Below are 126,769 nucleotides of genomic sequence, written 5' to 3' on the forward strand. Positions count from 1 at the left end.
TAATCCATTGTGCTCTGCACGCGTGGGTTCGAGTCCCATCCTCGTCGTTATTTTGTTTAAGTTTTGTTTCTCTCATTCAGTCCACCCAGAAGATCTGGTCAAAGTCCCATCCTTCTCGAAACGGCAGACCGTGGGTTTTGCATTGTTTGCTGAAATCAGCAACAGTTCCTTCCAGGAAGATGTTGAGATTGTATGGTCGCGAAGTATCAGATTGTACATTGGTGTCATTGTAAAAAGAGTAAATCTTATGGTCAACGTAAGAGAAACTTATGAACCACAATGAAGATTTATGACCGGATCATTCCGTGTCTGTGTCCGTTAAAAAGGGACGTACTGTTAGTCCCGGATTATTCCATATCTGTGTCTGTTTAAAAGGGGTGTGCTGTAAGTCCCGGATCATTCTGTGTGCGTTTTACCCGATTTTCTTGAGACCTTTTTCCTTCTGAACTGAAATGACGATCCTCTCTCGACACGAAGGTTCACCGCCTGCTTCGGGCAACTGCTCGGAAAAATAACAAAAACTGATGAGACCAAGTTCATTCTGCTGGGCTTCCATTCCAATCTCCGCACTCTATCCCCCATTCAGTCCCACCCCCGCCTGGACATTATAATCTGCGATATTCATAAGGGAATGGAGAAGCCGAATATCATGGTTATAATTTTCTTGGTTCCTCAACAACGAATAGCATCAATTGCAATGATTCAGAAGGCTATCATAGAATCATAGAATCTTACAGCACAGAAGGAGCCCATCCGGCCGTCGTACCAGTTTCAGCTTTTTCGAAGATCTGACCAAATTAGACCCACACCCCAGATTTTTCCCCATAACACTGCAAATTAGTCCTCTTCAATTATGTCCAATTGCCTTTTAAATGATCGTATGGAATCTGCTTCCACCATCCTTTCAGGAAGTGCGTTCCTGATCTTAACAACCCTCTGTGTGAAAAAAAATCTCCTCAATTCCCCTCTTGTTCTTTTGCCAATTATTTTAAATCTGTGATCTCCGGTTACCGACCCACTTACCAGAGGAAACAGTTTCTCCCTACTTGCTCTTTCAAAACCCCTCATTATTTTGAATATCTCTATTAGGTCTCCCGTTAACCATCTCTGCTGTAAGGAGAACAATCCCAGCTTCTCCAATCTCTCCACAGAACTGAAGTCCCTCATCACTGGCGTCATCCAGGTCAACCTGCTCTGAATCCTCTTCAATGCCTTTTCATCCTAAAGTGTGGTGCCCAGATCTGTACAATATACTTCAGCTGAGGGCTAACCTATGATTTGTAAGGATTAGTATGATTTCCCTTTTTAATGTATTCAATGCCCCGATTTACAAAGCCAAGAATCCCATACGCTTTCTTAACCACCTTATCAACTTGCCCTGTTTACTGAATATGCTCCCCCAGGTCCCTCTGCTCTTAGAACTCCACATAATTTGTTCCATTTAGATTGTACTGCCTCTCCATGTTCTTCTTCCAAAAGTACATCACTTCACACTGATCGGCGTTAAATCTGTCACGTGACTGCCCATTTCACCAGTCTGTCTTTGTCCTCCTGAAGTCTGCTATTATCATGCTCACTATTTACGACGTTACCAAGTTGTGTATCATCCGCAGACTTCGAAATTGTACTCCCTATTGCCACATCCAAGTCATTTATATATAACAAGAAAAGCAATAATCCTAATACCGAACCCCGGGGGATCCCACTGCATATTTCTCTCCAGTCAGAAAGACATCCGTTCACCACTAATCTCTGCCTCCTATCCTTTAGCCAATTACTTGCCCACGTTACCACCGACCCTTTAATCCCACGTGCTTCTAGTTTTCGAATAAGTCTGTAATATGTTAATATGTTCATTTCTAAAATGTGTCCTCAAAATAAATATATCCCCATAATTTTATTGTTAAACAATGAGAATACAGATATTAAGACCGAGTGATAGATCGGGTTCATTCCCATTACCCGGAGGTGACGGGACCCGAGGAGGGGGAATCCCATCTGGGTTTATTTTTTCCGAAAACGGAGACGGAAAATAGCAAATCTCATCCCGTCGAAATCCAACAATTGGACGAAGAACCGACAGCCTTTTCCCATCCCGGGTTTGCAGACCTGGCTGTTGAAGGAAGCCTAATAAGTCCATTAGGGATCAACAGCGAAAGTGAAGAAACGCAGACAGAGATAGAGAGATACATGCAAAGAAAAATAGTATAAATCTCCAATTCTGTGATTGAGCAGAATTTAGGTGGCAGCTTAAAGGAAATTCGTCGCATGCCGTGAAATCTTAGACGTGTACACAGGGCTGGATTCTTACATTATTTCTGAAAAAAGTAAACGCTGCCTGGTAACTACAGCTCTTATTTATTTGACCATTTTACAGTTGCGGTGTGATGTGATTTCGAATCTCAGTGAATTTCAAGACCATGCTTGACCCACTCGTTTGGTCACCCACAGGTAGCACGCGGTTGGAGACTGCGCAGGCTCATCACAGGAACTCTGCCAGACTGCATGTTCCAGACTTGTATCCAACGCTACACGTGCAGCCTGCAGCCGTGTGTGGATTGGTGGTTCAGTGTAGAACCCTCGCCTGCCGACTGGAAACCAGGGGTTTGGTTCCAGGCCAATGCAGCTTCCTTTACCTTTTGTATCTGCACCCATGAGATCGCCTGAATTGGGATAAATTCATGTGCCGGCTTCAATCTGTACAACTTATTGAAAGATTATCTTCATTTCGTCTACGTGTCTTTCGTGGACATACCCTCTGCATTCTGCCCTCTGGTGTTCAAACATGCTCGGCTGGAGATAAGTCAAACTTGCCTTCTGCACTTGCTTCAAAGATGTGAGAAGCCAATTGGTGGTTTTTGACGAAAAATGGGGACGCAAGGGGGCTCATACCGGGATTTGAACCAGTGAAACTCCCTGAGCGAGAATCAGATCCAAAGTCCAACTGGTAACAGAGCCGTGCAACCACTGTAAAATTTCGCTGCCACGCAGCCGTTCCGCCATCCTTTCAGAACACCATGGCCATCCAAACTCGCTTTCTTGTACGATATACGATGTAGAGTAATATCAGGTTCTACACTAATTATTTCAGATCAACAATATTAGTCTCTCTTTATCAAATTAGTTTTGAATGTACGACTTGTATTATCAAGTAACACTTTACAGAATTAATTACTCTGAAACGACATTGTCGTCTGTCTCGGCATCGTCATAGTTTACACTCCACCATAAGTACACTTTACTCAAATTGCTGCTTTCATTCACCATGAGAACAAAGAGCCACGAATGTGGAAACATTAGCTCAGAATTTATCAGCTGGGTTGCACCCATCCTTTTCCTACTTCCTCAGTCTTTTTTTTCTTTACCCTTCTCTGCTATTTTTGCAGGTTAGATCAGCCATCGCCGTTCAAGGAAGCCTGAGAAGTCCATTGGGGACAATACAGAGAGACAAGAGATGGAGACATGGAGAGATGGAGAGATGCAGGCAAAGAAAATAAAGAGTATAAATGTCAGGTTTTGCAAACTAGCAGAATTTATGTTACAGATTGGGAGAGATTCCTTCTTGGGTCTTGAAATCTTGCAAGAGAAGATTGGACGCTAGTTAAAAGCACCGGCCTCGCTGGAGAATCTCTCATTCTGGGAGAGAGATAAATGCGGTCATTTAACTCCAATTAATCTATTTCAGCACTGAAGGGATCTTTAAACAGTAGCTCTGCGAGCAGAATTCAAACCTGGGCAGGAAAACCTCAATTGAATTTTGAGTCCAACGCTTTAAACACTCGGCCACCGCAGCTTTAAACGGCATGTTCATTCAGATCGGATTCCAAATGGACACATGCTGCTGTTACAAACGCGCGCATTGATGGTGCTTGGGGTCGAATTCTTACTTGTTACGCAGGAGACCTTGGTTCGATTCCCAATACAATGCAGGATCATTCTATAACAATGAGGAACAGAAGAGCAAAAGTATACTATTTCGCCCCTCGAGCCTTATGCGCAATTCAGTGAGATCCTGGTTGATATGTAACCTAACTGCATATTATCGCCTTAGCCCCATGTCCCTTAATGCCTTTGGTTAACAAAAATCTATCAATTTCAGTTTTAAAATTAACAATTGAGCTCGCATCAACTGCCGTTTGCGGAAAGAGTTCCAAACTTCTACCTCCCTTTGCTTGCAGAGGTGTTTCCCAACTTCACTCCTGAAAGTCCTGACCCTAATATTTAGGCTGCGTCCCCGAGTCCGAGACACGCTGACGGGCGGAAATCTTTTTTTTTCTATTTACCCCATCAGTTCCCCTTAATATTTTGAAATGTTCGATCAAATCAGCACTTAATCTACTGAATTCGAGGCAAACCCGAGTTTATGTAATCTCTCCGCGTAATTTAAACTGTGGAGTCCAGGAAACGTTCCAGTAAATCGACGCTGCACTCCCTTCATAGCCAATATATCCTTCCTGAGGTGCGTTGCCCAGAACTGAAGACAATACTCCAGGTGTGGTCCAACCAGAGCTTTGTATAACTGTATCATAATGCCTATCCCCTTGTATTCTCGTCCTCTGGATATAAAGACCAACATTCCATTAACCTTTTTGATTATTTTTTGTACCTGTCCATGACATTTTAATGATGTATGTTCATGGACCCCTCAGTCTTTTTGGACCTCCACTGATTCGAGCTTTTCACCATTTAGAAAGTACGCTGATTTATCCTTTTAGGTCCAAAGTGGATGACCTCACACTTGACGAAATTTTATCGATTTGCCACAATTTTGCCCATTCATTTATTATATTAATGCCTCTCTGTAATTTTATGCTTTCATCTGCACTGCTTACAATGCTGCCCATCTTGGTGACATCGGCAAACTTGGATATGTGGCTTTCGATCCCGTCATCTAATATCCACCTGAATTGGGAAAAATCCAAATTCAGTTTCAATCTCCTCATCATCTTGAGACATTTTATTTGCTTCATAAGAACATAAGAAATTGGAGCAGGTGTAGGCCAATCGGCCCCTCGAGCCTGCTCCGCCATTCAATAAGATCATGGCTGATCTGATCCCAACCACAAATCTAAAGAACACAAGAAGTCGGAGCAGGACCCTGCCACATAGCCCCTGGGCCCTCTCCGCCACCCACAGGGCATTGACCGATCCGAACTCAGCTTCATGTCCAATTTCCTGCCCGCTCCCCATAACCCCTAATTCCCTTTACTTCTAGGAAACTGTCTATTTCTGTTTTAAATTTATCTAATGATGTAGCTTCTACAGCTTCCTGGGGCAGCAAATTCCACAGACCTACCACCCTCTGAGTGAAGAAGTTTCTCCTCATCTCAGTTTTGAAAGAGCAGCCCCTTATTCTAAGATTATGCCCCCTAGTTCTAGTTTCACCCATCTTTGGGAACATCCTTACTGCATCCACCCGATCAAGACCCTTCACAATCTTATATGTTTCAATAAGATCGCCTCTCATTCTTCTGAACTCCAATGAGTAGAGTCCCAATCTACTCAACCTCTCCTCATATGTCCGCCCCCTCATCCCCGGGATTAACCGAGTGAACCTTCTTTGTACTGCCTCGAGAGCAAGTATGTCTTTTCTTAAGTATGGAGACCAAAACTGTATGCAGTATTCCAGGTGCGGTCTCACGAATACCTTATATAACTGCAGCAATACCTCCTTGTTTTTATATTCTATCCCCCTAGCAATAAAAGCCAACATTCCGTTGGCTTTCTTGATCACCTGCTGCACCTGCATACCAACTTTTTGATTTTCTTGCACTAGGACCCCCAGATCCCTTTGTACTGCAGTACTTTCCAGTCTCTCGCCATTAAGAAAATAACTTGCTCTCTGATTTTTCCTGCCAAAGTGCATAACCTCACATTTTCCAATATTATATTGCATCTGCCAAATCTCCGCCCACTCACCCAGCCTGTCTATATCCCCTTGCAGGTTTTTTATGTCCTCCTCACTCTCTACTTTCCCTCCCATCTTTGTATCATCTGCAAATTTTGATATGTTGCACTCGGTCCCCTCCTCCAAATCGTTAATATAGATTGTAAAGAGTTGGGGACCCAGCACCGACCCCTGTGGAACACCACTGGTTACTGGTTGCCAGTCCGAAAATGAACCATTTATCCCAACTCTCTGCTTCCTGTTTGATAACCAATCCTCCACCCATGCCAGAATATTACCCCCAATCCCGTGATTTTTTATCTTAAGTAATAATCTTTTATGTGGCACCTTGTCGAATGCCTTCTGGAAGTCTAAATACACTACGTCCACTGGGTCCCCTTTATCCACCCTATACGTTATATCCTCGAAGAACTCAAGCAAATTTGTCAGACATGACTTCCCCTTCATAAAGCCATGCTGACTTTGTCCTATTAAATTATGCTTATCTAAATGTTCCGTTACTGTCTCCTTAATAATAGACTCCAAAATTTTACCCACCACAGATGTTAAGCTTACTGGCCTATAATTTCCAGCCTTCTGCCTACTACCCTTTTTAAATAACGGTGTTACATTAGCAGTTTTCCAATCTGCCGGGACCTCTCCTGAGTCCAGGGAATTTTGGAAAACTATCACCAAAGCATCCACAATCCCTACTGCCACTTCCCTCAAGACCCTAGGATGGAAGCCATCAGGTCCAGGGGATTTATCCGCCTTGAGTCCCATTATTTTACTGAGTACCATCTCTTGAGTGATTTTAATCGTATTTAGCTCCTCCCCCCCGAGAGTCCCCTGTTTGTCCAGTGTTGGGATATTCTTAGTGTCCTCTACTGTAAAGACTGAAACAAAATATTTGTTCAGCATTTTTGCCATCTCCATGTTTCCCACCATTAATTTCCCGGTCTCATCCTCTAAGGGACCTATGTTTGCCTTAGCCACCCTTTTTCTTTTTATATAACTGTAGAAACTCTTGCTATCTGTTTTTATATTTTTTCTAATTTATTTTCATAATCTAACTTCCCTTTCTTAATCAATGCTTTAGTTACTTTTTGCTGTCTTTTGAAGAATTCCCAATCTTCTATCCTCCCACTAAGTTTGGCTACCTTATATGTCCTTGTTTTTAGTCGGATACTATCCTTGATTTCTTTACTTAGCCACGGGTGGCTGTCATTTCTTTTACACCCTTTTTTCCTCAGTGGAATATATTTATTTTGAAAGTTGTAAAATAACTCCCTAAATGAACACCACTGCTCATGTACCGTCTTACCCTTTAATCTATTTTCCCAGTCCACTTTAATCAATTCCGCTCTCATACCATCATAGTCTCCTTTATTCAATGCGTCGACGAAACTTCGGCATTCAGTCCACTGGAGCTCAAACATCCTCCGGATATAATTCAGTTCCACCAACAGCAAAACTGAAAAGATGTGAGAAGACAATTGGTGACTTTTCACAAAAAGGAAAAACACATGCGGGCTCGTCCGGGACTTGAACCCGGGACCTCTCGCATATCAGTCAATGCAACTCCCTAAGCGAGAATCATACCCCTGTGCAGCCAGTGTAAAAGTTGGTTGCGTCTCACAGCCGATCGACCATCCTTTCAGACCACTTCTGTCCATCCAATCTCGTTTTCTATTCGGGTGGACAGCAATATCAAGTTGTGCACCAACTATTTCCATTCACCAATATTAGTCTCCCTTTACCAAATTGCTTTCAAGTGCACGACTTGAGTTATCAAGTAAGACGTTTCAGAATTAGTTGCTCTTAAAATACATTGCTTGTGAGGAAACTCAGAGTCGTATCGATTTCTGGCACGCTCTGTTCCCTTTGCATTGCAACCGACACATAGAATTGAATCATAGAAAGCTTACAGCACGGAAAGAGGCCATTCGCGCCATCGAGTCCGTGCGAGATCTCTGCAAGAGCAATCCAGCTCGAACCACTCACCTGCCTTTCCCCGAAGCCCTGCATTTTGTTTCCTTTCAAGTACTTATCCAGCTCCCCTTTGAAGGCCATGATTGAATCTGCCTCCATCACACCCTCGGGCAGTGCATTCCAGATCCGAACCTCTCGCTGTGTAAAAAAGTTTTTCCTCATGTCACCTTTGGTTATTTTGCCAATCACTTTAAATCTATGTCCTCTGGTTCTTGACCCTTCCGCCAATGGGAACAGTTTCTCTCCATCTTCCATGCCGAGATCCTTCATGATTTTGAATACCTCTATCAAATCTCGACAAAACCGTCTCTGTTCCAAGGAGAACAACCTCAGATTCTCCGGTCTATCCACGGAAGTAAAGTCCCTTATCCCTGGAATTATGATAGTATTTTTTTTCTGCACCCCCTCGAAGGCCTTCACATCTTTCCTGAAGTGCGGTGTCCAGAACCCCACACAAAATTTCAGTTGTGTTCGAACCAGTGTGTTATAAAGTTTCATCCTGACTTCTATACTTTTATACTTTTGTACTCTATACATCTATTTCTAAAGCCCAAGATGCCGTATGCTCTTTAACCGCTTTCTCAACCTGTCCTGCCACATTCAACGATTTGTACACATAAACCCCTCTTTGTTCCTCTACCACTTTTACATTTGTGCCCTGGAGTTTATTTTGCCTCTCCTCGTTTTTCCGACCGAAATGTATCACTTCGCATTTTTTTTGCGTTAAATTTCATCTGCCCCGTCTCCGCCCATGCCACCAGCCTGTCTATATCCTTTGAAGTCTATCACTATCCTTATCACTGTTTACTACCCTTCCAAGTTTTGTTTCATCTGCAAATTTTGAAATTGTGCTCTGTGCACTCAAGTCCAAGTCATTAATATATATCAAGAAAAGCAGTGGTCCCAGCACTGATCCCTGGGGAACGCCACTGTACACCTCTCGCCAGTTCGAAAAACAACCGTTCACCAGTAATCTGTTTCCTTCTGTTCGTTAATTCTGCATTTATGTTGTTTCTGCCCCGTTTATTCCATGGGCCGCAATCTTGATGAGAAGCCCACCATGTGGCACTTTAGCAAACACCTTTTGAAAGTCCTTATACACCACATCAACTAAATTGCCCTCATCTATCCTCTCTGTTACCTCATCAAAAAGCTCTAACAGGTCAGTTAACCACGATTTGCCTTTAACAAATCCGTGCTGCCTTTCCTTAATCAATCCACCCTCGTCCAAGTGGCTGTTAATTCTGTCCCGGGTTATCGTTTCTAAACGTTTCCCCACCACTGAGGTTAAACTGACTGGCCGAAAATTGCTGGGTTTAGCCGTACACCCTTTTTTGGACAAGGGTGCAACCTTTGCAATTTTCCAGTCGTCTGGCACCACCCACATATCGAAGGATGTTGGTAGATTATGGCCAGTATCTCCGCAATTTCCACCCTTACTTCCCTCAGCAACTGAGCATGCATCCCATCCGGACCGGGTGGCTTATCTACTTTAAGTACAGCCAGCCGTTGAAGTGCCTCTTCCTTATCAATTTTTAGACCATCCAGTATCTCAACGATAACTTCCTTTGCTGAGACTCTGGCAGCAGCTTCTTGGTAAAGATAGATGCAAAGTACTCATTTGGTACCCAGGCCATCCCCTCTGCCTCCATGAGTAGACCTCCTTTTTCCTGCCGAATCGGCCTCACCCCTCCTCTTTCTACCCGTTTACTGTTTGCATGCCTGTCGAAGTCTTTTGGATTCCCTTTTATGTTGGCCGTCAGTCTATAGTCATATTTCTCTTTGCCTCTCATTTCCTTTTTCACTTCCCCTCTGAACTCCCTAAATTCGGCCTGGTGAATTAACGCATAAAAAAAGTCAGCATTTCTTTCAGCCGGAAACAGAAAGTTACTGGTTGATCAATGGCGATTTGAACAAGTATTCGTCTTTTTTACAGAGTTGAATGAGTTTTGCGAAATTAATACAGTGAACTAATACAGTAAAGTTGAATTCCTGATCGGGAACCGCCTCAGACGGCGCATTACTGCCCATCCCTGGGAAACAAGATACTATCGAAACTTTGACAACACATCTCAGGTCCCCCTACAAAGTCACAGCTTGCCAGCTGTTCCGAAATTTGGAGCCTGGACAGGGAGTTAAACGCTGGACCTTGAACTCTCTGCCCACTTTAAAAGTCTGATACTCTACCGACTGAGCTACCCAGGCTCGATACTACATAAGCTCCCATCGTACATATTCATGGGAGATCTCTGAATTATCCCTGCAGTCGTCGAACGAGGGTGAGGTCCGTTTGATAAAATTCTCAGCAACGTGTTGAGGAGAATCCTTGTTTCTGTTGAACAAGATGTAAGAAACATGGACAGTGAACTCGAGAGTTTACAATTCTTCTTGTTTGTGCCAAATGTCGTGTCATTCGTTAGCAGCAATTAAAATAGCACTTTACCCAGCGGCTCAAAAGCTGAACTTGTCCCACACGGGAGTTGGAAAAGGCCTCTCGACCTTTCAGCGTATTAACATTTGTAAGCTGAATAATTTCACCCGTGAAACAGTGAAACCAGGCAGCATATTTCTCTTCCAAATTTTCCCAACACGAAACTTCCAACCGATGAATATCGGTTTAAAGAAAAGAAGAATTGTGTGTTTGGTTCTTTAGATTTAAAGATCTTGTACCGGCCCCTTTGCCAGATGAGCTGCCGCTAAAAGCCCCCTCTCCCCCTGTGAACAAGTAAACTGGCACTTGCTATTGAAAGACGGTAGGCCAGAGGAACCCACATTCACACATGGGAAAACTAAGAAGTCGATTGTTCACCTCCATATGTTTGTCCCACAAGAGCGTATTGTAAAAACGACTGGTTGTTAACAAGTTGCGTTATGGAAGATACCATTTCTACCTTGAACTCCGATCAAAATATTCGGAGTAAAAGATTTGATTGTTTAAGAAGACGCTCGAACTCACAACCTGGTCATTTCTGGAGCCCAGACTGCTACAAATAAGTAACGCACGCTTAACAATTGTGCAACACGAGAGCAGCGAACAACCGACAGCATCAGCGCTCCTGCCAAACAGCTTTATTTTCGGACTCTCAATTATTATAATGTGGAGATGCCGGTGATGGACTGGGGTTGACAATTGTAAACAATTTTACAACACCAAGTTATAGTCCAACAAATTTATTTTAAATTCCAAATTTCAAATAAATTTGTTGGACTATAACTTGGTGTTGTAAAATTGTTCTCAATTATCACTTCGAGATCTTTCTCAAACACAAGCCTCCAATCAAGATGCGCTTCGTTAAATAACAATTCCTAAATCAAGAGAGTTTTGATCGATCATGACTAAAGTATGTACAATTTCCTCACCTGTTCCCTTTCATCCCCTGGGGTGGAAACCATCAGCTCCTGGAGATTTGTCTATCTTTCGCCTCCTCATTTTCTCCATTGCCATCATTTTACTTGTACTGAATCCCCTTGATTTATTAACAGTTTTCCTCGTGTCTCTGGTATGTTAGCGTCATCCATTTCTGTGACGACCGATGCAAAGTGAAAATTTAGCAACTCTGACATTTCCTGATTTTCAATTACAATATCACCTCCATCTGTCTTTAAGCAGCCCACATTACTCTCAGCCTCCCTTCTTTCTCTTAATATACTCGTAAAAACCTTGAGAGTTGTCCTCATTTTAAATCATCAATTTTTCTCCTTTTCCCTTTTTGCTCCTCTTACGATTTTTTTAGTTTCAGCACCACAATAAACAACACTCCGCTGTAAAGTTCGGCTCAATAGTTCTCCAATGTCAGAGCGAGAATTGTCTGAAGCCCTGATTTATTTAATGTCACAAATACAATCACACATAATCATCCATGTATCAACGCACTGAAGGATGCACAAAGATAAACTCAGCGAGAAATGCAGTCAGTGTCGGGATGCACAGGTGAACGGACAAGCGAAATGGACAGAGACAAAACGGCCTGAACCCCCAACATTGAAGTGTCGCTGATAGATATTAGTGAGGAGGTGGGGGCCCCATGTCATCAATTGGCGCTGTGGCTTAGTTGGTTAAAGCATCTGTCTAGTAAACAGGAGATCCTGGGTTCAACTCCCAGCAGTGCCTTGTGCAGCTCGTTATTTTACCTAATTTATGGAATGAAGCGACAAAATAACAATGTGGTGTTCGTATTTGTTCAGGTTTCAGGAGGAAACGGATAACAGAATGACTGTTCAAAAACGCCCTTTAATTCCACAGACAGACCTCTCAGAGAATGTGTCTGTAACACGTTAATTTAAGGACACGTTCTTGTTTCTGGGCTCATTGGGATCGGGGTATAATTCATGATTTGAGGTTCAAAGCCGGAAGACATCCTAATTTGGACCAAGACTTGTGATCTTGACCTGCGGGACAAACGTTTGCAAAGAGGAAAAAGAAGTCCTCAAATCGCTCGACCTGAATCTGCAGGCCCAGATGAAATATATCCCAGGATGTTAACAGAAGCAAGGAAGGAAATAGCGGAGGCTCTGACCATCATTTTCCAATCCACCCTGGCAAAAGGTGTCGTGCAGGAGGACTTGAGGATTGCTAACGTTGTACCATTGTTGAAAAAGGGAGACAGGGATAGATCGAGTAAATACAGGCCAGTCGGCCTGAACTCGAGCTGAAGTATGAATCGTCATTTAGAAAGGCACGGATTAATCAAGGACAGTCAGCGTGGATTTGTTAAGGGATGGTCGTTTGAATTGAATTACTTGAGGAGGTATCAAGGAGGATCGATGAGGGTATCGCGATTGATGAAATCAACATGGATTTTAACGAGGCTTTTGACAAAGTCCTACAGGGCAGATTTGTCAAAAATGTAAAAGCCCATTGGATGCAAAGGACATTGGCAAGTTGAATCCAAAATTGGCTGAGTAGCAGGAAGCAAGCGGTTGTGGTCGACGGGTGCTTTTGTGACTGGAAGGTTGTTTCGAGTGGGGTTCCATGCGGATTCGTACTAGGTCCCTGCTTTTCATGGTACAGATCATTGATTTAGATTTAAATGTAGGGGGCATGATGAAGAGATTTGCAGATGATACAAAAATTGTTCCTGTGGTTGATAGTGAGGAGGAAAGCTGTCGACTGCAGGAAAATATCCATAGAGCAGACAGGTGGAAAGAAAAGTGGCAAATGCAATTCAATCTGAAGAAGTGTGAGGTAATGCATTTAGTGGGGTGGGGGGGGGGCAAAAAGGCAAGGGAGTATATAATAAATATTGCAATTAATTTGCCATTTACACGCCCATTCTGCAAATTTACCAATGTCTTCCTTTATTATTCGCATTTTTCTTTGTATTAACTACAGCTCGCAATTAGGTGTCGTCCCTAAATTTTGAAATTGTACTTCCGATTCCCGTGTCCAAATCATGAATGTAAATTTTGAACAAAAGTGGTCCCAGCACCGATAAATTGTGAACAACAGTGGTCCCACCACTGATGAAGTGTTAACAACAGTGGTCCTATCACTGATATATTGTGAACAACAGTTGTGCCAGCATCGATAAATTGTGAACAACCGTGGCCCAGCACCGATAAATTGTGAACAGCAGTGGTCCCAGCACCGATAAATTGTGAACAACTGTCGTCCCAGGAATTTTGATCTTGAACTGCAGTTGAAACTTTTGCACAAAAGAAAATAACGTCCCCAAATCGTCCCACGTGAATCTCAAATGCTTTGGGAAGAAGTTCAATAGAAACAATCAGGACTTTAAAGGCACCTCAACGACCTGAACTTTCGTTGAATGAATTGTGTTAGCCATTGCATTCGAACGTGAAATCGCTCTTGACTTTCATCTCATTGAAGCAGAGTGTGGCCGCTTTGTATCTGTGAGCATGTCGGTCGCGTGTTTAGCTTTGATATTGATCGCTTCCAATTTGTAAAATTTCATCAATCGTCAGGAAAAAGAAACCGAGAATCGAATTGTCCCTCCAAGTGATGAACTGAAGGGATTGGTGATCCAAACAGATCTAGAAAATGCGTGGTGCAATCGGTCAGGAGTTCCAAATCCACCCTCCAGCCACTCGGCAATTATATTGAATGAACTTTACTCTGGCCCAGTGTCGCCTCACTGAAATCGAGTATTTCTCCGACATGTTTTTCTTCATAGTTGCTGGTTTAAGAGTGAAGACTGGCTGGTTGGATTTTCACTCCTACAAGCTTTAATCATTCATTTTTCACTGAATGCAGACAGTTGTTATATTGGTCGCTGCAATCTCAAAGTTTAGCCCAGTGAATTATTGGTTTAACAGGTGATCTCTTCACCTGTTCTCGGCGGTGTTATCCGTTAGTGTGAAAGTTTGATTGTTCGAGCCCTTATTTTATTTTTCCTCAGGATTCATCGCCTCAAAGTTCCAGGGTTTCAACGCATGTTTTGGAATCAAGAAAATGTACCGGAATCATTGCCAGCTGAGCAGGGCTGATATTCTACCATTTACCCTGTGGTCGGAAATCAGGCACATGAATCATATAAAGGAATGGAACATTGGCTTCACGGTAATTACAATTCTCCTTGACAGACAAACCCCGAAAGGCCCGAAGGGAGGCCGCATTCGCAGCAGGAGAGCTGGTTCGCTGTGACATGGAGATTTCTGTAGTGAGCGAGACCAGACTGTTCCTATGTTCAGAGAATAAATTTCACACCCTTCATTTTGGAAAAGCAAAACGGTGGGGATTTTTGTCATAGCCCGATGCCTTTCGTGTTGTATCAGATGTTCCTCGTTGCGTTACTTTCATCTTGATCGGAGAACCAGTTCGGGCGCTCCTGTGATAAACAGCGACAATTGCCAGTTAATGTTAAATTTAACAACGACTCCACTGCGTTTTTAATCCCACTCTTAAGATGCAGTCTATAAAATGAAAAAAAATCATCACATTCAAAGCATAAAAATCTTATTAAAGTTTTGACTGTCTCTCGGTCACCACGTCAACATCGCCTTCAGTCTGAAATAGAAAGTTATCGAATGATTCATGGTGATTAAGTCAGGGATTCAACTACGAACAGGATTTAATTAGCTTCATGTAATTAATTTAATAAGTTCATAACTCTTTTTAAAGTTAATTCCCTGACTGGGAATCGAACCTCGCGGCGGTGAGAGGACCGAATTCTCACCACCAGGCCATTGGGGAGCTCCCAAGATTGCGCACGAGACAAAGTGGAACTGATGACATTATTTTTTCTTTCGCTTTTTCATGATTCATTCAGCTCTGTGTTTATTCTCAGGCCTCTTATCTCTCCTTCTTTTCAGCTTCTGACCGCGGATATTCCTGTGGCTAAATATCAATAATATAGAACATCTCACAGCCCCGGTATATTTGCTGTTTCTCTGTGCAGTTCTGTGCAAAATCAAACTGCACGCAAATACCGACAGTGCCTCTCTCTCACTCCCCACAGAAGCAGCAGGAGATGCCACTTTAAACTGCCAGTTGCTTCAAACTATTCATGACGGACCTGCGTGGCCTTGCAGTTTTCCAAGGAACTGCATTCAGTGCGTGAATTTTGGAAATGGAAACATGTCCATCAGCAGCTTGTGGGAGTATTTTACATCACTTTCCATTTCACGTACATGCCTACTTGCACTTGGTGATGTCATTACCTGAAAATCACCTCTGTCGCGATATTATTTCGAACAGAACATGCCATTTTGTGCGAGCAGTTTGTCTGGCAGGAAAATGACCTGAATTACAAAGGGCCAAGTAGGAAAGGCTGCGTTGCTCTGCTTGTTCGCAGCAAAGAATTTCCAGCGTTTCCTTGGGGTTTAGTGTTTAGGATTCGGCGCTTTCATCACCACGGCAATGGTTCGATTGTCGGTCTCAACATCCGCATATTATACACTCTATCATAAGTGTACTGTACTCAAATTGCTGATTTTTTCATTGTGAGGGGAAGAAACATAAATGTGTGGATATTAATTACGAATTCATCGGCTGGGTTGCACCTTTTCTTTTCCTACCGTCTCAGTCTTTCCATCTTTACCCTTCTCGGCTGGTGTTGCAGGTTCCATCATTCTTCGCTGTTCACGATGCCTGAGAAGTCCATCAGGAGAAAACAGGCAAAGTCAAGAGACAGAGACAGGGAGAGATGAAAACATAGAATTAAATTGTATAAATGTCAAGTTCTGCGAACGAGCAGAACTTAGAATCGAGCTTGGGAGAGATTCCTTCACGTGTCTTGCAATTTTGCAAGAGATCATTGGGCTCTGAGTTCAAAGCGTCGTTGGCGATGGAGCACCTCTCTGAGGGAGCGAACAAGGTCCGTTCGTTCAAGTTCATATTAATTTGAACACTGAACAAACTTTAAAAAGTAGCGCTGCGAACAGGATTCGAACCTGTGCAGGGAAACCACATTGGATTTCAAGTCCAACGCCTTAACCACTCGGCCATCGCAGCGGCAAACATCGATCATGCACAGCTATAAATCAGAATGCGTAGGGTTATCACACGAGATCTGTGACACTTTGTTCTCTCAGACAGGTTTCCAACTGGAAACTTACAGCTTGTTAATGTGCTGACTTTGCTGTTTCGGTGATAGAATTCTCATTTATCACGTGAGAAACCGGGGTTCGATTTCCGGTTCGTTTCGGATTATTTTCATTCTCCATTCATAAGATCGCGTGAATTGTGCGACATTCGCCCTCAGCTTCAATCTGCGCACCATTTGAGACATTTTCCATTCTCCACGTGTGTTGCGTCGAAGCTGGTTTGGAAAATCACATTGCAAGTCTAACGCTTTAATCATTGGGTCATCGCAGCTGCAAGCGACAAATCCGACACGGCTGCAGAAGAGAATGCAGAAGGTTATGACAGGAGAACTCTGAGACTGTATGTTCTTTTAGACAGGTTTCGAACTGAGCGCATACCGCCGGCTGCTGTGCGGACTTTGTTATTTCAGGAATAAAATTCTTGCTTTCTGCGCGGGAGGCCCAGGTTCGATCACCGCCCAATGGAGGAGCATTTTTCATTCTCCATTCATGAGGTCACGTGAATTGGGATACGTTTACATTCAGCTTCAATTTGAACACCATCTTGTGACATTTTCCTTTCTCCATGTGTGTTGTCGTCGACAGAACCTCTGCATTCTGTCCTCCATGCACTGGAATTAAGACAATCCTGCCGACTACACCGCTGACAAGACGTGAGAAGCCAATTAGTGATTTTGAACGAAAAATGGTAACACCGCAGGGCTCATCCGGGATCTCTCACATAACAATCAGCAAGTCCCCAAAGCGAGTTATCATACCCGAAGACCAACGAGCCACTGATAACAGAGGGGTGCAAACAATGCAGAATTCTGTGCCACCCACAGCCGATCGGCCACCATTCTGTGCATCCCATCACTTTTTCTATTCCGATGTACGGCAATGTGAAGACGTACATTAACTATTTCATATCAACAATATTAGCCTCTCTTTACCACATTCGTTTCGAATGTGCGAGTTGTATTATCAAGTGAGACTTTGCAGAATGAATTGCTCTAAAGCTACATTGTTGTCTGTCTCGGCATCCGCAGATTATCCACTCTCCCACAAGTATAACAGTGACTGCACTTCAAAAATACTTCATTGGCTGTAAAGCGCTTTGGGAAGTCTTGAGGTCGTGAAAAGCGCTTTGTAAATACAAGACTTTGTTTTTATACTGGGCTAAAAGTACTGATGTTTTCACTATGAGGACGAAGAGACATCAATATGTGGACATTGGCTACGAATTCATCATCTGGGTTGGTCCTTTACTTTTCCGACCGTCTCAGTCTTTCGATCTTTACCGTTCTCTGCTGGTGTCGCAGGTTCGATGAGCTTTGGCCGTTCAACGAAGCCTGAGAAGTCCATCAGGGGAAAACAGAGAGGGACAGAGACAGGGAGAGATAGAGAGATCTAAGTATAGAAAAAAAGCTTGATTATCAAGTTAGCAGAATTTGAAACGAAGCTTGAGCGAGATGGAATCATACATTCATAGAATCGTTACTGCACAGAAGGAGGCCATTCGGCCCATTGAGCCTTCCCAGGCTCTCTTTAAGAGCAATCCAGTTCGTCCCATTCCCCCGTTCTTTCCCTGTAGACCCGCTAATATTTTTCCTTCAAATACTTATCCAATTCCTTTTAGAGAGTCACGATTAAATCTGTTTCCACCATCCTTTCAGGCGATGCATTCCAGATTATAACTACTCGCTGATTTAAAACGTTTTTCCTTATATCGCCTTTGGTTCTTTTGTCAACCACCGTAAATCTGTGCCCTCAAGTTCTCGACCATTCCGCCAACGGGAGCAGTTTCTCTTTATTTACTTTATCTGAACCCGTCATGACTTTGAACACTTCTATCAAATCTCCTCTGAACCTTCCCTGCTCCAAGGCGAAGAACCCGAGCACGAGGCAAATGCGGTCAATTAGCTTCAATTAATTTAATTTATTTCATCATTAAACGGACCTTTAAAGACAGGCCTTGTTTTGTGGAAGTGTGAGCTGGTGGTTTAAATCGCTGGTTTCAATGTTTGGGGCGTTTCTCGATTCGAATTTTCCACTGACAGAATTTCTGCAAATATCCATTTTGACTTGTTCAAAGAAAGCCCGATTGTCGTGCGATGGAGCAAAGGATGTGAAAGAAGCTGAAAGTGAAAGTGCAGATATTAGTTTCATCACGGGGACAGGACACGTTTCCACAGGTAAGGAAATCTCACCTTCAGATTCTTTCCAGCAGAGTGGGTCATGTGATCAGAGTGACCGGGCTCCAGCGGCGCAATCGGTCCTTATTTGAGTTACAGGCTCAGGAAATACCGGGGTTTTTAATTCGAATCTCAGCAAGATCAAACAATCCTTTTCCTTGTGAACATTTCGACCGGAGTTGAAGGTACAATTGATGTGTTCCAAAATTCATTTAATTATCTGAATTGCCATGTGGTTCCTCCGGACGACGCGGTTGTAAGCGCAGATGAGATGTTTCGTATTACTTGTTTACAGGAGGGAGGCTGCGGTTTTAGAGACACAAACTATGACTTTGACACATCAACAAATCGTGGGATTTAACTGGAGCTTTTAACCAGAGCCAGAGGCCGCTCAGCCAGGATACTTTCCATCCTACACTTCAGGAGCTCGTTTTACAGGAACAGAATTACTGCAAGCAAGAATTCTACCCCTGAAGCACCAATGCTGCCACGGCAGCAGGATGCATGTGTCCAGTTGGAAACCTGTCTGAAGGAACATGCAGTCTGAAGAGACGGAAGTCGAGCAGATTGACTTTCGGTCTGAGCAGATGTTGAGTCTCCTTCTTGAGAGAGTTTCGCCAATCCAGCTCAGAGTGGTTTAAGAATCATGAATTCGGCTGGGACTGGAGCCACTTGTGTAAGATCAAGTGTCGGGGACAGTTTCACATCCTTGACGGACATTAATGATCCTGTTGCGGTTTTGCTGTAAAATTTCACTTCCCAGCTCCCGAACTAAAATCCAACGCCGTTGCAACTCGAATCCACAACCTTTGAATGGCTTCTCAAACAAAACAAGTAGAAGTCCAACACACTCGCCATTGCGTCACAGGGTCAGTTGCCAAAAAATCCCGAATAAAAAGAAAGACGTGTTTCTCCGGTCCAGGGGCAAAGTGACAATGGATATTATTCAAAAAACTGTCCCCTCGAATCTGTCTTTATATATTTTTTTGTAAAGCTTCGATTTTAAAAGTTATAAAAAGCCGAAATAAATAAAGTAAATTATAAGAATCGAATCCGTGATTAAGGCGTTACAACATACTTTAAGCAACTGAGTTAACCGGCCGTACTGACGGTCCATTAGACATTTTAATTAATTTCTGTACCTGAACGCTAGTTGGTAGCTCTTTCTGTACTTGGACTCCTAAATCTCTCTGCTCCTCCACAGTTCCTAGTTTCTCACCATTTAGAAAACATTCTGATTTATCTTTCTTAGATTTAAATTGGATGACCTCGCTCTCCCCCACATTGAACTATATTTGCCGCAGTTTTGCCCACTCACTGAATCGATCAATTCCCACTTTTCAACTTCCTGCTTCAATCTTCATGACTTGTTGCGTCACCAGAAGGCTGCGTGTTCAAATCACGGGGTAACCGTTACTTTTCGAGCTGATCAGATTCTGGATCGTTCCGGGATGAATATTTTATCTGCTTTTTCTCAAGAAACAGAACCTTGCTCTAAAGTCTGCTTCCCTGGTTCTCAAATTTCAGGAAGGCGTCTCATTCCGCCCTCGACTTTTGATTTTGACCTGCGGTTGAAACTTTTGCAAAGATGGAAAATAAGTCCCCAAATCGCTCCACGTGAATCTTAAACGCTTTGGGAAGACGTTCAATGCAAACAATCAGGAATTTAAAGGCACCTCAATGACCTGCACTTTCTTGGAATGAGTTTTGTTCGCCATTGCATTCGACGGTGAATTCGCTCCCGGCTTTCATCTCACTGAAGTGAAGAGTGTGACCGCGTTCCATCTGTCAGAGTGCAAGTGACGAGTTTGGGGTTGGTATGGGTCGTTTACAACTTTTGAAATCTCACCAAGCAGCAGAGAAAAAGAATCTTGGAATCAAATTGTCCCTGTCAGTGATGAATTGAAGTGAATATCGCTCCAAGCAGATCTGGACAACTCGCAGTGCAGCCGCACAGGAGTTCCAAATCCACCTTCTCGCCACTCGGCAATCGCATGAACTGAACTTTACTCTGACCCAGTGTCACCGCGCTGCAATCGAGTATGTCTCGGCCACACTTTTTCTGAACATCATGGTTACTGGTTTAAGAGTGAAAACTGCCGTGCGCTTCACTGTAAGTGCAAGAGACATCTTTGTAAACAACGAGTCGTGTCACAGACCTGCTCGTCGGACCTGCTCATTTCATCTCATCTCATTTTCAGCAAACCTGAATATTACTGGAACAGAGAATGGAGAATCACAGCTCGAGACATCAATCCTCTCGACCACGAGGGGACTGAGTCTTCCAACACACAGGTGTTTAATGGCAAGGTGAGTTTAATGTTCATGAATAATAGAGCACAGATTTTCACTCGTGCAAACTTCACACACTTTATTTTGGAAAAGTAAACTGATAGTAGAGAGAATTTATTTTGATCGCTGCAACCTGAACTTTTAGTTAATTGAATCAGGAGTTCAACAGCAAACGTATGCTGTCTCTGTGGCGCAATCGGTTAGCGCGTTCGGCTGTTAACCGAAAGGTTGGTGGTTCGATCCCACCCAGTGACGGTAGGGAAACTTTTATCTTCATGGTCTCGCATTTCCTGGTTTCTGATATTTGTTTTGGCTGCAAACCAAATGCCCGCTTTCGATGGCCAGCTGAGCACGGCCGATCCTCCATCATTTCACCTGTGATTGGCTTCGCGGAAATCTGAATTCTTCTTCACAGACAAGGTCCGAAGGTTGCAGGAGAGCCGCTTCACTCTGACATGGATATTTCTGCAGTGAGCGACACCAGACTGTTTCCACAATAAATGTCACTCCCTTTTATTTTGGAAACGCAAAATTGTATTCACATTCCGATGGGTTTCAGTTGATTTGTGAGAGATCATGAAAGGATCCTGCAGCGCTGCCTTGGATAAAAACAACAGTTCTAAGCCGCATTTCAGTCGCGGCAACAAATCCTTACATCCGAGTATCTGCACCCTGCAATCCGAGTATTTGCACCCTTACACCGGAATATCTGCACCATTACACCGGAGTATCTGCACCATTAAATACGAGCATCTGCACCCTCACACCGGAGTATTTGCACCCTCACACCGGAGTATTTGCGCCCTCACACCGGAGTATTTGCGCCCTCACACCGGAGTATTTGCGCCCTCACACCGGAGTTTCTGCACCCTCACACCGGAGTATTTGCGCCCTCACACCGGAGTTTCTGCACGCTCACACCGGAGTATTTGCACCCTCACACCGGAGTTTCTGCACCCTCACACCGGAGTTTCTGCACCCTCACACCGGAGTTTCTGCGCCCTCACACCGGAGTTTCTGCGCCCTCACACCGGAGTTTCTGCGCCCTCACACCGGAGTATTTGCGCCCTCACACCGGAGTTTCTGCGCCCTCACACCGGAGTTTCTGCGCCCTCACACCGGAGTTTCTGCGCCCTCACACCGGAGTTTCTGCGCCCTCACACCCATAACTCATCAACTGTCCCCAATCATCTTTCTCAGCGTAAGGAGACCTAAACAAAACACAACAGTGAAGAAATTGGCTTTATGATTCTTCACTAATGTACGGACACATTTTTGTTTACGGTACTTTAAGGGAGATTTGGGGAAAGTGGCCGCTGATACTCAGAAACCACTGCTTGTTGCTTATTTTTTTCAGCGGGCTCGTTGGTCTAGTGGTATGATTCTCGCTTCGGGTTTGTTGTTTAAAATATGTGAGAAATCCCGGACGAGCCCTCATTTCCCCCCCAGACTTTTGATCTTGAGCTGCTGTTCAAACTGGCAGGGTGTTTGGAGGTATCTCAATAATCTCACGTCCTCTGACTGCATTCGACTTCCAATTGCAATTGACCTTGAAACCGCTCTCGGATTTCATCTCACTGAAGCAGAATGTGGCCGCTTTTTATCTGTCAGCGTGGAGGTGACGAGGTTGTGGTTGATAACCGCGGGCACACCTGTCCGGACATTGGTATTCAGAATGTACAAAATGCTGTCTCAAATACTCTGTTGTCATCCTGGGAGCTCTGGTTTTGCATGCCCAACCTTTCCCCGAGTAAGAATGTGTCCAGTCTGCACCCGAACTATCTCCTCACTCAAAGCCTCCCATTGCTCATTTACTGTTTTACCTGCCAATTTTTGATTCCAATCCACCTGGACCCGATCCCTTTTCAACTCGCTGAAATTCGCTCTTCTCAGTAGAGTATTTTCATACTTGATTTTTCCTTGCATTGTCCATAACTGCACTAAACCTGCTGCAAATGCTCCCCCAGAGAATCATGCTACACTTGCCCCACTTCTTTCCGCGAAATAAATCCAACACTGCTTCCTTCCTCGTTGGGCTGAAAACATACGGATTAAGAAATTTCTCTTGTACACATTTCAGGAATTGCTCGCCCTCTTTGACTTTTACACTGCTATATCACCATCTATATTCGGATAAATGAAGTCCCCTTTTATCACTACTCTAAAATTATTGCATCTTTCTGCAATTTGCTGCCAATTTGCTCCTCCATCTCCTTCCCACTATTTGGTCCCCCTATAGAATGCATCCAGCAGCGTAATAGCTCCTCAATTGTTCCTTAATTCTAAACAAATAGATTCTGCCTTTGAACCCGTAAGCATGGCGACCCTTTCTACCGCTGTAACAGTATTTTTGATCAATAGTGCCTGCTCCCCACTAACCCCTCCCCACACTTTTTTGCCTTGCCTTTCCTGAATACGTTGTAGCCAGGAATATTTAAGTGGCCATTCCTCCGCTTGTTTGAGCCAGGCCTCCATTACTGACACTAAAACATAATCCCATGTTACCACTTGTGTCTGCAGCTCACCAACCTTATTTCCCAAGTGTGTTCAACACAACATCAGGGCATAAGGGTAGGACTAGTTATATTGCCCAATTAAATGTTCTATACATTAATGCACGTAGCATAAGAAATAAAACAAGTGAATTAGAAGCGTAAATTCAGCTTATAGTGCATGACGTAGTGCTCATCACTGAGACCTGACTACAAACTGGGCATGACTGGCATGTAAATATTTCAGGTTATAAGCCGTTTCGAAAGGATAGGGACATTGGAAAAGGCGGTGGAGTAGCGATATTGAGGAGGGATACTATTACTGCTTAAGAAAGAAGACATATTAGTAAAGGTGAGCACGCAGTAGAAAGGCTTTGCGTAGAAATTAGTAACAGAATAGAATACAAGACTTTGGTGGGAGTTGTTCATAGACTTCCGGACAGCAGTGGAAAAGTAACAGGATGCACAGAAGCGGACAGGGTGTTAGGGGTCTGGAACTCACTGTTTGAAAGGGTGGTCGAGGCAGAAAAGCTCAACTCATTTAAAAAGTACTTGGATGTGCATTTGAAGTGCCGTAAACTGCAGGGCTATGGACCAAGTGTTGGAAAGTGGGATTAAGTTGGATAGCTCTTTTTCGGCCGGCATAGACACGATAGGCCGAACGGCTTCCTTCTGTTCTGTAACTGTCTATGCTTCTATGTATGTGAAGGGATTTGCTCAGTCATCACACGTGCTGAGATACCAGCGAGTTCACAAGTGACTGCAGGGGTCGGCATCTGCTGTCAATCATATCCAGGACTGAACCATGTTCATTCTGACATTTGGGGTTTATTTCTGCTGATGTTAATAACCGCTATAACTGGGCTGGAGTTTAATATTCAGGATATCTGTCAAATAAATCAGCTTTGTTTTCAACACCTTGTTGTAGATTTTGGTTTTTCCCACGTGAGTGTTTAGCAGCACCTGACTGGAGCTCAGAAAGGATAATCTGGGGGGAGGATCGTCCGATGGGAACAGAACTTTAGCCTGGACACAGTCCTTCACGGCCACAGTGAGAGGGGCAAACGGCACTTTGGTCTTTCCCGTCTCTCTTCACTGACAGCAAAGTCACCGTGCGGCGTCCAGTCTAAAAGTGACTGTGGTAATTATTCTATGAAGATTTAACCTGTTTTTGTGACATTCCTGAGTCTACCATTTAAGGCAGGCGTTTACTGATTTAAAATAAACCCGCTTAAAATAAATGGGTTTTGAATTGTGATTTCCGTGAAGCCAATGTTCCATTCCTTTATATGTTTCACGTGCCTGCTTTCCGACCACAGGGTAAGTGGTGGAATATCAGCCCTGCTCAGCCGGCTATGATCACGATACATTTTCTTGCAGACCAAACACACATTGAAACCCTGGAACTTTGAGGCGATGAATCCTTCGGGAAAATGAAATAAGGGTTCGAACCATCACAATTTCTCGCTAAGTGATAGCACCACCGAAACAGACGAAGAGATCACCTGCTAAACCAATAATTCACTGAGCTAAACTTTAAGATTGCAGCCACCAATAAAACAGCTGTCTATTGTCAGTTTACTTCTCCAAAATGAATGTGTGAAGCTTGCAGGAGTGAAAATCCAACGAGCTGGTCTTCACTCTTAAACCAGCAACTGTGAAGTTAAGAGAAACGTGCCGGAGAAATACTCGATTTCAGCGCGGTGACACAAGGCCAGTGTAAAGCTCAGTTAATATGACCGCTGAGTGGCGAGAGGGTGGATTTGAAATTCCTGAGCGACCGCACTGTGCATTTTCCAGATCTGCTTGTTGCACCAATCCCTTCAATTCTTGAAGGGACAATTCGATTCTTATTTTCTTTTCCCTGAGGCTTGGTGAAATTTTTTAAATTGAAAGAGACCAATATCAAAGCAAACCTCGTCAGTGACATTCTCACAGTTACAAAGCGGCCAGACTCTGCTTCAGTGAGATGAAAGGCCAGACCGGTTTCAAGGTCGAATGCAATTGCAAGCAAAGCTCGTTCAGTGAAAGTGGAGGTCATTGACGTGCCTTGAAAGGTAGTGATTGTTTGAACTGAACTTCTTCCGAAAGCGTTTGAGATTCAGGTGGAGTGATTTGGGGACTTCCTTTCCCTCTTTGCAAAGTCTGAATCGCAACTAAAGATAAAAATTCTCAGGCTAAATTATGGATTTTTCGGAATATGAACCTCGAATGGAGAATTATACCCCGACCTCAACGAGCCCAGAAACAAGAACGTGTCCTTACATTAAGATGTTACGCTCACATTCTATGAGAGGTCAGTCTGTAAAATAAAACGGCATTTTGAAGAGATATTCTGAGAAGTTCCATATTGGACCCTGAACAAAGTACAAACACCGCACGATGTTTTTACTGGTCAAATTCACTAAACATAAATTCCACAAAAGCACCACGGGGAGTTGAATCTTGGACCGGAGTTCTTGAACCAACTGAGCCACGGAGCCAATTCACGGGAACGCTTCTCACTTCCTCTCATTAATATCTATGCTACACGTCATATTCTGTTGGGGGTTCAGACTGTTTCATCTTTATCATTTCATCGAAACATAGAAAATAAGAGCAAGATTCGATCATTCGGCCCTTCGGGCCTGCTCCGCCATTCAAAATGATCATGGCTGATGCCTAACTCAATACCCTGTTCCCGCTTTTTCCCCCATATCCCTTGAGCATTAAGAAATATATCTATCTCCTTCTTGAATACATCTAATGACTTGGCCTCCACTGTCTTCTGTGGTAGAGAATTCGACAGGTTCACCAACCTCAGTGAAGAAATTTCTCCTCATCTCGGTTCTAAATGACATAGCCCCTATCTTGTGACTGTGAGCCCTGGTTCTGGACTCCCCAGCCAACGGGAACATCCTCCCTGCATCTAGTCTGTCTCGTCCTGTTGGAATTTTATATGTTTCGATGAGATCACCCCTCATTCTTCTAAACTCGAGTGAATATAGGCCTAGTCATACATCATCCTGCCATCCCAGGAATCAGTCTGGTAAACCTTCGTTGCACTCCCTCCATGGCAAGCACATCCTTCCTCAGATATTGAGACCAAAACTGCACACAATACTCCAGATGTGGTCTCACCAAGGCCCTGCACAACTGCAGTAAGACATTGCTGCTCCTGTACTCAAATCCTCTTGCAATGAACGCCATAATACCATTCGCCTTCCTAACTGCTTGCTGCATCTGAATGCTCGCTTTCAGCGACTGGTGTACAATGACACCCTGGTCTCTTTGCACCGCTCCATTTTCCCAATCTATCACCATTCAGATAATAATCTGCATTTCTGTTTTTACAACCAAAGTGGATAACCTCATTTATCCACGTTATACTGCATCTGCCATGTTCTTGCCCACTCACCCAACTTGTCGAAATCACAATGGACCCTCTCTGCATCCTCCTCACAGCTCACATTCCACCCCAGCTTTGTGTCATCTGCAAACTTGGAAATGTTACATTACGTTGCCTCATCCAAATCCTTGATATATATTGTGAATAGCTGGGACCCCAAGCACTGATCCCTGCGGTACCTCACTAGTCACTGCCTGCCACCCGGGAAAAGACCTATTTATTCCTACTCTTTCCTGTCTGTCAACCAATTCTCAATCTATGCCAGTATATTCCCCCAATCCCATGTGCTTTAATTTTGCACACTAACCTCTTGTGTGGGACCTGATCAGAAGCTTTCTGAAAATCCAAGTACACCACATCCACTGGTTCACCCCTATCTATTCTACAAGTTACCTCCTCAAAAAACTCCTGTAGATTTGTTAAGCATAATTTCCCTTTCATAAACCTATGCTGACTTTGTCCAATCCCGTTAATGCCTTCCAAGCGTTCTGTTATCGCACCTTTTAAAATAGACTCGAGCATTTTCCCCACGACTGATGTTAGGCGAACTGGTCTTTAATTCCCTGTTTTTTCTTCCTCGTTTTTTAAATAGTGGGGTTACATTTGCCACCCTCCAATCTGTAGGAACTGTTCGAGTCAGTAGAATTTTGGAAGATGATCACCAATGCATGCACGAGTTCCAGGGCCATTTCGTTTAGTTCTCTAGGATGTCGATTATCAGGCCCTGGGGATTTGTCAGCCTTTAACCCCATTAATTTCCCGAGCACTTTTTCTTTAAAACTAATCCTGGTTTCCTTCAGTTTCTCCCTCAGGAGACCCTTACTTCCCGAACATTTCTGGAAGGTTGTTTGTGTGCTCCTTTGAAGACAGAACCAAAGTATGTGTTTAATTGTTCTCCCATTTCTTTGTTCCGCATTTGACTGTAAGGGACCTACATTTGTCTTCACCAATCTTTTTCTCTTGACATTAATAGAAACTTTTACAGTCAGTTTTTGTGAAGCCGGCTAGTTTACTCTAGTCTACTTTTCCCCCTTAGTCCACCTTTGCTGAATTCTAAACTGCTGCCAATCCTCAGGCCTGCAGCTTTCTCTGGCAATTTTATATGTCTCCTCTTTGGAACTAATACTAATGGCTAATTTCTTTTGTAAGCCACGGTTGAGCCACCTTTCCTGTTTTATTTTTGTGCCAGACAGGAATTAATCATTGTTATCATTTCTCCACATGTTCATTATATATTAGCTATTGCCTATCCACCGTCATCCATTTGTCAAGTTCTCCAATCTATCCTAGCCAACTCACTTTCTTAATTTCCTTCATTTAGATTCAGCACCCTAGTTTCGGATTTAACAACTTCACTCTCCATCTTAATGAGGAATTCTGTCATGTAATGGTCGCTCTTCCCTAAGTGAGCCCGCACAAGATTGTTAATCAATCCTTTCTCATCGCACAATACCCAATCTAGGATCACCTGTTCGCTAGTTGGTTCATCAATGTATGAGTGTACATGATTTATTTCTAGACTCCAGGAATTCCTCCCCCACTTTATTATTGCTAGTTTGGTTCGACCAAGCTGTATGTAAATTTAAGTCTGATTATGGTTTAACCTTTCTTGCCTGTGTCTCTAATTTCCTGTTTAATGCCCTCCCCTACATCTCCACTACTGTTTGGGGCCAATAGACAACCCCAACCAACGTTTTCTGCCCCTTGGTGTTAACTCCATCCATACAGATTCCACATCGTGATTTTCCGAGCCAATATCCTTACTCACTATTGCATTGATTTCCTCCTTTACTAACAACGCTACCCCACCTCCTTTCAATTTTGGCCTGTCCTTTCTAAATATTGAATACCCCTGGCAGTCTCTATAATCGCAACTATATCATACCCGTTAATATCTATCTGAGCTGTAAATTCATCGACCTTATTGCAAATGATCCGCACATTAACACCTTTAGACTGTTCAAGATTGCTAGTCAGCTTAGTATTATTTTGCACTATGGACCTATTTGTTTATCACCATGTTTTCTCTGCCTGCCACTGTTGCTTCTTCCCGTTCTGTCTTGTTTCTATTATTGCTTCCCCCTCCTCCGTCTTCCTGCTCTGGTTCCCATCCCCCTGCCATTCTAGTTTTAACCTTCCCAACAGCACTCGCAAACAGCCCCCATGAGGACATCGGTCCTGGTCCGGTGTTACCCATCCCATCTTCCGCAGAACCGGTCCCAAAGGCTCAGGAATTTAAATTCCTCCCTCCCTCCTACACCATCCCTGTAGCCACGCAATCATCTCGTCTGTGCTCCTGTTCCTGTAGCCTGAGCGACCAGCAGTCAGTGGTCGTGCAAGGAGAGAGCCCAACATTCTCCCTGCTGGGCAAACTGGTCAATCGATGCCCTCAGGGAAGAGGCAATTCCAGAGATATGGGCCCAGGCCCAACCCACAGGATCAGAGTTAGAGGCAAGGGAACTAGTCATTCCTTCCCGACACCATTTTACGACAAACCCGCCACAGCTTTGACCCGGATCTCATTCCGAATTGGGGATGTTGCAATTGTTGGCTGCAGCAAAACAATTCTCAAACCAGACACCAAGTTAACTCACTGCAAAGAGTACAACCCAGCGAGCATTTGGAAGATAACACGAGACCAAAATCATCAATAACAGGATTTTATTATCCAACACACATCTACAGTTCGATGGAGCTGCACTCGGAGCCCATACTGCGGCCCTTCTCCATTTTCCATATAGCAACAGTCCCGACCAACAGGGCCACGGAGAGCAGCGCTACCCCAACCGCTAATCCAGGAACACGGAAGGGGGAATCAACAGCAGTATCTGTGGGGAGAAGCCAGGGTTAGATGGGCACCAGTTACTCCATCACGAGACACGGTTGGAGCTCCCTGCTTTACCTTTCTCGTCCTGGTGGATCAGAGCAGCCAATCTCGCCTCATCTTCCAGGAAAAGGATGGGTCCATCAGCGGTCACCAATACCCCAGACTGGTCATCGGCGCTTCTTCGCCTCTCTGGAGCGAAGGAGAGGAAGAGACAAGAGTTCATGGTTAATGATTAAATCTTCATCTGTCTGGAAATCCTGAATCAGATGGCCTCATGCAAAACACATCAGGGCCCTCGGTACCGGACAGAGTTTGGAGATCGCAGTTACGGCTATAATTCCATCCGGATTCTCAGAAGGACGTGCCAACTGAGCAGAGTGCGCAATCGCTGCTGCCACAATGGCCAGTCTGGTCTCCTGGTGAAGGAGACACTGTTTGATGCACTACTTTGACCCGAAGTTTTATGAGACACTCAATTGGCCAGGTGTTCGGCCCCGGGACATCCGTTCGGTTCCACCCTGAATTCCAAGTGTCAGAATGATGATAGTAAGCTGCTGGTTTAATGTTCTCCAAGGCCAAGGGTGGACTATTCCGAACCGGATGTGGAACACACTCGTGCCAACAATTGGAGGATTCTGCTCCTCAGGGGTCGGCAAGTAGGGCAGCTCAGCATCCGGGCAAGTAGCAAGGAACCAAAAATACCTCATTCATCCCAGCTCAAGGATCAGAGCATCCTTCACAATTACTGACCTGGTGCAAGATGTGCTCAGACCCGCTGACCTAGATTGCTATTCGAATGGAAACCTGCAAGAATGGAAATGGACAAGTTCCCAGACCCGCCAGATTCGGGACATTAACCCTGTGCCCAGTGTTCGGCCTCTTGCTGAGGGAGCCCCATGTCCAGATGTCCCACACCCAACCCTCCCCATCAGCGTTTAGTTTCTATTCAGATCACAGGTACTTACTGGGGCTGCAGGGAGCCGTGCAGTTCTCTCGAGTGGAAGGGTAGCAAACCTCAGCACTGCAGTGGAAATAAACCTGCAAAGAGACAGTGCGGTATGGTCAATCCCACAGCTCCCAGTCAGGAGATCAATGCTTCTACAGCCAACCGACCAACAGGGGCGTGCTCACTTATTAAGCCCAGGGAACAGTGATACCAAGTGACCGGGAAAGAAGCAATGAAGGAAACTCACCTCCCCGGTCAGAGCCCGGCCCGAAACTCGGTCCCAGAAAGCGAAAGTGCTGACTACAAAACGATTATGGTGAGTTGGGAACAGCAAATGGGAAGCAGCGTTTACCGGGATTAGGCGGGTTTTGTAGTTATCACCAGCAAAAGGGCACCTGGAACAGAGACAGAGGGGGAGTCACACGGTTATAGATTTACATCAAACCAATTATACCAGCGTCTGGAACAAAATAGCAACTTCGAAGGAATATTGCCCCAATCACTAACCCGGACTGAAGTAACGATTTCTGTATTAATCCCCGCCCATATCGCCCCCTCCCCAATCCCCACACTGCCTCAAGCCCCCTCACCTCTCCACCAGGAGGTCCCATCGGAGCCCCGAATACGGCTCGGCAGTGGGGGTCGCCCAGCAGTCATTGAGCAGCAGCACAAGGGACGGATCGTTCCGGTTCAGAACACGAACCTCCACAAACACGGGGTCCCGGAGCACACTCAGGATCGGGTAGTCACTGGCCACATACCAGCTCCGGTAACCACCATCTGAAAAGAGAAAAATGAAGGGTGGGCACTATTTGGAGAAAGCCTGAAGTGGGACACTGGCCATCAGCGAGCACTCGTTACCTCTCGCTATTCTCAGCTCCAGAAGCAGGATCCCGGCCTCAGTGGCAGGCAGTGGTGGAGAAAGGGTGTAAACTCTGGGCTTCACCTGCAGATCAGACTCCTGGCTTCCCTTGTAACTGCACTGGACATGGAGCCTGCAAGAGAACGGACACGGCTGAAGAATTCAGGTACTCACTGTCTCTGCCCGCTGAATGTGCTCCTATTCTCACCTGAAAGGGCTGTCCCGGGTCACCGATCCCAAAGCGCCATCCAAGATCTCAAACTCACCCAACACATCCGTTTCATACAGGAGGTTCATGCCGTCCAGCTACAAGAGACAGAAGATAATCATTCCCGAAATGTGCCATTGATGCGACTCCCAGCCCACAATACCTACCCGCTGAGTAGCGCCACATTCAGTGACTGCGAACTGAAAGAGCACAGTGTCTTCAGAGGCCACGATCGGATTGCACTCAGCTCCTTCTCCATCCTTCAGATGGACCGTTGTCAGGTTAACAGGAGGCAGCGTCAAATCCTTGGAGATAGCGATGAGGACCTGCCCATCCTTGGTGCAGACTGCAAGAGAGTCAATGAAAGGCGGTTAGTTGACCCACGGGGAGGGTCAAGGGAACCGTTACAGGGAAGGGGACAAACCCCATCCATGTTTCAGTTTCTATCCCGTCCCCTTATCTGTCTGATGGAAACCAGTTGACCAATTACAGCTCGTCACCACGCTGCTTGGATTTAAATTGCTCGCATCGCCGATAGAAATTAAATATCAAATTCAAATGTTCAGTGGCAGCAGGGGCCGGGGCTCATTCACTCTGCCCCTCCCTCCCCCAACTACCTGGACAATTACACAGGGCAGAATTCAACCAGTGTGAGTCCCAAGTCACCGAGCAACGGTGGAATGATTCTAACTGCAGCTATTGTGTCAAAGGCCGATTAATTATTTCCCTTTCTGTTTGATTACCAGCCCCCAATCCCACAATCAATTATACTCTGCGGGATTAGAGACTCTCAATCACACCACCATTTCCACTCTCCGGACTGGAAAGGTTTGAAATTCCAACTGACGTTGTAGGACAGGAAGGAGAAAGAGGAAACTGTCCAGGGAAACCCCTAGTACAGCTAGATTGCGGGTGAACCTGGAAAGTCCTGGCCCAGAATATAAACGGACTGAGAATACACCCACCTGGAAGACTGTCCAATGAATAGAAACACGGCGGTGCATCCCGGCTCCCCGCATCAAAGCAGCAGCCTCTCTGCACACACTCACTGGCTTCAATTCCCGGAAATCCGCAGTCTTTGCGGTTTTTGGGAGACAGCCAACATTTATCGGCGGGGAAAAGGAGAGAGGGCGGCTGAGCTGAACAGATTACAACAAGTAACAAACCAAGAATCCCCGAACCCTCCATTATAACAAACAAACAAACCCTCCCAGGTCAGTGAGAGGAGAAAACCGACTCCCTCTTTTTATCGCAGCGCTGTTAACTGGCAGTAATTGTCTGTTCCAATCAGCATGAGGCACAGTCCGAGGCCCACGGGCTCCGGAACATAAACCAGCATTCGCACGGCTCACACGGAGATGGGCCTGTTTTTAATGGAAGAAAAAAGGTGAGACTGGGTCCAACGACAGCTCCACAATTCGCCCCCGGACTTCTTGTTTGGTTGCATTGAAATTGTTGCTTTTTTCCCCCTTGACACCTTTATTTCTTCATCACAAAATTTAAAGAAACTGGAACCAAATCACATTATTAGTTTCTATTTTGCTTTTTTAGTCACTTTTATTTCTTAGACCCAACGTCACCTTTAATAGTTGATAAAAAAATAGGCCCCATCTCAGTGTGACCCGTGGGAATGCGGTTTTTTTTAATACTAATTAATAAACAGAGTCAAATCAATATGTTATGGTCCAGATACAGTACGGTAGCATTCGTGGTTATGTTACTGAACTTGTAATCTAGCAGGCCTGGACGAATAATCTACGTGTCATAAGTTCAAATTCTGCCACGGCAGCTGGGGAATTTAAATTCAATTCATTAATTAAAATCTGGAATTAAAATACGACTATCAGTAATGGTGGCAATGAAACGACCGGATTGTCATAAATAAAACCCATCTGGTTCACTAATGTCCTTCAGAGAAGGAAACCTGCCGTCCTTACCCGGTTGGCCTATGATGTGACTTCAGGCCAACAGCAATGTGGTTGATTCGTAATTGCCCTCTGAAATGGCCTAGCAAGCCATTCAGTTGTAAAAACTCGTTTAAAAAAAGTCATATTCAGAATAAAACTGGACATGAAAAAGGCACCCAAGCCCAGTTGACCCTGCAAAGTCCTCCTCACTAAAATCTGGGGACCAGTGCCAAAATTGGGAGAGCAGTCAAGCAACAGCCTGACATAGCCATACTCACAGAATCATGCCTTTCAGCAGAGGTCCGTGACTCTTCCATCACAATCCCTGGGTATGTGCTGTCCCACTGGCAGGACAGACAAACCAGAGGTGGCGGTGCAGTGATATACAGTCAGGAGGGAATGGCCCTGGCAGTCCTCAACATTGACTCTGGACCAAATGCAAATCTCATGGCATCAGGTCAAACATGAGCAAGGAAACCTCCTGCTGATTACCACCAACCGCCCTCCCTCAGCTGATGAATCAGTCCTCCTCCATGTTGAGCACCACTTGGAGAAATCACTGAGCGTAGCAAGGGCCACAGAAGGTACTCTGTGTGGGGGACTTCAATGTCCATCACCAAGAGTGGCTCGGTAGCACGACTACTGGCCGAGTCCTGAAGGACAAAGCTGCCAGACTGGGCCTGCAGCAGACGGTGAGCGAACCAACACGAGGGGAAAAATTTACTTGACCTCGTCCTCACAAATCTACCTGTCGGAAATGCATCTGTACATGACAGTATTGGTGGGAGTGACCACCGCACAGTTCTCGTGGAGACGAACTCCCGTTTTCGCACTGAGGACACCATCCAACCTGTTGTGTGAACAGATCGTGGAAGCTCAAAACTGGGCCTCAGATACCTGTTATCTGGGGCAGATTAAATGGTGGAATATCAGCCGGGCTCAGCTGGCAATGTTTACGGTACATTTTCATGCAAACAGAACACACATTCGAAACCTGGAAATGCGAAACAACGAATGTTAAGGTAAATAATCCCTGACATCCCCGGGTGGGCTCAAACCAACATTTTCAGTTAACAGCCGAACGCGCTTACCAATTGGACCACAGAAACACGACGTTTGGTTTTCTGAACCATTAATTCACCGAGCGAATGCTTCAGCTTGAAACGATCAATGTAACAGCTGTCTTACCATCAGTTTACTTTTCCAAAATAAAGGTTGTGCAGCTTGCACGAGTGAAAATCGGTGATGTCTTATTTCTGAACATCAAACTCCCCTTGCCCCTAAATGCCTGTATGTTGGAAGACTCGGTCACCCAGTGGTAGAGAGGGTTGATTTTTCGAGCTGTGATTCACCATTCTCTATTCCAGTCATGTTTCGGTTTGCAGAAAATGAGATGAGATGAAATGAGCAAGTCCAACGAGCACGTCTGTGATACTACACGGTATCTACAAAGTTGTCTCTTGCACTTACAGTGAAGCGGACGGCAGTTTTCACTCTTAAACCAGTCACTATGATGTTCAGAAAATATGTGGCCGAGAAAGACTTGATTTCAGCGGGTTGACACTGGAACAGAGTAAAATTGTGATTGTCCAGTGGCGAGAGGGTGGATTTGGAACTCCTGTGCGGCTGCACTGCGCATTGTCCAGATCTGCTTGGAGCGATATTCACTTCAATTCATCACTTACAGGGACAGTTTGATTTCAAGTTTCTTTTTTCTGGTGCTTGGTGAGATTTCAAAATTGAAAGCGACCCATACCGACCCCAAACTCGTCACTTACACGCTGACAGATACAAGGCGGTCACACTCTTCACTTCAGTGAGATGAAAGTCGAGACCGATTTCACGGTTGAATGTAATGGCGAACAAAACTCACCCAATGAAAGTGCAGGTCTTTGAGGTGCCTTTAAATTCCTGATTGTTTGCACTGAACTTCTTCCCAAAGCGTTGGCGATTCAGGTCGAGTGATTTGGGGACTTCACCCTCTTCGCGAAAGTTTCAACCGCAGTTCGAGATCAAAAGTCGAGGGCAGAATGAGACACCTCCCTGAAACCGGGGAACAAAGAAACCAAACTTTAGAGCAAGGTTCTGTTTGTTGAGAAAAATAAAATAAAACATTTATTTTGGAAAGATCCAGAATGCTATCAGCTCAAAAAGCAACTGTTACCCCGGCGGGATTTGAAGACGCAGCCTTCTGGGGGAGCAATAAGTAATGCAGATAGAAGCAGGAAGTTGAAAAGTGTGAATTGATAGATTAAGTGAGTGGCCAAAACTGCGGCAAATGGAGGTCAATGTGTGGGAGAGCGAAGTCATCCATTTAAATCGAAAAAAGATAAATGGTGAGAAGCTGGGAACTGTGGAGGAGCAGAGAGATTTCGGGGTCCGTGCACAGAAACCGCTACCAACCACTATAGGTACAAAAACGATTGAAAATCGTTAATGGGATGTTAGCAACGGTTCGTTCGTTTGCTTAGACGTGTCATAATATCCCGATCGCGGTTTGATTCCTGTATGGGCTGAGAAGGGGCTTTGGTTCGTGTTTATATGACTTCTAAAATCCAAGCTTTACAAACAGATCCACAGACGAAGTCACGGGGACAATTTTTGGAATAACATCCATTGTAGCTTTTACCCCTGGGCCGGAGAAACACGTCTTTCTATTTATTTGTCTTTCTCCGGTTTGCAGAGAAACGTTTAACTCGCGGCCTGTTCCCGTTAATGATCAGCAGCAGCAACAGACAAACAGAGCGGGTCTGACCGCCCCGAGATGTGGAAAAGGCATCGGCTTTGGAGAAGTGAATCAAATCAAATAATCACCCGGCACCGAGAGAGAGAAAACCAAGAGAAAAAGATAGAAGGGAATCGAGAAATAAAAACTAAATCAAGTCGATAGAAATATTTCCCATCCTTGATGTCTCTCTATTCAATCCCCAATCCTTCAGTGGCGGGAATCAAATTTCACTGTAAATAAATGCGAGAATCGACCCAAAGAAGAAGAAACCAAATAACCAAAAACTGCCGAAATCCGGGATTGAATGAACAACCTTTAGATCTTCAGTTTAACGCAATTCCAACTCAGCGATTTTGACCCAACAGCAAATTCAACTTTGCCTCATTGTCCTGCAAGAAAATATCACCGCCGCGACGCCTTGCTCTTCCTGTTCATTACCGCACTTCATATATAAACATCGCACTCACATATACCCAAACACAGTTCATATATAAACATCGCACTCATATATAAAACCCCACAGTTCGTTTATAAACACCGCACTCATACACGCACCCACAGTTCATATATATTGACATAGCAATCAGATATACACACCTGCAGTTCATATATAAATATCGCACTCATATATAAACACCCAGACTTCACATATAAACATCGTTCTCATATATAAACTCCCACAGTTTATAAATCAGCAGCGCACTCATACATCCACACCCAGTTTATAGGAGGAAGTTCGGTACCGACCGCCGATACAGCTCTCAGAGTGGGAGAGGCGGAAGTAGCAGCGACCGAACAAACTCTGGATCTCATCCTTAAGACAGACCGGTAGATCCACCTGTGGAATTACATCGCATTTGTGTATCAGTGAGGGTAATGGGTTCTTAGTGGCGATCGATCGGGCCAAGGGGATCTCAGAGAGGGGAAGGGACAGTCAGATGGCATCAGAGAGTGTAAGGGGGCTCAGAGAGAGGAAGGGACAGTCAGATGGCATCAGAGCGTGTATTAAGATCTGAGAGAGGGGAAGGACTGCCGAGTATGGGAGAGTGTAAGGGGGCTCAGGACGTATCTGTGTAAGGGGCACTCAGTGGGCATCAGAGCAGGTAAATGGCGCTGACAAGTTTCAAAGAGGATCATGGACTCACTGACGGTATCGGAGAAGGTAAGAGACAGAGCGTATCAGAGAAGATAAGGAGCTCAGGGTGAACCAAAGAGGGTAAGGTGGGCTCAGGAGGTATCAGAGAGGCGAATGGATCCAGAGTTGGTATCGTCTCAATATTACATTTTCTAACCTTCAACATTTTTAATAACGGCAAAAAATGAAGCGGACTGAACCGATAACCTGTCCGTGTCCCATGTGGAGGGAACGAGAAGGTAGAATCAGGAGGGAGTGGATAATTGGCAAGGCTCACGGTTTCCTTTCATGCAGCTCAGGGTTGTGTCTGGTGATACAACTAGAGAAAAGGGGTTGCACTTTGAAACTTTTATCACTCAGTGTGAAAAATAGAACACAAATCGCCCGAAGTGGGGCTCGAACCCACGACCTTAAGATTAAGCGTCTCATGCTCGACAGACTGAGCGAGCCGGGCCGATTATCAAAATTCTTCCCATCCTATTTAGCAGAGAGACAGCTATTGGCTTTGCTGCAGGAGTTCAGTTCGTTCCACATTCTCAGGGTATCTCCTTCTGAACACCCGTTTTTTTTTCTGGAGTTAGTCTGATGCCGTCACACTCTTCACTTCAGTGAGATGAAAGCGGAGAGCGATTTCACGATCGAATGCAATGACGAACAAAACTCATTCAATGAAAGTGCAGGTCATTGAGGGGCCTTTGAAGTCCTGATTGTTTGAACTGAACTTCATCCCAAAGCGTTTGAGATTCACGTGGAGTGATTTGGGGACATCTTTTCCCTCTTTGCAAAAGTTTCAACTGCAGGTCAAGATCAAAAGTCGAGGGCAGAATGAGACGCCTTCCTGAAATTTGAGAACTCGGGAAGCAGACTTTGGAGCAAGGTTCTGTTAATTGTGAAAAAGCAGATAAAACATTAATTCCGGAACGATCCAGAATCCAGCTCTAAAATTAACGGTTACCCATCATTTATACACGCAGCCTTCTGGTGGCACAAGAAGTAATGTCGCTTAAAAACCGGAAGTTGAAAAGTGGGAATTGATAGATGAAGTGAGTGGGCAAAACTGCGGCAAATAGAGTTCAATGTGGGGGAGAGCGAGGTCATGCACTGTAAATCTGAGAAAGATAAATCAGAGTATTTTCTAAAGTGGTGAGAATCTCGGAACTGTGGACGAGCATAGAGATTTAGAGGGCCATGCACAGAAACCGCTACCAGCCAGCGTACAGGTAAAAAAATAATTAAATAACCGAATGTGCCGTTCGTCGGGCCGGTTAGCTCATTTGCATAGAGTATACCGTAATGTCATGATCACGGATTCGATTCTTGTAATTTACTTTATTTATTTCGGGTTTTTGTAACTTTTAAAATCGAAGCTTTACAAAAAAAACCACAGACAAATTCACGGGGACAGTTTTTTTGAATAACATCCATTGCAACTTTGCCCTCGGGTCGGAGAAACAAGTCTTTTTTTGTCTTTCTCCGGTTTGCAGATAAACGTTTAACTCGCGGCCTGTTCCCATTAATGATCATCAGCAGCAACAGACAGACAGAGCGGGTCTGACCGCCCCGAGATGTGGAAAAGGGATCAGTTTAGAACAAATGCATCAAATCAAATATCACCCGGCACGAGAGAGACAAAACCAAGAGAAAAAGGCAGAAGGTAACAGAGAAATAAAAACTACATAGAGACGATAGAAATGTTTCCCATCCTTGATGCCTTTCTATTCCATCCCCAATCCTTCAGTGTCGGGTATCAAATTTTACTATAAATAAATGCGAGAATCGAAGCAAGGAAGGAGATACTAAACAACCATAAACTGCCGAAACTCGGGATTGAACTAAGGACCTTAACACTCTCCCAACTGAGCTATTTCGGCTCCACATCCATCGTTTATTTCGTGTTATTGTCGTGGAAGTAAATATAGCCCCAGGAGGAATTGCCCCTCCTGTTCATTCCACAGTTCATATATAAACATTGCACTCATATACACACACCCACAGAGCATATATAAGCATCGCTGTCATACATAAACTCCCAAAGTTTATCAATCAGCAGCGCACTCATAGATCCACACCCAGTTTATAGGAGGAAGATCAGTACCGACTGCCAATAGAGCTCTCAGAGTGGGAGAGGCGGAAGCAACAGCGCCCGAACAAATCTGGATCTCATTCTTAACACAGACCGGTAGATCCACCTGTGAAGTTACACTGCACTTTGAAAGCAGGGACGGTAATGTGTTCTGACAAGCCATCGGGGGGTCTAATCGCTTCTTCGTGGCGATCCATTGGGGCAAGGGCATCTCAGAGAGGGGAGCGGGCATTCAGAGGGTATCAGAGAGTATATTGAGATCTCGCAGAGGGGAAGCACTGCCAGAGGGTATCAGAGAGTTTAAGGACGCTCAGGGCGTGTCAGTGGGCGAGGGGCACTCAGCGGGTACCAGAGAGTGCAAAGGGCGCTGACATGGTTCAAAGAGGATCATGGACTCTCTGAGGATATCACAGAAGATGAGCAGCTCATGGAGAATCAAAGAGGGTAAGGTGGGCTCAGGAGGTATCAGAGAGGCGAATGGATCCAGAGTTGGCATCTTCTAAATATAACACTTCCTAACCATCAACATTTTTAATAACAGCAAAAATGAAAACTATTGAAACGGTATCTGCCGTGTCCCATGTGGAGGGAATGAGAAGATAGTATCGGGAGGGGCTGGATATTTGGCAACGCTCACGGTTTCCTTTCACACAGCTCAGTGTTTTGTCTGTTTATAGAACTGGATTTCGTGAACTGGAGATAAGAGGTTGCACTTTGAACCTTTCATCACCCACTGTGAAAAATAGAACACAAAACGCCCAAGCTGTGGTTTAAACCCACGACCCTGAGATTAGGAATTTCGTGCTTTACCGACTGAGCGAGCCGGGCCAGCGGCAGGGCTCCTTCTCATTCTATTATTGCAGAGAGGCAGGTGGTGACGTTGCTGTAGGGGTTCAGCTTGTCCGACAATCCCAAGGTGGCTGAATCTGAACACCCACTTCTCATTCTCGAGTCAATCTGATGCCTTTTACCAGACGTCCAGCCCCGCGCTGAGCAGGAGAGGAACATCGGGACAGGAGAAGACCATTCAGCCCCTCGAACCTGCTGTCTCATTCAATTTGATCATGAGATGATCAGTAATTCATGTCTGTTTCCCCGCCTTGGACTCATATCTCTTGGTAACCGAACCGGAAACAGATCGATCAATAACAGATTTGAAAATTTGATTTGAGCCACAATCCACATCCTTTGGGATGAGAGAGTTCCAGCTTCCGGCCGTATTTTGTTTGCTAAAGTGATTCCTGATTTCTTGCATGATTAGTCCAGCTCCAATTTCATTTTGGATTCGGCCAACAGAGAGAGAGAAAGAGGCCGTCTTAACCGGAGATTGATCCTTGAACGATCTCTCACAAATCAACTGAAACCAGTCGGAATGTGAATACCATTTCACTTTTTCAAAATAAAGGGAGTGACATTCATTGTGGAAACAGTCTGATGTCGCTCACTGCAGAAATATCCATGTCAGTGAGATTCAGTCTGAAGGAGCTCGCCTGCAACCTTCGAACCTTCTCTGTCAAGAAATATTCCGACTTCGTTCAAGCCAATCTCGTTTTTTTTGGATATTTTTCAGATGCCTGTTATCCAACCGCAGAAAAAATGGTGGAAAATCAGACGCACTCAGCTGGTAATGTTTGCGGTACATTTTCTGGCAGACAAGACACACATTCGAATCCAAGAAATGCGAGACAATGAATGTTAAGGTAAAAGGTTGCTTTAGCTTCCTCAAGTGGTTTCGAACCACTAACTTTGCAGTTAGTCGCTCAATGCGCGAACCAATTGCGCCACAGAAACAGCGCTTGCAAATGTTCAAGGACCAATTCATCGAGCTGAAGCTTCAGGTTGCCGCGCTCAATGGAACAACTTTCTTCCAATCAGTTTTCTTTTCCAAAATAAAATGTGTGCAGCTTGCACGAGTGAAAATCTGTGCTGTATTATTTCTGAAAATTAAACTCACCTTGCCATTAAACACCTGTATGTTGAAAGACTCAGTCCGCTCGTGGAAGAGAGGATTGATTTTTGAGCTGTGATTCGCCATTCTCTGTTCCAGTAATATTCAGGTTTGCTGAAAATGAGATGAGATGAAACGAGCACGACAAACCAGCAGGTCTGTGACACGACACCGTGTCTACAAAGCTGTCTCTTGCACTTACAGTGAAGTGGACGACAATTTTCACTCTTAAACCAGTAATTGTTATGTTAAGAAAAAATGTGGCCGAGAAAGACTCGATTTCAGCGCGGTGACACTGGGCCGGAGTAAAGTTCAGTTAATGCGATTGCCGAGTGGCGAGAGGGTGGATTTGTAACTCCTGTGCGGCTGCGCTGCACATTGTCCAGATCTGTTTCGAGCGATATTCCCTTCAATTCATCACTTGCAGGGACAGTTTGATTCTAAGTTTCTTTCTCCCGGTGCTTGGTAAGATTTCAGAAATAAACGCGACCCGTGCTTAACTAACACGTTGACCGATACAAGGCGGCCACACTCTGCACTTCCGTCAGATGAAAGCCGACAGCGATTTCTCGTCGATTCCAATGGCGAAAAAAAGTCATTCAATGAAGGTGCAGGTCATTGAGGTGCCTTTAAATTCCTGATTGTTTACACAGAACTTCTTCCCAAAGAGTTTGAGATACACGTGGGGCGATTTGGGGACTTCTTCTCCCTCTTTGCAAAAGTTTCATCCGCAGCACAAGATCAAAAGTCGAGGGCAAAATGAAACGATTTGCTCAAATTTGAGATCCAGAGAACCAGAATATAGAGCAAGGTTCTGTTTATTGAGAAAAAGCAGATGAAACATTCATTCCGGAACGATACAGAACCCTATCAGCTCTAAAGGCAACGGTTACCCCGTGTTTTCAACACGCAGCCTTCTGGTGACGCAGGAAGTAACGCAGATGATAGCAGGAAATTGAAAAGTGGGAATTGATAGATTAAGTGTGTGGACAAAACTGTGGCAAATAGTGTTCAATGTGGGGGAGACCGAGGTCATACACTTTAAATCTAAGAAAGATAAATCAGAGTATTTTCTAAATGGTGAGAAACTCGGTGCTGTGGAAGAGCAGAGAGATTTCGGGGTCCAAGTACAGAAATCGCTGTGAGAATCCCTACGTGGTCAGTTTTCGGTAAAATATTAAAATGCCTACGTGGCAAAGAAGCAGAATGCAAAATGGTTAGAAAGGGTTAATTAGTTAGTAACTGAGATTGGTGCAGGTGGCCTGGCCCTCCTGCTGGGCCATATGTTTGCTTAGTCAGCAGGCCTGCATTGTCTTATCAATGATAGGTCTTTGATGTGAGTCAAGGACTGGTCTGAATGTCTCCATGTTTATGGCAGATCAATATAGGTAACGAGCTTAGCCAAAGTTGAAAGACATTCCAGGTTGGGAGATAAGGAACAGAAGGAACAGGGAAGAACATTCTAAGTTGGAAGATGAGGAAGTTATCCCCTTTGATGTCTAACAGCAGCATGATCAGCACATGGACGATTTATGATTGGTCGGAAATAATGTAACCTCGCATGGCAACCTATGCCCGGCTTATGATTGGTGTTGACCCTCGTTAAGTATGTTCCAACCCTATTGATTTGTATAAAAACGTGTGGATTTCTGTATGTTTCTTGTTCTTGCTCTGCCAGCATAGAGGGACTCTATCAGGAGTCCAAATCAATGCTGCAGACTAAGAACCCTGCTATTAAAGATGTGTTGAACTTTAAAATGTATTCGACTTCAGTTATTACTGAACCAGACTGAGGGGAAAGAATCCGGATCGTCAGCTGCAGGTACAAAAATTAATTAAACAGCCTAATGTGCCGTTGGTACGGCCGGTTAACTCGTTTGCAAAGAGTATACTGTAACATAATGATCACGGACTCGATTCTTGTAATTTACTTTATTTATTTCGCGTTTTTGTAACTTTTGAAATCGAAGCTTTAAAAAGAAAATCAACAGAAAAATTCACGCGGACCGTTTTTGAATTACATCCGTTGTAACTTTGCCCCTGGGCAGGATAAACACGTCTTTCTTTTGATTTGTCTTTCTCCAATTTGCAGATAAACGTTTAACTCGCGGCCTGTTCCCATTAATGATCATCAGCAGCAACAGACAGACAGAGCGGGTCTGACCGCCCGAGATGTGGAAAATGGAACAGTTTCGGACAAATCAAATAGTCACCTGGCACCGAGAGAGACAAAACCAAGAGAAAAAGGCAGAAGGTAACAGTGAAATAACAGCCAAATACAAACGATATAAATATTTCCCATCCTTGATGTCTCTCTATTCAATCCCCAATCCTTCAGTGGCGGGAATTAAATTTCACTGCAAATAAATCCGAGAATCGAAGCAAGGAAGAAGAAAGTAAACAAACAAAAACTGCCGAAACTCGGGATTGAACCAAGGACCTTCAGATCTTCAGTCTAACGCTCTCCCAACTGAGCTATTTCGGCTCTGTACCCAACGGTTACTTTGTGTTATTGTCGTGGAAGAAAATATAACCCCAGGAGGAATTGCCCCTCCTGTTCATTCCACAATTCATATATAAACATCGTACTCGTAGAGATACACCCACAGTTCATATATAAACATCGTTGTCATACGTAAACTACCAAAGTTTATAAATCAACAGCGCACTCATACATCCACACCCAGTTTGTGGGAGGAAGATCGGTACCGACCGCCGATAGAGCTCTCAGAGGCGGAAGCAGCAGCGACCGATCAAACTCTTGATCTCATCCTTAACACAGACCGGTAGATCCACCTGTGAAGTTACACCGCACTTTAATAGCAGGGACGGTAATTGCTTCTGAGAAGGCCTCAGGGCGTCTAATCGCTTCTTAGTGGCGATCCATTGTGGCAAGGGCATCTCAGAGAGGGGAAGGTACTATCAGAGGGCATCAGAGAGTGTAAGGGGGCTCAAAGAGGAGAGCGGGAAGTCAGATGGCATCAGAGAGTGTATTAAGATCTGAGAGAGGGGAAGGACTGCCGAGTATGGGAGAGTGTAAGGCGGCTCAGGGCGCATCTGTGTAAGGGGCAATCAATAGGTATCAGAGCAGGTGAATGGCGCTGACAAGGTTCAAAGTGAATCATGGACTCTCTGAGGGTATCGGAGAAGGTAAGAGACAGAGCGTATCAGCGATGATAAGGAGCACAGGGAGAATCAAATGGGGTAAGGGGGGATCAGGAGGTATCAGAGAGGCGAATTGTTCCAGCGTTAGCATCTCCTAAATATTACATTTTCTGACATTCAACATTTTTAATAACAACAAAAAGTGAATCCAATTGAACCGATAACCTGTCCGTTTCCCATGTGGAGGGAACGAGAAGGTAGAATCGGGAGGGAGTGGATATTTGGCAACGCTCACGGTTTCCTTTCACACAGCTCAGGGTTGTGCCTGTTTCGAATCTGGAGACAAGAGGTTGCACTTTGAACATTTTATCACCGAGTGTGAAAAATAGAACACAAATCGCCCAAAGTGGGGCTCGAACCCACGACCCTGAGATTAAGAGTCGCATGCTCTACCGACTGAGCTAGCCGGGCCGACTGCTGAAATTCTTCCCATCTTATCATTGCAGACAGACAACTGTTGGCTTTGCTGCAGGAGTTCAGTTCGTTCCACAATCTCAGGGTATCGACTTCTGAACACCCGTTTTTTCATTCTGGAGTTAGTCTGATGTCTTTTACCATTCGTCCAGCACCTCGCTGAGCAGTATCGGAACATCGGGACAAGAGAAGGCCATTCAGCCCCTCGAACCTGCTGCCCCATTCAATTGGATCATGAGTTGATCTGCAATTCATCTCTGTTTCTCCGTCTTGGACTCATATTCCTTGGTACCCGAATCGAAAAACGATCTGTCAATATCAGACTTCAAATTATGAATTGAACCACAATCCACATCCTTTGGGATGAGAGAGTTCCAGCTTTCGGCCGTATTTTGTTTGCTAAAGTGATTCCTGATTTCTTGCATGATTCGTCCAGCTCCAATTTCATTTTGGATTCGGCCAACAGAGAGAGAGAAAAAGGCCGTCTTAACCGGAGATTGATCCTTTAGCGATCTCTCACAAATCAACTGAAACCAGTCGGAATGTGAATACCATTTCACTTTTCCAAAATAAAGGGAGTGACATTCATTGTGGAAACAGTCTGGTGTCGCTCACTGCAGAAATATCCATGTCAGTGTGAAGGAGCTCGCTTGCAACCTTCGAATCTTCTCTGTCAAGAAGTATTCCGACTTCGTTCAAGCCAACCTCGTTTTTTTGGATATTTTTCATATGCCTGTTATCCAACCGCAGAATAAATGGTGGAAAATCAGACGCACTCAGCTGGCAATGTTTGCGGTACATTTTCTGGCAGACAAGACACACATTCGAACCCAAGAATTTGCGAGACAATGAATGTTCAGGTAAAAGGTTGCCTTCGTGTCCTCTAACGACCAATTTTTCAGTTCGCAGCGAAACGCGCTAACCAATTGCGCCACAGAAACAGAACTTGCAAATGTTCAAGGACGAATTCATCGAGCTGACGCTTCAGGTTGCCGCACTCAATGTAACAGCTTTCTTCCAATCAGTTCACTTTTCCAAAATAAAATGTGTGCAGCTTGCACGAGTCAAAATCTGTGCTGTATTATTTCTGAAAATTAAACTCACCTTGCCATTAAACACCTGTATGTTGAAAGACTCAGTCCGCTCGTGGAAGAGAGGATTGATTTTTGAGCTGTGATTCGCCATTCTCTGTTCCAGTAATATTCAGGTTTGCGGAAAATGAGATGAGATGAAATGAGCAGGACAAACCAGCAGGTCTGTGACACTACACGGTGTCTACAAAGTTGTCTCTTGCACTTACAGTGAAGTGGACGACAATTTTCACTCTTAAACCAGTAATTATTATGTTAAGAAAAAATGTGGCCGTGAAAGACTCGATTTCAGCGCGGTGACACGGGCCAGAGTAAAGTTCAGTTCATGCGATTGCCGAGTGGCGAGAGGGTGGATTTGTAACTCCTGTGCGGCTGCGCTGCGCATTGTCCAGATCTGTTTTGTGCGATATTCACTTCAATTCATCACTTACAGGGACAGTTTGATTCTAAATTTCTTTTTCCCGGTGCTTGGTGAGATTTCAGAAATAATCGCGACCCGTGCATAACCCAAACTCGTCACTAATACGTTGACCGATACAAGGCGGCCACACTCTCCACTTCCGTCAGATGAAAGCCGACAGCGATTTCTCGTCGATTCCAATGGCGAAAAAAAGTAATTCAATGAAAGTGCAGGTCATTGAGGTGCCTTTAAATTCCTGATTGTTTCCACAGAACTTCTTCCCAAAGCGTTTGAGATACACGTGGGGCGATTTGGGGACTTCTTCTCCCTCTTTGCAAAAGTTTCATCCGCAGCACAAGATCAAAAGTCGAGGGCAAAATGAAACGATTTGCTGAAATTTGAGATCCAGAGAACCAGAATTTAGAGCAAGGTTCTGTTTATTGAGAAAAAGCAGATGAAACATTCATTCCGGAACGATACAGAATCCTATCAGCTCTAAAGGCAAACGTAACCCGGTGTTTTGAACACGCAGCCTTCTGGTGACGCAGGAAGTAACGCAGCTGCTGGCAGGAAATTGAAAAGTGGGAATTGATAGATTAAGTGTGTGGACAAAACTGTGGCAAATAGAGTTCGATGTGGGGAAGACCGAGGTCATGCACTTTAAATCTAAGAAAGATAAATCAGAGTATTTTCTAAATGGTGAGAAACTCGGTGCTGTGGAGGAGCAGAGAGATTTAGGGTTCAAAGTACAGAAATCGCTGCAGGTACAAAAATTAATTAAACAGCCTAATGTGCGGTTGGTGCGGCCGGTAAACTCGTTTGCAAAGAGTATACTGTAACATAATGATCACGGACTCGATTGTTGTATATTACTTTATTTATTTCGAGTTTTTGTAACTTTTGAAATCGAAGCTTTAAAAAGAAAATCCACAGAAAAATACACGGGCACCGTTTTTGAATTACTTCCGTTGTAACTTTGCCCCTGGGCACTATAAACACGTCTTTCGCTTTATTTGTCTTTCTCCAATTTGCAGATAAACGTTTGACTCGCGGCCTGTTCCCATTAATGATCAGCAGCAGCAACAGACAGACAGAGCGGGTCTGACCGCCCCGAGGTGTGGAAAATGGATCAGTTTCGGACAAATCAAATAGTCACCTGGCACCGAGAGAGACAAAACCAAGAGAAAAAGGCAGAAGGTAACAGTGAAATAACAGCCAAATAAAAACGATATAAATATTTCCCATCCTTGATGTCTCTCCATTCAATCCTCAATCCGACAGTGGCGGGAATTAAATTTCACTGCAAATAAATCCGAGAATCGAAGCAAGAAAGAAGAAAGTAAACAACCAAAAACTGCCGAAACGCGGGATTGAACCAAGGACTTTCAGATCTTCAGTCCAACGCTCTCCCAACTGAGCTATTTCGGCTCGACACCCAGCAGTTACTTTGTGTTATTGTCGTGGAAGAAAATATAACCCCAGGAGGAATTGCCCCTCCTGTTCATTCCACAATTCATATATAAACATCGTACTCATCGAGATACACCCACAGTTCATATATAAACATCGTTGTCATACGTAAACTACCAAAGTTTATAAATCAACAGCGCACTCATACATCCACACCCAGTTTATAGGAGGAAGATCGGTACCGACCGCCGACAGAGCTCTCAGAGGCGGAAGCAGCAGCGACCGATCAAACTCTTGATCTCATCCTTAACACAGACCGGTAGATCCACCTGTGAAGTTACACCGCACTTTGATAGCAGGGACGGTAATTGGTTCTGAGAAGGCCTCAGGGCGTCTAATCGCTTCTTAGTGGCGATCCATTGGGGCAAGGGCATCTCAGAGAGGGGAAGGTACTATCAGAGGGCATCAGAGAGTGCAAGGGGACTCAAAGTGGAGAGCGGGCAGTCAGATGGCATCAGAGAGTGTATTAAGATCTGAGAGAGGGGAAGGACTGCCGAGTATGGGAGAGTGTAAGGCGGCTCAGGGCGCATCTGTGTTTGGGGCAATCAATAGGTATCAGAGCAGGTGAATGGCGCTGACAAGGTTCAAAGTGAATCATGGACTCTCTGAGGGTATCGGAGAAGGTAAGAGACAGAGCGTATCAGCGATGACAACGAGCACAGGGATAATCAAATAGGGTAAGGGGGGATCAGGAGGTATCAGAGAGGCGAATTGTTCCAGCGTTGGCATCTCCTAAATATTACATTTTCTGACCTTCAACATTTTTAATAACAACAAAAAGTGAATCCAATTGAACCGATAACCTGTCCGTGTCCCATGTGGAGGGAACGAGAAGGTAGAATCGGGAGGGAGTGGATATTTGGCAACGCTCACGGTTTCCTTTCACACAGCTCAGGGTTGTGCCTGTTTCGAATCTGGAGACAAGAGGTTGCACTTGAAAAATTTTGTCACCGAGTGTGAAAAGTAGAACACAAATCGCCCAACGTGGGGCTCGAACCCACGATCCTGAGATTCAGAGTCTCATGCTCTACCGACTGAGCTAGCCGGGCCGATTGCTGAAATTCTTCCCATCTTATTATTGCAGAGAGACAACTGTTGACTTTGCTGCAGGAGTTCACTTCGTTCCACAATCTCAGGGTATCTACTTCTGAACACCCGTTTTTTCATTCTGGAGTTAGTCTGATGTCTTTTTCCATTCGTCCACCTCCGCGCTGAGCAGTATCGGAACATCGGGACAAGAGAAGGCCATTCAGCCCCTCGAACCTGCTGCCCCATTCAATTAGATCATGAGTTGATCTGCAATTCATCTCTGTTTCTCCGTCTTGGACTCATATTCCTTGGTACCCGAATCGAAAAACGATCTATCAATATCAGACTTCAAATTATGAATTGAACCACAATCCACATCCTTTGGGATGAGAGAGTTCCAGCTTTCGGCCGTATTTTGTTTGCGAAAGTGATTCCTGATTTCTTGCCTGATGAGTCCAGCTCCAATTTCATTTTGGATTCGGCCAACAGAGAGAGAGAAAAAGGCCGTCTTAACCGGAGATTGATCCTTCAACGATCTCTCACAAATCAACTGAAACCAGTCGGAATGTGAATACAATTCACTTTTCCAAAATAAAGGGAGTGACATTCATTGTGGAAACAGTCTGATGTCGCTCACTGCAGAAATATCCATGTCAGTGTGAAGGAGCTCGCACCAGCAGGGAAAGGTGAAGGAAAAAAAGACTGAGATGGTCGGAAAAGTAAAGGTGCAACCCAGCTGATAAATTCGTAGCTAATGTCTCCACATTTTTGTCTCTTCGCCCTCACAGTGAAAGAAAACAGCAATGTGAGTAAAATATACTAATGGTCGCTTGAAGACTCTGACGATGCCGAGACAGATGCCAATGTAGCTTCAGATTAACTAATTCTGAAAAGTATTATTTGAAATAACAAGTCGTACATTGTAAACGAATTTAGTAAAGAGATTGGTGACTGGAAATAGGTAGTGCACAACTTGATATTGCTGTACATCGGAATAGAAAACGAGATTGGGTGGACAGAAGCAGTTGGAAAGGATCGCCGATCGGCTGAAGACTATGGTGAAATTTGAGACCGGCTGCAGGGCTTTCTCGCAAGCGGCTCGTTGGTCCAGGCGTTTGATTCTCGCTTTGGGCGTTTTTCTCATGGAATATGCGAGAGATCCCGGACGAGCCCTGTTATCTCACTGCTTTTTAGTGAAAAGTCACCAATTGGATTCTGACATCTTTGCAGTTGTTCGAATTGAATTATATTTGAGCTCCAGAGGACAAAGTGCAGAAGTTTCCAAGGCGCAACACACACGGAGTAAATAAAATGTCTCAAGATGATGTGGAGATTGAAGCTGAATGTGAATTTACCCCAATTTAGGCGGTCTCATTGATATTAGATGACGGGATCGAGAACCACATATCCAAGTTTGCCGATGACACAAAGATAGACAGAATTATAAGCAGTGTGGATGGAAGAATGAGATTACAGAGAGATATTACTAGATGAAGTGAATGGGCAAAACTGCGGCAAATGGATTTCAACGTAAGCAAGTTTGAGGCCGTCCACTTTGGACCTCAAAAAGATAGATCAGAAAACATATTAATGGATGTTGCTTCAAAAGATTGACCTCATGATATTTTTTGTGGATTCGCTTGTTTCTGAAGTCTGCCAAACTTTTCAAAGTTGCCAAAATTTTGCAATAGGAACCGTATGGCCCGTACGGGGTTAGAACCCGCAACCTGAGCGTTATGAGCAGTACGCTGTAACCAACTAAGCGAACCGGCCATGCATGTATTTTAGCTTTATGGGCTTACCCGCGTGTTGGGTAGTTTGTGTTCATTTTTACACCAGCTGACAGGGTTTTGCAACGAATATTGAACAAACCACATCCCTTAAACATTGTTACTTGTTTCTGTATATACTGTGGAGGATGTAGATCAAAATTAACAAACAAAGAGCACTTTAATGTAACAAATTAAATTCCGATCAATAATATTTTACTCACAATGAACAGCCCATCCATAAAACACTGCCCTGCTAGAAAACCTGTGTGCAGGACCCTGAGCTACTGTGAAAATGATATCACCGCAACGTGATTCGATCACGCTGCGTTTTGACGTTGAGTCAGATGTCTGTCTGTCTATCCGTCTGATTGGGTCTCTGCCTTATTCTCAGGCCAGGCTTTTTGTTTGCTGGCTGCAGGCCTCGCTCCCCGACTGACTGAACAACTACCGGGCCGTGTGTCAGAATCAATGACTGTGACTGACTGTCTGCCCATTTATGGCCACATTTCTGAGTTCCTGCCTTCGCTCTGTGTCGCAGGCCTGTCTCTGTCCCTTCGGATCACAACACACCCACAAGCTTCACGACTGAACGCAGGTTTGGTCAGTCTGTCCTCGCAGGTCCTTCGGAAGCTAATGATTTTGAACTGAATTATTTTTCCTGAGTGACTTGTGAAGTTTGGTTCAGTGATATGTTTGCGAAAGAGAACGGAGGAAATAGTTAGTTTGCAACTCGACATTTCTCTACATCGGAATAGAAAACGTGATTGTATGGATAGAAGAGGTCTGAAAGGATGGCCGATCGGCTGTGGGTGGCACCGAATTCTGCAGTGGCTGCAGTGGTTCATTACCGGTAATGAAAATGAGGTAATATACTACCACAAGCTGCCGGTGAAAATCATTCAATTTCCAAAACTTGACCCACCGAATCAAATGAAGCTGCTGGGAAAGCTACAAGATAACGCCGGTCTATCGGGCATCGTTTGAAGCAACTGGCAGTTCAAAGTAGCATCTGCAGCCATGAAAGTACTGCCATGTGCCGCTGCGATCGCCGAGTGGTTGAAGCGTTAAATTCAAGATCAAATCGAGTTTTCCTTCGCAGGTTTGATTTCTGCTCGCTGAATTATTGTTTAAAGATCCGTTCAATGCTCAAATGAATGAACTGGATCTAACTCACTTCATTTATCTCTCTCAGAGCATGAGAGATACTCGAGCGTGGCCGGCGCTTTTAATTGGGTGCCCAATGTACTCTTGCAAAATTCAAATACACAAGAAAGAATCTTGCCCAATCTGCAACTAAAATTCTGCTACTTTGCAGAACCACCCATTTATACTCGACTTTATTTACATGAATCTCTCTATCTCTCCCTGTCTCTTGTCTCTATGTTGTCCCCTGATGGACTTCTCAGGCTTAAAAGTTAGCAAAATATTGCAATCGGAACCTTATTACACGAACCCGCGACCTTTGCGTTATCAGCACCACGTTCTGCACAAACTGAGCCAATGGACCATGTATACAGATTTGCTTTTTAGGCTTACCCACGTGTTGGGCAGTTTGTGTTTATTTTTACACCAGCTGACAGGGTTTTTGAACTAATATTGAATAAACCACATCCCTTAAACATTGTTACTTGTTTCTGTATATACTGTCGAGGATGTAGATCAAAATTAACAAAGACCACTTTAATGTAAAAAATTAAATTCCGATCAATATTATTTGACTAACAATGAACAGCCCATCCATAAAACACTGCCCCGCTATAAAACCTGTGGGCAGGACCCTGAGCTGCTGTGAAAATGATATCACCGCAACGTGATTCGATCACGCTGCGTTTTGACGTTGAGTCAGATGTCTATCTGTCTATCTTTCTTTCTGTTTATCCTTCTGATTGTGTCTCTGCCTTCTTCTCATGTTTTTTCTTTGCTGGCTGCAGGCCTCGCTCCCCGACTGGCTGAACAACTACCGGGCCGTGTGTCGGAATCAATGACTGTGACTGTCTGTCTGCCCATTTATGGCCTTGAATGGCCACATTTCTGAGTTCCTGCCTTCGCTCTGTGTCACAGGCCTGTCTCGGTCCCTTAGGATGACAACACACCCACAAGCTTCACGATTGAATGCAGGTTTGGTCAGTCTGTCCTCGCAGGTCCTTCGGAAGCTTATGATTTTGAACTGAATTATTTTTCCCGGGTGACTTGTGAAGTTTTGTTCAGTGATATGTTTGCGAAAGAGAACGGAGGAAACAGTTAGTGTGCAACTCGACATTTCTCTCCATCGGAATAGAAAACGTGATTGGATGGATAGAAGAGGTCTTAAAGGATGGCCGATCGGCTGTGGGTGGCACCGAATTCTGCAATGGCTGCAGTGGTTCATTACCGGTGATATATTACCGGTGGCTTCTTATTTTCGGGGTATAATTCTCGCTTTGGAATATTTGACGATTCATTCTGAGCGAGGTCCAGTTTCTTAATGTTGTTTAAAGCTCAAATAAATTGAACCAGATTTAACCAACAGCATTTCTCTCCTTCAAAGAGATATTTCAGCAGACGTGTTTAATTCGAGAGCCCAATGGTCTCTTAAAAAACATTGAAAGGAAACTCTCCCGAGCTCCGTGTTAAATTCTTGCTCGTTTGCAGAACTTGACATTTGTTTCTTTACTTTAATCTGTCTCTTGACTCTCTGTGTTTTCCCCTCATGCACTTCTTATGCTTTATTAAACGGCCAAGGATGATCGAAGCTGCAGAGAAGTGTAAAGATAGGAAGGCGGAGAAGGTCAGAGAAGCAAAGGTGCAACCCAGCTGATGAATTCATAACTGAGGTCCACTAAAGTCTCTTCGCCGTCACAGTGAAAAAATCAGCAATTCGAGTACAGTATACTTTTGGTAGAGTGTATAATAGGCAGATGTTGAGACAGACGCCAATCGAACTGTTGCCGTGGCGATGAAAGCGCCAAATGCGAAACACTGGACCACAAGGTAACGCTGAACATTCTTTGCTGTGAACAAGCAGACAAACGCGGCCTTTCCCACTTGCCCCTTTGTAATTTCGGTCATTTTCGGGCCAGACAAGCTGCTCGCACAAAATAGCATTTTCTGTTCGAACTACTATTGGGACAGAAGTTGATGTTCAGGCAATAACAGCACCAAGTGCAAGTAGACATGTACATGAAATAGCAAATGAGGTGATATCCTGCCACAAGCTGCCGGTGAAAATCATTCAATTTCCCAATATTGACCCACCGAATCAAATGTTGATCCTGGGAAAGCTGCAAGACAACGCAGTCTATCGGACATCGTTTGAAGCAACTGCCAGTTGAAAGTGGCATCTCCTGCTGCTTCTGTGGGGAGTGAGAGGGAACTGAGCATCGATTTATTGGTTATTGGTGAGTTCGTGCCGCTTGAAAGCACTGTCGACGATATATTCCATCACTTTGCTGACGATTGAGAGCAGACTGATGGTGCGGCAATTGGCCGGATTCGATTTGTCCTGCTTTTTGTGGACTGAATAACGGAACAGGCTCGATGGGCGAAATGTCCGAGTCCTGTTCCCGTGTTCCTCATTGGTTCAGAATGTAAAACGATCCTGCATTGGCCACGTATCAAGCTCGAGTCGCATGATAAGTCGGCGAGAATTCAACGCCACCACCACCAATCCTCGCATGGCCACTTGCTGCATGTGTCCATTTGGAATCCTGTTTGAAAGCATATGCAGTCTGGCGGAGGTACTGTGATAACCCTACGCAGTCTGACCTACAGCTGTGCAAGAACTGCTGTGTGCAGCTGCGATGGCCCAGTGTTTGAAGCGTTCGACTCATAAGCCACTGGGGTTTTCTTGCACCGGTTTGAATTATACTCGGTGTGTTACTGTTTAACGATCTATTCAATGTCCAAATGTATAAACTAGATCGAATTGACGCAATTACCCTTTTCAAAGCAGGAGAGACATTCCACCGTGGCGGGCGCCCAAAGTTCTCTTTCAAGATTTCAAGACACGAGAAGGAATATCTCCCAATCAGCAATTTAAATTCTGCTAGTTTGCTGAACCTGGCATTTATACTCTTCGTTTATTTCCTTGCATCTCTCTATCTGTCACTGAATCTGTCTCTTGTCTCTCTGATATAATTCTCAGGCTTCCTTGAATGGCGAAGGCTGATCTAACCTGCAAGACAAGCAGGCTGAGATGGTCGGAAAAGTAAAGTTACAACCCAGCTGATGAATTCGTAGCCAATATCTCCACATTTATGTCGCTTCAGAGCAATTCATTCTGCAAAGTGTTTCAGGATAATGCAAGTCGTACATTCAAAACGAATTTGGTGAAGAAAGGCTGATATTGTTAACTCGAAATAATTAGTGTTGAATCTGATCTCGCTGTACATCATATTTTGTACAAGAAAACGAGATTGGATGGACATTCTATTCTGAAAGGATGGTTGATCGGCTGCGTGGCAGCGAAAATTTACATTGCCTGCACGGCTCTGTTGCCAGTTGCTCTTTGGATCTGATTTTCGCTCATGGAGTTTCACTGGTTCAAATCCTGGAGCTCTTATTCGCTTTCACTGGATTTCCCACGAAAGCCAAATAAAGTTTCACTCTCTCCGGTCCTCCATAAATCCTGATGTCGCAGCCTTTCTCACTCCGGGAGCTGGGGAATAGCGGAAAACTGATGAGTTTGTTGTCCCATCTGGAATGCGGTTTTGAACTGTTGTTATTCGCCGAGACAGCGTTGCTGAAGCCTTTAATGATCTCTCACAAATCAGCTGAACACGGTCGGAATGTGCAAACCATGTTACTTTTCCGAAATAAAGGAGTGACGTTCATTGTAGAAACACGGTAGAAGACTGCTCTCGCTCACTGCACAAATATCCATATCTGAATGAACCAGCTCTCCGGCAACCATTGAGTCCTCCCTTCGGACCTTGTCTGTGAAGAAGAATTCTGAGTTCCGTGCAGCCAATCTCGGATTTTTAAATATTTTTCATGTGCCTGCTATCGGACCGCAGGGTCACTGGTGGAATATCAGCCGTGCTCCGCTGGCAATTTTTACCCTGCATTTTCTTGCAGACAAAACACACATTGGAAACCTGGCGCTGTGAGGCAATGAATTCTGAGGTAAAAGATATCCAGGGCGGGCTGAAACCACCAACCTTTCAATTAAAAGCCGAACGCCCTGGCCGATTACACCACAGAGACACTATGTTCTTTATACTAAACCATTAATTCACCGCGCTAAAGTTTGAGTTTGCAGCGACCAATACAGCAGCTGTCCATCATCAGTTTACTTTTCTAAAATAAAAGGTGTGCAGCTTGCACGAGTGAATATTTTTGCTGTATTATTTCTGAGCATTAGGCTCATAACTGCCTGTATGTTTGAAGGCTCAGTCCGCAGTGGGAGAGAGAAGTGGTTTTTTGAACTGTTATTTGACCAGGTTCTATTTCAGTAAAATTCCCGTGACCAGAAAATGAGATGAGATGAATCGAGCAGGTCCAACCTGCCGTTCTGTAACACTACACGGCATCTACAAAGTTGCCTCTTTGCACTTACAGTGAAGCGGAGGGCAGTTTTCACCCTAAAACCAGCAAGATAGTTGGCGCAGTAAATAGTGTCGATGGGAGCAGAAAGCAGCAAAGGGCCATTGATGATTAAATGTGAGGGCAAAACTGTGACAGATGGAGTTCAATGTGGGGAAGTTTGATATAATCCACTGAGAAACGAAGATAGATCAGAGTGTTTTCTAAATGGAGAGAAGTTAGGAACTGTCGAGGAGCGAAGATATTCAGGGGTCCAAGTACAGAAATCTTTGCGTCAACTGATTTTTTGCTGATCTGCTGGCTGGCAGCTGGTGTTTACGATATAATTGTTTCACTTTCATACTGCGGGTTCGATTCTCGGTCAAGGAAATCATTTTAACAAAACAATTATGAACATTACCAATTTAATACATGAAACCGATGATTCTCTGTGAAAGATGAATGTTTGTGATCGTCATTAATGAACCGATAACTTTCTGCTGCAGACCGGTGTCACTCGTTCACCATGGTGAACGAGTGACAGCGAAACTTTGTGCTTTGCATGAGATGAACTTCCATCCGTTCTCATTTCCCAGACAGTATTTTAAGAGTCTGGTTAAAATGGTTCAGTGTTTATGACACCAGGACTGTGATAGAGCCGTTGTTAAATTGAACAGGAACAAACAATTGACGGCGCCTTTTCACAGGTGAATCTCAGCCCTGGAGGGTTATCAGGAGTAACTTCCCAAATAACGTTTCCGCCTCCGATCTAACCGGGGACTTTTCGCATGTGAGACGAACGTGACGACCGCTAAACTAGCGAAACCTTTGCTCAGTTCATAGCACTGTGTCGCTTCTCCGTTAGACAACATCACTTCTGTCCCACACTAAACGCCGCCAATCCTCTTCCGCTTTCCTTCACAAACATCTCAATGATCAAAACTTCACAAGTTACACAGGAAAAAATCTTCAAAATTTCAAAATCATTAAACTCCAGAAGGAACTAAGATGTTAATTCGTGGGATTTAGGTGTCGCTGGCAAGGCCAGCATTTATTGCCCATCCATAATTGCGCTTGAGAATGTGGTGGTGAGCCGCCTCCTTGAACCGCTGCATTCCGTGCGGTGAAGGTTCTCCCACAGTGCTGTTAGATAGGGAGTTCCAGGATTTTGACCCAGCGACGATGAAGGAATGACGTCACCATTCCAAGTCGGGATGGTGTGTGACTTGGAAGTGAACGTGCTCTTCCCATGTGCCTGCAGCCGTTGTCCTTCTAGGTGGTAGAGGTCGCAGGCTTGGGAGGTGCTGTCGAAGAAGCCTTGGCGAGTTGGTGCAGTGCATCTTGTAGATGGTACACACTGCAGCAGATTAAAGTTGCGTTCAGTCAAAGTCGGTGTGTGAATGCTGTGTGTGTATTGTCATCCTGAGAGACAGAGACAGGATTGTGACACAGAGCGAAGATATGAACTCAGAAATGTAGCCATTCAGGTTCATAAAAAGGAAGACGGTAAGTCAAAGTCATTCATTCTGACACACGGTCCGGTACTTGGTCATTCAGTCGGGGAGTGAGGCCTGCAGCCAGCAATCAGAAAGTCTGAGAATAAGGCAGACACGCATTCATACGGATATACAGGTAGACAGCCAGATCGACAGGCAGACAGACAGGCAGAGAAGCAGACCGTGTCCTTTGCCTTTTATCCTGATTTGTCAGTAACAATTTTAAACAGCTTCTGGATCCGTCCCTTCCTTTAATACTGTGCAGCAGCAGTGAAAATAACTTTGTGGATTTGAGGGTTGAGCCGAATCGGAGACCGATCCCCAGTCCCCAGGAGAAATTCCCTAATTCCTGGGCACTTTGTGTTAAGCAGAGGTGAGCAGCAAAAAGTGTTAATAATGGGAATAGTGGGACTGAGATTTGCTTAAACAGCCGGCACCCTGTAAAACAGAGCTCCAAGTATCGGTTTAAATAAAGTCCTGAACTGACAGAGGGGAGGGAAGATGAGGATTGAATTAAATCCCAATTCACTGAATCTAAACAAGGTTTAAATAAGTGAATCTTTCAGGAGTTGGATTCCTGAGCCTGTGTGTGAGCTGAAACTGGATCGGTCCCGTTCAGTAAAAGAGACCGACAGGCGGATCCCAGACAGGGCTCAGGCCGGGACCGGGCAGCGGCTGGATGAGAGAGCGGGGCTCCTGCGCTGTTGCTGCGACTGCTTCCGCCTCTGTGAGTCCCTGCGGCGGCCGGTACTGATTTCCCTCTTATGGATCCGGCTCCAAGCTTTCGTTGTGAACCTCGTGGCGCAACGGTAGCACGTTTGATTATAAATCCAAAAAATGCGTGTTCGAATTACGTTGGGGTTGTCGCATTTTCACCACGTTTCAGTGTCAATCTGTTTTATCGCGGGGCAGTCTTTTTGGGATGGTCCATTCACTGTGTGCAAAATAATATTTATCATAGAATGAACACACCACAGAAGGAGGCCATTCGACCCATCAATTCCTTACCTGCCTTTTGTAAGAGCAATCCCATTGGTCCCATTCCCCGTCCCTTTCCCCGTGGCTCTGCATTTTCCCCTTCAAGTATGTATCAAATTCCTTTTTGAAAGCCACGACTGAATCTGCTTCCACCACCTTTTCAGGCAGCGCATTCCAGATCATAGCTACTCGCTGCGTAAATAAGATTTTCCTCATGTCGCCTTTGGTTCTTTTGCCAATCACCTCAAATCTGTGTCCTCTGATTCTCGACACTTCCGCCAATGGGAACAGCTTCTCTTTATTAACTTTATCTGAACCCTTCATGACTTTGAACACTTCTATCAAATCTCCTCTGAACCTTCTCTGCTCTCCGGAGAATAACCGCGGCACAGCGTAAATACGGTCAATTAGCTCCAATTTATTTATTTGGGCATTAAACAAAACGTGACAGTCTGGCAAGGCGTTGTGCGAACGGAGCTCACTGTTTGAGTGTAATAAATCCAATCGCTGCGTGGGCGCTGGGTTCAAATCCTACCACTGATAGAATTTCTGGCAATGTTCATTTTGACCTGTTCGCAGAAAACCCGATTGCAGTGCGATGGAGCAGAGGATGTGAAAGAAGCTGAAAGTGGAAGTGCAGATATTAATTCCATCACAGTGACTGGACACGTTTCCACAGGTTCGGGCCTCTTACCTTAAGATTCTTTCCAGCAGAAGGGGACAGGTGATCAGAGTGACCGGGCTCTCGCGGCGCAATCGGTCAGTGCGCGGTCCTGACATGACAGGACAGGATCGGGAAATACCGAGGTTGTTAATTCGAGTCTCACATAGATCAAGCAATCATTTTGCTTGTGAACATTTCGACCGGAGTTGAAGGTACAATTGGTGTGTTCCAAAATGCATGCATTCATTTGTATTGCCACATGGTTCCTCCGGACTACGCTGTTGCAATAGCAGATGAGATGCTCAGTATTACTTGTTTGTCGGAGGGAGGCTCCGGTTTTGGAGACACAAACTATGATTTTGATCCATCGACAAATGGTGCGATTTAACTAGAGCTTTAAATCAGCGCTTTAGACCGCTCAGCCAGGATACTTTCCATCCGAAACTTCAGGAGCTAGTTTTACAGGAACAGAATTACTACAAGCAAGAATTCTACCCCTCAAGCACCAATGCTCGCACGGCAGCAGGATGCATGTGTCCAGTTAAAAACCTGTCTGACGGAACATGCAGTCTGACAGAACCGGAAGTCCAGCAGATTGACTTTCGGTCTGAGATGATGTTGAGTCTCCTCCTTGAGAGTGTTTCGCCAATCCAGCTCAGAATGGATTTAGAATCATAAATTCTGGTTTGACTGGAGCCACTTGTGTAAGATGAAGTGCAGGGAGCAGTTTCCCGTCCTTGACGGACATTAATGATCCTGTTGCGGTTTTGCTGCAAAATATCACTTCCCAGCTCCCGAAACTAAAACTCAACTCTGGTGGGACTCGAACCCACAACCTTTGAATACCTCCTCCAATCATTCAGTAGAAGTCCAACACGCTATCCATTGCGCCACAGAGTCAGTTATGTAACATGCCGGAGAGCGGGGATCTTGTGCTGTGGTTGAGGCGGTCAGGCTGCTCCTGCTTCCGCTTCTCACATTCCCAGAGCCGCGGCGGCAGTCTGCACGGATCACCCTCCAATGGATCCGGCTCCAGCCGCTTGTTGTGGGCCTGGTGCAAGAACAGTCGCGTCTGACTCCAAATCAGAAGGCTGCGTGTTTTGAACAAGGTTGAAATCACAGCATTTTCACTGTGGCTCAGGGTCCTGCCGACTGATTTTAGATCGGGACCGTGTTTCAGGGATGAGATGTTCAGTGTTTGTGCAACAATATCAAAATTAAGTTTGATACATTAATGAGCTTTTTTTCTGTTACTTTCTATTTACACCCTCTCCAGTTTTATGTAGAAAGAGTTAACAATGTTTAAGGGATGTGGTGTGCAGTGTTTGTGGAATCAGTGTAATTAAATTGGATACTTTCATCAGTTCCTTCTCCAACCCAGACTTTGCTAGATTTGTAGCTTCACCCTGTTTAAAATAGGTTACTCAGTGATATAAATAAATCAGTTACAACCCCGAAACCTCAGCGGGTATATTTGTTCCAATGCTTTATGATGATCTCGATTTCCATTGAAATTTTCAATCAGCAATTCCCAACGGGTGTTTTGGGTTTGACAAACTAATTTTTTACTTGCCTGGTTCCTGGAAATTATCCAGTGGGGATTTGCTTACCCGTACAGATATAGAAATAAATACATTCCATCATTTCACAAATGACAGTTGTGTAAATAAAGATATCGCGATATCCAACATGGAAAAGCAGCTCTTCATGTTCTTAAACAAATTTCCTCATTTTATTTTATTAATCCACTTACGTTTCAATGTAAAACATATATTCAGAGCATCTCTCTAAACTTAAAGAATGGTAAAACAATTGCAGGTTTTACAAACACATAACATGCGATCGTATAAGTAAGATTCAGGCTGACTTTGTGAAATTTTTATTCTAATTATCTTTATGATGGTGCGAAAAATATTTCTCGATGTCCGTCCCCAACTTAACAGAGAAACTAAGATGAAAACCAAAAGGATTTTTCAAAAACTATTTGGAGCGATTTGATCAGTTCCACTTCTCCTTTCTTTAATTGTTAACTTTCGATAATTGTTCATCTTGATCCGTTTGCTTCATTTTTTCCAGTCATTTATGGTGAATTTTCTGTCCGTTAACGTTCTTAAATATTTGATTTGTTTGTTCCCTACCTCTTCACTTGTGATTTGTCGACCTTCAGGTAAAAATCTGAAACAGAAATGTGTTTATATTCAGGCGTGACTCTGAAGTGTGAGACCGAGAGGTGATGCCGGATGTGTGACCGAGAGAACAACTGCTGGAGGCAGAACTGTCTCCTTACATACCCCGTGTGGCATTGCTCATGGTAGGTCGGATGACAATGTTTTATATTGACTGAACGGCTATGTATATAACGCAGAACGGATTTTACTGCTGCTTTAACTCCACAAACTTTAATCACCATAAATGACAAAAGTCTCAGATCAGTAAGAATTGAATTGCTGTTGGTGAGGGGAGTTTGCACATTGGAAGGAGTTTATACAATTACAGCTCCAGGTGAAACCTGCAAACCTCCCTCGCCTGTAGATAACGTCACTATGAGATGTCCAGCTTTCTTTGCGCTTCTGGACTTCTGAAGTGTGATTGAACCTTCCCAAAAGTTTCCTATAATTAGTGAGGAAGGAAGGTATCAGTCAAAATGTGATATATAAACGTGGATGTTTCACTGGGTACCATGGGAACCTGATACACTGCTCATTCCAGTTATTTGACCAGCAGGAAACTGAAATCATTCTCTTCAACTGTACTCGCCCGAAGGAAAAGGAAACAAACAAAACTGCTCAGTTCTTTGTTTTAGCTTCTTCTGCTGGTTTACGTTCACTCACCGAGAAAGTGACAGAGAGACTGAGAGATTGGATTGGCTTTTTCACTTTGTAATCGATTATACTTTGTACTTATTGTAAGAGACGGTTCCATCCCAATTGTCATGTGCCTGATATTCTCATTAATACTATGATGTGTTCAAAATGAGTTTCTGCTAATTTTACAAAAGCTGAACAGCGAAACTGCTCTGAAACGAGTTTCGCTTCGTAACTTTTAATGGAGAAGGGTTGCTGGTTGTAACTAAATTAGTTTGTAAAATCAGCCCTCTGGAACAGTATCCTCGAAACGTGTTTCGGACACATTGTATGAGAGCTCCATCTGTCCAATGAAGGAGCACTTCCGCACTGCAGTTCTGGAATCCTTTCCTTGTTGACTCCGAAACTAATACAAATATTATTTTGTTAAAGATCATTTTGTTGTTGAACTCACAAATTGGGTAAATATCACATCGGAGGCTTAAGACAATAAAGGACCCGATGAAACAGGCACTTTGAGCAGCGAAGCCACGGAGCCAAATCAAGCTGCAAATTCACCATCTCCTCTCACTGACACCTGTCAGATACTCGCCACTGTGTGTTGGATTTTGAGGCCGTTTGGTTCATTTCGATTTCGCTTGCACATTTCGCTGTTTATATCTGTCAAATTGTCGGTTGATTCTGAATGAAAAGTGAAATAAAATACATCAACTCCCATGACTTGGGCCAGTGGCGCAATGGATAACGCGTCTGACTACGGATCAGAAGATTGTAGGTTCGACTCCTACCTGGTTCGGGTTTGTGCAATTTTATCTCTGACACTGGGGAACGAAGAATCAAATTTCCTGATAAGATATTGTTTATGGTGAAGCAGGAAAGAAAACATTCCATCTTGAAAGATTTAGGTTCAATTACAAAAAGAAACTGTGACCACAACGTTTTCCAACAAGCCGCCTTTTAGTTTGATGTCAGACACATGAACATTGCAGCACGAGGTGGAGGCACCGCGCTGATGACCTTCAGGTGTATCCGGGCCGTTCAGACACTTCGTGTGACACAAGAGCTTTCCAATCCCCGCAAGCTCCTGAACGCCGAGACGTTCGTTGAAAGCAGCATTCACCGGCAGGACCGCTATTCCGCTCCATTTGCCGGTCTGCAGGAAAACCGATGCTGAAAATACAAAGTAAGACGGACAGTATCTGGAAAACAGTTAAACTTTCAGTGTTCAGACTTTGGTGAGAACTCTCAACAGGACTTTGGATACATATAAACTGGGTGTGGAGTCGGAGTGCGCTGTTCTTTTATAAACTATGGGTGTGTACATATGAGTGTGATGTTTATATATGAACTGTGGGGAGTATATATAAGTGCGATGTTTATATATGAACTGTAGGTGCGTATATATGTGCGATGTTTATATATCAACTATGAGTGTGTATATATGAGTGCGATGTTTATATATGAACTGTGGGGAGTATATATAAGTGCGATGTTTATATATGAACTGTAGGTGCGTATATATAAGTGCGATGTTTATAGATCAACTATGAGTGTGCATATATGAGTGCGATGTTTATATATGAACTGTGGGGGTATATATATGAGTGCGACATTTTTATATGAACTATGAGTGTATATATATGAGTGCGATATTTATATATTAACGGTGGGTGAGTATATCTGAGTGCGATGTTTATATATGAACTCTGGGTGTGTATATATGAGTGCGATGTTTATATATGAACTGTGGGGATGTATATATGAGTGCGATGTTTATATATAAACTGTGGGTGTGGAGATATGAGTGTGATGTTCATACATGAAGTGCGGAATGACCGGGAGGGGCAATTCCCCCTGGGGTTTTATGTTCTTCCAACATAAGGACACAAAGATCAATTAACAGTGGGGTGGAAATAGCTCAGTTGGGAGGGCGTTTTACTGAAGATCTAAAGATCTCGGGTTTTGGCAGTTTGAGTTATTTAATTTCTGCTTCTTTGAATCCTAGAATGGTTACAGCGCGGAAGGAGGCCATTCGGCCCATCGAGTCCATGCCGGAACTCTGCAAGAGCAATCCAGCTCGTCACACTCCCCCGCAGTTTACCCGGAGCCCTGCATTTTTTCCCTTCAAGTACTTATCCAATTCCCTTTTGAAAGCCACGATTGAATCTGCCTCCAGCACTCACCCAGGCAGTGAATTCCAGATCTTAACCACTCGCTGTGTAAAAGCGTTTTTCCTCATGTCGACTTTCATTCTTTTGCAATCACCATAAATCTTTGTCCTCTGGTTCTTGACCCTTCCGCCCATGGGAGCAGTTTCTCTCTATCTACTCTGTCCAGATCCTTCGTGATTTTAAATACATCGATTAAATCTCCACTCAAAGTTCTCTGCTCTAAGGACAACAACCCCAGCTTCTCCAGTCTATCCACGTAACTGAAGTCCTACATCCCTGGAACAATTCTAATAAATGTTTTCTTCACCCTCTCTAAGGCCTTCACACCCGTCCCAAAGTGCGGTGCCGAGAACTGGACACAATACTGCAGTTGTGGCCGAGCCAGTGTTTTATAAAAGCTCATCGTAACTTCCTTGTTTTTGTTCTCTTTGCCTCAATTTGTAAAGCACAGGATCCCATAAGCTTTTTTTAACCGTTTTCCCAATCTGCCCTGCCACCTTTAAAGATTTGTTCACACATACCCCCAGATTTCTCGGTTCCTGCAGCTCCTTTAGAATTAAGCCCTTGAGTTGAAGTCGCCTCTCCTCGTTTTTCCTACTAAAATGTATCGCTTCGCTTTTCTCTGCGTTAAATTTGACCTGCCATGTGTTCGCCCATTCCACCAACCTGTCTTTGTCCCATCACTATCCTCTTCACTGTTCATTACACTTCCAATCTTTGTGTCATCGGCAAATTTTGAAGTTGTGCACTGTACATTAATATATTCATTAATATATATCAAGAAAAGCAGTGGTCCGAGTACCGACCCGTGAGGAACACGACTGTACACCTCCCTCCAGTCTGATCAACAACCGTTCACCACTGATCTCTGTTTCCTGTCACTTAGCCAATTTCGTACTGCCACTGCCCCTTTTATTCCATGGGCTTCAACTTTGATGACAAGCCTATTGTGCAACACTTTATCAAACGGCTTTTGGTAGTCCATATATACCATGTCAACCACATTGTCCTCATCGAATCTCTCTTACCTCAACAAAAAACTCAATCAAGTTAGTTAAACACGATTTGCCTTCAACAAATCCGTGCTGCTTTCCTTAATTAACCCACACTTGTCCATTGGCGATTAACTTTGTCTCGGATTATCGTTACTAAAAGTTTCCCCTTCACCGAGGTTAAACTGACTGGCCTGTAGTTCCTGGATTTATCCATACAAACCTTTTTGAACAAGGGTGTAATATTTGCAATTCTCCAGTCCTCTCCACCACCCCCGTATCGAAGGATGATTGGAAGATTATGGCCAGTACCTCCACAATTTCCACTCCTAATTCCCTCAGCAAACTAGGATGCATCCCATCTGGACCAGGTGACTGATCGACTTTAAATACAGCTGGCCTTCCTAATAGCTCCTCTTTATTAATTTATATCCCATCTCGTATCTCAACTACTTCTTTTACTGTAACTTGGCAGCATCTTCTTCCTTGGTAAAGACAAATGCAACGTACTCATTTTGTACCACAGCCATGCCCTTTGCCTCCATGCGTAGCTCTCCTTTTTGGTCCCTAATCGGTCCCACCCCTCCACTTCCTACCCGTTTACTGTTCATATGCCAAAAGAAGACTTTTGGATTCCCTTTTATGTTAACCACCAGTATGTACTCATATTCTCTCCATGCCCCTTTTTTCCCTTTTCACTTCCCCTCTGAACTCTCTACATTCAGCCCGGTTCTCACTTGTATTATCAATCTGACATCTGTCCTACGCCTCTTTTTTCTGTTTCACCTTACTCTCTATCTCTTTCGTCATCCAGGGAGCTCTGGCTTTATTTGCCCGACCTTTCCCCCTCCTGCGAATGTACCTGGACTGTACCTGAACCATCACTTCTTTAAAGGCCGCTCATTGTTCAATTACAGTTTTCCATGTCAATCTTTGATTCCAATTTACCTTGGCCAGATGCGTTCTCAACCCATTAAAATTGGCCCTCCTCAATTAACTAATTTTACTCTAGATTGCTCCTTGTTCTTTTCCATAAACCTTATCGATTCTAAACCTTATGATACTATGATCGCTGTTCCCTAAATGTTCCCCCATTGACATTTGCTCCACTTGGCCCACCTCATTCCCCAGAACCAGATTTAGGTCCATTCTTGCGTTTATTTACAGTGAAATTTTATATCCGCCACTGGAGGATTGGGGATGGAATAGAAAGGAATCACGTTTGGAAAAAAATTTCGATCATATTCCTTTAGCTTTTATTTCTCTATTCCTCTCTGCCTTTTTCTCTTGGTTTTGTCTCCCCCGGTTCCAGGTGACCATTGGATTTGATGCATTTGCCCTAAACTGTTGTCTTTTCCAGATCTAGTGGCGGTCAGACCCGCTCTGTCTGTCTGTTACTGCTTCTGACCATTAATGGGAACAGGCCGCGTGTTAAACGTTTATCTGCAAACCAGAGGAAGACAAATAAAAAGAAAGATCTGTTTTTTATCCGCCCCAGGGGCAAAGATGCAATGAATGTTAACCAGAAAAATTCCCTTGACTCGGAGTGTGGATTCGCTTGTAAAGGTTGGATTTTAAGACTTGCAAAAAACGGAGACGAATCCATTGAGCTTCTGATGGCCCGTACGGAGATCAAACCCGTGATTAGGACTAACCAAGTGAGCTAACGAGCCATTCTAATACTCCGTTATTGATTTGAATTATGTTTTGTACCTGTACGCTCGTTGGCAGTGGTTTATGTACATGGACCCTTAAATTTGTCTACTCCTCCACAATTCCTAGCTTCTCGCCATTTAGAAAATACTCTGATCTATCTTAGGACCAAAGTGGATGACCTCGCACTTTCCCACATTGAACTCTATTTGCCACAGTTTGGCCCACTCTCTTAATCTATCAACGCCACTTTTCAACTTCCTGCTTCCATCCACATTACTTATTGTGTCACAGGAAAGCTGCGTGTTCAAATCACGCGGGGCTAACAGTTGCTTTGAGAGCTGATCGGATACTGGATGTTCCAGAATGAATGTTTTATTTGCTCATTCTAATTATACAGAACCTTGCTCTAAAGTCTGTCTCCCGAGTTCCCCAGTTTCAGGGAGGTGTCTCTTTCTGCCCTCGACTTTTACATAGAGTCTACAGCACCGAAACAGGCCATTCGGCCCAACTTGTCAATGCTAGCGTTTATGCACCACACGAGCCTCCTCTCACCCTTCCACATCTAACCCGATCAGCATATCTTTCTATTCCTTTCTCCTTCGTGTGCTTAACTAGTTTCCCTTTAAATGTATCTATGCTATTTGCCTCAACTACGCTTCGTGCCAGCGTGCTCCACATTCCGACCATACCCTTGATAAAGAAGTTTATCCTGAATTCCCCATTGGATTTATTAGTGACTATCTTATACTTATGACCACTAGTTTTGGACACACCCACAAGGCAAGTGGAAAGATTTTATCTACGTCTGCCCCATCAAACCCTTTCATTATTTTCATAACTTCTATCAGGTCACACCTCGGCCATCTCTTTTCTAGAGAAAAGAGCCTTAGCCTGTTCAGCCTTTCCTGATAAGTATATCCTCTCAGTTCTGGTATCATCATTGTGAATCTTATTGCACCTTCCCCAATGTCCCTATATCCTTCTTATAATATGGAGATCAGAACTGTGCCCAGTACTCCAAATGTTGTCTAAACTAGGATCTCTACTAGTTTAATATAACATCTCTGCTTTTCAATTCTATCCCTTTAGAAATGAACCCCGGTGCTTAGTTTGCTTTCTCATAGCCTTATTAACCTGTGTCGTGACTTTTAATGATTTGTCTATCGGTACCCATAGATCCCTTTGCTCCTCTCCTCCATTTAGACTCTTATTATCCAGCAGTATGTGGCCAACTTATTCTTCCTAACAAAATGCACCCCCTCACACTTATCTATATTGAAATTCATCTGCCATTTACACGCCCATTCTGTAAGTTTACTAATGTCTTCCTGTATTTTTCGCATTTTGCGTTTGTATTAACTACAGCTCCCAATTAGATGTCGTCCGCAAATTTTGAAATTGTCCTTCCGATTTCCGTGTCAAAATCATTCATGTAAATTTTGAACAACAGTGGTCCCAGCACCGATAAATTGTGAACATTGGTCCCAGCACCGAAAAATTGTGAACAACAGTGGTCCCAGCACCGATAAATTGTGAACAATAGTGGTCCCAAGGCTTTTGAACTTAAACTGCAGTTGAAACTTTTGCATAAAATGAAAAGAAGTCACCAAATCGCCCCGCGTGAATCTCAAACGCTTTGGGAAGAAGTTCAGTGCAAACAATCAGGAATTTAAAGGCACCTCAGTGACCTGCACTTGCTTTGAATGAGTTTTGTTCGCCATTACATTCGATCGTGAAACTGCTGTCGGTCTTCATCTCACTGAAGCAGAGAATGGCCGCTTTGTATCTGTCAGCGTGTAAGTGACGAGGTTGTGCGAAGCACGGGTCTTATCCAATTTTTGAAATATCACCAAGCGCCGGGGAAATGAAACTTAGAGTCGGACTGTCCTGTAAGTGATGAGTTGAAGGGAATATCGATCCAAGCAGATCTGAACAGCGCGATGTGCAGTCACACAGGAGTTCCAAATCCACCGTTCAGCCACTCGGCAATCACAAATTTTGAGTGAACTTTACTCTGGCCCGGAGTCACCCGCTGAAATCCAATCTTTCTCGGGTACATTTTTTTCTGAACATCTTAACCTCTGGTTTAAAAGAGAAAACTGCCGTCCGTTTCACTGTAAGTGCAAGAGACAACATTGTAGACACCGTGTCGTGTCACAGACCGGCTCGTTGGACCTGCTCATTTCATCTCATCTCATTTTCAGCAAACCTGAATATTACTGAAATAGAGGATGGTGAATCACAGCTCGTAAAATCAATGCTGTCTATCACTGGGTGACTGAGTCTTCCAGCATACAGACATTTGGGGGCAAGGGGCGTTTGAAGTTCAGAAATAAGACAGCTTTGATTTTCACTCGTGCAAACTGCACACCCTTTATTTTGGAAAAGTAAACTGATGGTAAGACAGCTGTTGCATTGGTCACTGCAAGCTGAAGCTTTCGCTCGGTGAATTAATGGTTCAGTGCGCAAGCCGTCGTGTTTCTATAGCGCAATTGGTTCCTATTAATTAATAATGGTTGGTGGTTGAATTCCACTCACAGGGGGTAACTGTTACCTTAACATTCATTGTCTCGCATTGCCGGGTTTCTAAAGTGCTGCGACCAGCTGAGCACGGCTGATATTCCAACATTTAGACTGCGGTCGGAGAGCAGGCACACGAACAATCAATAAAAAACCGAGATTGGCTTCAAGGAAATCAGAAATCTTCTTGACAGACCAGGTCCGAAGAGAAGACTCACTGTTTGCAGGAGGGCTGTCTCGCTGTGACGTGGATATTTCTGCAGTGAGCAAGATGTAAACTGTTTCCCATTTTTCCGCAATGAATGTCACTCCCCTTACTTTGGAAAAGTAAAATGGAATTCACATTCCGACAGGTTTCAGTTGATTTGTGAGGGATCATTAGTTGATTAATGGCGATTTGAACAACTATTCATCTTTTTTCAGAGTTTAATGAGTATTGAGAAATTAATACAGTAAACTATTTTGTAGAAGTTAATTCCCTGAACGGGAAAGGGACCCGTCTCCCACACTGAGAGCCTGTGCAGACGGCACCTATCTTCTGAGGGTTTCCCACAACCATGTGTGCAGTAGAGTTTCTGTGGTGTAGTGGTTATCACGTTCGTTTAATATGCGAAAAATCTACGATTCAAAACCGAGCGGATGCATTTTTGGGCTGCCTCCATGAGTCGATCTGCTTTCTGGTCCCGAATCAGAGTCGGGTTCTAACTCCCCGTTTAATGTTCAGATTCCTGTGGAAGGCTTTTGGATTCCCCTTTATGTTGGCCGCCAGCCTTTTCTCATACTCTCTCTTTGCCCCTCTTATTTTCCCTCTCAGTTCCCCTCTCAACATTCTGTATTCAGCCAGGTGAATGAATTAAAAAAAAGTTAGCATTTCCGTCAGCCTGAAACAAAAAGTTATGAGTTGATTAATGGCGATTTGAACAACTATTCGTCTTTTTTCAGAATTTAATGAGTATTGCGAAATTAATTCAGTAAACTATTTTGCAGAAGTTAATTCCCTGAACGGGAAAGGGACCCGTCTCCCACACTGAGAGCATGTGCAGACGGCAGCTATCTTCTGAGGGTTTCCTATAACAATGCGAGCAGCAGAGTTTCTGTAGTGTAGTGGTTATCACGTTCGCCTAACACGCGAAAGGTCTCCGGTTCGAAACCGGGCAGAAACATTTTGAAAAAGTTACCCACTAAAAATCAATACGTCTGAAAAAAGCAAGAATTCGGTCTGTGGTTAAATGTGAATAAAATACCACACCTAACTGAACCGATATATTTTCCATTCTCTGTATAGTTCAATACACATTCAAACACTACACATATACAGACAGTGTCTCGCCCTCATTCACGTTTCATGCCCCGACTGTGCAGGAAGCCCCTTTCAAAGCTGCACATTGCGATTGTATTCAGTTGATTTGTGAGAGGTCATTAAAGGATCCTGCAGCGCTGCCTCGGTTTATAAATACAGTTATAAACAGCATTGCAGCCGCGGCAACAAAGAGATCAGTTTTTCGATGTTCGATGTTCCCCAGCTCCCGCATTGAGTGAGGCCACGAGAGCAACAACATTCAGGCCGCCTGTCCGGCCCCGCTCTCTCCAATCACACGTTGCTGGCGGGAAGCTGCAATTGCCGCTTCAGGGAGCGCATTACTGCCCATCCCTGAGAAACAAGATAACACCGAAGCTTTGACAACACATTGCAGGCATCGTCTGTCCCATAGTTGTTGCTCCGCTGCGAAGACAGAACTTGCCAGCTGTTTCAAAATTTACAACCAGAACACTGGATCCTCAGATCACTACCCGTTTTAAAAGTTTGTTGCTCTACCTACTGAGCAACGCAGGCTCGCAATTTGTTAAGTTCCTATCGTACATATTCAATGTAGGACTCTGAATTATCCATCGTCGATGTCGAAATTGGGTGAGGATCCATGTTATAAAATTGTTAGCAACGTGTTGAGGAGAATCCTTGTTTCTGTTGAACATGATGTAAGAAACATGGACAGTGAACTCGTGAGTTTACAATTCTTCGTGTTTGTGCCAAATAAGAACACAAGAACATAAGAAATAGGAGCAGGAGTAGGCCAATCGGCCCCTCGAGCCTGCTCCGCCATTCAATAAGATCATGGCTGATCTGATCCTAACCTCAAATCTAAATTCATGTCCAATTTCCTGCCCGCTCCCCGTAACCCCGAATTCCCTTTACTTCTAGGAAACTGTCTATTTCTGTTTTAAATTTATTTCATGATGTAGCTATTATTTAACAATATCTTGTCATTCGTTAGCAGGAATTAAAATAACACTTCACCCAGTGGCCCAAAAGCTGAACTTGTCCCACACGGCAGCTGGAAAAGGCCTCTCGACCTTTCAGCATATTAACATCTGTAAGCTGAATAATTTCACCCGTTACACAGTGACACCAGGGAGAATATTTCCCATCCAGATTTTCCCCACACGAAACTTCCAACTGATGAATATCCGCTAAACGAAAAGAAGAATTGTATGTTTAGTTCTTTAGATTGAAAGTTCTCATACCGGCCCCTTTGCCATATCAGCTGCCGCTAATAGCTCCCTCTCCCCCAATAAACAAGTAAATTCACACCTACTATTGCAAGACGGTAGGCCAGAGGAACCCAAGTGCTCACATGGGAAAACTGAGAAGTAGATGCGTTATGGAACATACCAGTTGGACCTTGAACTCAAAATGTTCGATTGTTCCAGATGAGGCTCAAACTCACATCCTGGGCATTTCTGGAGCTCATAAAAGTACCGCACGCTGAGCGCTTGCGCCACAAGAGCAGCGCACAATCGGTCCTATCAGTGCTCCCGTCAAACAGCTTCATTTTCCGTCTCTGAATTATCGCTTTGTGATCTTTCTCCGATTTCTCCAAGAAGCCTCCAATCAAGATGCGCTTCGATAAATATCCGCAGTGAACTTTAAAAGGCCTGGAATCTGAAACAAAACCCCTGAAGATAAGAACTTTTATTGATCTTATTATTAACTAAAGGACAACTTTTGATGGTGCTTTTAGGAGGATTTGGAAAAAGTGTGAAATGAAACTGAGAAACTCTCTCTGGGCTGTCGTTGATTGAAGAGATGGGCGTTATTTCATTTGAAAACCGAGGCTCGGAACTTTCTGATGGAGAAGTGTGACAGAAGATTGTGATTAGTGGCAGTTGCCGGGGAGATCTGGAGGAGAGGGTGAAAAGTCAAAGCCACAGCTGTGACAGCTCAAGTGCTCTGCTTATCTGTAATATTTAAAAAGTAATGTAAAATACAGGACAAACCGATTTGGTATTGGTTATCAAAAATACTGAAGGATACAGGTTCAAACGCGGATTTGTGAAAAGGGAACAGATTTAAACGCCAGACCTAAATCATTCCACATGAATCTGAAGCGTCTTGAGGAAAATGGCAGCGCGAACTGTTATGTTCGTGTCATCACTTCAAAGACCCTCCAATTACCGACAGTATCTTTGAACGAGTTGTGCAGCAAAACCGTGAGTGAAGCCGCTTTGCATTCGTCAAACGTGTAGGTGACGATATTGGCGTTAATAAGGGTCGATTTCAATTATTTGAAATCTCACCATACCTCTTGACCCGAAACTCGACTGTAAAATCGGACTTTTCCTGTAGGTCGTGAATTGAAGGGAAAGCCGCATCAAACAGATCAGAGAAATGAAGAGCAGAAAATGTGGATGAAATTTGCACGAGTGAAAATCCCTGTTTTTCGGAAGACTCTGTCCCCAATGGTAGAGAGGATTGATATTTCGAGCTGTTATTCACCAGCCGAAACTTTAGTAATTTCCTGTTTGCTGACAATGAGATGAGACGAAATGAACAGGTCTAACGAGCCGGTCTGTAACACAGGACAATGATTCAGTGCAGCTCGTTACCCAGTCACTGGGCTCCGTTATAGCCGCTCCTATCAGTCACACACAAAGATAAATTGTAAATCGGAAACAGAAAGAGTTAATGTACAACACTTAATATCAACCACCAGTATTTCCCTCTTTCCGGCTTTTAAAACAATCTGTTTCACAGTTTGTCAAACCCAAAACAGCCTCTGGTATTTGCTGATCGAGAATTTCAGTGGAAATTGGGACCGTCACTTAGTATCGGAACAAATATCGCCGCTGAGGTTTCGGGGTTGTTACTGGTTTATTTATATCAGTGAGTGACTGGTTTTAAACTAGGTGAGGATCTAAACCTGAGGTAAGAGCCTGGGATAGACAACAGATTCTACAATATATCAAGTTAAATTACACTGATTCCACCAACACTGTACATCACATCCCTTAAACATTGTTACCTTTTACTATGTAAAACTGGTGTGGATGGAAATGGGAAATAACTGAAAAAAACCTTCATTGTATCCAACTTATTATTATTGTACAAACAATGTACAGCCTATCCCATAAAAAAGACTCAATGTAAAACCAGTCGCCAGTTCCAGAGCCGCTGTGCCGGTTATGTGATTTGCATCCGATTCTGACTGACTTAGTATCTGACGCGCTCCCGTCCACAGTAAACGGATGGTGCCGGATCCATAAGAGAAAAATGAGGACCGACCTCCGCATAACATGTCCTCATAATTTAACCATTTTAGCCCCGGTATCATTCTGGTCATTCAAGCTGCACCTCCTCTAAGGCCAATATATCTTTCCTGAGATGTGGTGCCCAGAGCTGAATGCAATACTTTAAATGGGGTCTCAGCATAGATTTCTGTCTGTAACATTCTTCCCCCCCCCCCTTTGAATACCAGCTTCCTTGAGATAACGGCCAACATCCCATGAGTTATTTAAATTAATTTTCCTACCATTCCACTGGCTTTTAGCGATTTCTGTGCTTGGACCCCTAAATCTCTCTGCTCCTCCACAGTTCCTAGCTTCTCACCTTTTAGAAAATACTCTGATCTGTCTTGCTTCAGTCCAATGTAGATGAACTCACACTTCTCCATATTGAAAGTTTGAACAGACTGGAACTCTTCTGTACAGAAAAGAGAAGGCTGAGGGGTGACCTGATATAGGACTTTAAGATTATGCAAGGGTTTGATAGGTTAGGCGTAGATAAAGTGTTTGCATTTGTGGAGGTGGGGACTCCAAATCATTGAGGCAATGGATATAAGGTATTCACTATTTAATTCAATATGGCATTCAAGAGGAACACATTCACCCAGAGAGTGGTTAGAATGTTCAATTCGCTCCAACAAGGAGTAGTTTAGGCGAATAGCATGGATTCGTTTACAGCGAAGCTAGAAAAACAAATGGAGGAGAAAGGAATCTAAGGGTTTGCTCATAGGGTTAGATTAAATGGGGATGGCGGAGGCTTGTTTGCAGCATAAACACCGGCATTGTCTCGTTGGGCCGAATTGCCTGTTTCCGTGATGTACTTTCCATGTAATTCTATGTTGCTCCATCTGCCACAGTTTTGCCAACTCTCTTAATTTATCAATTTCCCTTTGTAACTTTATGCTTCCATCTACACGACTCACTGCGACACCTATCTTGGTGTCAGCGACACACGTGGATACACGGCTCTCTATTCCTTCATCTATGTCATTTATATACCGGGACTCTGTCTCCCACCTTCTAACCAACTCCCTACCCATTTCATTAGGTTGTCTTAAATTCTACGCACTGTCATTGTCGTTAACAGTCTCTTATATGGTACCTTATCGAATACCTCTGGAAGTCAATATCATTTAACAACCATGGACACTCCATTAACTACCACGTTAGTTACATCTTCATAAAGTTTAACTAGTTTTGTTAGACTTGACTTACCCTTTACAAATCCATGCTGGTTCTCTCTGATCAATTTATGTTTATCCAAGTGCTCAATCTCTCTTTCTCTAATAACGGATACTGGCAACTTCCCCACAACGGATGTCAGACTAATGGGTCTATAATTTCCAACATCATCTCTGCTCCCCATCCCAAATAATGGAGTGACATTGAAATTGTTTCCATCAAAGGAACAATTCCTGAATCAAGAGAGTTTGAACGATCATGACTAAAGCATGTACAATTTCCTCACCTAGTCCTCTCAGTCCCTTGGGATGGTCACCATCAGGTCCTGGAGATTTGTCTATCTTTAATCGAATTATTTTCTCCATTGCCATTATTTTACTTATACTGAAACCCCTTGATTTATTTACAGTTTTCCTCATATCTCTGATATGTTAGCCTCATTTATTTCTGTGAAGAACGAAGCAAAGTAAATATTCAGCAACTCTACATTTCATGATTTTCAATTACAATATCACCTCCATCTGTCTTTAAGCGGCCCACATTACTCTAAGCCTCCCTTCTTTCACTTAATATACTGGTAAAAATCTTGACTGTTGTCCTCATTTTCCCTAACATGTTTATCTCCTTTTCCCTGTTTGGACCTCTTACGGTTTTTTATTTTCAGCACCAAAATAAACAATACTTTGCTGTAAAGTGCGTCTCAATAGTTCTTCACTTTCAGAGCGAGAATTGTCTAAACCGGTAATTTATTTAATGTAACAAACATAAGTACACATACTTATCCGTATATCAACGCATTGATGGAGACACAAAGATAAACAAAACGAGATATGGAGGCAGCATCGGGATGCACAGGTGAACGGACAAACCAAACAGACAAAGATGAAACGGTCTGAACCCCAAACAGACAGTGACGTATCGCTGATAGATATTAGTGAGAGGAGGTGGGGCTGAGCGATCATGAATGGGCGCTGTGGCTTAGTTGGTTAAAGCATCTGTCTTGTAAACAGGAGATCCTGGGTTCAACTCCCAGCAGTGCCTTGTGTAACTAATTATTTTTACCTAATTTGTGGAATTAAGCGACAAAATGGCACTTTGGAATTGGTATTTGTTCAGGTTTGAGGAGGAAACTGATATTGGATTGACTCTTCTAAAACGCCCTTTCAGTGTACAGTCAGACCTCTCATAGAATGTGTCAGCAACGGGTTAACTTAAAGACACGTTCTCGTTTTTGGGCTCGTTGAGGTCAGGGTATAATTCACGATTTGAGGTTCAAACCCGGAAGTAGTCCTAATTTGGACCGAGACTTGTGATCTTGACCTGCGGTGAAAATCTTTGCAAAGAGGAAAATGAAGTCCGCAGATCACTCCACCTGAATCTCCCGACCCCGATGAAATATATCCCAGGCTGTTAACAGAAGCAAGGAAGGAAATAACGGAGGCTCTGGTCATCATTTTCCAATCCTCCCTGGTTACAGGTGATATGCCGAAGGATTGGAGGACTGCTAAAGTTGTACTGTTGTATAAACAGGGAGAAAAGGATAGATCAAGTAATTACAGGCCAGTCAGCCTAACCTCGGTCAGGCTGAAGGTATTCTATTAAATCTACTCTGCACTTCCTCCACGGCCAATACACGGAGGAGAGGACTCTTGACTGACAAGCCTCAGCTCTATCAGGAGAGGGAGACTGACCCACGCTCTCTCTTGCTTCTGGGATGTACCACTTTTGAAAAAAGAAAGTGAATTTCTCTATATCCTGAAACGCTCTGACTCACTGCACGTGATTTGAAGTGTATTGTGGGACGCTGTGTGTCTCTGTACCTGTAAACTCTCTGACTCACAGCACGGATGTTTAATGTGTACTGTAGGATAGTATGTAAGTATCTCTGTATCTTTAAACTCTCTGTCTCTCTGCACAGGTATTGAAAGTGTATTTTAGGATGGTGTGTGTGTCTTTATACCTTTAAACTCTCTGTTTCACTGCACAACATTGACAGTGTATTGAAGGATGGTGTGAATGGGATGAGGGTCTGTGGGGCCAAGTGTAGCCGATTGGGAGCAGCGCCCGTTTGCGGGGTGAGTATTGCACGCTTGATTTTCTCTCTCCCTTCTATCTTTCTTTCTCTCTTTCTTTCTTTCACCTCCCTCTCTCCCATTCTTTCTTTCACTCTCTTTTCATTCCTCTTATTTCGTGCTTTTTCTTTCTGCCCCAGCACCTTTGTCTTTATCCTGTTTTTGTTCTCCATGTGTCTCTGCTGGATGATCCACAATTCAGACCTGCCGCTTCTTCCAGCTTTTCCTTCCTTCGACGATCATGGTCTATTTCATTGAGACTTTCCTGCGGCCTTGCCGAATCGAACATTCACTTTCACATTCTTCCGGCTTTAAGTTTGCTCTCCATCGACCGCTGTTTCTCGGGGGCACATGTCCCGTTCGCATCAATGTTCATTTGTGCCTTGAAACCAGTCGATACATTTCGATCTGCTCCAGAGACAAGCTCTAAGAAAGCAGGGCTGGCATTCGGAAGGACAGCGCATACTTTTCCGTGAAATTTCCATGGGGTATCTTGTGACACGGGGGATGTTAACTGAAGAACTGGGTTTTGTTTTCATGGTCGTTGGCGCTTTTCCCCGAACAGTTGATGTGCGGGAGAGACGGGCGGCGCGACATTGCTGCGAAAGACGGCTGAAATGTGCATTTTTGGCAATCTGGGCGGTGCAGGAAAGTCGGAAATGTTCCGCTTGATCTTAATAGGTCTGTGGAAATGTCCGATTGAAAAGGAATGAGGAGAAATGAAAAGAGCGGCAATGGTGAAAAGGTGTCGATTACAGGAGGTTGGCCGTGAGCGAAAGGTCCTTTGAAAGCTCGGCGTGGAGGAGATTTAGTTCGGAAACGGCAGACTTTAAGCGCGTGAGGAAAGTAAAGTGCGAGCTGCGTCCTTGGGTCAAATTGGGTGTTTTCAGGCAAACAGCCACTGTGAAATCACAAAAATGAAAACAGAAAATGCTGAGCAGGTCAGGCAGCACCTGTGGTGAAAGAACCAGAGGAAACGTTTCAGCTGTATGAGCTTTGTCATCCGAACTAAATGGCTTACCATGTGCGTGAATAACTGCGCTGTCTTAGATGCTGGTTTCCATCTCTGAATTATGAGGGTTCGAATCTCACTGCTGCCAGAATATGTGCACCCTTCCATTTTCGCCGCCTCACCAAAAACCCTTCTTTGATAAGAAGTGCTTTTCCGCATTGCTGGTTTAAACCTGTTTGCAAAATTCAGCAAAGTCTGGATTGCCACCCAACTGTTTCTTGGACGGAGGTGTTGGGACTTCAAGTGGTGATCGAGGTGAAGCATCAATCAATGTGCACAATGGCGCCCTGGTGAACCGAGTACCTCTTATAGTCAGTATAATATAAAAGATATGCACCATAATTATGAATTTCTTCTTTGCATCACACAAGGATTTATTATCAGGGAATGTACATGAGCAGGTCGATTTACGTCACGCTCCGGTCGCTTCGCATCGCCTCCCACAAATAGAATAGAATCATAGAAAGGTCACAGCACGAAAAGAGGCCATTCGGCACATCGAGTCCGTGCCGGCTCTCTGCAAGTGCAATCCAGACAGACCCACTCCCCCACCCTATCCCTGTAGACCTGTATTCTCTTTCGTTTCAAATACTTATCCAGTTCTTTATTGAACACCATGATTGAATCTGCCTCCACCACCCCCTCGGGCGGTGTATTCCAGACCCGAAACACTCGCTGTGTCGAAAAGTTTTTCCTCATGTCACCTTTGGTTCTTTTGCCAAACACCTTAAATCTATGTTCTCTGGTCCTTGAACCTTCCGCCAATTGGAACAGTTTCTCTCTATCTCCTCTGTCTCGATCCTTCATGATTTTGAATACCTCTATCAAATCTCCTCGGAACCGTCTCTGTTCCAAGCAGAACAACCCCAGCTTCTCAAATCTATTCATGAAACTTATACCCCTCATCCCTGGAATCATTACAGTAAATCTCTTCTGTGGGGATTCGTTAGTAACATCGCCGAATCCCCCACTATCAACATACTAGTGGTCACCATTAACCAGAAACATAACTGGACCAGCTACATAAATATTTTGGCGACAAGAGAAGGTCAGAGGCTGGATATTCTGCGCCAAGTGACTCACCTTCTAACTCCCTAAAGCTGTTCACCCATTTACAAGGCGCAAGTTGAGTGAGTTGGAATACTCATTTGATGGTCATGGACCTGAAACGTTAACTCTGTTTCGATGTCGAAAGATTCTGCCTGACCTGCTGAGGATATACACATTGACAGTTTTTGTTTCAGATTGGCAACAAAGCCAGAATTTTAATTTTGAATAAAGGGGGTTTCGCAAGTTTCCGCATGCGACGAGGTGGCCGAGAGGTTAAGGCGATGGACTGCTCATCCATTGTGCTCTGCACGCGTGGGTTCGAATCCCATCTTCGTCGTTATTGCGTTTAAGTTTTGTTTCTCCCATTCAGTCCACCCAGAAGGTCTGGTGAAAGTCCCATCCTTCTCGAAACGGCAGACGGAGGGTTTTGCATTGTTTGCTGAAATCAGCAACAGTTCCTTCCAGGAAGGTGTTGAGATTGTGAGATTGTGAGATCGTGAAATATCAGAGTGCACATTGGTGTCATTGTAAAATGAGTAAATCTTATGGTCAACGTAAGATAAACTTATGTCCCATAATTATGATTTATGTCCGGATCATTCCGTGTCTGTGTCTGTTTAAAAGGGATGTGCTGTAAGTCCCGGATCATTCTGTGTGCGTTTTACGCGATTTTCTTGATACCTTTTTCCTTCTGAACTGAAATGACGATCCTCTCTCGAGAAAAAGGTTCACCGCCTGCTTCGGGCAACTGGTCGGAAAAATAACAAAAACTGATGAGACCAAGTTCATTCTGCTAGGCTTCCATTCCAAGCTCCGCACTCTATCCCCCATTCAGACCCACCCCCGCCTGGACAGTATAATCTGCGATATTCATAAGGGAATGGAGAAGCAGAATATCACGGTTATAATTTTCTTGGTTGCTCAACACTGAATAGCTTCAATTGTAATGATTCAGAAGGTAATCATAGAATCATAGAATCTTACAGCACAGAAGGAGGCCATTCGGCCGTCGTGCCAGTGTCGGCTTTTTCGAAGACCTGTCCAAATTAGACCCACACCCCAGATTTTTCCCCATAACACTGCAAATTAGTCCTCTTCAATTATGTCCAATTGCCTTTTGAATGATCCCATGGAATCGGCTTCCACCACCCTTTCAGGAAGTGCGTTCCTGATCTTAACAACCCTCTGTGTGAAAAAAATTCTCCTCAATTCCCCTCTAGTTCTTTTCCCAATTATTTTAAATCTATGATCTCTGGTTACCAACCCACATGCCAGAGGAAACAGTTTCTCCCTCCTTGCTCTTTCAAAACCCCTCATTATTTTGAGTACCTCTATTAGGTCTCCCGTTAACCATCTCTGCTGCAAGGAGAACAATCCCAGCTTCTCCAATCTCTCCAAATAACTGAAGTCCCTCATTCCTGGTATCATCCAGGTCAACCTGCTCTGAATCCTCTTCAATCCCTTTTCATCCTAAAGTGTGGTGCCCAGATCTGTACAATATACTCCAGATGAGACCAAAACACTGATTTGTAAGGATTAGTATGATTTCCATTTTTTGTATTCAATGCCCCTATTGACAAAGCAAAGTATTCCATATGCTTTCTTAACCGCCTTATCAACTTGCCCTGTTTTCTGAATATGAACCCCCAGGTTCCTCTGCTCTTGGAACCCCCCATAAATTGTTCCATTTAGATTATACTGCCTCTCCATGTTCTTCTTCTAAAAGTGCATCACTTCACACTGATCGGCGTTAAATCTGTCACGTGACCGCCCATTTCACCAGTCTGTCCATGTCCTCCTGAAGTCTGCTATTATCTTGCTCACGATTTACTTCGTTGCCAAGTTCTGTATCATCCGCAAACTTCGAAATTGTATTCCCTATTCCCACATCCAAGACATTTATATATAACAAGAAAAGCAATAGTCCTAATACCGACCCCTGGGGGATTCCACTGCATATTTCTCCCCAGTCAGAAAAACATCCGTTCACCATTCCTCTCTGCCTCCTATCCCCCAGCCTATTACTTGCCCACGTTACCACCGGCCCTTTAATCCCACGTGCTTCTAGTTTTCGAATAAGTCTGAATTTCTAAAATGTGTCCTGAAAATAACTGTAACCCCGTAATTTTATTGTTAAACAATGAGAATACAGATATTAGGACCGGATGATAGATCGGGTTCATTCCCATTATCCGCAGGTGACGGGACCAGAGGAGGGGAAATCCCATCTCGGTTTATATTTTCCGAAAACGGAGACGGAAAATAGCAAAACTCAACCCGTCGAAATCCAACAATTGGACGAAGAACCGACAGCCTTTTCCCATCCCGGGTTTGCAGACCTGGCTGTTGAAGGAAGCCTGATAAGTCCATTAGGGATCAACAGCGAAAGTGAAGAAACGCAGACAGAGATAGATAGATGCATGCAAAGAAAAATAGTATAAATCTCCAATTCTGTGGTTGAGCAGAATTTAGTTGGCAGCTTAAAGGAAATTCGTCGCATGCCGTGAAATCTTAGACGTGTACATAGGGCTGGATTCTTACATTATTTCTGAAAAAAGTAAACGCTGCCTGGTAACGACAGCTCTTATTTATTTGACCATTTTAGAGTGGCGGTTTGAAGTGATTTCGAATCTCAGTGAATTTCAAGACCTTGCTTGACCCACTCGTTTGGTCACCCACAGGTAGCACGCGGTTGTAGACTGCGCAGGCTTATCACAGGAACTCTGCCAGACTGCATGTTCCAGACTTGTATCCAACGCTACACGTGCAGCCTGCAGCCGTGTGTGGATTGGTGGTTGAGTGCAGAACCCTCGCCTGGCGACGGGAAACCAGGGGTTTGGTTCCAGGCCAAAGCAGCTTCCTTTACCTTTTGTATCTGTACCCATGAAATCGCCTGAATTGGGATAAATTCATGTGCCGGCTTCAATCTGTACAACTTCTTGAAAGATTATCTTCATTTCGTCTACGTGTCTTTCGTGGACAAACCCTTTGCATTCTGTCCTCTGGTGTTCAAACATGCTCGGCTGGAGATAAGTCAAACCTGCCTTCTGCACTTACTTCAAAGATGTGAGAAGCCAATTGGTGGTTTTTGACGAAAAATGGGGACGCAAGGGGCTCATACCGGGATTTGAACCAGTGAAACTCCCTGAGCGAGAATCAGATCCAAAGTCCAACTGGTAACAGAGCCGTGCAGCCACTGTAAAATTTCGCTGCCACGCAGCCGATCCGCCATCCTTTCAGAACACCATGGCCATCCAAACTCGCTTTCTTGTAAGATATACGATGTCGAGCAATATCAGGTTCTAAACTAATTATTTCATATCAACAATATTAGTCTCTCTTTATCAAATTTGTTTTGAATGTACGACTTGTATTATCAAGTAACACTTTACAGAATGAATTACTCTGAAACGACATTGTCGTCTGTCTCGGCATCGTCATAGTTTACACTCCACCATAGGTACACTTTACTCAAATTGCTGCTTTCATTCACTATGAGAGCGAAGATCCATGAATGTGGAAACATTAGCTCCGAATTTATCAGTTGGGTTGCACCTTTCCTTTTCCTACTTCCTCAGTCTTTTTTTTCTTTACCCTTCTCTGCTATTTTTGCAGGTTAGATCAGCCATCGCCGTTCAAGGAAGCCTGAGAAGTCCATTGGGGACAACACAGAGAGACAGGAGACGGAGACGTGGAGAGATGGAGAGATGCAGGCAAAGAAAATAAAGAGTATAAATGTCAGGTTTTGCAAACTAGCAGAATTTAAGTTACATATTGGGAGAGATTCCTTCTTGGGTCTTGAAATCTTGCAAGAGAAGATTGGACACAAGTTAAAAGCACCGGCCTCGCTGGAGAATCTCTCATTCTGGGAGAGAGATAAATGCGGTCAATTAACTCCAATTAATCTATTTCAGCACTGAAGGGATCTTTCAACAGTAGCTCTGCGAGCAGAATTCAAACCTGGGCAGGAAAACCTCAATTGAATTTTGAGTCCAACGCTTTAAACACTCGGCCACCGCAGCTGTAAACGGCATGTTCGTTCAGATCGGATTCCAAATGGACACATGCTGCTGTTACAAACGCGCGCATTGATGGTGCTTGGGGTCGAATTCTTACTTGTTACGCTGGAGACCTTGGTTCGATTCCCGATACAATGCAGGATCATTCTGTAACAATGAGGAACTGAAGAACAAAAGTATACTATTTCGCCCCTCGAGCCTTATGCGCAATTCAGTGAGATCCTGGTTGACATGTAACCTAACTGCATATTATCGCCTTAGCCCCATGTCCCTTAATGCCTTTGGTCAACAAAAATCTATCAATTTCAGTTTTAAAATTAACAATTGAGCTCGCATCAACTGCCGTTTGTGGAAGAGAGTTCCAAACTTCTACCTCCCTTTGCTTGCAGAGGTGTTTCCCAACTTTACTCCTGAAAGTCCTGACCCTAATATTCAGGCTGCGTCCCCGAGTCCGAGACACGCTAACGGGCGGAAATCTTTTTTTTCTATTCACCCCATCAGTTCCCCTTAATATTTTGAAATGTTCGATCAAATCAGCACTTAATCTACTGAATTCGAGGCAAACGCGAGTTTACGTAATCTCTCCGCGTAATTTAAACTGTGGAGTCCAGGCAACATTCTGGTAAATAGACGCTGCACTCCCTTCATAGCCAATATATCCTTCCTAAGGTGCGTTGCCCAGAACTGAAGGCAATACTCCAGGTCTGGTCTCACCAGATCTTTGTATAACTGTATAATAATGCCTATCCCCTTGAATCTAGTCCTCTGGATATAAAGACCAACATTCCATTAACCTTTTTGATTATGTTTTGCACCTGTCCATGACATTTTAATGATGTGTGTTCATGGACCCCTAAGTCTTTTTTGGACCTCCACTGTTTCGAGCTTTTCACCATTTAGAAAGTACGCTGATTTATCCTTTTAGGTCCAAAGTGGATGACCTCACACTTGACGAAATTTATATCGATTTGCCACAATTTTACCCATTCATTTATTATATTAATGCCTCTCTGTAATTTTATGCTTTCATCTGCACTGCTCACAATGCTGCCCATCTTGGTGTCATCGGCAAACTTGGATATGTGGCTTTCTATCCCGTCATCTAATATCCGCCTGAATTGGGAAAAATCCAAATTCAGTTTCAATCTCCTCATCATCTTGAGACATTTTATTTGCTTCATGTGTATTGCGCCGACGAAACTTCGGCATTCAGTCCACAAGAGCTCAAACATCCTCTGGACATAATTCAGTTCTCCCAACAGCAAAACTGAAAAGATGAGAGAAACCAATTGGTGACTTTTCACTAAAAGGCGAAACACATGCGGGCTCGTCCGGGAATTGAACCCGGGACCTCTCGCATATCACTCAATGAAACTCCCTAAGCGAGAATCATACCCCTAGACCAACGAGCCGCTGTTACTTTAGTTGTGCAGCCAGTGTAAAAGTTGTTTGCGTCTCAGCCGATCGGCCATCCTTTCAGACCACTTCGATCCATTCAATATCGTTTTCTATTCGGGTGGACAGCAATATCAAGTTGTGCACCAACTATCTCCATTCACCAATATTAGTTTCCCTTTACCAAATTGCTTTCGAGTGCACGACTTGAGTTATCAAGTAAGACGTTTCAGAATTAGTTGCTCTTAAAATACATTGCTTGTGAGGATACTCAGAGTCGTGTCGATTTATGGCACGCTCTGTTCCCTTTGCATTGCACCCTTCACGTAGAATTGAATCACAGAAAGCTTACAGCACTGAAAGAGGCCATTCGCGCCATCGAGTCCGTGCTAGCTCTCTGCAAGAGCAATCCAGCTCGAATCACTCCCCCGCCTTTCCCCGAAGCCCTGCATTTTTTTCCCTTTCAAGTACTTATCCAGCTCCCCTTTGAAGGCCATGATTGAATCGGCCTCCATCACACCCTCGGGCAGTGCATTGAGATTCGAACCTCTCGCTGTGTAAAAAAGTTTTTCCTCATGTCACCTTTGGTTATTTTGCCAATCACTTTAAATCTATGTCCTCTGGTTCTTGACCCTTCCGCCAATGGGAACAGTTTGTCTCCATCTTCCATGCCTCGATCCTTCATGATTTTGAATACCTCTATCAAATCTCTACAAAACCGTCTCTGTTCCAAGGAGAACAACCTCAGATTCTCCGGTCTATTCACGTAAGTAAAGTCCCTTATCCCTGGAATTATGATAGTATTTTTTTTCTGCACCCCCTCGAAGGCCTTCACATCTTTCCTGAAGTGCGGTGTCCCGAACCCCACACAAAATTTCAGTTGTGTTCGAACCAGTGTGTTGTAAAGTTTCATCCTGATTTCTATACTTTTGTACTCTACACATCAATTTATAAAGCCCAGGATCCCGTATCCTTTTTAACCGCTTTCTCAACCTGCCCTGCCACATTCAACGATTTGTACACAAAAACCCCTCTTTGTTCCTCTACCGCTTTTACATTTGTGTCCTGGAGTTTATTTTGCCTCTCCTCGTTTTTCCGACCGAAATGTATCACTTCGCATTTTTTTTGCGTTAAATTTCATCTGCCCCGTCTCCGCCCAAGCCACCAGCCTGTCTATATCCTTTGAAGTCCATCACTATCCTTATCATTGTTTACTACTGTTCCAAGTTTTGTTTCATCTGCAAATTTTGAAATTGTGCTCTGCGCACTCAAGTCCAAGTCATTAATATGTATCAAGAAAATCAGTGGTTCCAGCACTGATCCCTGGGGAACGCCACTGTACACCTCTCGTCATTTCGAAAAACAACAGTTCACCAGTAATCTCTGTTTCCTTCTGTTCGTCAATTCTGCATTTATGTTGTTTCTGCCCCGTTTATTCCATGGGCCGCAATCTTGATGATAAGCCCACCATGTGGAACTTTATCAAACACCTTTTGAAAGTCCACATACACCACATCAACTAAATGGCCCTCATCTATCCTCTCTGTTACCTCACCAAAAAACTCTAACAGGTCAGTTAACCACGATTTGCCTTTAACAAATCCGTGCTGCCTTTCCCTAATCAATCCACCCTCGTCCAAGTGGCTGTTAATTCTGTCCCGGGTTATCGTTTCGAAACGTTTCCCCACCACTGAGGTTAAACTGACTGGCCGATAGTTGCTGGGTTTAATCGTACACCCTTTTTTGGACAAGGGTGTAACCTTTGCAATTTTCCAGTCCTCTGGCACCACATACATATCTAAGGATGTTGGTAGATTATGGCCAGTACCTCTGCAATTTGCACCCTTACTTCCCTCAGCAACCTAGCATGCATCCCATCCGGACGTGGTGGCTTATCTACTTTAAGTACAGCCAGCCGTTCAAGTGCCTCTTCTTTATCAATTTTTAGACCATCCAGTATCTCAACGATAACTTCCTTTGCTGAGACTCTGTCTTCTTGGTAAAGACAGATACAAAGTACTCATTTGGTACCAAGGCCACCCCCTCTGCCTCCATGAGTAGATCTCCTTTATCGTGCCGAATCGGCCTCACCCCTCCTCTTACTACCCGTTTACTGTTTGCATGCCTGTCGAAGTCTTTTGGATTCCCTTTTATGTTGGCCGTCAGTCAATAGTCATATTTCTCTTTGCCTCTCATTTCCTTTTTCACTTCCCCTCTGAACTCCCTAAATTCTGCCTGGTGAATTAACGCATAAAAAAGTTAGCATTTCTTTCAGCCGGAAACAGAAAGTTACTGGTTGATCAATGGCGATTTGAACAAGTATTCGTCTTTTTCACAGAGTTTAATGAGTTTTGCGAAATTAATACAGTGAACTAATACAGTAAAGTTGAATTCCTGATCGGGAACCGCCTCAGACGGCTCATTACTGCCCATCCCTGGGAAACAAGATACCAGCGAAACTTTGACAACACATCTCAGGTCCCCCAACAAAGTCACAGCTTGCCAGCTGTTCCGAAATTTCGAGCCTGGACAGGGAGTTAAACGCTGGACCTTCAGCTCACTGCCCACTTTGAAATTCTGATACTCTACCGACTGAGCTACCTAGGCTCGATACTACATAAGCTCCCATCGTACATATTCATGGGAGATCTCTGAATTATCCCTGCAGCCGTCGAACGAGGGTGAGGTCCGTTTGATAAAATTCTCAGGAACATGTTGAGGAGAATCCTTTTTCCTGTTGAACAAGATGTAAGAAACATGGACAGTGAACTCGTGAGTTTACAATTCTTCTTGTTTGTGCGAAATGTCTTGTCATTCGTTAGCAGCAATTAAAAATAACACTTTACCCAGAGGCTCAAAGGCTGAACTTGTCCCACACGGGAGTTGGAAAAGGCCTCCCGACCTTTCAGCGTATTAACATCTGTAAGCTGAATAATTTCACCCGTGACACAGTGAAACCAGGCAGAATATTTCTCTTCCAAATTTTCCCAACACGAAACTTGCAACCGATGAATATCGGCTGAAAGAAAAGAAGAATTGTTTTTTGGTTGTTTACATTTAAAGATCTCGTACCGGCCCCTTTGCCATATGAGCTGCCGCTAAAAGCCACCTCTCCCCCTATGAACAAGTAAACTGGCACTTGCTATTGAAAGACGGTAGGCCAGAGGAACCCAAATGCCCACATGGGAAAACTAAGAAGTCGATTGTTGACCTCCATACGTTTGTCCCACAAGGGCGTATTGTAAAAACGACTGGTTGTTAACAAGATGCGTTATTGAAGATACCATTTGTACCTTGAACTCCGATCAAAATGTTCGGAGTAAAAGGTTTGATTGTTTTAGAAGACGCTCGAACTCACAACCTGGTCATTTCTGGAGCCCATACTGCCATAAATAAGTAACGCACGCTTAACAATTGTGCAACACGAGAGCAGCGAACAACCGACAGCATCAGCGCTCCTGCCAAACAGCTTTATTTTCGGTCTCTCTATTATCACTTCGAGATCTTTCTCAAAAAGAAGCCTCCAATCAAGATGCGCTTCGTTAAATAACAATTCCTAAATCAAGAGAGTTTTGATCGATCATGACTAAAGCATGTACAATTTCCTCACCTGTTCCTTTTAATCCCTGGGGTGGAAACCATCAGGTCCTGGAGATTTGTCTATCTTTCGGCTCCTCATTTTCTCCATTGTCATCATTTTACTTGTACTGAATCCCCTTGATTTATTAACAGTTTTCCTCGTGTCTCTGGTATGTTAGCCTCATCCATTTCTGTGACGACCGATGCAAAGTAAAAATTTAGCAACTCTGCCATTTCCTGATTTTCAATTACAATATCACCTCCATCTGTCTTTTAGAGGCCCACATTACTCTCAGCCTCCCTTCGTTCTCTGAATATACTCGTAAAAACCTTGAGAGTTGTCCTCATTTTCCCTCATAAGTTTTTCACCTTTTCCCTTTTTGCTCCTCTTACGATTTTTTTCAGTTTCAGCACCACAATAAACAACACTTCGCTGTAAAGTTCGGCTCAATAGTTCTCCAATGTCAGAGCGAGAATTGTCTGAAGCCCTGATTTATTTCATGTCACAAATACAATCACACATAATCCTCCATGTTTCAACTCACTGAAGGATACACAAAGATAAACTCAGCGAGAAATGCAGTCAGTGTCGGGATGCACAGGTGAACGGACAAGCGAAATGGACAGAGACAAAACGGCCCGAACCCCCAACAGTGAAGTGTCGCTGATAGATATTAGTGAGGAGGTGGGGGGCACCATGTTATCAATTGGCGCTGTGGCTTAGTTGGTTAAAGCATCTGTCTAGTAAACAGAAGATCCTGGGTTCAACTCCCAGTAGTGCCTTATGCAGTTTATTATTTTACCTAATTTATGGAGTAAAGTGACAAAATAACAATGTGGTGTTCGTTTTTGTTCAGGTTTCAGGAGGAAACGGATAACAGAATGACTGTTCAAAAACGCCCTTTCATTCCACAGACAGACCTCTCAGAGAATGTGCCTGTAACACGTTAATTTAAGGACACGTTCTTGTTTCTGGGCTCGTTGGGATCGGGGTATAATTCACGATTTGAGGTTCAAAGCCGGAAGACATCCTAATTTGGACCAAGACTTGTGATCTTGACCTGCGGGACAAACGTTTGCAAAGAGGAAAAAGAAGTCCTCAAATCGCTCGACCTGAATCTCCAAGCCCAGATGAAATAGATCCCAGGTTGTTAACAGAAGCAAGGAAGGAAATAGCGGAGGCTCAATCCATCATTTTCCAATCCATCCTGGCAAAAGGTGTCGTGCAGGAGGTTTTGAGGATTGCTAACGTTGTACCATTGTTTAAAAAGGGAGACAGGGATAGATCGAGTAAATACAGGCCAGTCGGCCTGAACTCGAGCTGAAGTATGAATCGTCATTTAGAAAGGCACGAATTAATCAAGGACAGTCAGCGTGGATTTGTTAAGGGATGGTCGTTTGAACTGAATTATTTGAGGAGGTATCAATGAGGATTGATGAGGGTATCGCGATTGATGTAGTCAACATGGATTTTAACGAGGCTTTTGACAAAGTCCTACAGGGCAGATTTGTCAAAAATGTAAAAGCCCATTGGATCCAAGGGACATTGGCAAGTTGAATCCAAAATTGGCTGAGGAGCAGGAAGCAAACGGTTGTGGTCGACGGGTGCTTTTGTGACTGGAAGGCTGTTTCGAGTGGGGTTCCATGCGGCTTCGTACTAGGTCCCTGCTTTTCGTGGTACAGATCATTGATTTAGATTTAAATGTAGGGGGCATGATGAAGAGATTTGCAGATGACACAAAAATTGTTCCTGTGGTTGATAGTGAGGAGGAAAGCTGTCGACTGCAGGAAAATATCCATAGAGCAGACAGGTGGAAAGAAAAGTGGCAAATGCAATTCAATCTGAAGAAGTGTGAGGTAATGCATTTAGTGGGGTGGGGGGGGGGCAAAAAGGCAAGGGAGTATATAATAAATATTGCAATTAATTTGCCATTTACACGCCCATTCTGCAAATTTACTAATGTCTTCCTTTATTATTCGCATTTTTCTTTGTATTAACTACAGCTCGCAATTAGGTGTCGTCCCTAAATTTTGAAATTGTACTTCTGATTCCCGTGTCCAAATCATGAATGTAAATTTTGAACAAAAGTGGTCCCAGCACCGATAAATTGTGAACAACAGTGGTCCCACCACTGATGAAGTGTTAACAACAGTGGTCCTATCACTGATATATTGTGAACAACAGTTGTGCCAGCATCGATAAATTGTGAACAACCGTGGCCCAGCACCGATAAATTGTGAACAGCAGTGGTCCCAGCACCGATAAATTGCGAACAACTGTCGTCCCAGGAATTTTGATCTTGAACTGCAGTTGAAACTTTTGCACAAAAGAAAATAACGTCCCCAAATCGTCCCACGTGAATCTCAAATGCTTTGGGAAGAAGTTCAATAGAAACAATCAGGACTTTAAAGGCACCTCAACGACCTGAACTTTCGTTGAATGAATTGTGTTAGCCATTGCATTCGAACGTGAAATCGCTCTTGACTTTCATCTCATTGAAGCAGAGTGTGGCCGCTTTGCATCTGTGATCATGTCGGTGGCGTCTTTACATTTGATATTGATCGCTTCCAATTTGTAAAATTTCATCAATCGTCAGGAAAAAGAAACCGAGAATCGAATTGTCCCTCCAAGTGATGAACTGAAGGGATTGGTGATCCAAACAGATCTAGAAAATGCGTGGTGCAATCGGTCAGGAGTTCCAAATCCACCCTCCAGCCACTCGGCAATTATATTGAATGAACTTTACTCTGGCCCAGTGTCGCCGCACTGAAATCGAGTATTTCTCCGGCATGTTTTTCTTCATAGTTGCTGGTTTAAGAGTGAAGACTGGCTGGTTGGATTTTCACTCCTACAAGCTTTAATCATTCATTTTTCACTGACTGCAGACAGTTGTTATATTGGTCGCTGCAATCTCAAAGTTTAGCCCAGTGAATTATTGGTTTAGCAGGTGACCTCTTCACCTGTTCTCGGCGGTGTTATCCGTTCGTGTGAAAGTTTGATTGTTCGAGCCCTTATTTTATTTTTCCTCAGGATTCATCGCCTCAAAGTTCCAGGGTTTCAACGCATGTTTTGGAATCAAGAAAATGTACCGGAATCATTGCCAGCTGAGCAGGGCCGATATTCTACCATTTACCCTGCGGTCGGAAATCAGGCACATGAATCATATAAAGGAATGGAACATTGGCTTCACGGTAATTACAATTCTCCTTGACAGGCAACCCCCCGAAAGGCCCGAAGGGAGGCCGCATTCGCAGCAGGAGAGCTGGTTCGCTGTGACATGGCGATTTCTGTCGTGAGTGAGACCAGACTGTTCCTATGTTCAGAGAATAAATTTCACACCCTTCATTTTGGAAAAGCAAAACGGTGTGGATTTTTGTCATAGCCCGATGCCTTTCGTGTTGTATCAGATGTTCCTCGTTGCGTTACTTTCATCTTGATCGGAGAACCAGTTCGGGCGCTCCTGTGATAAACAGCGACAATTGCCAGTTAATGTTAAATTTAACAACGACTCCACTGCGTTTTTAATCCCACTCTTAAGATGCAGTCTATAAAATGAAAAAAAATCATGACATTCAAAGCATAAAAATCTTATTAAAGTTTTGACTGTCTCTCGGTAACCACGTCAACATCGCCTTCAGTCTGAAATAGAAAGTAATCGATTGATTCCTGGTGATTAAAAGAAGGGATTCAACTACGAACAGGATTTAATTAGCTTCATGTAATTAATTTAATAAGTTCATAACCCTTTTTAAAGTTAATTCCCTGACTGGGAATCGAACCTCGCGGCGGTGAGAGTACCGAATTCTCACCACCAGGCCATTGGGGAGCTCCCAAGATTGCGCACGAGACAAAGTGGAACTGATGACATTAATTTTTCTTTCGCTCTTTCATGATTCATTCAGCTCTGTGTTTATTCTCAGGCCTCTCATCTCTCCTTCTTTTCAGCTTCTGACTGCGGATATTCCTGTGGCGAAATATGAATAATATAGAACATCTCACAGCCCCGGTATATTTGCTGTTTCACTGTGCAGTTCTGTGCAAAATCAAACTGTATGTAAATACCGACAGTGCCTCTCTCTCACTCCCCACAGAAGCAGCAGGAGATGCCACTTTAAACTGCCAGTTGCTTCAAACGATTCATGATGGACCTGCGTGGCCTTGCAGTTTTCCAAGGAGCTGTATTCAGTGCGTGAATTTTGGAAATGGAAACATGTCCATCAGCAGCTTGTGGGAGTATTTTACCTCACTTTCCATTTCATGTACATGCCTACTTGCACTTGGTGATGTCATTGCCTGAACATCACCTCTGTCGCGATATTATTTCGAACAGAAAATGCCATTTTGTGCGAGCAGTTTGTCTGGCAGGAAAATGACCTGAATTACAAAGGGCCAAGTAGGAAAGGCTGCGTTGCTCTGCTTGTTCGCAGCAAAGAATTTTCCGCGTTTCCTTGGGGTTTATTGTTTAGGATTCGGCGCTTTCATCACCACGGCAATGGTTCGATTGTCGGTCTCAACATCCGCATATAATACACTCTACCATAAGTGTACTGTACTCAAATTGCTGATTTTTTCATTGTGAGGGGAAGAAACATAAATGTGTGGATTTTAATTACGAACTCATCAGCTGGGTTGCACCTTTTCTTTTCCTACCGTCTTAGTCTTTCCATCTTTACCCTTCTCTGCTGGTGTTGCAGGTTCCATCATTCTTCGCTGTTCACGATGCCTGAGAAGTCCATCAGGAGAAAACAGGCAAAGTCAAGAGACAGAGACAGGGAGAGATTAAAACACAGAAATAAATTGTATAAATGTCAAGTTCTGCGAACGAGCAGAACTTAGAATGGAGCTTGGGAGAGATTCCTTCACGTGTCTTGCAATTTTGCAAGAGATCATTGGGCTCCGAGTTAAAAGCGTCGTTGGCGATGGAGCACCTCTCTGAGGGAGCGAACAAGGTCCGTTCGTTCAAGTTCATATTAAATTGAACACTGAACAAACTTTAAAAAGTAGCGCTGCGAACAGGATTCGAACCTGTGCAGGGAAACCCCATTGGATTTCAAGTCCAACGCCTTAACCACTCGGCCATCGCAGCTGCAACCATCAATGATGCACAGCTATAAATCAGAATGCGTAGGGTTATCACACGAGATCTGTGACACTTTGTTCTCTCAGATAGGTTTCCAACTGGAAACTTACAGCTTGTTAATGTGCTGACTTTGCTGTCTCCGTGATAGAATTCTCATTTATCACGTGAGAAACCGGGGTTCGATTTCCGGTTCGTTTCGGATTATTTTCATTCTCCATTCATACGATCGCGTGAATTGTGCGACATTCGCCCTCAGCTTCAATCTGCTCACCATTTGATACATTTTCCATTCTCCACGTGTGTTGCGTCGAAGCTGGGTCGGCAATTCACATTGCAAGTCCTACTTCTTAATCATTGGGTCATCGCAGCTGCAAGCGACAAATCCGACACGGCTGCAGAAGAGAATGAAGAACTCTGAGACTGTATGTTCTTTTAGACAGGTTTCGAACTGAGCGCATACCGCCGGCTGCTGTGCGGACTTTGTTATTTCAGTGATCAAATTCTTGATTTCTGCGCGGGAAGCCCGGGTTCGATCACCGCTCAATGGAGGAGCATTTTTCATTCGCCATTCATGAGGTCACGTGAATTCGGATACGTTCAAATGAAGCTTCAATTTGAACACCATCTTGTGACATTTTCCTTTCTCCATGTCTGTTGTTGTCGACAGAACCTCTGCATTCTGTCCTCCATGCACTGGAATTAAGACAATCCTGCCGACAACACAGGTGACAAGACGTGAGAAGCCAATTCGTGATTTTGAACTAAAAATGGTAACACCGCAGGGCTCGTCCGGGATCTCTCACATAACAATCAGCAAATCCCCAAAGCGAGATATCATACCCCAAGACCAACGAGCCACTGATAACAGAGGGGTGCAACCAATGCAGAATTCTGTGCCACCCACAGCCGATCGGCCACCATTCTGTCCATCCGATCACTTTTTCTATTCCGATGTGCGGCAATGTGAAGACGTACATTAAATATTTCATATCAACAATATTAGCCTCCCTTTACCACATTTGTTTCGAATGTGCGAGTTGTAATATCAAGTGAGACTTTGCAGAATTAATTGCTCTAAAGCTACATTGTTGTCTGTCTCGGCATCCGCAGATTATCCACTCTCCCACAAGTATAACAGTGACCACACTTCAAAAATACTTCATTGGCTGTAAAGCACTTTGGGAAGTCTTGAGGTCGTGAAAAGCGCTTTATAAATACAAGACTTTGTTTTTATACTTGGCTAAAAGGACTGATGTTTTCACTATGAGGACGAAGAGACATCAATATGTGGACATTGGCTACGAATTCATCATCTGGGTTGGTCCTTTACTTTTCCTACCGTCTCAGTCTTTCGATCTTTACCGTTCTCTGCTGGTGTGGCAGGTTCGATGAGCTTTGGCCGTTCAACGAAGCCTGGGAAGTCCATCAGGGGAAAACAGAGAGGGACAGAGACAGGGAGAGAAAGTGAGATCTAAGTATAGAAAAAAAGCTTGATTATCAAGTTAGCAGAATTTGAAATGAAGCTTGAGAGAGATGGAATCATACATTCATAGAATCGTTACTGCACAGAAGGAGGCCATTCGGTCCATTGAGCCTTCCCCGGCTCTCTTTAAGAGCAATCCAGTTCGTCACATTCCCCCGTTCTTTCCCTGGAGACCCGCTCATATTTTTCCTTCAAATACTTATCCAATTCCTTTTAGAGAGTCACGATTAAATCTGCTTCCACCACCCTTTCAGGCGATGCATTCCAGATTATAACTACTCGCTGATTTAAAACATTTTTCCTTATATCGCCTTTGGTTCTTTTGTCAACCACCGTAAATCTGTGCCCTCTCGTTCTCGACTCTTCCGCCAACGGGAGCAGTTTCTCTTTATTTACTTTATCTAAACCCGTCATGATTTTGAACACTTCTATCAAATCTCCTCTCAACCTTCCTGCCCAAAGGAGAATAAGACCAGCTTCTCCAGTCTATCCACGTAACTGAAGTCCCTCATCCCTGAAACCGTTCCAGTAAATCTTTTCTGCGCCACCTCTAAGGCCTTCACATCCTTCCTAAAGTGCGGTGCCCAGAATTGGACACAATACTCCAGTTGTGGATTATTGTGAAGTTTCCTTCAAGCACCTTGAAGTTTTGCAAGAGACCATTGGGCTCCCAATTAAAAGGCTCTGCCGCGGTGGAGGATCTCTCTGAGAGAAGGAAATGCGGTCCGTTATCTCCAGTTCATATTTATTTGAGCATTGAACAAAACTGTAAATAATAGCGCCGTGAGCAGGATTCCAATGTTTCACCGAAAGACCCTGTCGAGTTTTAGATGTAACGGCTTAACCATTCGGCCATCACAAGCAGCGAGTGCTGGCAATGCAGGGCTGTAAATCAGAATGTGCAAGGTTCTCAGAGGAGATTTGTGAAATTATATGTTGTTTCAAACAGGTTTCCAACTGGACACAGAGAGCCCGATTCCATGCAAACGTTGCTGTTTCACTGGTAGAATTTGCACTTACCACGCGAGGGAACAGGGTTCGTTTTCCCGACCAATTAAGGAGCATTTTTATTCTGCACCTCTGAGATCGCCTGAATTGGGATAAATTCACCTTCAGTTTCAATCTGCAAACCGCCGTGAGACATTTTACTTTCTCCATGTGTGTTGCGTCGATAAACCGGCTGCATTCCGACCCCTTGTCCTCAAATATGCTCGAGAATTAAATCAATCCTGCTTTCTGCAACGCTGAAAAGATGTGAGAAAGAAATGAGTGAATCCTCACTGGAAATAGTGAAACAGGAGGGTTCTGGGATTTGAACTGGGGACCTCTCACATATCAAACAGTGAAACGGCCAAAATGAAAACCATAATCCGAGAACAAGGAGCCGTCAGTAACACAACCGGACAACCAGTCGAAAATTTCCCTGCTCCCCACAACCGATCGCCCATTCATTCAGACCGCTTCTGTCCATCGAATCATAGAATGGTTGCAGCACAGAAGGAGGCTATTCGGCTCATCGAGCCCGTGGCGGCTTTTTATAAGAGCCATCCAATTAGTCCCATTCCCCGGACCTTTCCCGGTGCTCTGTATTTTTCCCCTTGAAATTCCTTTTTTAAGTCACGATTGAATCTGATTCCACCACCCTTTCAAGCAGCGCATTCCAGATCAGAACTACTCGCTGCGTAATTAAGTTTTTCCTCATATCGCCTTTTGTTCTTTTGCAATCACCTCAAATCTGTGTCCTCTGGTTCCCGACCATTCCGCCAATTAAAACAGCTTCTCTTTGTTTACTTTATCTAAACTCTTCATGACTTTGAACACTTCAATCAAATCTCCTCTGAACCTTCTCTACTCTAAGGCGAACAACCCCAGCACGAGGCAAATGCGGTCAAATGGCTTCAATTAATTTATTCGATCATTAAACAGACCTTTAAAGACAGGCCTTGTTTTGTGGAACTGTGAGCTCGTGGTTTAAATCGCTGGTTTCAATGTTTGGTGCGTTTCTCGATTCTAATTTTACCACTGACAGAATTTCTGCAAATATCCATTTTGACCTGTTCACAGAAATCCCGATTGCAGTGCAATGGAGCAGAGGATGTGAAAGAAGCTGAAAGTGAAAGTGCAGATATTAGTTTCATCACAGTGACTGGACACGTTTCCACAGGTAAGGAAATCTCACCTTCAGATTCTTTCCAGCAGAGTGGGACAGGTGATCAGAGTGACTGGGCTCTCGCGGCGCAATCAGTCCTTATTTGAGTTACAGGCTCAGGAAATGCCGGGGTTTTTAATTCGAATCTCAGTAAGATCAAACAAACCTTTTGTTTGTGAACATTTCGACCGGAGTTGAAGGTACAATTGATGTGTTCCAAAATTCATTTAATTATCTGAATTGCCATGTGGTTCCTCCGGACTATGCGGTTGCAAGAGCAGATGAGATGTTTAGTATTACTTGTTTACAGGAGGGAGGCTGCGGTTTTAGAGACACAAACTATGACTTTGATCCATCTTCAAATCGTGGGATTTAACTGGAGCTGTAAACCAGCGCCAGAGGCCGCTCAGCCAGGATACTTTCCATCCTGCACTTCAGGAGCTAGTTTTACAGGAATAGAATGACTGCAAGCAAGAATTCTACCCCTCAAGCACCAATGCTGCCACGGCAGCAGGATGCATGTGTCCAGTTAGAAACCTGTCTGAAGGAACATGTCGTCTGACAGAGCCGGAAGTCGAGCAGATTGACTTTCGGTCTGAGCAGATGTTGAGTCTCCTTCTTGAGAGAGTTTCGCCAATCCAGCTCAGAGTGGTTTAAGAATCACGAATTCGGGTGGGACTGGAGCCACTTGTGTAAGATGAAGTGTCGGGGGCAGTTTCAAATCCTTGACGGACATTAATGATCCTGTTGCGGTTTTGCTGCAAAATTTCACTTCCCAGCTCCCGAACTAAAATCCAACGCCGTTGCAACTCGAATCCACAGCCTTTGAATGGCTTATCAAACAAAACAAGTAGAAGTCCAACACACTCGCCATTGCACCACAGGGTCAGTTGCTAAAAAAACCCGAATAAAAAGAAAGACGCGTTTCTCCGGTCCAGGGGCAAAGTGAGAATGGATGTTATTCAAAAAACTGTCCCCTCGAATCTGTCTTTATATATTTTTTTGTAAGCTTCGATTTTAAAAGTTATAAAAAGCCAAAATAAATAAAGTAAATTATAAGAATCGAATCCGTGATTAAGGCGTTATAACACACTTGAAGCAACTGAGTTAACCGGCCGTACTGACGGTCCATTAGACATTTTAATTAATTTCTGTACCTGTACGCTAGTTGGTAGCGCTTTCTGCACTTGGACTCCTAAATCTCTCTGCTCCTCCACAGTTCCTAGTTTCTTACCATTTAGAAAACATTCTGATTTATCTTTCTTAGATTTAAATTGGATGATCTCGCTCACCCCCCATTGAATTATATTTGCCGCAGTTTTGCCCACTCACTGAATCTATCAATTCCCACTTTTCAACTTCCTGCTTCAATCTTCATGACTTATTGCGTCACCAGAAGGCTGCGTGTTCAAATCACGGGGTACCCGTTACTTTTCGAGCTGATCAGATTCTGGATCGTTCCGGGATGAATATTGTATCTGCTTTTTCTCAATAAACAGAACCTTGCTCTGAAGTCTGCTTCCCTGGTTCTCAAATTTCAGGAAGGCGTCTCATTCCGCCCTCGACTTTGATTTTGACCTGCGGTTGAAACTTTTGCAAAGATGGAAAATAAGTCCCCAAATCGCTCCACGTGAATCTTAAACGCTTTGGGAAGACGTTCAGTGCAAACAATCAGGAATTTAAAGGCACCTCAATGACCTGCACTTTCTTGGAATGAGTTTTGTTCGCCATTGCATTCGACCGTGAAATCGCTCCCGGCTTTCATCTCACCGAAGTGAAGAGTGTGACCGCGTTACATCTGTCAGAGTGGAAGTGACGTGTTTGGGGTCGGTGTGGGTCGTTTACAAATTTTGAAATCTCACCAAGCAGCAGAGAAAAATAATCTTGGAATCAAATTGTCCCTGTCAGTGATGAATTGAAGTGAATATCGCTCCAAGCAGATCTGGACAACTCGCAGTGCAGCCGCACAGGAGTTCCAAATCCACCTTCTCGCCACTCGGCAATCGCATGAACTGAACTTTACTCTGACCCAGTGTTACCGCGCTGAAATCGCGGATGTCTCGGCCACACTTTTTCTGAACATCATGGTTACTGGTTTAAGAGTGAAAAGTGCCGTCCGCTTCACTGTAAGTGCAAGAGACATCTTTGTAAACACCGAGTCGTGTCACAGACCTGCTCGTCGGACCTGCTCATTTCATCTCATCTCATTTTCAGCAAACCTGAATATTACTGGAATAGAGAATGGCGAATCACAGCTCGAGAAATCAATCCTCTCGACCACGAGGGACGAGTCTTCCAACATCCAGGTGTTTAATGGCAAGGTGAGTTTAATGTTCAGGAATAATAGAGCACAGATTTTCACTCGTGCAAACTTCACACACTTTATTTTGGAAAAGTAAACTGATAGTAGAGAGAATTTATTTTGATCGGTGCAACCTGAATTTTTAGCTCGTTGAATCAGGAGTTCATCAGCAAATGTGTGCTGTCTCTGTGGCGCAATCGGTTAGCGCGTTCGGCTGTTAACCAAAAGGTTGGTGGTTCGATCCCACCCAGGGACGGTCGGGAAACTTTTATCTTCATGGTATCGCATTTCCTGGTTTCTGATGTTTGTTTTGGCTGCAAAACAAATGCCCGGTTTCGATGGCCAGCTGAGCACGGCCGATCTTCCATCATTTCACCTGTGATTGGCTTCGCCGAAATCTGAATTCTTCTTGACAGACAAGGTCCGAAGGTTGCAGGAGAGCCGCTTCACTCTGACATGGATATTTCTGCAGTGAGTGACGCCAGACTGTTTCCACAATGAATGTCACTCCCTTTTATTTTGGAAACGCAAAATTGTATTCACATTCCGATGGCTTTCAGTTGATTTGTGAGAGATCATGAAAGGATCCTGCAGCGCTGCCTTGGATAATAACAACAGTTCTAAGCCGCATTTCAGTCGCGGCAACAAATCCCTGCATCCGAGTATCTGCACCCTTAAATCCGAGTATTTGCACCCTTCCACCCGAGTATCTGCGCCCTCACACCGGAGTATCTGCGCCCTCACACCGGAGTATCTGCGCCCTCATACCGGAGTATCTGCGCCCTCACACCGGAGTATCTGCGCCCTCACACCGGAGTTTGTGCGCCCTCACACCGGAGTATCTGCGCCCTCACACCGGAGTATCTGCGCCCTCACACCGGAGTTTGTGCGCCCTCACACCGGAGTATCGGCGCCCTCACACCGGAGTATCGGCGCCCTCACACCGGAGTTTCTGCGCCCTCACACCGGAGTATCTGCACCCTCACACCGGAGTATCTGCGCTCTCACACCGGAGTATCTGCGCCCTCACACCGGAGTTTGTGCGCCCTCACACCGGAGTTTGTGCGCCCTCACACCGGAGTTTCTGCGCCCTCACACCGGTGTATCTGCACCCTCACACCGGAGTTTCTGCGCCCTCACACCCATAACTCATCAACTGTCCCCAATCATCTTTATGAGCGTCAGGAGACCTAAACAAAACACAACAGTGAAGAAATTGGCTTTATGATTCTTCACTAATGTACGGACACATTTTTGTTTCCGGTACTTTCAGGGAGATTTGGGGAATGTTGCCGCTGATACTCAGAAACTACTACTTGTTGCTTTTATTTTTCAGCGGACTCGTTGGTCGAGGGGTATGATTCTCGCTTCGGGTTTGTTGTTAAAAGTATGTGAAAAATCCCGAGTTCAAATCCCGGATGAGTCCTCATTTTCCCACCCAGACTTTTGATCTTGAGCTGCTGTTCAAACTGGCAGGGTGTTTGGAGGTATCTCAATGATCTCACGCCCTCTGAATGCATTCTGCTTGCAATTGCAATTGACCTTGAAACCGCTCTCGGATTTCATCTCACTGAAGCAGAATGTGGCCGCTTTTTATCTGTCAGCGTGGAGGTGACGAGGTTGTGGTTGATAACCGCGGGCACACCTGTCCGGACATTGGTCGTCAGAAGGTACAAAATGTTGTCTCAAATACTCTGTTGTCATCCTGGGAGCTCTAGTTTTCCATGCCCAACCTTTCCTCGAGTAAGAATGTATCCAGTCTGTACCCGAACTATCTCCTCACTCAAAGCCTCCCATTGCTCATTTACTGTTTTACCTGTCAATTTTTGATTCCAATCCACCTGGACCCGATCACTTTTCAACTCGCTGAAATTCGCTCTTCCCAGTTGAGTATTTTCATACCTGATTTTTCCTTGCATTTTCCATAACTACACTAAACCTGCTGCAAATGCTCCCCCAGAGAATCATGCTCCACTTGCCCCATTTCTTTCCCCTAAATAAATCCAACACTGCTTCCTTCCTCGTTGGGCTGAAAACATACGGATTAAGAAATTTCTCTTGTACACATTTCAGGAATTGCTCGCCCTCTTTGACTTTTTCACTGCTATTTCGCAGTCTATATTCTGATAAATGAAGTTCCCTTTTATCACTACTCTAAAATTATTGCATCTTTCTCCAATTTACCTGCCAATTTGCTCCTCGATCTCCTTCCCACTATTTGGTCCCCCTATAGAATGCATCCAGCAGCGTAATAGCTCCTCAATTGTTCCTTAATTCTAAACAAATAGATTCTGCCTTTGAACCCTTAAGCATGTCAACCCTTTCTACCGCTGTCACAGTATTTTTGATCAATAGTGCCTGCTCCCCTCTAGCCCCGCCCCCCCTCCTTTTTTCCCCTGCCTTTCCTGAATACGTTGTAGCCTGGAATATCTAAGTGGCCACTCCTCCGCTTGTTTGAGCCAGGTCTCCATTGTTGACACTATAACATAATCCCATGTTACCACTTGTGTCTGCAGCTCACCAACCTTATTTACCAAGTATGTTAAACACAACATCAGGGCATAAAGGTCGGACAAGTTCCAATGCCCAATTAAATGTTCTATACACTAATGTACGTAGCATAAGAAATAAAACAAGTGAATTAGAAGCGTAAATTAAGCTTATAGTGCATGACGTAGTGCTCATCACTGAGACCTGACGACAAACTGGGCATGACTGAGATAAATATTTCAAGTTATAAGCCGTTTGGAAAGGATAGGGACATTGGAAAAGGCGGTGGAGTAGCGATATTGATGAGGGATACCATTACTGCATTGGAAAGAAGAGATATCAGTAAAGGTGAGCACGCAGTAGAAAGGCTTTGCGTAGAAATGAGTAACAGAATGGAATACAAGACTTTGGTGGGAGTTGTTTATGGACTTCCGGATAGCAGTGAAAAAGTAACAGGATACACAAAAGCGGACATGTTGTTAGGGGTCTGGAACTCACTGCCTGAATGGGTGGTCGAGGCAGAAAACCTCAACTCATTTAAAAAGTACTTGGATGTGCATTTGAAGTGCCGTAATCTACAGGGCTATGGACCAAGTGTTGGAAAGTAGGATTAAGTTGGATAGCTCTTTTTCGGCCGGCACAGACACGATAGGCCGAATGGCTTCCTTCTGTTCTGTAATTTTCTATGATACCATGATTCCGTGTGTGGGAAGGGATTCACTCAGTCATCACACGTGCTGAGACACCAGGGAGTTCAAAAGTGACTGCAGGAGTTGGATTCTGCTGTTAATCCCATCCAGAACTGAACCATTTTCATTCTGACATTTCGGGTTTGTTTCTTCTGATGTTAATAACCCCTATAACTGGGCTGGAGTTTAATTTTCTGGATATCTGTTGAATAAATCAGCTTTGTTTTAAACTTCTTGTTGTAGATTTTGGTCTTTCCCACCTGAGTGTTTAGCATCACCTGACTGGAGCTCAGAAAGGACAATCTGGGGGCAGGATCGTCCGATGGGAACAGAACTTCAACCTGGACACAGTCCTTCAGGGCCACACTGAGAGGGGCAAACGGCACTTTGGTCTTTCTTGGCTCTGTTCACTGATAGCAAAGTGGCCGTGCGGCATCCAGTCTAAAAATGACTGTGGTAATTATTCTCTGAAGATTTAAGCTCTTTGTCTGACAGTCCTGAGTCGACCATTTAAGGCAGGCGTTAACTCATTTAAAATAAACCCGCTTAAAATAAATGGGTTATGAATTGTGATTTCCGTGAAGCCAATGTTCCATTCCTTTATATGATTGATGTGCCTGCTCTCCGACCGCAGGGTAAATGGTGGAATATCAGCCCTGCTCAGCCGGCAATCATCACGGTACATTTTCTTGCAGACAAAACACACATTGAAACCCTGGAACTTTGAGGTGATGAATCCTTAGGGAAAATAAAATTAGGGCTCAAACCATCAAACCTTCGCGTCAAACGATAGCACCACGAGACAGGTGAAGAATTTACCGACTGAACCAATAATTCACTCAGCTAACCTTTGAGGTTGCAGTGACCAATATAACATTTGTCTACTGTCAGTCCAAAATGAATGATTGAAGCTTGCAGGAGTGAAAATCCAACGAGCCGGTCTTCACTCTTAAATCAGCAACTATGAAGTTAAGAGAAACGTGCCGGATAAATACTCGATTTCAGCGCGGTGACACTGGGCCAGAGTAAAGCTCAGTTAATATGATCGCTGAGTGGCGAGAGGGTGGATTTGGAACTCCTGATCGACCGCACTGCGCATTTTCCAGATCTGCTTGGAGCACCAATCCCTTCAATTCATCACTTGCAGGGACAATTCGATTCTCGGTTTCTTTTCCCCGATGCTTGGTGAAATTTTAAAATTTGTAAGCGACCAATATCAAAGCGATCCTCGTCACTGACATGATCACAGATACAAAGCGGCCACACTCTGCTTCAGTGAGATGAAAGCCCAGAGCGGTTTCAAGGTCGAATGCAATTGTAAGCAAAGCTCGTTCAATGAAAGTGCAGGTCATTGAGGTGCCTTTAAAGTCCTGATTGTTTGAACTGAACTTCTTCCGAAGGTGCTTGAGATTCAAGTGGAGTGATCTGGGGACTTCTTTCCCCTCTTTGCAAAAGTTTGAACCGCAGGTCAAGATCAAAAGTCCCGGGTTAAATTCGGGCTTCGACTCTCGAATCGAGAATTATCCCCCGACCTCAACCAGCCCAGAGACAAGAACGTATCCTTTCATTGACGTGCGACGGTCACATTCCATGAGAGGTCGATCTGAAAATTGAAAGGGCATTTTTGAAGAAACATTTTGATCAATTCTGTGTTGGCTCTCTGAACAAGGACAAACACCACACTGTCTATTTTCGCATGACAGATTCACTCAACATCATAAATTACATAAAGGCGCCGCTGAGAGTTGAACCCAGAATCTCCTGTTTATCAGACAAGCGCTTTAACCAACTAAGCCACGGAGCAAATTCCTGGCTGTGGTTTTCACCTCCTCTCATTAATATCTATCAGCCACACGTCACATTCTGTGAGGGGTTCAGACTGTTCCATCTTTGTCCATTTCGGTTGCCCGTTTCCCTGTGAATCCCGATAATGCCTGCGTTTCAGTCTGTGTTTATCTGTGTGTGTCCATCAGTGCGTTGATACACGGATGGATATGTTTGCTTGTGTTTGTTTGTTACATTAAATAATTTAGAGGATCAGACAATTCTCGCTCTGACACTGAAGAACGAATGAAGCAAATTTCACAGCGAAGTGTTGTTTATCGTGGTGCTGAAATTTAAAAAAAACTCTTAAGAGGTGCAAAAAGGGAAAACGAGAAAAACTTGTGAAGGAAAATACGGACAACTCTCACGGCATTTACAGTGTAAAAAGAGAAAGAAGGGTGACTTAGAGTAATATGGGCCCTTGAAAGACGGATGGGGGGGATATTTTAATTGAAATTCAGGAAATGGCAGACTTGCTAAATACTCACAGAAAAGGATGAGGATAATATCCCAGAGACACGAGGAAAACTGAAATTAAATCAAGGGGATTCAGTGCAAGTAAAATAATGGTAATGGAGAAAGTAATTGGACTAAAGATGAACAAATCTCCAGGGCCTGATGGTTCCCATCCCAAGGAATTAAAAGGAGTAGGTGAGGAAATTGTACATGCTTCAGTCATGATCGTTCAAAACTCTCTTGAATCAGGAATTGTTCCATGGATTGAAAAATTAGCAATGTCACTCCATTATTTAGGAAGGGGAGGAGAGATAAAATAGAAAATTACAGACCTATTATTCTGGCGTCTGTTGTGGGGAAGTTACCAGTCTGTGTTACGAGGGAAAGAATGACTGAGCACTTGGATACACAGGAATTGATCAGAGAGAGCCAGCATGGATTTGTAAAGACGAAGTCAAGTCCAACGAAACTAGTTGAACTTTTTGAAGATATAATAACGTGGTAGATAATGGAGTGTCTCTGGGTGTTTATGTGTATTGACTTCCAGAGGCATTCGATAAGGTGCCACATAAGAGACTGTTAACACAAATGGGAGCACATGGAAATTAAAACAACCCATTGACATGGGTAGGGAGTTGGTTGGGAGGTAGGAGACAGAGAGTAGAGATAATGGATTTGCGCTCAAATTGACAGGATGTGATTAGTGGTGTCCCCCAGGGATCTGAACCGAGGCATCAGCTTTTTACTATATGGATAAATGACGTAGATGAATGAATGAGAGCCGTATATCCAAGTTTGTCGACGGCACCAAGTTAGGAGGCACAGTGAGTGGTGCAGGTCGGAGCATAAAGTTATAAGGGAAATTGATAGATTAAGTGAGTTGGTGAAACTGTGGCAGATGGAGCTTACATAGAATTACATAGAATGTACATCTCAGAAACAGACAATTCGGCCCAACTAGACTCTGCCGGTGTTTATGCTGCAGACGAACCTCCTCCAACCCCTCTTCATCTAACCTTATGAGCAAACCCTTTTATTCCTTTATTCCTTTCTCCTCCATGTGTTTATCTAGCTTCCCCGTAAACGCATCCATGCTATTCGTCTTAACTACTTCTTGATGTAGCGAGTTGCACATTCTAACGAGTCTCTGGGTATATCTGGTTCTCTTGAATGCCATATTGAATTATTTAGTGACTATCTTTTATTTATGGCCCCAAGTTTTGCAATCATCACCACCAAAAGTTCAAACACCTGTTCTGCATCTGACCTATCAAACCCTTGCATAATCTTGCAGTCCCATATCAGGTCACCCCTCAGCCTTCTCTTTCCGATGGAAAAGAGCCCCAGTCTGTTCAATCTTTCAATATGGGGAAGTATGAACTTTGGACCGAAGCAAGATTGGTTAGAATGTTTTCCAACTGGTTCGAAGCTAGGAACTGTGTAGGAGGAAAGATGTTTAAGGGTCCAAGTGCAGAAATCACTAAAAGTCAGTGGACATTTAAAAAAATAACCCAAAAGGCGAATGGAATGTTGGCCTTTATCTTAAGGGAGTTGGAATTCAAAGGGGTGTAAGTTATGTTCCAGTTATATAAACTCTGCTGAGACCACATTTCGAGTACTGCATTCAGTTCTGAGCACCACACCTCAGGGAGGATATATTGGCCTTGGAGGGGGTGCAGCGCAGATTCACCAGAATGATACCGCGGCTAAAATAGTTAAGTTATGTCGGACAGGTTGCACAGAGAAGGTTTGTATTTCCTTGTGTATAGAAGATTAAGTGATGATGTAATCGAGTTGTTGAAGGTGATTAAATGAGCCAATGGTGTGTGTGTGAGCTGTGAAACAGCTTGAAATCCCAATCCTCTCCACCACTGGGGACTGAGTCTTCCAACATACAGGGATTTTCACTCGTGCAAGTTTCATCCACATTTTCTGCTCTTCATTTCTCCGACCTGCTTGTTGCGCCTTTACCTTCAATTCAGGACTTACAGGAAAAACTCGATTCTGCCATCAATCTTCCGGTTACATGGTGAGATTTCAAATAATTGAAATCGACCCTTATCAACCCCAATATCGTCACCTACACGTTTGACGAATGCAAAGCGGCTTCTATCGCGGTTTGGCTGCACAACTCGTTCAAAGATACTGTCGGTAATTGGAGGGTCTTTCAAGTCATGACACGAACATAACAGTTCGCACTGCCGTTTTCCCCAAGACGCTTCAGATTCATGGGGAATGATTTCGGTCTGGCGTTTAAATCCGTTCCCTCTTCACAAATCCGTCTTTGAACCCGGGACTTTTAGTAATAACCACACCGAACTGGTTTGTCCTGTATTTTACATTACTTTCTAAATATGACAGATAAGCAGAGCACTTGAGCTGTCACAGCTGTGACTTTGACATTTCTCCCTCTCCTCCAGATCTCCCCGGCAACTGCCACTAACCACAATCTTCTGTCAAACTTCTCCATCAGAAAGTTCCGAGTCTCGGTTTCCAAATGAAATAACGCCCATCTCTTCAATCACCGACAGCCCAGAGAGAGTTTCTTAGTTTCAGCTCCCAATTTCCCCAAATCCACAAAGTAGCATCAAAATAATTGTCCTTAAGTTAATAATAATAATATAATTAAAAGTTCTTATCGTCTGGGGTTTTGTTTCAGATTCCACGGCTTTTAAAGGTCACTGCGGATGTTAAACGAATCGCCTCTTGGTTGGAGGCTTCTGTGTGGGAAAGATCACGAAGCGATAATTGAGAGACCGAGGATGAAGCTGTTTGATGGGAGCACTGGTGACACAGACCGTGCGCGGCTCCAGTGGCGCAATCGGTCGGCGCGCGTTATTTCTACAATAATTATACACACGAGAAATGCTGGAGTTGTGAATTTCAGCTCCATCTAAAGTAGTTGAACCTTCTAAACATTTTTGATTGGAGTTCAAGGTACAACTGGTTCCATAACGCATCGACTTCTTCATGACCCCATGTGGGCAATGAGGCTCCTCTGGCCGACCGTCTTGCAATAGCAGGTGAGAGTTTATTTGTTCATAAGAGGAGAGGGGGCAATTGGCGACAACTGAAATGGTAAAGGGGCCGGCACGAGATGTTTAAATCTAAAGAACCAAAACACAATTCTTCTTTCCGTGAAGCAGGTATTCATCGGTTTGAAGTGTGTGGAGGGAAAATTCGGGAGGCAAATCTGCTGCCTGGTGTCACGGTGTAACGGGTGAAATTATTCAGCTTTCAATTGTTGATCGGCTGAAAGGTCGAGAGGCATTTTCCAGCTCCCGTGTGGAACAAGTTTAGCTTTTGAGCCATTGGGTAAAGTGTTTTATTTTTATTGCTGCTGAGGAATGACAAGACATTTTGTACAATCAAGAAGAATTGCAAAATCACGAGTTCACTGTCCATGTTTCTTACATCATGTTCAACAGAAACAAGGATTCTCCTCAACACGTTGCTGAAAATTGGATAAAAGGGATACTCCCCCAAATTCGACAGCGACAAGGAGAATTCTGAGTCCTACCATGAATCTGTATGATGGAAACCAATTTGACAGCGAGCCTGAATAGCTCAGTCGGTAGAGCATCAGACTTTTAAAACAGGTAGTGATCTGAGGGTCCAGGGTTCAAGTCCCTGTTCAGGCTAAAAGTTTTAAAACAGCTGGCAAGATCTGCTTTTCCAGCGGACCAATATCAGCGAAAGGAGGAAGAGTTGGCCATGCAGTCCCTGGAGCCTGCTTCGCCATTCGACAAGGTCATCGCTGATCTTCGACCTCAACTCCACTTTACCGACCTATCCCCATATCCCTTGAGTTCGTTTGTGTCCAAAAATCTATCTACCTCAGTTTTGAATCTATTCAATGGCTCAGCATCCACAGGCCTCTGGGGTGGAGAATTCCAATGATTCACAACCCTCTCAGTGAAGAAATCTCTCTACAAAATGGCCGGCCCCTTATCTTGAGATTATAACCATTAGTTCTAGACTCTCCAGCGTGAGGAAACAACATCCCAGTATGTACCCTGTCAAGCCCTCGAAGAATTTTATATGTTTCAATTAGATCACCTCATTATTGTAAACTGCAGAGAATATTGGCCCATTCTACTCAATCTCTCCTCACAGGACAACCCTCTTATCCCAGGAATCAATCTAGTGAACCTTTGTTGCACCCACCCGAAGACAAGTGCATCGATCCGCAGATAAGGAGATCTGCCAGGTGAATTAGATGTTTGTTGCAAACACGGAGAATTAATGAAACCAAGACTTCCCTGCAGAGCAAGGAGTTGGAAAGAAAGATGCTGGGCATTGAGAGGCGAAGGATTTTGTATGTTGCAGGATGAATGGACAAAAGGATCTCAACTCCCTGCTTCTTTTCTACACTGATAAATCGAGACAAAAATATAATCTCCGTGCTTCTTTCAGATAATGAATGTCTGAATGCTCAAGAGATCACTGATCCAAGCCAATTATCTCCACTCGCACTCTTCTTCCACGTTGCTTAGCTTTGAAATTGTGCATTTTTTCACACTGGGATTCAACTTGAAGAAAACGAAGCTGTGATCAGCTGGTGTTGTTCAGGAAACGGAGTGCAAGAAGATACATAAAAGGCCAATGATAACAGTGACTGTTCGAACACTGTGAGCTACAGTTAAAGATTAGCAACATTTAAAGTGTCAGGCAGCAGATATTTTCCAAGTCATGACAGAAATGGCAAGAAAATTTCACACTCTGGATCTTGACCCTTCCCCTGGGATTCTCACTTTGAACAAGTGGGATTTGTTTTGAGACAGGATGTCCCAGTTCTCCACCTTGAAAGGGACAAGGACAGGACCAGATGTGCTGAATGGCATTTCTTTTTGACTTCACTGCAGTGCCTAGAAACCCTGCTCACTATGGTCTGTGTGTGTTTGATGGGACAGCATAGAGGGTGTGGAGGGAGCTTTACTCTTTATCTAACCCGGGCTGTCCCTGCCCTGAGAGTGTTTGACGGGGCAGTGTAGAGGGAGCTTTACTCTCTATCTAACCCGTACTGTCCCTGCCTTGGGAGAATTTGATGGAACAGTGTAGAGGGAGCATTACTCTGTGTCTAACCTGTGCTGTAGGTATCCTGGGTGTGATTGATAGGGCAGTCCTGAGGGAGCTTTACTCTGTATCTAACCCGTACTGTACATAGCCCAGGAGTGTTTGATGGGACAATTTAGAAGGTACTTTACTTTGTATCTAACCCGTGCTGTACATACCCGAGGAGGGTTTGGTGGTACAGTGAAGAGGGAGCTTTACTCTATATGTAACGCGTGCTGTACCTGCCCTGGGCGTGTTTGATGGTGCAGTGCAGAGGGTCTTTAGTCTGTATCTAACCCGTGCTGTACCTGACCTGAGAGTGTTGACACTGGGTGCTCACCTCGATGAGAACAACATTTAACCCGAAGATGATAAGATAAACCCATCTGCTCCTCCCCTGTACACAGACCTTGGGAGACATTGAGTGTACCTAACATATTTAGACAATGCCCATAATCAATTTTTGAACACCTCCCTCAGATCTCCCCTTACCGTTCTTTGTCCTATGAAAAGAGTCCCAGTTTCTCTAATCTCTCCTCATATCTAAAGTCTCTCGTCACTGATATTTCACATTTCAGTGAATAATTTCTGCACTCTCTCCATGGCATTGACATCCTTCCGAGTGTAAGATCCCCAAAACTTGACACAATATTCTAACCGCAGCCTAACCAATAACTTGTACAGGTTTACATGGCCTCTGTCCTTTTGTACTCTATACCACTATTTGTAAAACCGAGGATCACATGTATTTTTCAACCACTTTATCAACTTGACCTCCCACTTTTAAAGGTTTGTGTATCTGAACACTTTGCAGGTTTAGAGATATTAACATAACATGGCTACAATACATTGACATTAAATGTCTGATGCAATGTGTATTATGGGAAAGAGAAGTTTAATCTGAGTTAGAAACTCAAACAGGCGCTTGACTGCAGGCAGGTCGTCATGGCAACACTAATCAGCCATTCCATTCCACAGAGTCGGCTGGTTGGAATCTCTAATCCGATAAGGGGAAGGAACAGGAATTCGTCTGTTATTAACCATAATATAAACCTGAACCAGAGTGAGCAATATAGTAGATTAGATTGTAATGTGTGATGCTTATTTAATGAATATGAAATGTTATCTCCTGATGTTAAGTAGCATACAGGGTAAGATAAGCCAGAAAAGGAAAGCTTATGTCAGACACCGAGAGCTCAATAATACAGAAAGCCGAGAGGAGTATAAAAAGTGCAGGGGTGAAATTAAAAAGGAAATTAGGAAACCAAAGAGAGAGCATCAAAAAATATTGGCAAATAAAATCAAGGAAAATCCAAAGATGTTTTATGAATACATTAAGAGCAAGAGGAAAATGAAGGAAAGTGTAGGGCCTTTTAGAGACCAAAAAATGAACCTATGTGTCGAGGCAGAAGATGTAGGTCTGGTTCTTAATGAATACTTTGCTTCCGTCTTCACAAAAGAGAGGGATGGTGCAGACATTGTAGTTAAGGAGAAGGTGTGTGAAATATTGGGTGCAATAAACTTAGTGAGAGAAGCAGCATTAAGGGGTTTAGCATCTTTGAAAGTAGATAAATCACCAGGGCCGGATGAAATGTATCACAGGGTGTTACAAGATGCAAGGGAGGAAATAACGGAGGCCCTAACCATCATTTTCCAATTCTCAGTGGATACAGGCGTGGTGCTGGAGGATTGGAGGACTGCTAATGTTGTACTATTGTTTAAAAAGGGAGCGAGGGACAGACCGAGTAATTACAGGCCAGTTAGTCTAACTTTGGTGGTGGGCAAGTTTAAGAATCAATTCTGAGGGACATGATAAACCATCACTTAGAAAGGCACGGAGTAATCAAGGACAGTCAGCGTGGATTTGTTATGGGAAGGTCGTGTCTGACTAACTTGATTGAATTTTTTGAGGAGGTAACAAGGAGAGTCGATGAGGGTAATGCATTTGATGTAGTCTACATGGATTTTAGCAAGAGTTTTGACAAGATTGCACATGGCAGACTGGTCAAAAAGGTACAATCCCATGGGATCCAAGGGAGAGTTGCAAGTTGGATCCAAAATTGGCTCAGTGGCAGGAAGAAAAGGGTGATGATCGACGGGTGTTTTTTTGACTGGAAGGCTGTTTCCAGTGGGGTTCCGCAGAGCTCAGTACTCGGTCCCTTGCTTTTTGTGATGTATATGAATGATTTGGACTTAAATGTAGGGGGCTTGATCAAGAAGTTTGCAGGTGATACAAAATTGGCCGCATGGTTGATGGTGAGGAGGAAGCTGTAGAGTGCAGGAAGATATCAATGGACTGGTCAGGTGGGCATAAAAGTGGTAAATGGAATTCAATCCGGAGAAGTGTGAGGTAATGAATTTGGGGCCAGCAAATAAGGCAAGGGAATACACAATAAATGGGAGGATACTGAACGGTGTAGAAGAAGTGAGGGACTTTGGAATGCATGTCCACAGATCCCTGAAGGTAGCAGGATAGGCAGATAAGGTGGTTAACAAGGCATATGGAATTCTTTCCTTTACTAGCCACGGCATAGACCAGGGAGGTTTTGCTGGAACTGTATATAACACTGGTTAGGCCACAACTTGAGAACTGTGTACAGTTCTGGTCATCACAATACAGGAAGGGTGTAATTGCACTTGATTGGGTACAGGGGAGATTTACGAGGATGTTGCCAGGACTGGATAATTTTATCCACGAGGAAAGATTGGATAGGCTGGGATTGTTCTCTTTGAAACAGAGGAGGCTGAGGAGTAATTTCATTGAGGTGTACAAAATTATGTGTGGCCGTGATAGGCTGGGTAGCAAGGACCGATTTCCCTTAGCAGAGAAGTCAATAAACAAAGGGCAGGGCATAGATTTAAAGTGATTGGTAGTAGGATTATTGAGGAGCTGAGGAAAACATTTTTCACCCAGAGGCTGGTAGGTGTCTGGAACTCACTGCCTGAAAGGGTGGTCGAGGCAGAAACCCTGAACTCATTTAAAAGGTACCCGGATAGGCACCTGAAGTGCTGTGACCTAAAAAGCTATGGACCAAGTGCTGGAAAGTGGGATTAGGCTGGATGGGACGAATGGCCTCCTTCTGTGCCGTAAATTTTCTATGATTCTATGATTCTAATTAACAGTAAGCAGGGTAGTTCAGGGATCAGGAGAACACTACTGAAGAAATGTAATTGCTGGGAACCAAGCAATGTGTCCTTGTAAACCACAGATTAGGGAAGTTGCAGCTCCTGTGACAGAGATGGATCACAACAGGGTATAAAAATGAGGGGATACTGATGTAAGGGGCAGTTAGGACTGGAGACACCCGAGATCAAGCTCAGGGCGTCCGTCGTTCCATCCAGAGGACTGATCTCGTCTACACGGGGGATTTGCATGTTTACTCTGGAACGGTAGAGGCAAGAGATTTTGCTCATATATTTCTTAATGAGGTATTAAAGTTGCTGACTCTCAGACTTGTTAATTAATAAGACAATGCATTAGTTAGAAACTTCCACCCCTAAGTCTCTTTGCTGCTCTAATTTAAAACTTTGACCATTTAGTTTATATTTCATCTCATTTTTCTTCCTCTCAAAATGTATCACGTCACATTTCTCTGCATTAAATTTCACCTGCCCCATTTACTAACCCGTGGACGTCACAATTGTCCAAGGTGCCAATTTTGGCGTCATCTAGAAATCTTCACCTTGTGTCCCACATATCCAAGCTCAGATCATTCTCTGTATTGAGAAGAGCAATGGTAACACTGAACCTGGAGCACACCACTGTTTACATCCCTCCAGTCTGAAGAACATCCATTAACCACTACTCTCTGTTTTCTGCCCTTTACACAAATTCCTATCCACACTGCCTCATTCCCGATAATACGGGCAGTATTAATTTTATCAACAAGCCTCCTGTCCGGCATCTTACCAAACACCCTTTCACAATCAATGCACACAATATCCACGACATTCCTTTATCAGTAGACTTGAGTTATCTCAAATGATCCATGTTGGCTGTTCTTAATTAACGTGTTTTTCTAACAAATGTTGAAATGCTTGCTCCACCTCATCTGGTTTGATCTGTTTCAAAACGCAACAGAAAGATCAAGTCGTCTTCTGGAGTTTAAGATAAATTAGATTTTAAAAATTACGTTTCAGACAATGACGGACATCTGGGCTGAGACCCGCCCATTCTGTGCCGCAACTCCCGCCCCTCACACACTCCGATTGATTGGAGGACCAACTCACCCCACACCCGCTCACCCTTCCAGTCAATTTCCGCTCCTCCTATTGGTCCGGAACTCTCCTTAATCACCATGGCGGGATTAGTGTTGACGCTGACATCCTGAGGTGCAGTTCGAAAATAAACCTGAATTGAACCCGTCAGTTGCAACATTTTATAAAACGAAATTAATAAAAGTTACCGTAAAAAATATTTTCTGGAGTTTAACAAAGTGGTGGAGCGTCTGCGCTGTGTGTTTGTACCAGTTTAAATGGCACGAAGAGCTGGGATTTCAGTTACTTTTATTTTCCTTGGTCCAAACGCGCTCTCGCTGCTTCCAATGTCTTTGCTTCTCGGCAAGATGTTAAGACCATCAATGGCGGCTGCATCAACCAGCATGCAGCACGGTACAGATTGTGCCCTGTCTGAATCAGTTGAGCACAGCGCGCAGGCGCAGTCTGACTCATTAGCGGGCAGTGGTTCGTCGAGGCTGCGGGAGGAGCGCGTTCGGTGCAGGAAAGAGGATCGGAGCAAGAGGCTCAATAAACCACGGGGCCCGGGTCCGGTCTCAGGCCCAGGTTCAGGCTTCACAAACCCCGAGTGCGGCCCCAGACCCGAATATAAAACAGTGAACATTATCCCCCCCTCACTACCCGCCGGTTTCCGGTTTCTCCCTTTTCGCTCCGACCCAACTCTCAACGAAAGGCCGCGGCCCCGCCAATGCGCGGTGTAAACTGGGAATTTTCAGGGAGACAGGGAGCGTCTGTTAATGAAGAAGAAATGATGATCGGTCAGGGAGCGTCTGTAATTAAAGGTGAAATGGTGATCGGTCAGGGAGCGTCTGTAAATGAAGGGGAAATGGTGATCGGTCAGGAAGCGTCTGTAAATGAAGGAGAATTATGATAGGTCAGGGAGCGTCTTTAAGTAAAGGAGAAATGGTGATTGGTCAGGGAGAGTCTGTAAATAATGACAAAACGGTGGTCTGTCGGGGGAGTCTGGAAACGAAGGAGAAATGGCGATCGTTTAGGGGGAGTCGAAATGAAGGAGAAATGGTGATCGGTCAGGGGGAGTCTGTAAATGAAAGACAATGATTATCGGTCAGGGAACGTCTGTAAATGAATGAGAAACGATGATCAGTCGGGGAAGGTTTGCAAATGAAGGAGAATTGATGATTGGTCAGGGAATGCCTGGAAATGAAGGAGAAATGGTGAGATATCAGGCAATGTCTGTAAATGAATGAGAAATGGTGATCGGTTAGGGAACGTCTGTAAATGAATGAGAAATAGTGATCGGTCTGGGAGAGTGTGTAAATGAAGGGGAATGATGATCGGTCATGGAGCGTCCGTAAATAATGGAGAAATGGGGATCGGTCAGTGAGCATCTGTAAATGAAGGTGAAATGGTGATCTCTGTATCTTAACTCATCCAGGGAGATCTAGCTTTGGAGGCCATTCCTTTCCTCCTCGTGGCAATCTGTCTATTCTGTACCCAAACCAATTCTTCCTTGAAGGATTCTCTTTGTTCAGTCACTCTCTTGCGCACTCTCACATTCACTCTCTCGCGCTCTCTCAAATTCATAGAATCCTAGAATCAGAGAAGTTTACAACACGGAAACAGGCCCTTTGGCCCAACATGTCCATGTCGCCCAGTTTATAACACTAAGCTAGTCCCAATTTCCTGCACTTGGCCCATATCCCTCCATACCCATCTTACCCATGTAACTGTCCAAATGCTTTTCAAAAGACAAAATTGTACCCGCCTCCACTACTGCCTCTGGCAGCTCGTTCCAGACACTCACCACCCTTTGAGTGAAAAAATTGCCCCTCTGGACCCTTTTGTATCTCTCCCCTCTCACCTTAAATCTATGCCCCCACGTTATAGACTCCCCTACCTTTGGGGAAAGATTTTGACTATCTACCTTATCTATGCCCCTCATTATTTTATAGACTTCTATAAGATCACCCCTAAACCTCCTCCTCTCCAGGGAAAAAAGTCTCAGTCTATCCAACCTCTCCCTATAAGTCAAACTATCAAGTCCCGGTTGCATCCTAGTAAATCTTTTCTGTACTCGTTCTAGTTTAATAATATCCTTTCTATAATAGGGTGACCAGAACTGTACACAGTATTCCAAGTGTGGCCTTACTAATGTCTTGTACAACTTCAACAAGACATCCCAACTCCTGTATTCAATGTTCTGACCAATGAAACCAAGCATGCTGAATGCCTTCTTCACCACCCTATCCACCTGTGACTCCACTTTCAAGGAGCTATGACACTGTACTCCGAGCTCACTTTGTTCTATAACTCGCCCCAACGCCCTACCATTAACGGAGTAGGTCCTGGCCCGATTCGATCTACCAAAATGCATCACCTCACATTTATCTAAATTAAACTCCATCTGCCATTCATCGGCCCACTGGCCCAATTTATCAAGATCCCGTTGCAATCCTAGATAACCTTCTTCACTGTCCACAATGCCACCAATCTTGGTGTCATCTGCAAAGTTACTAACCATGCCTTCTAAATTCTCATCCAAATCATTGATATAAATAACAAATAACAGCGGACCCAGCACAGATCCCTGAGGCACACCGCTGGTCACAGGCCTCCAGTTTGAAAAACAACCCTCTTATACCACCCTCTTTCTTCTATCGTCAATCTAATTTTGTATCCAATTGGCTACCTCACCTTGGATCCCGTGAGATTTAAACTTATGTAACAACCTACCTTGTGGTACCTTGTCAAAGGCTTTGCTGAAGTCCATATAGACCACGTCTACTGCACAGCCCTCATCTATCTTCTTGGTTACCCCTTCAAAAAACTCAATCAAATTCGTGAGACATGATTTTCCTCTCACAAAACCATGCTGACTGTTCCTAATCAGTCCCTGCCTCTCCAAATGCCTGTAGATCCTGTCTCTCAGAATACCCTCTGACAACTTACCCACTACAGATGTCAGGTTCACCAGTCTGACACGGAGGAAGGAAATGGCGCCCCGATGTAAGTAGTCTTAATTTACTATGTCGGTTTTCCTCCAATCCGTCAGTCTGACGACGAATCGTCCAATCGCTAACACTCGCGTGGCGTCCTTACAAGATTCAGGTCAGTCTGGCGAATACACAGAAATAGCAGGAAGAGGTCAGTGGTCGGATATCACTGAGGGAATAACTTGTAAGCGGTAGGTCAGTGGTTAATATCACTGAGGGTAGTCAGGGTTTAAGTTCCTGATGATTGGATATAAACAGGAACTATTGATAAAAATTTAGATGCCGCCAAAAAGGCTCAGGAATTAATTTGGAAAAATAACAGAGGTACCTCAGCCAAAGAACTAATTGCTTTATGGAGACAGTACTGTAAAAAATATGGATAGAATTAAGTGACTAGACAAATGTTTAAAAGACAGAGACCCGAAAAAGAAAGGTTTTGTTGTTTCAGTGTACTGTCCCTTTAAAAAGCCTGTCTTGATCAGTGTTTTTTTTTGTCGGTGTTGTGGGCCACGCCCCCTTCTTACTGTGTCTTGTGTGTTTTCTTCCTTTGTGTAATGTATCTGTCTTGTCGTGTGTTTAATTCTGATACTGCCGAATTAAAATTGGAGTTATTGAGGTTAAGTGACCTATTAAATTCTGGTTCTTATAAAGTGTGGGCATGTTAAATTCTAGACATGGGATCTTCAAAAAATTGGCATTTTGAATGTTTATTTTGTGATTGGCTGTGGTTCAAAAAGAGGTTAAAAATTAACGGGATACATTAAAAAACTATCTGGTATCACTGTGATAGGAAAAGTTGGAAAGCTGGAACAGCTCGGAGCATTGATTATAATCACATCCACTGTATGTATGTAAAAAATAGTGTGCAAAAATATAGTATAAAGCAATCCACAAATGTGAGAAGTAAAAAAATCAGTCAAACCTGTGTGAAGTGAAATTTTGAAGGTGGGAACTTAATCTCAAAAGGGAGAAGGATCATGTTACTCCTACCACAAGAGCAAGTTAATATTAACCCCTTCCATCCCAAGAAGCCAGCCTGTCATGCCAAGACCAGTTCCAACAGATAGAAATGACCCAGTCGGTTGAGAACTGTCTGAGGCTAACCATTACACAGGTGAACATGAGGTAACAATTGGTATAGGTTATATTAGTAAAATTGTCCCAATCACTCGGAAATGCCAAAGGCTACAATTGACTGAGATATAAGTTTTCATGCTACAGTGAAAAATTGATAAGAAAGGAATGTAAAACAAATCATATGAAAAGGAAGTCCATTACTTGAGCTATGTACTGACACAGGGTACTAAACGCCTATCAGTTTTACCCTGCCACAGTATGATAAGAAAGTTTTGACAAGTTCTGGGGCTATTCAATTTTATTTGAAATTCATAGTAGAATACAAGATCTGACCAAAGAGGGGAGACCTTCCCTGACAAATTATATAACTCGCATTGAGACTGCTAAGAAAACTCAACAATTAGATCAACACCTCCTAACTCAAGTGTTAAAACAAAGAGCCACATGGAATGGAGGTGGACATCGTAAAAAGAGATAGGCAAATATGGAGACGTAAAGATCTGTGATAAGTGATATAGCAACTGCCTTTGCCTCAGTTGTTAACACCATTGATTTGGCAACATTAGATCAAAAGGTCAGAGATTTAGGGTCTCGCATTAAAGATATATTAAAAGATAAATGAAAATACAGATAAGGAATTGTCTGAGGATCAAATGCTGACCATATATTTGCAAAGGATAGCTACAGTGCTAGAAACACATGCCCAAACCATTAATAAATTAATAAAAGAGGAATATAACGTATCTTAGCAGGCGGCTGCTAATGATATCTGCTTAATGTGGTTACATCTTGAAAACACAGAGATTAGGACTTGGAGTTAGAAATTCCAGTCTGCAGCCCTGCGTACATCTGTATGTGGGAGAGACAGTGTTTATTTCAGACAGGCTGCGGGCTTCAGAGAAAGAGCAAGAGTGGAACTAGGCAATTTCTCTCTCCTGTTTTGTTTTCTGAATTTGTTTTGGGTATAGGGATTATTCCTTTGGATAAATAAATAATAAATGAAGATTTGACAAATTAATCACTTGGGCTCTCAAGAAGAGCCGCAATGGATTTTCTGTGTTTCTTTTAAAACAGGTGACCCTGGTTTTTTTTTTGGACCACGTGAGTGTTGATGGTGCAGGATTACCAAGAGTAATTACAAAGTTACGGTGCAACCTTTGCTGGAGAAATTTGGTGCAGGAAACGATCCAGATTTAAGACTTTAGCTGCAGACATCAGCGGATACCAAATGTCACAGCGTGGTGGTATCAACCTGATTCTCTTTTGAAAACATTTTGATGTGTTTTGTTTTAACCTATTTGTTGTCTTCCGAGACAGAATGCTCGAGGTGGGGAGATATGGGAATTTCTCTAAAGTCATTGAATTGGGCATGATAAAAAATCAATCTGGCATAAATATACAATCTAGTGGAAGTCAGGAAAGTGTAGTTGAGAATAGTAAATTGATAGCTTTCTCGTGGAGATATTTGTGTCCTTGCCTATAATGAATAATGAGAAAACTACACTCAATAGCCTGGCCACTACCCTGACATCGGGACCATGCAGGGGGAGATAAGCACTCTAGATACCCCTGATCTTTTTGATAAGATAACCTGAAAACCTAAGAATGGCTACAGTGGACATAAAAGATACAAATATATGTTGCCATCATCTGAAATGGAGATCAGGATGAAGAACATGATTACAAAGGCCTATGGCCTGGTGAGCTATTGCAACCACTCTTTAAACAAACCAGTTGCTTTTACAGGACTGAATCCTACAGGTCATATGATGTGTGCCATGGAAAATGTTCGGAAATACCATGAGGAAGAAGAGACTGGCCAGCAGAAAGTTAATATCCAAGAACACTAAGCTCATTCCTATGAGATGCTGCTAGTATGCGGAGATACATGAAGAAGATACATTGAAGAATGAGTCTCAGACAGGCTCAGTTACTTGACAACAGCACAACAGGAAAATGGTTAATGTGGTCCAGGCGAGTGAGAAATCCTTTTAAACAAGGCACTGACACATGGTCCATAGAGAAACCAACTAATTAATGAAACAGTCAGGAAACACTGGTATCAATCAAAAGGACTGAAATTAGAGTACAAAGGGACACAGTAATTTGGATTTCCAAAATTCAGGGTTAGGTTCCCATCAGTTAACAATAAAATTGGGAGAAACAATATTTAGAAGATATCCGCACGATGGATACAAAATTACAAGATTATGAGGGGCCCAGATAAAGTAGATAGGAAGTACCTGTTTCCCCTAGCAGAGGGTTCAAGAACTAGAGGACGTAGATTTAAGCTGATTGGCTGGAACAAAATTAAAGGGATGTGTTACTAGACATGCTGTCACTGTGTGTCCACATAGTGTTGGACACAGCCTAGAAGCACAGTGTGGGTTTAATAATACCGGTACCAATCGGGATATTAACTGTACCATGGAGGCCCTAGAGGTGGATCTAAAACCCACTTAAGTGGTATATGCCGGAGAGGGCGAATACTGTGTTACAACTAATTTGAAAACGTTTAAATATGCCAATCTAACTTGTGATATTTTAAGTCCAGAATTCTACTCCATTTCTGAAGTCCTGGTTTGGATTGGACCCGAGGAACTGGTAGAGATACACCGGCATAACCTCACCACCTTGCAAGTTTCTGAGAATGTCAGAAAGGACTTCAAAGCATATCAGGACACATTTGGGTATCTGACACCCCTGTTGCCTAAATACTTGAAAGCATTGCGAATGGAGATACGCCTCTCCCAGAAGGTTTATTATAACCTACAACAGGACAGTAACAACATTAAGCATGACATTGACCAAATTAAAGTCACCACCTGGTGAAATGACCTCTGGAATTTGGGACTGAATATACAGATCCATCCTTGGATTAGATTAATTTCATATGTATTAGTCGTAGTGCAGTTTGTTGTAATGTGCTTCTTGGTTTTCATTGCATGTAATAAATGTAAGCAGAGGATGAAGGGTTTGGCAAAGATAGTAAAACAGAGCCTGGGTGAGAATGTCCCCATTGTCTCTGTGGTTTCAACTAAGAACACATCTTAATGGTGCCGGGAGTAGCACCCGCTGGGGTAAGGTGCATGTAAAAGGGAGACAATTATAGTTTGATAGGATTATCAGATGCTCTGCCTCTCTTCCACCCGGACTGGTGGCCAACACGAAGGGAACCTGGTTAAGATGAGGTACAGCATCTAACGGGATATTATAGGGAGAATTTGGATTAAGGGATATAATGGGGAGGGCACCAATTCACAGGTGTAAAATGGTCTGAAAGGTACCATTCAGTCTAGTTAGGCTGGAAACAAAATATAAATCACCATAGGATATTTGACTATGTTAGCCTTTTCAAACTAACATGAATAGGTTTAGCTGACCAAGGACATTCGCAGCTTACTTGAGAGATGTTTAGAAGGAGTCTGTTCCTGAGAACAGATAAGATACAAAGGCGTATTGATGAAACATGTCTGTGTTCTATTGGGACTTCTCTAGTTCAAGGGCTAGTCATATTCATTGTTATAATTCTTATAGTTTATTGCTACCTTAAATGTTGCTGCACTGCAGAACCTGCAGAACCAGTGAGCACCGTAATAATTGGTTACCATAAAATGATAAAAGGGGGGAATGAGAATCCCTACGTGGTCAGTTTTCGGTAAAATATTAAGATGCCTACGTGGCAAAGAAGCAGAATGCAAAATGGTTAGAAAGGGTTAATTAGTTAGTAACTGAGATTGATACAAGTGGCCTGGCCCTCCTGCTGGGCCATATGTTTGCTTAGTCAGCAGGGTTGCATGGTCTTAGCAAGTAGAGGCTTTGATGTGAGTCAAGGACTGGTCTGAATGTCTCCATGTTTATGGCAGATCAATATAGGTAACGAGCTTAGCCTGTGTCCAGCGGTGTGCCTCAGGGATCGGTGCTGGGTCCGCTGTTATTTGTTATTTATATTAATGATTTGGATGAGAATTTAGGAGGCATGGTTAGTAAGTTTGCAGATGACACCAAGATTGGTGGCATTGTGGACAGTGAAGAAGGTTATCTAGGATTGCAACGGGATCTTGATAAATTGGGCCAGTGGGCCGATGAATGGCAGATGGAGTTTAATTTAGATAAATGTGAGGTGATGCATTTTGGTAGATCAAATCGGGCCAGGACCTACTCCGTTAATGGTAGGGCGTTGGGGAGAGTTATAGAACAAAGAGATCTAGGAGTACAGATTCATAGCTCCTTGAAAGTGGAGTCACAGGTGGATAGGGTGGTGAAGAAGGCATTCAGCATGCTTGGTTTCATTGGTCAGAACATTGAATGCAGGAGTTGGGATGTCTTGTTGAAGTTGTACAGGGCATTGGTGAGGCCACACTTGGAGTACTGTGTACAGTTCTGGTCACCCTATTATAGAAAGGATATTATTAAACTAGAAAGAGTGCAGAAAAGATTTACTAGGATGCTACCGGGACTTGATGGTTTGACTTACAGGGAGAGGTTAGACAGACTGGGACTTTATTCCCTGGAGAGTAGGAGGTTAAGGGGTGATCTTATAGAAGTCTATAAAATAATGAGGGGCATAGATAAGGTCGATAGTCAAAATCTGTTCCCAAAGGTAGGGGAGTCTATAACGAGGGGGCACAGATTTAAGGTGAGAGGGGAGAGATACAAAAGGATCCAGAGGGGCAATTTTTTCACTCAAAGGGTGGTGAGTGTCTGGAACGAGCTGCCAGAGGCAGTAGTAGAGGCGGGTACAATTTTGTCTTTTAAAAAGCATTTGGACAGTTACATGGGGAAGATGGGTATCGAGGGATATTGGCCAAGTGCAGGCAATTGGGACTAGCTTAGTGGTATAAACTGGGCGACATGGACATGTTGGGCCGAAGGGCCTGTTTCCATGTTGTAACTTCTATGATTCTATGACTTCTATGAAAGTTGAAAGACATTCCAGGTTGGGAGATAAGGAACAGAAGGAACAGGGAAGAACATTCTAAGTTGGAAAGTGAGGAGGTTATCCCCTTTGATGTCTAACAGCAGCATGATCAGCACATGGACGATTTATGATTGGTCGGAAATAATGTAACCTCGCATGGCAACCTATGCCCGGCTTATGATTGGTGTTGACCCTCGTTAAGTATGTTCCAACCCTATTCATCTGTATAAAAACGTGTGGATTTCTGTATGTTGTTGTTCTTGCTCTGCCAGCATAGAGGGACTCTATCAGGAGTCCAAATCAATGCTGCAGACTAAGAACCCTGCTATTAAAGATGTGTTGGACTTTAAAATGTATTCGACTTCAGTTATTACTGAACCAGACTGAGGGGAAAGAATCCGGATCGTCACCATAACGTCCTTGGATACATTTCATCAGGTCCCGGAGATTTAACTGCCTTGATGCGCGTTATGACTTCCAGCACCTCCCTCTCTGTAATATATATACTCCTCAAGACATCACTATTTATTTCCCCAAGTTCCCTAACATCCATGCCTTTCTCAACCGTAAATACCGATGTAAAATATTCATTTAGGATCTCACCCATCTCTTGTGGTTCCGCATATAGATGACTATGTTGATCCTTAAGAGGCCCTACTCTCTCCCTCGTTACTCTTTTGCCCTTTATGTATTTGTAGTAGCTCTTTGGATTCTCCTTTGCCTTATCTGCCAAAGCAATTTCATGTCCCCTTTTTGCCCTCCTGAATTCTCTCTTAACTCTACTCCGGCAATCTCTATACTCTTCAAAGGATCCACTTGATCCCACGTGCCTATGCATGTCATATGCCTCCTTCTTCTTTTTGACCAGGGCCTCAATCTCCCGAGTCATCCAACGTTCCCTACTTCTACCAGCCTTGCCCTTCACTTTATAAGGAATGTGCTTACCCTGAACCCTGGTTAACACACTTTTGAAAGCCTCCCACTTAGCAGACGTCCCTTTGCCTACCAACAGACTCTCCCAATCAACTTCTGAAAGTTCCTGTCTAATACCATCAAAATTGGCCTTTCCCCAATTTAGAATTTTAACTTTTGGGCCAGACCTATCATTCTCCATAGCTATCTTAAAACTAATGGAATTATGATCACTGGTCCCAACTTGATCCCTCACTAACACTTCTGTCACCTGCCCTTCCTTATTTCCCAAGAGGAGGTCAAGTTTTGCCCCCTCTCTAGTCGGGCCATCCACATACTGAATGAGAAATTCCTCCTGAATACACTCAACAAATTTCTCTCCATCCAAGCCCCTAATGCCATGGCTGTCCCAGTCAATGTTGGGAAAGTTAAAGTCCCCTACTATTACCACCCTATTTTTCTTGCAGCTGTCTGTAATCTCCTTACATATTTGCTCCTCAATTTGCCGTTGACTATTTGGGGGTCTGGAGTACAATCCTATCAAAGTGATCTCTCCCTTCTTATTTTTCAGTTCTACCCATATCGACTCAGTGGGCGAACCCTCGGATATATCCCCTCTCACTACTGCCGTGATGTTCTCCCTAATCAAGAACGCAACTCCCCCTCCTCTCTTACCTCCTGCTCTATCTTTCCTATAGCATCTGTACCCTGGAACATTGAGCTGCCAGTCCTGCCCCTCCCTTATCCATGTTTCAGTAATAGCTATAACATCCCAGTCCCATGTACCCATCAATGCCCTGAGTTCATCTGCCTTGCATTGAAATAAATGCAGTTTAATCTGGACTTCCCTTGGTCTTTGCACTGCTTTCGCAGACCTTCTGTCCGGTCATGTTTTGTATACTCTCCCTTATTGCCTTTTGTTTCTGTCACCACTTCACTTCCCACTGACTTCCTGCATCGTTTCCCATCCCCCTGCCACATTAGTTTAAACCCTCCCCAACAGCACTAGCAAACACTCCCCCTAGGACATTGGTTTCAGTCCTGCCCAGATGCAGACCGTCCGATTTGTACTGGTCCCACCTCCCCCAGAACCGGTTCCAATGGCCCAGGAATTTGAATCCCTCCCTCTTGCACCATCTCTCAAGCCACGTATTCATCCTACCTATCCTGTCATTCCTACTCTGACTAGCCCGTGCCACTGGTAGCAATCCTGAGATTACTACCTCGCTCTATCACCCTTTCACTCATCTTTTAGGGCCACTAAAAGATGATGCGATCGGTTTGGATTTCAGCACAGGGAGGAGGGAGAGTGTGTGGGACGGAGATTTACAGCTTTGTGAAACAAGAGAGGAAAGAATGTTCCATAGAAAGTAGAGTTGTCTGTTCTGAATTTCTATCCTGCACTTACAGTGATAACTTTTATAAACTCCTTTTACAGGGTATGAGAAGGGGAGGATTTGCAGACAGGAAACTCAAACCAAAGATCATATCAAGATCTGACAGAGCCACTCGATTCATCAGGACCTGAATATCTTCGGCCTTTGAATGTGGAAGGAGAAATGTTTGTCTGTTCTATCTCTGGGAGAAGAGTTCAAACATCAGTGTGAGTGGAAAATCACCGAGACACACACACCCGAGTGAGAGTGTTCCAGTGCACTGACTGTGGAAAGAGCTTTAACCAGTTACACAGTCTGAAAAAACACCGCACCATTCACAGCGGGGAGAAACCGTACACGTGTTCTGTGTCTGGACGAGGCTTCAACTGATCGACCGACCTGGAGAGAGACAAGGCTACCCACACCATGGAGAAACCGTGGAAATGTGGGGACTGTGGGAAGGGATTCAATTACCCCTCAGAGCTGGAAACTCATCGACGCAGTTACACTGGGGAGAGGCCGTTCACCTGCTCCGTGTGTCGGAAGGGATTCACTCAGTCATGCCACCTGCTGACACATCAGCGAGTTCACACTGATGAGAGATGTTTTAAATGTTCTGACTGTGAGAAGAGGTTTCAAAGCAAAAGTAATCTGCTGACACACCAACGCACTCACACTGGGGAGAGGCCGTTCACCTGCTCTGTGTGTGGGAAGGGATTCACTTTTTTATCCACCCTGCTAATACACCAGCGACTTCACACTGATGAGAGATGTTTTAAATGGTCTGATTGTGAGAAGAGGTTTAAAATCAAAATTAATTTGCAGAGGCACCAACGCACACACACTGGGGAGAGGCCGTTCACCTGCTCCGTGTGCAAAAAGAGATTTACTCGGTCATCCCACCTTCTGTCACACCATCGAGTTCACTCCGATGAGACACCATTTAAATGTTCTGACTGTGAGAAGAGATTTAAATGCAAAATTTATTTGCGGATACACCAACGCACTCACACTGGGGAGAGGCCATTCACCTGCTCAGTGTGTGGGAAGGGATTCACTCGGTCATCCACCCTGCTGAGACACCAGCGAGTTCACACTGGGGAGAGGCCGTTCACCTGCTCTGTATGTGGGAAGAGATTCACTCAGTCATCACACCTTCTGTTACACCAGCGAGTTCACTCTGATAAGAGACCTTTAAATGATCTGACTGTGGGAAGAGATTTAAAATCAGAAACAAACTGCTGAGACATCGACGTACTCACACTGGGGAGAGGCCGTTCACCTGCTCCGTGTGTGGGAAGGGATTCACTAATTCATCTCACCTTCTGAAACATCAACTTGTTCACACTATTGAGTGACCTTTTAATTCACTGACTGTGAGAAGAGCTTAAAAGCAG

The 126,769-nt window shown here is 43.9% G+C and overlaps 1 protein-coding gene and 18 non-coding genes across 19 annotated transcripts in view; 10 read left to right on the top strand and 9 right to left on the bottom strand.

Annotated features, from left to right (window-relative positions):
* trnas-gcu (transfer RNA serine (anticodon GCU)) overlaps nucleotides 1–47 on the top strand; it is an 82-nt gene extending 35 nt beyond the window's left edge. The window contains exon 1 of the tRNA in view: nucleotides 1–47. This exon is cut by the window's left edge and continues 35 nt beyond it. This is a non-coding gene — a tRNA (tRNA-Ser).
* Nucleotides 48–11,916: 11,869 nt separating this feature from the next.
* Nucleotides 11,917–11,990, top strand: trnat-agu (transfer RNA threonine (anticodon AGU)). Its single transcript has one exon. It is a non-coding gene; the product is annotated as a tRNA-Thr (tRNA).
* Nucleotides 11,991–16,210: 4,220 nt separating this feature from the next.
* On the bottom strand, nucleotides 16,211–16,292 carry trnas-uga (transfer RNA serine (anticodon UGA)). Its single transcript has one exon. It is a non-coding gene; the product is annotated as a tRNA-Ser (tRNA).
* Nucleotides 16,293–21,031: 4,739 nt separating this feature from the next.
* On the top strand, nucleotides 21,032–21,105 carry trnan-guu (transfer RNA asparagine (anticodon GUU)). The gene has a single exon. It is a non-coding gene; the product is annotated as a tRNA-Asn (tRNA).
* An 8,304-nt stretch (nucleotides 21,106–29,409) lies between these two features.
* Nucleotides 29,410–32,774, bottom strand: LOC137335591 (zona pellucida sperm-binding protein 4-like). The gene is made up of 9 exons (XM_068000900.1): nucleotides 32,539–32,774; nucleotides 31,741–31,919; nucleotides 31,574–31,671; nucleotides 31,365–31,498; nucleotides 31,094–31,283; nucleotides 30,751–30,898; nucleotides 30,523–30,595; nucleotides 29,633–29,746; nucleotides 29,410–29,519 (listed from the first exon to the last, which is right to left on the bottom strand). The coding sequence occupies exons 1-9, from the start codon at nucleotides 32,759–32,761 to the stop codon at nucleotides 29,410–29,412; spliced, it is 1,269 nt and encodes a 422-aa protein (XP_067857001.1). The 5' UTR covers nucleotides 32,762–32,774.
* An 11,012-nt stretch (nucleotides 32,775–43,786) lies between these two features.
* trnaf-gaa (transfer RNA phenylalanine (anticodon GAA)) lies at nucleotides 43,787–43,859 on the bottom strand. The gene has a single exon. It is a non-coding gene; the product is annotated as a tRNA-Phe (tRNA).
* A 1,018-nt stretch (nucleotides 43,860–44,877) lies between these two features.
* On the bottom strand, nucleotides 44,878–44,950 carry trnak-cuu (transfer RNA lysine (anticodon CUU)). The gene has a single exon. It is a non-coding gene; the product is annotated as a tRNA-Lys (tRNA).
* Nucleotides 44,951–47,799: 2,849 nt separating this feature from the next.
* trnaf-gaa (transfer RNA phenylalanine (anticodon GAA)) lies at nucleotides 47,800–47,872 on the bottom strand. The gene has a single exon. It is a non-coding gene; the product is annotated as a tRNA-Phe (tRNA).
* Nucleotides 47,873–48,890: 1,018 nt separating this feature from the next.
* Nucleotides 48,891–48,963, bottom strand: trnaq-cug (transfer RNA glutamine (anticodon CUG)). Its single transcript has one exon. It is a non-coding gene; the product is annotated as a tRNA-Gln (tRNA).
* An 11,200-nt stretch (nucleotides 48,964–60,163) lies between these two features.
* On the bottom strand, nucleotides 60,164–60,255 carry trnar-ucu (transfer RNA arginine (anticodon UCU)). The gene is given in 2 exon segments: nucleotides 60,164–60,199; nucleotides 60,219–60,255. It is a non-coding gene; the product is annotated as a tRNA-Arg (tRNA).
* Nucleotides 60,256–62,882: 2,627 nt separating this feature from the next.
* On the top strand, nucleotides 62,883–62,955 carry trnar-acg (transfer RNA arginine (anticodon ACG)). The gene has a single exon. It is a non-coding gene; the product is annotated as a tRNA-Arg (tRNA).
* A 7,633-nt stretch (nucleotides 62,956–70,588) lies between these two features.
* On the top strand, nucleotides 70,589–70,661 carry trnav-aac (transfer RNA valine (anticodon AAC)). The gene has a single exon. It is a non-coding gene; the product is annotated as a tRNA-Val (tRNA).
* A 5,546-nt stretch (nucleotides 70,662–76,207) lies between these two features.
* trnat-ugu (transfer RNA threonine (anticodon UGU)) lies at nucleotides 76,208–76,281 on the top strand. The gene has a single exon. It is a non-coding gene; the product is annotated as a tRNA-Thr (tRNA).
* Nucleotides 76,282–79,629: 3,348 nt separating this feature from the next.
* Nucleotides 79,630–79,711, top strand: trnas-gcu (transfer RNA serine (anticodon GCU)). Its single transcript has one exon. It is a non-coding gene; the product is annotated as a tRNA-Ser (tRNA).
* A 5,005-nt stretch (nucleotides 79,712–84,716) lies between these two features.
* Nucleotides 84,717–84,805, bottom strand: trnap-agg (transfer RNA proline (anticodon AGG)). Its single transcript is given in 2 exon segments — nucleotides 84,717–84,752; nucleotides 84,770–84,805. It is a non-coding gene; the product is annotated as a tRNA-Pro (tRNA).
* Nucleotides 84,806–89,076: 4,271 nt separating this feature from the next.
* On the top strand, nucleotides 89,077–89,150 carry trnat-agu (transfer RNA threonine (anticodon AGU)). The gene has a single exon. It is a non-coding gene; the product is annotated as a tRNA-Thr (tRNA).
* A 4,222-nt stretch (nucleotides 89,151–93,372) lies between these two features.
* Nucleotides 93,373–93,454, bottom strand: trnas-uga (transfer RNA serine (anticodon UGA)). Its single transcript has one exon. It is a non-coding gene; the product is annotated as a tRNA-Ser (tRNA).
* A 6,110-nt stretch (nucleotides 93,455–99,564) lies between these two features.
* On the top strand, nucleotides 99,565–99,638 carry trnan-guu (transfer RNA asparagine (anticodon GUU)). Its single transcript has one exon. It is a non-coding gene; the product is annotated as a tRNA-Asn (tRNA).
* Nucleotides 99,639–108,397: 8,759 nt separating this feature from the next.
* Nucleotides 108,398–108,482, top strand: trnak-uuu (transfer RNA lysine (anticodon UUU)). Its single transcript is given in 2 exon segments — nucleotides 108,398–108,434; nucleotides 108,447–108,482. It is a non-coding gene; the product is annotated as a tRNA-Lys (tRNA).
* Nucleotides 108,483–126,769: the final 18,287 nt, after the last annotated feature.

This window comes from Heptranchias perlo, chromosome 20 (genome assembly GCF_035084215.1).
Source record: "Heptranchias perlo isolate sHepPer1 chromosome 20, sHepPer1.hap1, whole genome shotgun sequence".
NCBI lineage: Eukaryota > Metazoa > Chordata > Chondrichthyes > Hexanchiformes > Hexanchidae > Heptranchias > Heptranchias perlo.

Bases quoted from the DNA above. Each gene is read 5' to 3' on its own strand.
- LOC137335591 (XM_068000900.1), bottom strand. From the start codon at position 32,761: ATGGAGGGTTCGGGGATTCTTGGTTTGTTACTTGTTGTAATCTGTTCA. The intron at 30,596-30,750 runs GTGAGTTTCCTT...GTCTCTTTGCAG, and splicing joins GCCGGGCTCTGACCGGGGAG to GTTTATTTCCACTGCAGTGC. The intron at 29,747-30,522 runs GTAAGTACCTGT...CCTTCGCTCCAG, and splicing joins CACGGCTCCCTGCAGCCCCA to AGAGGCGAAGAAGCGCCGAT.